We start from the raw sequence: 127,393 nt of genomic DNA, 5'->3' as shown, positions 1-127,393 counted from the left end.
TAGTTTGTAAAACATCACTTGAATTCTTTGTTTCTCTTGATTTACTAATACTTGTTTTAATACTTAAAATATAAATATTGTTTAGAACTTTAAAATAACAAAAAGGTGGAATGTTTTAAGGCTTGTTTATGTACATTTTCAGACAACACAATGTCAATGTTTTAAGAAGAGTTAAAAAATCAATATTTGGGGACTGACTTTCAGCCTGTCTTTCAGTTTTCAAATTTGATGATGATTATTATTATTATTATTATTATTATTATTATTCTAAACACTTTAATAATTTTTAATTTTTTTTTTGGAAATAAAAAAACTAGAACTTACTTTTGTTTTTAATTAAAGAAATGTTATCAGAGCTTTGGCATATAAAACAAATGTTTTGAACAATCTGTTTGTTAAGATGTAATAAAAATATGACAATATAACATCACAATCATATTTACATCTTTGCTTTCAATTTAGAGGACAAACAACAATAATAAACCAATTAAGTTGAAAATAGTAAGATTTTTTTTTTTTTTTTATAACCCTTGCGCACTGTTCAAATTTACTACATTTATGTTCAGGATGAAAACATCCACTGTATTAAACCTGATGTAAAAAATCAGTCAGATAAATATTTCTTTCACATTTGTTGCATAAATCTATTAGTCAGCTTCAGTCCTGATCAAAACTACTAAACTGGTTAGAAAATTAGAGGATTTTATCTCTTTGATTGCCAAATTCACAAATTATGTCACTGATTAAGTAAAGAAAAAACACACAAAATTACATATTTTCAGTATAAAATGTTATTATGGACTGGATTTTTTCTACCTTTTATCAAAGTATTGGACAGGTAAACAATTAGTAACAAACTGGCTTTGATGTGATTGTTAAGAGTTGGATTTTTTTCTACACTAATTTACTGTTGGTGGCTGTTTTTGCTCCATTGATTTCCATTATAACTACATGTGATGTTGCATAAATACACAATCTTTGTTTTTATTTGCTTCATGTAGTTCTGAGAGCTGGGATGTATATTTTGATTTTCTCAAACACATAAAGGTACGTGTGAAAGATCACATTCACAGACACACACACATACACTTTAATTTGCTGTTATACTACATATAAAATCCAGAAACTAAGCTTTTTTTGCACATTATCCAAAGGGTTAATGGTGTTAACTAATGATCAACTGTAAAAATGACAAATTTGATCTCTTCCCAACAGGGAAAGCCACCAACAATCAAAAATGTATGATAATATGGTGCCATGGTTTTGTAATTCAAAAAATGTGGTTATAATGGAATTCAATGGGGCAAAAACAGCCACCAACAGGAAAATAGGGAGAGAAAAATAAAAAGTATCAAAAATCAAAGGCAATGATGTTTCACATGTCAAAAAAGACTTTGATAAAAGGTAAAAAAAAATCCAGTCCACAATTACTATTTATATTAAAAATACGTCATTTTGTGTGTGTGTGTGTGTGTGCGCGTGCGTGCGTGCGTGTGTGTGTGTGTGTGTTTTACCAAATCAGTGACATCATTTAAGAATTTGGCAATTAAAGAAAATTAAATCCTGATCAGGACTGAGGTTTATTAACAGATTTATGCAAAATAAAATGAAAGAATATTTATCTGATTAATGTTTAAAGCAGTAAAATTTGGTGGATGTTTTCATCCCAAACATAACAAAAGTGTAGTACATTTGCCCAGAGTGTATTGTTGAGTGTTAAAAAAAAAAAAAACATTTGAAGAATTTTTCCTAAAATGTGTCAAAATAAGATTTGTCACCAAGATTTGGTACTGAAACACAGAGAAAGTTATGAACAAATTAAGACACAAAGTCACCCCAGAGTGGATGACAACATCCCCAACAGCACATGAGGGTTAAACGAGTAGTTTCAACAAGCAGCAAAAATAATTATAAGTTCATAAAAATAAGTTCAATGTCTTGTAAACATAACTGCAGTCGAATTTTTTATATCAAGTAAGCATCACTTTCTTGAGCCTGCAAAGAAAAAAAATAGATTTAAAAAAGTAATCATTAGGAAGAACTGTTGTCCACACCAATCTCTGTCAAACGCTGTAACCTAGGTGTTGTCATAAATTTCTAAGCTCCTCGAAAATTGCGTTTTTAGAAAGCAGACTGATTGTCACTTGGGTAAATATTTACGCAATCAAGATGAATGATTGGAATTTAACGATGGGCAACCTTTATTCCGTTCACACTTCACAACAGTTGCCAGTCCGTTTTTGTTTGCGAATGCCAGCAAACGTTTGTTGAAACAGTTGCTCTCTCCGCAGACACAAGGCCCCTCTGAAGGATTAGTTGGTTTTATTTACCTGCTCCGAGGAATGCTTTTGCCCGGTCGCTTTTGTGTCTGTGTAAATGCTCAAGGTCAGGGCTGAGAGTGAGCCTCACCAACAGCTCTAAAAAGCAGCAAAACCTGCAGCACAATGAAGTCTCCTCAAGAAATGGTAGTGGAATTTCTATTCGTGTTGCGACAGAGTTCAAAAGCTCAAACTTCCATTCAGTCACTAGTTAACACCCTTCAAAGTGTCCATGCACACACACACACACATGCACACATTCATCATAAAAAACGAAAAAATGGATATGGCTGTATATTCGCTTCTGTTATTAGTGCAACACAGACATATTGAAGTCACTCACTCGTACTATTAAAACTAAAGTTTTTTTACACTGACTCTCAGAATTAACAGCATATTTTTGATCCTTTACAGTGGTCAAATGTTCTTCACGCTGTGAGAAAACGATTCTTTTAACTGAACGATTCTCTGGGGTTATTCCTATAAGCCATCACTGTTAAAATCACGTTTTTGGTTCTTTCTGTCACCTTTTATTTTTTTAAATGTAGTTTGAAGAATAGGCATGGCATAGGTATAAGATTCTGATGTTATGATAACCTTGGATAAAAATTTCACGGTATTGTGATTACTGCTCTAAAATATATTCTTTTAAAATGTCTGGGTAAAAAAACGAAAACTTTTTTCCCCTTTAAACAAATATATATATTTTTTGAGAAACATTTCAAGTATTTTGTAACTGTAAACATGTCAGGCAAAATAATTCTAATCAATCATTGACTTCTGCTGTCTTCATTAGTTTCAAAGCACTGATTTCTTTACAACTCAAAACAGCATCTTTGGAGATCTTTTCTGCTGGAGATACTGTTATCCTAAAAAAAATGTAAAAACATTTTTAAAAATCATACGTATACCTGTATAGCAGAAAAATTGTTTAGCGGAAAATTTGGGCGGTTTTAAAACCTTGACTTTTCCAAACCGCGGTATACCTTGGAAACTGTTATCATCCCATGCCTAGTGAAGAACATGCTACAAGCTAAAAACAAAAACTATTCCAAAGGATAGACTATGAAAGACATTTTGCTTCTCGGTTCAATGGTTGATAAACTTTCTATATGGAACCAACATTGGCCACAAAGATCTCTTTTATGAGTACGCATATCGTCTTCTTTAAAATTGACTTTGGCTCTTTAGGGGAGAGCGGGGACGAAAGTAACGTGGGACGAAAGTGACAAATTGATATTTTCTCAAAGCCTTGACAACATTAGCTTTCCAAGCTATAACAGCACATTCAGCAGACAACCCTTGATAGAGTTGCCAAATATCAGCTGATTTCAGGACTGTGTCCCATGGTTAAGTCCAATCTTCAGTTTTATGGTGTAGAAAGTAAATCAATGTAGTTATGCTTTTTTCTTATTGAGCAATTCCATGCCAACCTCAACTTCGCCATGACAAAAATTAAGTTTTCACCAAAATAGCAAAACATAGTGCCAATTTCACATCCGTCACATCCATGACGGAGAGACGTCATATCCATAACAAAGATGGATCATCTTTTGATTATCATTGTTTCTTTTGGGTTGTGCACTTTAATTCACAAAATTTCTACTAAGTGTGTTGTATACTGTAAACCCGCAGACTCTTTTCGTCACATCCATAACGCATGATTATTTTCCTTATTTAAAATCTAAAAAAAATTGTTTACAGTCTGATGTTTTTTCTGATGCTATAACTCTGTTTAGCTGTTTTGTAAAATATAAACAGATGTTTCATAATGTTAACATTTTGAACATTCTCTTCTCACGTGTCCCACTAATGATCAATCTACAGGTTATTTAGTGCAATAGCACATCCTTAAGTCTGTAATCTCTGGGTTTTTCAGTTTAAAAGTAAATCCGGTTTAAATGGCAAGAGTTCCTGTGGGGATGAAGGTAACTGTTATTTATGTCCCACTGATAATAGCCATACCTTATTTTTCACTTATTATATAATTATATATAATTTATTACCCATTAGAGTTTGCAGTGTTTGAAATAAAATGTTTTTATTAAATTAATGCAAGTTGACAATAATAAAATTAATAATTATTTTTTAAAAACATTTTACATTGTTGGATTGCTTTTAATGGAACTGAAACGTACAATGAAAATGGCCTTTATTAGTTTTTGTGCAAAAGTAAAGGACAAATTATCTTTGCAGTTAACATTAACAAGATTAACATCAGATATAGTTAAAACAAAAAAGATTAAACCAGTAAATCTAGCAAATGTTGTGTTACTTTCGTCTCTGCTGATGGGGGTAAAGTGACAATGTGCAACTTTAGTTTAAAGTGAACTTAGATTAAAGTTGTTCTACATTGATATAAAATAACACCAGATATTTATAGACCATTGTTGTGAGTTAATAACCACAGCAAAATATATTTCTACAAAAAAACATTTTCTTTAAAAATAAGGTTTTTATGAAACAGTACTTTCGGCCCTGCTCTCCCCTACTATTTCCACAAAGAACATCTAACAAAACAACATGAAAATGTTTTTTTGTACTCAGTAAAGTAGTTGTAAGAATTGGTCTCAAAGAGTGTCAAATGTTTTGTTTTTTCTGTGTTCTCAATACTCATTTTCTCAGCTGAGTTCACATCGACTGTGGCTGTTACTCTCATTGATGATATTGTTCAGCGGAGACTCTCTTATGAATGATATCATGATCTGGGAGGTGTTTGTAAAAGTTTGCTCTTTTTTGTTTTGGTAAAGAGTGGCATTTGGCCATTCAGCTTTACAAAACATCGCTTTTTGAGTCGGATCTGCGGGAGAATCCTGTGATTGCTGTTCGTTTCAGACGCGTATAGCCTACTGCCATGTCTACTGTCTGAACTTGTAAACGGGTTTGGGGCTCATTATCAGATGGCTGTTGTTTCCTTGTTTGAATCTAGAAGCCACATATTACATCTCAGGCTTAACCAAAGGAAACAGGGATCCTAAGAGTTTGGGCTTACCTTAACCGCAAGTTGGGAAAGAGACTCGTGGATGTTGTGTTGGATGTGAACCGAAGCGTTTCATCTGGTCGCACCTGTTTCAAAACTTCGTGTAAATAACTACATGTATGTTAAACCACACTGGAAACTTTTTTATGTGTCATGTGTCGATTTTATATCGGTACTTGCGCCACATATTTTTGACATGATTCTTGTGGCGATGATTAAAAGACGTCGGCGTACAGGTCAGAATCTGTTAAATCTGAAGGCATCCGACATCTGCGGCTACTGGGCATGCGCACATCAATATAGCCTGATTGTGTGACACTGAAACAATAATTTCTATTTTATTTTAATGGCTGTGATGGCAGGTTTAGGGTTGAGTAGGTGTAGGCGTTATTAAACCCAATTTAATTGATATTTTATTAAGATACAAAACTAATAGAAGCAGCGGTATTCCTTCTAACTACAACCCCGCGTCAAGAGCTCTCCAACAGTGGGGCTTTTTAATCTGGCCGAGAGATTTTCAGATGTTATTTGTGAAGGAAGGATTGTCCTCTTCATATTTAACATGGGAGCACAACTTTTCGCAAGCATACAAAATCCAGATCAAAGACTTTTTCGCGTCTTACCGATAGCTCTCTTCAAGAGGAAGATTTGACTTTATTTCTCATTTACACACGTTTGTTTGAATAGAGCTCTTGTTTCTCCCACTCTAGCTCACCCGATGTCCGTGAAAAAAAGACTGAAAAACTGTTGCAAAAATATAATTAATTACCTGAACAGAACTTGTGTTATTAATTGTCTTGTGACGCTTCTGTAATATAGCACATCAATGAACAAGAAGCTTGGTTAATAAAAACTGAACTTCAACTCTGAAAACTGAACTGACACAGTTTCACTTGACTAGAACTGCTATTAAGCTGCTTTGACACACGTACTCTACATTTAAATTGCTATAATAGAAATAAAGATGAATTGATTTGTTAATATTTAAATAAACAGCCACTGAAAGTCGACTTTTAAACAGCAGTAATGACAATGAAGTGTGTATGAGCGTAATGTGACAGTGAATCGATAGGCCAAGATGTTTAATGTCTGCGTTGTCAAAGAGAGAAACAAAACATACCAAGGAGCAGTTTGAATATTTTCTTTATCTCATTCATTCATAATAAACATATAAATAATAAATTCTATACATTTCCTGACACCTCGCCTTAATGAAAGGCAGGTTAACTGGTATGGCCACTCATCATATGCTATCCAAACTGTGCATCAGCGGCATATTTTATTTCTATAAAACTATTTACCTATTACAAAATATGAAAAGAAAAATACATTTTAGTAAACGTACAGTAGTTACTCATTAATCTGCTTAACGAAACCCTTTGCTCTTTTACTGTGGGACTATTATCTGTACTCAATGGCCAGAATGTGCATTTCGTATTTTCTTAAGGAAACAATGAAACCAGAGGAGAGTGAGCAGGGGGCGCATGTGCCTGTCCCACTCCGACATCCAAAGCAATAACAAAATAATAGATATTTCTAAAAGAGAAACAGCACAAGACTGCAAAGACTCTGCACCTATTTAAATTAAAATATATTCTCGTATCTTACACTATTTCAAAAAACGAAAAGTGATTAGGTAACGGTCGGTCAAAATCTAATGTACAATTCTGTGTATAAAAATATAATTTCTGGAGCCCCACGGCGTTTGCTTACCCCTAAAATATAACAGTCATTTGCACATATGCACAGAATGTCACAACCTGTCATGAAGGTTTCTGTCTGACATTATCTCTCTCTCTCTTTCTCTCTCTCTCTCTCTCTCTCTCTCTCTCTCTCTCGCGCTCTCTTTGTCCCGTTTTCATGAGATACAAAAATAGATTCTGCACCGCTGGATGGTCACACTGCATTCGACTCCGTGTGTGTGTGTGGCACCAGCCTGAGTTCACGCGAGAATAAATTATGCAAAGAAAACTTTTAAGGCTCCATTTATTCTTTGAAAATGACATTTTTTTAAAGTCATTGTAATAAATATCCCAACTCCGCTCGGAGCCTTAGTCTCCCTCTCACTCTCGCTCTCTCTCTTGTACTAATATTGTCTTATATCCTACATTAGTGTGATTTCTCTTGCTTTATTTCCACACGAGGGTTTTCAGCTTGAGTTTACTGACATCCCCAAAGGATGAAGCATGTTGCTGTCCAAAAGCCACGTTCCCATTTGATACAGGAGCCTGGAGTACCAGTGGACCCCCTCCTGTTGTAAAGTCGCATTGGACCGACTGCTGGAGTTTTGGGGGAACAGGAATGATGACACGTAATAATAGAGCCTGGCGGGCGCGAAGGCCAAATGCGCAAGCCCCTGGTCCTCTATTACGGCGTAACAGGACGCCAGTATTCTGTCGACCACAATGGTCCCATGTGCAGTCACTGGTGCGAACGAGCCCCGCTGCTCCTCCGTGTATATCCGCTGCACGATGACAGATTTAAGCTGACCGCTATCATCAACAACCATCACCTTTTGTCCGGCTCTGACACTGCTGGCATACGCGGCGGTCATGGTGTGGAGATCTTCCGTTGAGTTGTCGAGGACAAAAAGGAGGTGAGCGGCGGTGAGGGTGATCTTTTCAACGGGTTCTTGCGTTTCTATGACGTAAAACACACGTCGCGTCGTGGAGTCTCGGTCTGTGAACATGATGAAGTCGCTGAACACCAGGTTTCCCGCGCTGTCTGCCGCCAGCACCTTGTCTCCGGGGTTCAGGTCCTTCACGGCCTTCTGTCCTCCGTCCTGGAGCGAGACCAGAGCCGAACCTGGGAAACAGCCCCCAGATTTCGCAGCAACCGAATTTTCTGAAGACATAAATGAATAGCAATGAGTGATTGAAATTGGGGGATTTTTTATTAGATTGATTAATCATTTAAGCCGAAATTTAAACTAGAGAAACGCGCACATAAGGAATTAAAGACTGAATAAACTAAAGAAAACGTGGCAACGGGAATTAGGCTGTAAAGCTTCTCTAAAAAACTTCAATGTCTTTGTGTGAGATGAAGGAGGAAAGAGCCTGGACTGCTCTAATTAAAAACCAATAAAGGCCGGACATTGTCATTCTAATGCAGCTTGTGTACAGAGCACTCTTGGAAAAGGACACTTCTGCCTTTCCCTTGCGCCTCTTTCATATTTGCTCAGGTGCAGCAACTTCTATGTGACAATTCACACTTATAGAATGAGAAAAACCCCAAGCAGGCTCAAATAGTATTTGCTCAGCCCCAGACACTTTTTTTTCTAAGGCTCTAATGGTGTAGATTTGAATGTAAATTAGAAATGCTAGGGGTAGTCAATCAATGCCCTCTTCTTCTTTCCTTTCATTTTCCTCAAACCATCATGCTCTCCGTTGTCAAGCTTAATGACAATAATTCGGGCCTTGTGGGATCTCTTCACATTCCGATCTCTTGGGTCGGTAAACAGAGCTATAGAATGGACTTCTCGTCTAATCCTCTCATAAGATTCTAGGGCATGAAATAAAGATGGTGACAATTGAGAAACAGATTTGGCGAACGGGTTGGAGCTGGTTCTCGTCGAAGCCGGTAATGTATTTGTAAATGTGTTTAGAATTTAAATGATAAGATCTGGCGAAAGCTTATGAGGGATTGTCAATGCGTTCCAGCTAATTTAGCTTCCGTCAATAATAATACGTTTATTAGACAAAAAATCCAGACGAGAATTACACCGTAATAGCGCACTAAATGTCACATGCTCCAATAATAATAAACACAAATTGTTTTACTTTCGAATTTTCGTGTGTAAAACCCTAGATTTTGGCGCATCTCTAGTGTCTGTGCAATGCGCATTGAGCTGCAGAGCAGAGAGTGATCTTGTGATAAGCGCTTCCTTCAAAGAGACAGAGAGGGGCGATGTAAGATCAGTTATTATATGGCCTGGCAAGTATTTCTAAGTGACTCGTTTTAACAGAATGATCTTTCAAAAGACTTTCTTAAGGTGTAGAAATTTAAAAGCAGGTCCTAAGATAGAAATATAACCTTTATATTTTTGTAAGATCTGTGTATCGCCTATTTACAATAATAAATATATGCATTAGAGATTTCTTACAATAACATATATTTCATGATTTAGTAGACTTCAGTAAAAAAAAAAAATAAATAAATACAAATATATAAAAGCATTTTCTAATTTAAAATCTCCTGTTTTAACATGAGAGGGAGTGTGAAGCATTGTGCCTTCTTTTTTTTTTGTCATTCCAGAGGTCTTACCTGCTTTGACAGAGCAATGAATGTGGGCTTTGGACTCGTAATAGACCCAGTCAAATCCAGCCTCCACAGCTAGGCGAGACAGTGTCCCGTATTTGCTCTTGTCTCGGTCAGAGGTGGTAATATCAACAGCTCTTCCCTCGTAGTGGAGTGATTCTTCAAAATGGTGACCGTCCTCATCCCAGCCCTCTGTCACACGCAGCTTAACCCCTGGCCAGTGGTTCATTACAGAGATGGCCAGCGAGTTCAGCTTGTCTTTGCATCTCTAATAGAAAGAAAAAAAAGAATGGGGCAAAAGAAAATTAGCCGTTGTTTAACGTGTCTATTAATTCATTCTAAATCTCAACAATTCCCAAATTATATTGCTTACTGATTATCTGTTTACATCCAGACAAGTTTAGTTAGTTTAGTTTAAAGGGTGTCATAAACTAGCTGATCTTATTATCATTTTCAGCCATGTCTGTCAGTTCTGAGCAACCATCTCAGGAATCAGAGATTTAGATATCATTAATCCAGTATGTTTTCTAATAGATACATCCAGACAAATGTGACTATGAGAAACCCATATTTACACTTGAAATAATCCAGCCTTGCATGCAAGGATAATCTGCTCAAGGAGCTCAATGAAAAATTTATAAGTTACTGCATTCGCTTCACTGATCTAAAACGTATAGATCCAACCAGGGAAAGGTGTGACTGAATCAGGGGCCATGTCTTTGCTTTAAAAGGCCAGAATGCATACAATGAAATTGGGTAAAAAAAGTAATTCGGTTAGTGGTGTTCATTATTATAACCTTGAGATTTAGAGCAGTAGGTCTCACTGAGGTGCAGGTATGAACTGTGGAATATCAGGCCATGTTTGGGTGCTAACCTTTCCCGGGACCTTGCTTTGAGATGCTTGGCCTTCACCAGGACAACTCTTCCCAACACTTAACCAATATGTCAAATAAAACACCACAAAAGACTCTTTCACTGCGTCCAAGAGGAGAAGCAACTACTCATTATTCTTGCAGCACAGGTTTGCTCAAGGGACGTGATGTGATTGCTTAACTGACGGTCTTTCAGAGGTTATATAAAATCTATTCAAAATATGCTGGCAAATTGTGACACTAAGCCAAATTAATACCTGTAATAATTCACACACATACCCTCCTAGCTTTGACTCACTTGCTCGCTTTCTCTGACTCTCCCCCCTTATACACACACACACACACACACATCCTTAGCCTCTAACATCCACATAAATTTCTCCAGCAGACTATCGCCCCACTTCCTACTGATCTGCTTGACCCTCTAATTTTCATGTCAGCAGTGAAGACCATATGCACTTTACTAAGCTGAATTGCACTTTATTGTATATCAGAAAAATAATGTTTAGTCAATTATAAACTACACTGAATTATATCTGAATGTATGAAACTGTTCAGTTCACTTCATTGTGTTTCTAGAGTCTATTATACAAACGATATAGTCTAATGAAATAAATTGCAAAAACTTCACAGATGCATCCTCTGGATGATGCCTTTTTGGAATATCTGTACACTGAATGGAATGTAGCAAAATGGTACTTTAATCAAAAGTAAATAAAACAGACCCCCTAACTACTATATTTTAAATTGCTGCCTTTTAGCTCTACAACACTTGTGGCTGTTGATTGATAGAGTAAACCACAAGCAAGCGACATAAAGATGCAACCTAGCACATCCTAAGCAAAACTACCGGGGATTGATGAGCCGTGAAGCCTGAACTCTTTATTAATTCATTGAGTCGTGTGCCGCAAATCAAGCCAAATTCTGTTCAGCCACCATGAAGCGCAGCGGGAACCCCCTGTGCCGCCGCTTTGTGCTCCACACGAGGTTTGTTCAACAAGCCGCCTAGTCACAGTCAGCAACTAATCTCCCCCCAAAATGAACTGTTTTAGAGGAAACACTTATCAGCTACCTGTCAGAGCAAACAGCCTCCTGGATACCCTCGCAGTTGCGCCTAATTTCGCGAGCTTCACCGTTAAGTCCAATTCACCGCACAGCGTGTTCAACCAACAAACCCTGTCTTACACTCGGATGCGCTTCTCCAAAACATTTGTCAACAGGACACCTCGTTAACTCCCTTTGAAAGACTGAGACGTTCATTTGATGTTACTAGATTGCAAGGGTAGCTTATAGCAGCGTGTGTGCCCGCGGGTCACTGCACACTTATAATCACATTCACCTTAAGTAGAGCTTGATATACATCTGAGAAAACCACACCAGACACGGGTTTCATCTTTTTTAAGGACCGGTAAAAGGGAAACTTTATAATGCACCTGCGCGGCGCGTGTAAATTGACTTTGGCGGACATTATTCGCAATGCTTCAGCAAACCTTGCTATAACCGGTCATGACTTAGACTTTGAACCTAAAAGCTATTTAACAGAGGCACGTTCAAAACAGCCTAATAAAAATTATGCTCGGGATAATCACTTTGTAAATTACACGGAAACACTTCAATAGAGGCTAATTTGCACTGCAAACATATTTTCGATGCACTTAGTAAGCTGCATGTTATTCTTCCTTAGCATTGGCAAAGGGTCAGAAGTTCAAAAGATTCCTGCTAATGCAACGAGAGTGGAAAGCCATGTTGGGGACAGACAGCCTATTCCCGAAGCTGTCTGACTTTAGCAGAGGCCTAGCTTTCTTTAAAATAAATAAATGTAAAAAGTTGGATGTAAATGCTAATATACAAATCTGAGCAACAAAATAAACGAATCCAATAAACCATATTTAAGCAACACAAATCTTTAGCATTACATCCAAAAGTGAATATAACGCAGGCTACCTAAGAGCAGAGAAAACAGCGCACCGCGGCTAAGTATTCGCGTTTACATTGTAACAAAAATAATAGCGCATTTTGCAGTTAAAATAATGTTGCATTAGCATTGACTACTCATGAAGTATACAAACTTATACTTGCTGTTGCTTAAATATATTAGTCAGATTAAATACAGTTAATGCAGCCTCGCGTGTGCTGAAAAAAACTGTCGGCAGATGAACAAACACCTGCATAACATCCAAAGAACAGAGGCGATGATAGTCCATTGTGTCTGATTCTAATCTGTCATTAAGTGTAACCATCCTAGCCCATTAATAAGTAGAAACAAATCGGAGAGCATCCTTGGAGAAATGTCAATATGTTCATGCCCTGATAAGCAGCCGCTGCGAGCGAGCGAGCGGGTAGGCTGCGGTCTGTCTGACTAAGCGATATGAACATGTATGTTATATTTCAATCTATATTTAGCTGTCACGAGACTGACATATTCTGACCACCACAGTCCCTTCAGATCAGGTGCGGCACTCATCCGTCGGGACATCCACGTTTTATAAAACAGATAACGCGCGCCTGACGCGTCTCAACGCGCGGACAAATGCATACATATGATCAGAAGAAGCGCATAAATATTTCACGCTGCCTTCCACAATGAGGGTGAGCAAGGAGGCAAGCAGCCGGTCCTCTGTTGATGGCACAGGACTAATTCACAATCCTTGCACGAATTCAACTGTACTTTCCGACTTTCAGATTTCGAAAGGCGAAAGAATTACCTGTGTCATGAGCCTGTCCGCTCCCGTGTTCTCCTCATCCTTAAAGATAATGTCGGGATTGTAATTTGGAGTAAGTTCTTTAAATCTCTCCGAATTGCGCGTTATCTTGCCCTCGTATCTGCCGCTGGCCCCTAAGGTCTTCTCCGCGACATTAGGTATGAACTGCTTGTAGGCGAGAGGTGTCAGCTTCTTCGGATGTCTTCTTCTGCCGTAGCCTCTGCCAGGACCGCAGGCCAGTCCGGACACCACCAAGGACAGAGTGAGAAGAGACACCAGCAGCACTCTCGTCAAAAGCCGCATTTTGCCGCACGCTGAATCTCGCTGCGGTGTTCTCGAGCGGTCTGTCTAGCAGGGTTTCTCGTTGTCGAGGCGCGGATCTCCGGCGATGTCCTTGCCGTCTCCTCGGTTCACGCGTGTCCCTCAGCAGCGCCAAGCCCCGACCGTGACAGGTGCGGAAACGTGCGACTGATAACGCATCGGAGGTTTGCGGCGGGGATGCGAAAGGTAAGACTGACCTCGAAATCACAACGTTACTTCAAGCCACAGCCACTTAATGCGAGAAGCCTCTTTACTCCTATGTATTATAGCTGCGATCTGAGGTAGGGAGGGACCTGATTGGCTCGACGGGACGAACACTTCTGATGTTATCCCACAAAACAGACGCGCAAAAAACCTTTAAAGAAGGTGGGTTTCAGGGGAGGGACGCGGTGAGATGTGAACGCATCAGTTTCTCCCACTGCTGTCTGTGTGAGGCTGCGACGTGCATGTGTGCTCACTTTCTTACATCCGTGTGTGACCCGCTAATGAACCATTATTTCTCAAGTCATTTGCGTTGCTGCACGTAAGGTTGAATCAATTATACAACTTTCGAAACTTCATTTATCACAGCAAGTGCGGAATGTGCGCGTTCACCATCACCCGAATTAATCACAGAATAACAGCGTTTCCAAATATGACAACTTTTTAATCGCTTCAGTCACATTCCTGTCAGATTGATCACTTGTTGTCCCATCAGCCTCTAACCTGAACAACTCGGTTACAGAAGCCAGACGAATTAGTGTTTTAAAAACACTCAGATCTTACATTATTTATTGTGCTTCCTGCAGTAAATCAGCACCAACTTTTGTTGTCATTTTGGACATTTTAAAGTCAAGGGTACAATTTACAGGATTTAGTTTCTTGTAAATGTTGTACAGATTTCAAAACGTAAAAACCAGGATTGTTTTGATGTATCTGGTGTTCTTTATTATAAAGCTGCCAGTCCCAAAAAAGGGGTTTTGCCATTTTGGTTCCTTTCAGAATCTTTTAGTGAAAAGTTTTTTAAAAGTACAATTTTTTCATAGTGTGAGGAATATTTTCACACTCTAAAGAAAGTTTTTCCCTCTTTAAAGAATCAAAAGCTTTAGTAGATGTCAAAGGTTCTTCGTGGAACCATTGAGAGGACCTTTATAATTAAGAGTGCGGTGTACAATTGATTATTTCTCTATCTTTATCAGGTGCTTTTCCATGGTGTACCAGAGCGAGAGAGCAGGAGACAGAGATTAAGCTGGCTCTTCTGCCCAACAGCTTATTTGAGATATTGGAAAAGGCTCTTCCTGTGCACACAAATGCTAAGCTGTCTGTTTGGGAGAAAGATCAGCCTGCAAAAACCCTGTCACCCCTTAAAGTCCACTTCAGTGACAGATTAAGCCATGGTAACCACTGTGTTCCCTGGCCCATAGCAGCGGGTAAGGTATGTGTTTCATTGTCTTATTTTCTCTTGTTTTCACACATTTTCTAGACTGCTCTATCAAAGATGGTGGCTGCTTGTCTTGTGAAATACATTAAGAAGATCAGGGCCCCTGCTGAAGGTTTTGTTCAATTGAGCATGACAGATGATTTGTTGTCTTATTTGTTCTAGTCTTGAGGTGTCCAATTTTTTTTGGACCACGGAAATTTTATAAATGCCATTAAATGATGACATGTTTTTGACCCATTTAGCTTAATTGTAAATTGAGTCTTAGTCAATTAAGAAAATTACAGCAGGATAGCATTAAATCAAGCAGTTTCTCTCCTCTAAAATATCTCCAGATCTAGCAAACGGTCAAACAGATCTTACTTTGTGTCCAAATATTATGCCCACCTGGCCACTGATGTCCAAGAGGAGTGAATTGTGCAGACTGGCTTAGTACTTTAGTTCAGGTCACAATTTCTGCTATTAACTGGCTCATTACTAAGCCCACACGGAATCTGTGCCCACAGATTTCTGCAGATTTCCACACATTTTTAACCCATCATCGAGTCTATTCATTTACTTGTGTAAATGTGTGTAATTTATATTTATTCAGTTTTTAAATTAATTTCATTAATATTATTAAATATTATGAAAGTGTTCATATGATTTATTTACAATACAGTTTGTAAAGTAACATTTTAGTAGATATATTATATGAGAGACTTGCTTTGTTTATCAAATAAGTGCATCTTATTGGATTTGTATTGTAAACATTAAATAAAAGTTAAAAAGGTATATATATATATATATATATATATATATATATATATATATATATATATATATATATATATATATATATATATATATATATATTCAGGTTTTAGCTATCATACTCCTGAAATCATTTCACATAAATCTGCAGATCTTTTTATAAAATTCTGCTCAGAAATAGCAAAAAATGTCAGCAGGTTCTGTCTGGTTCTACTGATTACCTGCCTATTATTAAGATGCTAACTGCTTATTAGTGGTTGTAAAAAATGATCTTATTCTGCATCACTTATCCTACCCTAAACCCAACTTTTACTAGCTATTAATAAACAGCTAATTTGTAGTTTATAAAGCTTGTAATGATAGTTAATGGTTTGTTAACACTATGAATTGGGACCTAATCTAAAGTGTCACCGACTGGCTTTTCATAGGTTTCCACAGTACGGCAAACACTATATGAACTGACTAACTTATTAGTTAATTAGTTTATTAGTTTAAACTAGCTTCCCATATGTCATTATTAACCCCTCTCCCCCTTAATTTATTCTGTTCATTGTTGAACGTTTAACTTGACAGTTTAAGTGATTTTACTGACTTTTAGTAGTTTGAAATAATATAATAATGAAATGCTAATATATTAATATATGTTCAAATATAGTATGATGAGCAATATATACAGACGTAGTTCTGCTACACTAAAAAAATAGTAAATAGTCGACAACTTAAAATTTTAAGGCAACCACCTTCAGGTCATTTTTGAGTTGACTCAACTTCAAATGAGTCAAGTGCAGTACTTGGGTTGAAAGTTGAGGCAACTCAAAAAAGCTCTGGAGCAAGTTGCCTTACAATTTTTAATTAAGATAACATAAAACTAAACAGAAGCACATATAAATAGAAACAATGTACCCATAAATCACAAATGAACACAAATGAACATTTTGTACAGTGAGAATACTACTTTTAAATCAATTTCTGCAACAGTTATTTTACCTTCAGAGTATTAGAAAGTTAATAAATCAGTGTGGCTGACTTTTTAAAAAATCAGCACAGACGCAGATGCTGTAGTGAAGTGTGATTTTCCTGTTTCTCTCATATAGCTGCATTTATAAGCAGTTATGAGATTACTAATCATGCTAAAACAATTCTATGGGAGCAGACATAACGATTATGTAGACGTCATGTTTTAGGTCATTCGATTACGCAACTGTATGTTTAGCATGAAAAAGCCCCACAAACAAACACAATGTGGTGTAATTCTGGACCTCATACAAGATCATGTGCCGCCCCAATTGACTAATCCTTTGAGAATGACCCTAAGCAGTCGGTGTACAGCAAAACGGTCTTAAGGACAAGCATTCTGTGGAGGAACACTTAGCCTCGATTTCGGGCAGCTCTTTGTGTTGTTGTGGACTGCAGGGAGTGGAACGTGGGGAATTTCACAATCACGTACCTGAGGTTCCAGCTCAGCTCCGTCTCGGAGTGTGTAAAGAGTTTTTTATTTGCCTCACTCAGCCGCTCCCTCTACTTAAACATAGTCTCAGTGCTCTCAAGGCCAAGGCAAGACAGCCAAGCCCCAGGTCAACCCAACACAGCGGGAGGGAGAGGAGAGTCTTAGAGATGCGCAAATACGTGCTGTTTCAATGTGAACTGAGATTTAAGGGGCAAAGGGGGCTAGTGAGCACTAAGGGTAATTCATAAACCAAGCATTTTCATAATGACTACCTGCATTCCGTGATAAAAAAAACAAACAAAGCAGTTTACTGATATTATTAGTATTAAAGGGCACCTATTTCACAACATTTTCAAGATTTAAGATGAGACTTTTTTTAAGACATGTAGCTGTTTATGTTGCCTGTGCCTTTAATGCTAGTTCTCCCCACCCACCGTTCCCATGTTTCAATCTCCACCTCGGCTGTGTCAGTTAAACAGCAGAGTGACAGACATGAAGGAAGCAGATCTCACGTAACGTTTGTGAGAATTACTACAGTAAGAATTTATTCAATCATCCCCATGATTATTTGATGTATTTGTTGTGGCGCTGCGATGAGTCACACACAATGTCGTTACAAAGTTCAGTCACTCACGCACACACAGCAGCCACGTATACACTGCATTCACGTTTAAATTTGCACTGTGTTTGCTCGCAAATGTGACAGGATGCACATTAATATTCACTGCTGTGTGGATATCCGTTATGTTGATGTACAAAATAATCCTAATTTAACGTCCACAAACCGGGATTGAAGCGTCTTCTTTTATAATTGTACTGACATGAGGCTGTGCTGATGAAGACTGTAAAATCACTGTAATTCATTACAAACACGCACTGTTTTAAAAACATTTTAAACTTGTAAAACTCATTCTTGATCACTTTTGATGATCACAGAGAGCTGAACAGATCTTTTAATCCTGGTTGTTCTGCGCATGTCCTGTTTTGTTGATATATATATATATATATTAAGGGTGGAGCCGAACCCGAATACGGTATTCGGAAAGGCACGAATAGCGTGTTTTTACGAATACTTGATTCGAACAAATACTTGAAAAATTATTTGTATTCGGGAGCAAGAAAAACACTATATCAAAAAGCAGCGTTTCCTCATGAGACCACAGTGCATGCCCGCGTGAGTGAGTGAGTGAGAGAGAGAGAGAGAGACAAAACGCGCCAAAGCCCGAAACTGAAAGCGAGACGTGACTTTTAAGGGTTGTTTCATATGGATTTATTAATCATTCTTACTGTTCAGTGATCGCAAACTGCCGTAGTTTATTAAAGACGCAAACCTCTCACTGCACGTCAGCTGCGCGCCTTCAGCAGACCTCCTCATTCCTGCAGCACAAGGGCTTTATGATTGTTTATGCGCGCCAAAAGTGGCGGATCTGTCCGGTAAAATATCTGACTGCGTGTCACCGCATCACTGTTTGGCGAAATATTTGACTGCATGTCACTGCATAACAAACGACTGAAAGGATATAACTAGAGAAATCTCCACTGTGCTACTGAGAGCGTATGGCAAGCCGTTTTAGCATTTAAACCTTGTTCAGACTATCCATAAATATATTTAGAGATATCTCTAATTATATTTTGACTTGTCATAATTATAATTCGACTAGTCAGATTGGAAATATCTGCAAATATATTATGATAGACTAGTCATATTCCTCCATTGACTTCCATTGAAAAATATTTGCAGATATCTCTAAATAAGTTTTGAATAGTCACAATTGTAATTAGATATATCCCCAAATGAATTTTGACTAGTCAAAAATCCAATTCAAGATATCTACAACTGTAATTAGACTTTTAGTAAATTAATTAGAGATATCTTCAAATATATTTGTAAATATCTCTAAATATGATAAATTAAAGATATCTCTAAATGTATTATGACTAGTAAAAACTCAGAGATATCAATTACAATTGTTACTAGTCAAAATTCATCTGATTTCGTACTAATACAATTGTAATTGCAGATATGTCTAATTGTCATTCTGAGTAGTGCACTAAAAGCATCCTCTCCTGATACTGTCTGTGAACCCCCCACAATCATCAATCCCCTCAATCAGCACAGCTATGTTCTACTAAATCCTCCACAAGCACCAAACCATCAACACAGCCACATTCTGTCCCAGCAAGTCAGTTTCAAACATAAAAAAAACAAACAAACAAACTTTGTGTCTTTTTTTGTGGCTGGCAGATGATAATAGCAGGGCTGTATCTTTTAGTATTATATAGAATACTTTTGTTCTGCCAGATCTCCCGGGCAGGGGTTTATTAAGATTTATTTAGTTAATATTAGTTTTTGGAATTCTGTCCATTGGAAAGAAGTTCTTTCAGAAGAAGAACAGTTTTGAAGTAGTTTGAAGTATTATTTGTTTTTATTCTGTCTATTCAGTGTCCTTCAACAAGAACAGTGGTGGTGGGGTTCATAATATTCACAATGGTATTTTATTAGTTGTTGGTTTAACCATGGATGAGATAATGGCTTCTATGTTATTTTCTTTTCAATGACATTTCTTATCACATGTTCAAAAACAACAGCCAATATTGCATATCTATAATTTATATAATGGGTATAATTAAACAATACTTTCACTATAACGTAAATTAGAAGTGTAATAGAAAAAATATATATTTTTGCGCCATTTTGAATTTTACTCGAATACAAATACAAATACAAATACTTTTCCCCCCTCAACAAATACAAATACAAATACAAATACCGGCTGCTCCGCACATCCCTAATATATATATATATATATATATATATATATATATATATATATATATATATATATATATATGTTACTACGGAGACATGTTATTACACGGCTGTCAATCAATTTGGTGGGTGGGGAAGCCTCACTCCTACAACATGTTGTGGTGGGCCTCAAAATAGGAGAGATTTGGATCCTATATTAACATCGGGAAATTAAAAAAAGAGACTTATTGTGTTTATATCACCTCAATATGACTATGGACACACTAGACCTACCTGTAAAAAAATGCTTAATTTTATGGTTTATTTCTGGCAACTTCTTTAAAAAACCCTGTAAACTAACGGTTGTTCCATTACAGAAATATAAAGTAAAATAAAGGATATTAAATTACATAAATGTCCTTAAATGTAAATCTCTGGTAAATTTCTGTAATTCAAAATCCGTTATTTTATGGTAAATTACTGTAATTTAACGTCCATTATTTTACGTTTTATTTCTGGCACCCCAGCTTCTGGAAATAAACCGTAAAATTACGGATTTTTTTACAGTGTACACAGTTCTGTCCAAACAACTTACAAAAGATGATTTTCATCATAGGTGCCCTTTAATTATTAACGATTAATACATAATGGGCCATTGAATTATTCAAAAATAATGCACACCTGTGCTGATGAGACATGTCAGTGTGTTTTATTTTCCAATTGTTCAACTTATACTATGGTTACCACACCTATAGACAATCTACAAATGTAGTATGCCAAGTCATTTGTCAGTTTTTTGGTCCAAAAAACCACTGCTACAGTATGTGTAAGAATATTTTCTTACGCATATCATCCAAATCCTTTTGTTTTGATTTTTGGTTTTGATTTGAATTATTAAAATTAAGTGGAACTGTAATGGAGTCAAGACCTGCCTTGAACAAATTAAACAGTGTAAAAATAAACGCACACCTTAAAAATTAGCCAATCAGAATTTAACAGCCCTTTATAATATTATAATGGATATTATAGGATGGTTTTGCATTTAGTTGATTGTAGTAACTCCTGAAAAGGGGGATGTCAAAGGCCCTGTAAAATGGTGATGGACAGCAGAGGAAAATATAATTGCAGGCATATGTGAAAGTTGAGGATGCAAATAAGCGAGCACATGAGAGTAAACCATCTGCTTCAGCATGCTTTGTTCGATTGCCATTTGACCTGAGGACACAGATAGTATCTTTTTAATGAACTTAGGGTGCTTGTGGCCTGTGCCATATTACCTAGAGCAACAGTAATTCCTCTGGAAATTTAGTCAACGTTCTACACAGCTGACCACAGTAACCACCGAAAAGCGAAAGCGTCATTAAACACCCAATCACATGCTGCCATAAACACAAGCACCATCCCTCCATTGGAAGTGTTGCCTCCTACCTGAGTGTTCAGAAACATTCCACAAGAACAGTGCGCTGTGATTTCAAAACATTCCCACACTCAGTAGTCTACTGGACAGCTTCCAGGACGTTGCTCACTGAACAACATTACAGCCAATATTTTTCATATTGATTGTAAAATTAATTGTTAACTACATGTGTCTGCACGCTTCAGCTTCTGAGGTGATAGATAGGAATTAGTGTTGAAATAAGTGTTGTAACGTCACCGAAGAGCAAAATGATCCAAAAGACTGCAGTTGAGGACGAGGGAGAGAGAATGCAGCAGTTCCTCATCACAGCTTTGGATAATGACCTCATTCCGGTCGCCAGAGTTTTGTGATCGAGGGCAGCACAACTGTACGGGAAGGAAGCAAACCTGAAATGAAGAGAGGAGGAAAAGATGTGAAAATAAAGCATAGGTTTGTTTAGTGGGCAAAAGGTGTGGACTGTGGAAAGATGCAAATGTCTCAGCACACATCTTTAGGGGTTTGAATCTGGAGTTTTATCTAGCAATTTATCAGCATCACTTTTGATCAGAATAACAATAAGTTCATTTGACCTCCTGAATTACATTACATACTGTATTGCATTATAGTACTATATACTGCAATTTTTTCAACCACCTAAATATAATTTACAGATGTGTTTATTTTTAAAAATATACATATGTTTATATAATAAGCAGGATAATGTTCTGTGGTGGCTCAGTGGTTAGCACTGTCATCTCACAGCAATAAGGTCGCTGGTTTGAGTCCCAGTTGGACCAGTTGGCATTTCTGTGTAGAGTTTGCATGTTCTCCTCATGTTTTTGTGTGGGTATTGTAACGGTGGTCACACACACAAAAAAAAAATTTTTAATTAATAACTCTTAGGTTAGATTCGAACCCGGGTCTCCCGCATGGCAGGCGAGATTTCTACCACTGAACCACGGAAGGTGCTGTTGAGGCGGTGCGTCTGGTAATATCTCCCTCTAACGCAGTCACCCTCGGGCAAAAAAAAATAAAATATATTATAATATAACATACATATATTAACAAATTTTATGCATGATTTCGGGTGCCAGACAAGTTTTAAACCTTGCCACAAATAAATCTAACTATAATTAATTACCCAGGATAGCGAAAACAAAACTTATACAAGACCCTCCGTTACATACAGTAACATAGAACCATACGAAATAAGAACAAGAAAATCGAATTCCACTTAGAAAGATTTAATGAATTAATTTAAATGGCAAATACAACTACAAGTAACAACAATACCAAAAATAAATATTTATATAGTCAATATCCTACAATCATTTTAAGTAACCCAAAACAAGATTCCTCTCAAAAAACAACAACAAATACACCAAGAAATAAATAAACAAAACTTTTCAAATTTCTCAAATAACTAATTAAATGAAATAAAGGGAGGTTGGGTGGAGAATGTATGTATGTAAGTGTATGAGTGAAACTGACCCAAGAGGCTTGCAGTGGTGATGTCAGGAGGTTACACGTCAGCAGTTCACTGGCTGGCAGGTGACTTGGCAGAACGGATAGAAATGATGAACAGGCAGCCGTTTTCGGAGGTGTCCTAACACATCGCACCGGTAATTTTTCAACACGAAGGTAACGTAAGACTGGCACTCGTCAGCAATTACCAGGAAACTTGGTGTTACGGTGGCTATAAAGGACAAGTCAGTGAAAACTTGAGCATCGCCGCATCTCTTCCTCAGCTTCCTCAGACCCAGGCAGAGCCACACCCGCAACGCAACTTGGTGACGCAAACACCACTCCCACACTGGAGGTCAGAACTCTCTCTCTCAGAAAAAAAAAAAAAAAAACCCTTTTATATAATTTCACATCATCGTAATTGGTTGTAGCATCCAATGGGGATGAACTCATTATAAAAGGCAGTGACAAAGGAAGTAAACACAAAATAGGGGCAGTACAGAAAGTTTCTGTATTGTCACAGTATATTCCTGGTGCTTTGTTTTCCCACAGTCCAAAAACATGAGGTATATGTGAATTGAATTAACTAAATTGGTAGTAATGTATGTGTGTCATGAGAGTGTTTGGGTGTTTTCCAGTACTGGGTTGGAAGGTGGAAGGGCATCTGTTGTGTAAGACATATGCTGGATAAGTTAGCAGTTCTTTCTGCTGTGGCGATCCCTTATTAATAAAGTGACTAAACCGAAGGAAAATAAATGAATAAAAAAGAAGGCACTTAATAACAATAATCAAGGCACTTAAAATACTATTTGTTTAAAACAGTTGAAATAATTTGACAACAGTAATGATTGCAGCGCAAAACTATTGCAAGGAAAATTTCTAGTTTACCGCAGTGAAAAAAATGTAGGAAGTAAATAAGGAAGTGAGCTGAATAACTTCAGTACACCTGCGGAACTAGTCACTTTAGTCTCTCACAGGACAACGCTGGTCTCTCCTAGGACATTACTGGTTTCACACAGTACATCACTAGTCTCTTGCAAACATCACTAGTCTCTCATGAGACATCATTTTCTCACAAGACATCACTAGTTTGCCACAAAATTTTACTACTCTCTCACAGGACATCACTTCTATTTCTACATCACTTCACTAGTCTCTCACAGGACTTTATTGGTCTTTCACAGTACATCATTAGTCTCTCACAGGAAATCACTACTAGTCTTTTACGGGACATTGCTACTAATCTCGCACAGGACATCACTAGTCTCTTATTGGACATCACTACTAGTCTCTCATAGGAAATCCCTAGTCTCTCAAAAACATCCCTGGTCTCTCACAGGACATCACTAGTCTCTAAAAAAACATCAATAGTCTCTCATGGGACATCACTCATCTCTGATAGACATCACTAACAGGATAACACTAGTCTTTCACGGGACATCACTAGTCTCTTACAGGACATCATTAGTCTCTCACAGACATCACTAGTCTCTCACAGGATTTCACTAGTTTCTCACAGGACATCACTAGTCTCACACAAGACATCACTAGTCTTACACAGGACAAAACTACTAGTCACTCAAAGGCATCACTAACCCGAAATCACTATTCTCTCACAGGACATCACTACCCAGACATCACCAGTCTCTCACAGGCCATAACTAGTCTCTCAAAAACATCACTATTCTCTCACAGACATTACTAACAGGACATCACCAGTCTCTTACAGGACATTACTGGTTTCTCATAGGATATCACTAGTCTCTCACGACACATAACTAGTCTTTCAAAAACATCACTAGTCCCTCACAGGACATCACTAATCTCTCACAGACATCACTCATCTCTCACAGGACATCACTAGTCTCTCAAGGGACATCACTAGTCTCTTATGGGACCTCACTAGTCTGTCACCGGACATCACTAATTTCTGACGGTACATCACCAATAGGACATCAGTACTAATCTCTTCCATGGGACATCACTAGTCTCTCACAAGACACCACTAGTCTTACACAGGACATCACTAGTCACTCACAGACATCACTAACAGGACACCACTAGTCTCTCATGGGACATCACTAGTGTCTCAAAAACATCACTAGTCTCTCACGGGATATCACTAGTCTTTCGTAGGATATCAGTATTCTCTCATAGGATTTTACTAGTCTCTTATAGGACATCACTAGTTTCCCATAGACAAGACTAAAAGGGAACCACTAGTCTCTCACGGGACATCACTAACAGGATATCACTAGTCTCTCATGGGACATCACTAACAGGACATCACTAGTCTCTCACTAGACATAACTAATCTCTCACATGACATCACTAGTCTCTCACAGACAACACTAACAGAACACCACTAGTCTCTCATGGGACATAACTAATGTCTCACAGACAACACTGACAGGACATTACTAGTCTCTCACGGGACATCACTAACAGGACATCACTAGTCTCTCACGGTACAACGCTAGTCTCTCACAGGACATCACTAATGTCTCACAGACAACACTGACAGGACATTACTAGTCTCTCACGGGACATCACTAACAGGACATCACTAGTCTCTCACGGTACAACGCTAGTCTCTCACAGGACATCACTAGTCTCTCACAGGACATCACTAATGTCTCACAGACAACACTGACAGGACATTACTAGTCTCTCACGGGACATCACTAACAGGACATCACTAGTCTCTCACGGTACAACGCTAGTCTCTCACAGGACATCACTAGTCTCTCACAGATAACACTAACAGGACATCACTAGACTCCCACAGGACCTCACTAGTCTCTCACAGGCAACACTAGTCTCACACAGGTCATCACTAGTATCTCACAATACATCACTAGTCTCTCATGGGACATCACTTTTAGTCTCTCACAGAACATCACTATTCTCTCACTGGAAATAACTATAGTCTCTCACGGGACATCACTAGTATTTCATGGTACAACACTAGTCTCTCACAGGACATCACTAACAGGACATCACTAGTCTCTCACGGTACAACACTAACAGGACATCACTAGTGTCTCAAAGACAACACTAGTCTCACATCCCTAGTTTCTCACAAACAACACTAGTCTCACACAGGACATCACTAGAATCTCACAATACATTACTAGTTTTTCTCAATACCTCACTAGTCTCTCACGGGACATCACTAGTCTCTCATAGGATTTTACTAGTTTCTTACAGGACATCACCAACAGGACATCACTAGTCTCTCACTGGACATCACTAGTCTCTAGTAGGATTTCACTAGTCCATTACAGGACATCATTGGTCTCTCATAGGACATCACTAGTTTGTCACGGTACATCACTACTAATTTCTCACAGGACATCACTAGTCTCTCAAAGGCTTTCACTAGTCTCTCACAGGACATCATTGGTCTCTCATAGTACATCACTAGTTTGTCATGGGACATCACTGCAAGTCTCTCACAGGACATCACTAGTCTCCCACAGGGCATCACTACTAGTATCTCACAGACATCACTAATCTCTCACAGGCTATCACTAGTCTCTCACATGACATCGCTAGTCTTTCTTAGGACATTACTAGTCTCTCACAGGACATCACTACTAGTCTCGCAAGAGACATCACTAGTCTCTTACAGACATCCCTTACAGGATTTCACTGGTCTCTCACAAGACATCACTAGTTTCTCACAGGACATCACTAGTCTCTCACAGACAGACATCACTAACAGGACATCACTTGCCTCTCACAGACATCACTAACAGGACATCACTAGTCTCTCACAGACATCGCTAATCTCTCACAACCAACAAACTCAATGTTTACCAAATCAAATGAATTATATTTGCTGTCATAACTAAAGTAAAAACTACACAGGTTCTCTGTCAAATCAACGTGCTCCTCATAGTAGTCTAGTATTATGATTCTTTCTGCTGATGAGAGATTTAATCAGTGGCAAGACTTTCAGTACAAATCTTAAACATTTACATTGACTGTGCACTTGGCATTCTGACGGTGTCAAATGTACTTGTTGTGTACATTTTTGTCATATACGATTATCACCATATTGACTTAAAAGATTATTTTAACAAATAGTAACCTAAAAATACTTGATGTACAGCTCTATTGCATTCACATGTTTAGAGTACATCAATGCTTAAAACTAATTATATTGCAAAATGAAGATAAAGTACAATGGGTAACACTAAAGTTTTGTAGCTGTCATTACATTGACTTTAGTTAAATTATCTGATGTTAACACGGAACCTTACTGTACAGAGTTGACTAACAAGAGGCCTACATTATAGTCACTGGATGTTTAACTTTGTAGGCCAGAATAATGTAATAATGTTAATAAACAATAATCTAAATATTCTTAAAACACTTAAAATATTTAAAAAATATTCCTATAATTTTAAATAATAAATAATTACTCACAGTGTTTTCAATTGCCCAGAATATTTATATTGTTCATTTTTATTATCATAATATATTGAATTACTGAATATCAGCATACAGTATGTTCAAAACACACAGATCCAGCTGCAGTGTTAGTCGTCTATTGAGATTCTCTACATTATCAAGTCCTCTCATGCATTTGCTTTTTGTGGATGTCCAGTCTTTTTGGGGTACTTGAGTTGGAGACATTGTAAAGATGCTATTTTCTAGAAATCACAGAATTAGAATGACCAGCTTCCCTTACTATGACTGAAAGAGGGCTCCATTTGGAAAACCCATTGTCAAAGAACTGAAATTGTAGCTGGTTTTCTATTTAAAATCTCCACCATAATTTTAATCTTCACACTTGAGCTTTTGGTCCTGTTACTACTGTTTGGGGTTTTATTTTGGTGTAACAACGGATCATTGCTGCACAATAACATACTTATGTGATAATCAGAATAGTTTAAACCAAAAAAGCAAATAAGAAAAAATTAAAACAAATGATTGAGAAAGTCCAAGAGTGTATTTGTGAGCTTATTTAACATCCTTACCTTGTTTTACAGGCTCTAAAGTCTTGTAGTAGCTTCAAAAGCAAAATCAGCTTTCCAAAATCTATTAATAGAGCTCAATAAACTCCAGACAAACTTGCTTTAAGAGATGGTTTAGACATGTTTCTGTGTGTTTTATATTAGGGATTTGTTCAAGGCTTAGATTCTGCTAATAATCATACAGAGCAAAGACATTTGTTAGTTTAATGGAACATCTAAGGCCAGTTTTAATGTTCTCAATTATCCTGAATCTCTAGAAAACACTTCTGTATACTAAAACACATAGTTTTATTCATAAGTTACACATGACTTTTTTTTTTTTTTTTTTTTTTTTTTTTTTTTTTTTTTACACTTGTTTCAAATTTCTTTTATTAGGTTTTTACTTGGAATATCAACCATAACAGTCATTTTATAATTATCCATCCATGTTAGTGTTTACCCTACCCCAACCCCAGTTGAACATTTCCCTCCCTCAACAGCCTCTGTTGAAAAAAAAAACAAAACAAAAAAAAAAAAAAAAACAAAGCAAAACATAAAAATAAAATAATAATAATAATAAATAAAATTAATAATTAACCATGATAAAAAAAAAATTTAAAAAAATAAATAACTAAATAAGATGAAAATAAATAATAAATATGTTTTTATTCCTATGTTATTGCTCAGTTTCAGAATCAAGAGAGTTTGCTAGTAGATAATCTAAAAAGGGGCGCCACAACTTGTCAAAGGTCTTTAAAGAACCAGTAAGTGATAGTCTAATCTTTTCCAATTTAATACAAGTAAACACTTCTTTTATCCATGCATCAAAAGATGGTGGAGTGACATGTTTCCACTTTAAAAGAATGAGACGTCTCGCTATTAAAGTAGTAAAAGCTAAAGCCTTTTGGACCATTACTGAAAGGTTGGCATTTACTGCAAACCCAAAAATGGCCAAAAGTGGATTTGTATCCAGATCTATGCCGAATGCATCTTTTAAAGTTTTAAATATTTTAGTCCAATAAACAAATAATTTGGGGCATTCCCACAACATATGGATGAGATCCGCTGGTGATTGTTTGCACCTATTACATGCATCGCTGACAGAAGGGTATATTTTAGCAAGTCTAGCATTAGTGTAGTAAACCCTGTGTAGGATCTTACATTGTATTAGCCCATGTCTTGCACATATAGAAGAGGTATGTGTGAGCTCAAGAATATGCTCCCAGTGTTCATCAGAGAACTGAAAACCTAAGTTCTCTTCCCAAGCACCTCTGGCTTGATTTGCAGAGCTTGGGTTAATATTGTGATTCAGGTTATAAATGGTAGAAATGCAATGTTTTGAGTGTGGTTCAAGCTTTAATAAGTTATCTAATGGAGATTCAGGAGGTCGATTTGGAAAATGAGGAAAGAGTTTTTGCACAAAGTGCCTGATTTGAAAAAAACGAAATAAGTGTGAATTAGGTAGATCAAATCTTTTAGAAAGGTTATTAAAGGATGAGAAAATGCCACTCTCATAGAGGTCATCGATTGTTTTTATGCCCTTATTAAACCATACTCTGAAAGCTGCGTCTGTATTAGATGGTGCAAAACAGTGGTTTTTAAATATTGGAGAAAGGATGGAGGACCTATGTAAACCTGTGTGTTTCCTAAATTGAGTCCATATCTTAATTGATTGGGATACTACTAAATTTGAGCTGACCTTTGCAGGTAACGGTAATTGAGAGGATAAAACAGAGCTCAGAGAAAGGCGAGTTGAAGACAGTTCCAGATAAACCCAACACGGAAGTTCAGAACTTATATTGTTCCTCCAATATAAAATCTTTTGAATATTGCAAGCCCAATAATAATGTAAGAAATCTGGAAGTGCAAAACCCCCTCTGTTTTTAGGGAGCTGCAAAATAGATTTCTTAATTCGAACTGGTTTATTTCCCCATAAAAAGGAGGTGATACATTTATCCAAATCTATAAAAAACTTTTTCTTAAGGTAAATTGGAATGTGTTGGAATAAGTACAAAAACTTGGGAAGAACAATCATCTTGATTAGGCTTATGCGTCCAGCAAGAGAAAAGGGAAGTTTGGACCAGCGTTCCATGTCAGATTCACAATTTTTAAGTAACGGGATAAAATTAGAGACATACATTCCACTTAAAGATTTGGTCACAATGATACCTAAATACTTAAATCCATCAACTGCCCATCTAAAAGGAAAAAGTGAGTGTGTAAGGTTTTTTGCCAGAGGATTTAAAGGGAACAGCTCACTCTTATGAAAGTTAATTTTGTACCCTGAAATTTTACTAAACTGGTTTAGAATGTTCAAAATAATAGGGACAGCAACCACTGGGTCAGAAATAAAAAGTAAAAGATCGTCCGCATATAAGGATAATTTATACTCTCTATCTAGTCGTTTGATACCTTTAAATTTAACATCCTCACGAAGCCAGATTGCTAAGGGCTCAATGGCAATGGCAAAAAGTAAAGGCGACAAAGGGCAGCCCTGTCTAGTGCCCCTCTGGAGCAAAAAAGGAGTTGAAAACACACCATTTGTTAACACAGATGCTTGCGGAGAGACGTACAACAATTTGACCCAGGAAATGTACCCATCATCAAAACCAAATTTCTCCATTACACGAAATAAATATCCCCATTCCACTCTATCGAACGCCTTCTCTGCATCAAGGGCCAAAACCACCTCTGGTACATCTGAATCGGGCATATTGAGAATATTTATGAGTTTCCTTGTGTTAAAGAAAGAGTGTCTTCCATTCATAAAACCTGTCTGGTCACCTAGAATTATTTGGGGTAGCACTTGTTGTAACCGCAAGGATAAAATCTTAGTTAGAATTTTGTAATCCACGTTTAATAGTGAAATGGGCCTATAACTGCTACACAAGAGGGGATCTTTATCTTTCTTGGCAATCAAAGTAATTGTTGCTAATGATAAGGTGGGAGGTAAGTAGCCCTTAGAAAAGGCTTCGTTAAACATGTTCTGTAATGCAGGGGCTACTGATGTAGTAAATGCCTTATAGAACTCTATGGTGAACCCATCAGGGCCTGGTGACTTGCCGCTTTGTAAAAGTTTGATAGCTTCTACCACCTCAGAGATTGATATTGGATCACCAAGGGTCTTACTGTCAATCTTAGGGAATGTGATCTTATCCAAGGGCCACTCCCCACAGTTACTATCTGATGGAAGCTCCGAAGTATAAAGATCTGAATAAAACTCAGAGAAAATGCTATTAATTTTATTTGTGTCATGGAAAATTTCTCCTTGTGGTGACTTTATTCCTGTAATCAGCCTTGATGTTGCTGATGCTCTAGCTTGATGCGCTAGTAATTTACCTGCCTTATCACCCATTTCAAAAATTTTTTGTTTAGATTTAAGCAGTTGAACTTCTGCATTATTTGTGGTTGAAAGATCAAATTCCATTTGAAGACGAAGCCGTTCCTTATACAGATCTTTGTTCGGTTTAGCAGCATACTGATCATCTAAGTTTTTTAAATCCTTCAAAACTGCATCTAATTTCAGCTTATTGGCTATATTTGTACCAGATATATAGGAAATTATCATGCCTCTTAAGTATGCCTTAAGCGTTTCCCAAAGGGTCCCTCTGCTAATGCCTGGTGTGTCATTAATTTCAAAAAATAGGGTAATTTGTTCTGACAAAAATTGTTTAAATTCCTCTCTAGTCAAAAACAGAGAGGGAAAGCGCCACGGTTTGTAAAAAAATTTAAACTGAGAAAAATTTATATCAACAGAAGTAGGAGCGTGATCTGATATTACGATGCTATGATATTCACAGCTCGATATATTGGAAAGAAGTCTGTTGTCTACTAAGAAAAAATCTATTCGTGAGTATGAATGATGAACGTTGGAGAAGAAAGAATAGGCCTTACTAGTGGTCTGTTTTGATTTCCAAGGATCAGATAGCCCTAATCGTTGTGCAAATGTGTTTAAAATTTTGGCTGAGTTGGTTAATGGACTCGGTTTGTTTGAGGATCTATCTAAAACTGTGTCCTGAACAAAGTTAAAATCACCCCCTAAAATAATATATCTATTTTCAATATCAGGAATAGCTGAAAAAAAATTTGATATGAACATGTCGTTATCCCAATTAGGAGCATAAATACTTGCCATAATGACAGACACATCTCGAAGTTTGCCGGTAATTATGACATAACGCCCATTAGGATCGGATACAACATCTGTTAACTCAAAAGGGACACTTCTATGAATAAGAATAGCGGCACCTCTTGCACGCGCACTAAACTTTGAGTGATACAGATGGCCCACCCATGCTCTTTTAAGCCGTTGTATATCAGTTGTTTTAAGGTGGGTCTCTTGAAGAAAAAAAATGTCACCTTTAAGGTGTTGAAGATGAGATAGAATGCGGCTCATTTTGACATTGTTGTTCACCCCTTTAACGTTCCATGAAATGAATCGTGTGCTGAAACTCTCTTTAGTCTTAGCCATTGTCAATCTGCCATGAGACAGTTTCATGTCTGAGCAAAGTAGAGAAATATAAAAGAAAAATGAAGTACTTCAAAAAGGAAAGAATAAAACACAAAAACAAAAAACAAAACAAAAAAAATAAATACAGAACCAAAGCCTGATTCCTAAACCCCATTCCTAACTTATCAATATAAACCCTAGCAGGGAACCTGCTACACATCAATCTCTTAATGAGATTGCATACTGGGCCCCAGCTCCACAGAACTATACAAATTAGCCCATAAATGAAAAGAAACAACTGGTCAGAACAAACGGTCATTAACAAAAGCAGCAAGTATAAAAATTGACGGTCGACATAGCGCTTCTCTTAAGCAGTGATAGGTATACAAACCTACATTGTTGGAAGTCCTAAAATCACACAAATGCAAAATGATCCATGCCAAGTGAGCTTTAGTGAGTCTCAGTAGTCATAAAACGTCCAGTGAACATCACTTGGCTCATAGAATTACAGGAGCATACAAACGAGGTATATAGGTAGAAATAAGCACCTTGAAACATTCGTATAGAACTTTACACACATGACGCATCAACAATAGTTCACCAACCTTAAATAGTATAATTGACTATTATCTGAAATGCCCAGATTGCCGCATGTCAGATTAGTACGTCAGATCCAGAAAAAAAAAAACCGCATCGGGTTAGTAAATTTCCAGAGGTTGAGATAAGTACTGCTCACACAGCATCTGTCGTCTCGCGCCGATAAGCTTTAAGAAACTCGGTGGCCTCCTGAACTGACGGCAGCCGCTTCTTCTTACCGTCCGATGTAGTAATGAAAAGTTTGGATGGATAATGAAGAGACGGTCTCATACCCAGCGTGTATAGTTCCTTCATTACAGCTCGGTATTCGGTGCGCATTTCCAGTACTTCGGGACTATAGTCCTCGTTGATGAATATTGGAGTACCACGATATTGAAGCTTTCCTCTCAGCTTACGGGCTTCGCGAATAACCAATTCCTTGGTCTGGAATTTATGAAAGCGGATTATCACGGATCTGGGTCTCTCCCCTGGTTTTGGTTTCGCTGTAAGAGCCCGATGAGCACGATCTAACTCGGGAGGAGAGGTAAAGAGGCTCGCGCTAAAAACTTCCATAAGCAACTCTGTGAAGAAAGTGGAAGGTTGAGGACCTTCAATCATCTCAGGTAGGCCGAAGATTCGTATATTGTTCCTCCTACTTCTCCCTTCTAGATCCAGAACTTTAGCTTTGAGTTTAGCATGCTGGTCAGCCAAGGTTGTGTACTCCGACTCCAGTGTTCTGACAGTCAAGCTGCTGGCGTCAGCATTTGCTTCAAGTGAAAGAAGCCGCTGTTCGTGGTCATTCACAGTGGTGTGTAATGTATCCATCTTTGCCTCCAAACTGGAAAACGCCGATTTAAATTCGGAAGACAGTTCCGCTCTGTGCTCTTCCAGTAGCATTTTTAAAGAAGTAATGTCGGCTAAGTTCCCGCTAGCCTGTGCTTCATCCTTTCTAACGTCGTCTTTCTTAGTGTTGTGTCTTGCTTTTGAAGCCATTATCTCACAGAACGTTTCACAATAGTAGACCGACTAATATACTGATAAGTTGATATCTTTTGGGCTCGAAAAAGGAAGTTTTATAAAGAAACTGTGGGAGCGTGAGCGAGACGCAGCTACTCCACACGCATGCCAACCGGAAGCCCCCACATGACTTTTTTTAGTTTAGAGGGCCAACTTTATCTAGTTACAGTGTAGTCTAATAAATAATAGTTTCCTGTAGATGAGTATCATATTAGAACATTTGAAAGGTGTGGTTCGAATCTGTGGAATTTTCCCAGAACAAGAAGGGGGGATTACTGTATAGACAGATAGACAAACCTGCACTAGCCCTTCCAGGTGTGTCCTTAAAGTGGAAATGAAAAAATACTTTGAGCCTACTGTTAACCAACAGCAATATACAATTCAGTGTTAAACACTGAATACTGATGTGTCTCGTCGTTCAGCTTATTGCTTCTTCAGAAAGCCTAATAAGGGCAGTTGGTTTAGTATGTGGCAGAAGTTCAGTAGACAGGCACATGACACATGCTTGTAAAGCTTGCACCAGGTTGAGAGGTGGTACATTTTTCCTCTGTATTCTATTTATTTGATTTTGTTAGTCCCTGTTTGGCCAGTCCCATATTGCCTATGGCATGAGTCACTATAGTCTACAGCTGATAGCTAGCTATAGCAGATACACCAACACATCATCTAAACTCTTTTAGACATTGCATTATTAACATTTATCACACATGTGGACAGTTTTGAGGATTCGGATTTATGAAAGGACACTAAGACCCCTGTTATTTTAATATATACTTGTCTTAGTTTTAATATTTTTGTTGGCTGAATTCATGCACAAATAAATCTCGGCAACCATGAAATTATGTTAACAAAACTTAATACAAACAAACCATTATCTTCAACAATTTCTTTTTTTTTTTTTTTTTTTTTTTGCTGTTTTTAAGCATTTCATGTAAACTCCAATTACTTGAAAAAAAGAGCTTGTAAGCACAAACTGTTTAAAATGTCCTTTTTGGTTACACACTTGAAGGTGGTGTTCATAAGTAAGTATTGTGTATTCATATAACGCATTTATAGTGTATGGCCATACACCCAAAGCGCTTCACAATCATGAGGGTGTCTCTCCACACCACCACCAGTGTGCAGCATCCACTTGGATGATGCAATGGTAGCCACAGGACAACGGCGCCGGTGCGCTTACCACACACCAGCTATTGATGGAGTGGAGAGACAGTTATAGAGCCAATACGGTGGTTGGGAATGATTAGGAGGCCATGATGGGTAAGGGCCGATTGAGGAAATTTGGCCAGGACACCGATGTTAGACTCCTACTCTTTACGAGAAGTACCATGGGATTTTTAATGATCACAGAGTGTCAAAACCTCGGTTTAACATCTCATCCGAAAGATGGCACTCACTTACGCCCCATTCACACGGGGCTTCAGCGTCAACGCTTGACTGAAGGCGTGTCTGAAGTTGGGGCTAACACCATCGTCATAGCAGCGTCAGCCAATGATTGAATTCAGTCAGCAATAGGCTTTGAATTCAGTCAGCAATAGGCCACTGTCTAGCTGGTGTATTTGCATACAGCGATCTGATTGGCTGACGCTTCCATCGGCGCTTGAAAAGTTGAGCTAGTCCCAACTTCTGCAGCGGGCAATGCCTCTGTTGTGGCGCAGACGGATCCACAATGCAGTTTGGCAAAGCCTGACGTCACCCATTCAAAGTGAATAGGAAGCGTTGATGCTGACGCCCCAGTTGATGTTACAGTATAGTGTCCCCTTCACTCTACTGGGGCATTAGGACCCACAGAGACCACAGGTTGAGGGCCCCCTGCTGGCCTCACTAACAACACTTCCAACAGAAACCTAGTTTTCCCATGTGGTCTTCCATCCAGGCACTGACCAGGCTCAGCCCTGCTTAGCTTCAGTGAGTAAATAGTCTTGGGCTGCAGGGTGATATTGCTGTGTAGACTGGCATGTTATGAATATGAGATTTTATGCACTTATGACAACTGTCACTAAGTGTCATTTTCTCGTTAGGTCATTTTAAATGGTAAGGTGACATTAGCTGTGTCTCATTTTAGTGGTTGCATCCTCCCAAGGATGCATTGGAAGACTGTCTCATTATTGAAAAATTTGAAGGGATCTTCAAATGCAGCCTCAAAATGCATCCTTCGCTTACCAGATAATGAAGGACACAACTGGTGGATTCTTCACGACCTTGAACATCCCTAGATTAATTGCGCACTGATAATAGCAGTACGTTTTTAAAAAAAAACTCTGGATTATAGTTTTAAATGTGTGAATTAGGTTTATTTCATGTCGATATCTAAACACATGTTAAAGAAACAAACCAGAGTATGTAGTGTCTTACTAAAAAGTGAATTTATAGACAGTTTACAGTTTTATGTGTACATGTATGGATCAAAGGGAATATTCATTCAATAATTTTCTGTTCAGTTTAGTCCCGTTTTGAATCTGGGGTCGCCACAGCGGTATAAACCGCCAACTAAACAGCACGTTTTTTACCAGCAGATGCCCTTCCAGCCACAACCCATCTCTGGGAAACATCCGTACACTCATTCACACACATACACTACCGACAATTTAGCCTACAAAATTCACCTGTACCACATGTCTTTGGACTGTGGGGGAAACCGGAGCACCCAGAGAAAACCCACTCGAATGCAAGGAGAAATGCAAACTCCACACAGAAACGCCAATTGACCCAGCCGAGGCTTGAACCAGCGACCTTCTTGCTGTGAGGTGACAGCACTACCTACTGCGCCACTGCTCACCCCAAAGGGGAAATATAAGCTTAATAGAAGTTCAACGGCAGCTGTTACTGTTGCTAGCTGACAAAATCTGTCCACTGTAGGCTAGATTGGCCTGTGTGCACACACCTCCTTCAGAGGATACAGCCTCTGAAATGAGACACAGCCATAGTTTGAGATGTCTTTGATGACAACTTGGCATCAACAAGTTAAACAATACTAATAACATAACAACATAGCATAATGTTTATGACAGATTTATGACAAGTTATGTTGTCTTGGTAATGTTAAGCTGTCATGATAAAGACACTGTTTTCTTGTTTTTGTATTATTAAGTTGTCATGACAAACACAGCTTGTGATGTATTAAGTTAAGTCAAATTGTCATGATAAACACATCTTAAACAGCATTACACTTACATATAAAATTACAACTGAGCAAATAACACCTAATGATAGTGGCCATGTCATGAATATTATTAAATTCAATTTATGTTTATTTATATAATGCTTTTACATTAGATTGTGTCAAAGCAGCTTAATATTGAAGTTGTCAGTCTAGTTTTTACAGTTGAAGTTCAGTTTAGTTCAGTTCATGGTGATTTTTCACTGCTGAAAGTCCATACACTGTCCAATCCATTGATGCACAGCTCCACAAGTCCCAAAGCAAGAAAGGCAGTGGTGACAGTGGCAAGGAACAAAACTTCACCATTGATGAAGTGAAGGAAGAAACCTTGAGAGAACCAGGCTCAGTTAGGCATGACCATTATTAAAGGTGTCATGACAATCTTATAAATACTCCCTTGAAGTAAATCGTTACCCCTTTTCACTTTTCTGCAACTTCAGGAAATGAAGTGTAAAACATCAAGTCCCCTATAAATAATCAAAAATACGAAATAGAAAAATGAAAAAATCATATATAAATTGTTATATTTACAATTACACAAAGTAACTTACAAAGATATATTGCATAAAACATAATTTTGAAGTAGAAATACTGAAATGGTACTGTCCTGTAAAACCTACTCCAATAAACTTAACTTGAAAAATGTATTTATTAACGGTGCACTATAGACCCACTAAAAATGAGCAGTGAAGCTAAATCACAAGGGACCGATTGGTGTTCAATCACTCAAACCAAATGACTTCCTAATACGTAAAGCAGTATGCATGATGTTGGCAGGCAGTTTGATCTGTATGTCTACACAGGTCGGGAAAGCACCTCAACCTTTATCTTTATGACTGTAACTCAGTGTCTGACTGGAAGGGGGTGGGGCGATTTAAAGCACTTCTACTGTAGACTAATGTAAGCCATAAACGTGAAGACCAACCTCACAAAACCAGAGATCACAAAGAAAACAGACAGGTGTGAGGGGATATGAAAGACATCGAAGGGGGTCAAAGAACGCAAACATACAAGTATGAATTATGAAAAATAAAAGTCCAAAAGTGATGCAATACAATAGGAAAGCATTTTGGTTCCCCAAAAAGCCTCTGAGTGAATATATTGAAAATAATATTCTGAAAAATCGGAATAAATCTTTTCCACTATAAAGACGCTTTTGTGCACCAATATGAAAATAAAATTACTTGGATCCACAGAGTGCAGAAATTCAAAAGGGCATCATATAGCATCAAATTTAATTTATTTAAATTGATATAGAATTTCTTTGCTATCATCCGTCCTGAAAAAAATTGCCAAAACTTTCATTCATTTAAAATTCTCTTTAAAAACTCTTTAAATGATAGTTTGTTTACATAATGCACTATTTAACGAAAAAAAAAGCTATTATTTGACCTACATGTTAAGCCAGGGTTGCCCAAACTCGGTCCTTCATAGTTTAGTTCCAACTTCCTTCAACACACCTGCCTAAACGTTTCTAGTATACCTAGTAAGAGCTTGATTAGCTGGTTCAGCTGTGTCTAATTGGAGTTGGAACTAAACTTTGCAAGACACTCCAGGACAGAGTTTGGCCACACCTGTGTTAAGCAGATTGTTATTATTATTATTATTATTATTATTATTATTATTAATATTTCTTTGCTACTAGTCTTGGATTAAACATTTCCATACCAACACCCACATAATTATAACTATATAATTTCATAACAATTTATTTTATAGTAATTAAAGTCAAGTCTTTATAATTTTTTTTTTTAACAAAATATTTACAATTCTGTCATTCTGCTTGCCAGCAAAGACATGCTCTGTAACTAAGAATGTATGATATTTTGCTTAAATAGCAATGGCATTAAATATCGCAGAGGTATGAGGGTGAAATGTTATCATTTAAATATTACCATTTAATAAAAAATTCAAACCTTAGCCAAAAATGTATGCTGTTTGGAATAACAGCCAAAATAAGTTTAACAATGACAAAATGGCCATAAGTATGCACAATCATTAAAGGTTTCATGGATGGAGCAGGGTTTCATGTGGCTATCTAATAAAGAACCTTTATAATTAGAAGTGTTCATGTATAAACATTGGCTTCTATAGATTCCTTCATTTCCATGATGTCACATTTTAAACAATCAATAACACTTAAAGAATGATTTGCTTGGTGCTTACTTTTCCACCGTGACTAACATGAAGTCAAAATGCTTCAGTAAGTCAGCCATGTGAGAGCCGCCACATCCAGCATAAATGACAGGAGGGTGCATAAAACCTCACCAACATGCCACATTAGAACTGAAGACCCGGCGCAGACAAACACTCACCACTCACAAATGTGTTGAATTTTTCTCCACTCCAGTGCTGTTGTAATATATAGGTCTTTAGTGAAGAGCAAGTCACACATTTCACAGCTTTTGTATAGGATTTTGCTCACAGTAATTACATCACACAAAAATATGACATGCTCTGTTGAGTCAAAAGTGCGATTTGTTCAATATTTGTGCTGTTTCCGTCATTGTGTTTTCTGTTTGGCAGGCTGAAGTTGAGGACGCTTTCATAGACGTAGGCGACCTTGCAGATCCAGGAATGAAATAATATCGAGCATTCTGGAATTAAACGTACATGTTTCAAGCTTTCACACCAATGGCAGGTATGCAGAGATTAACAATGGCGAAAGAAAAACTTTTAGTTTTATAGCTACATTTTATACCTGCTGTGGACCAAATAATATATATATATATATATTCAGTATTCAAGAACTGATTTGTTGATTTGTTGTTTGTTGTTAATATAGAAAAGGAAGATGAGACAAATCTAGCCAATGTAAATATGACATTTTATATTGGAACCTCAAAAAATTGTTGACAGTTTCAAGGCTAAATCTTCACATTACCAATGGTTTGTTGGATTTTATTTGATTAAGTATTGTCATATTGTCAAGCCAGCAATGCTATTTATTTACAATGCTGTTAAAATTGATGTACTGATTATGTTTACCTAACTTTTCACTTGTGACAAAGTACCTCATTAAAGGTGTGTTTGATTTACATATATCATATTCCACTGCTTTGATTCTGGGGTAATTCTTCCAAGATTTACACAACAGATGTCTGTACTGTACTGTATAAATATCTGTCAGCCAATTGCATTTGATTTTACTGCCTTTCTAACAAAATCTGGACTTTTATAGTCCTATTAAAGCTCCATAAAGACCCAGGATGGTTGCATTTTTAAAAGGATTTCTAAATAAATACATTATACTTTTGTACGGATGAGATAAAGGTAAAAAATTCATGTAGAGCTTTACAGTTATAAATACCATAATAAATCAATATAAATTAATACATAATTTTATTGTTAAACTTGACTGCAAAACTGTTTTGTTGTCAACTGTAAACACAATGATTCTTTTTTGCAAATAATTTATGATTTTTTGTATGAAATGTTAACTAGTGTAAACAAACCCTGTATGTCTAGACAGAATTATACAAAATATCCATCTGCTAAAAAAACTGATTCCTGTTGACCAATAACTATAGATTTTTCAACTCTTTTTTTATTGTTGTTGTTATATACTGTACTGTACAGAACAGATTTAGTAGATTGTAGCTCATCACATTTTATTTCCACTTAAAAATAAATAAATGTGACATTTCATAATGATTTGACCAAAAAGACATCATTATGTAATTTTATATTAGTACAGAAACTAGATTGAATGGCACTGCCTGTCTTCACTGGTGCCACCAAAGCTCTGAATGTGTTTCTCACTGACTTTTAGCTTAGTGTTTTACAAATTAAAATATTAGTGATGAGAAATACATCTCAAGCATTGCCTTTGATACTCTTAGTCTTCATTTGAGTAATTAATTCCCAAACTCTACACAGCCTCCAACCAACAACTCTGCTACCTCTATTCATGCTTGTCTTTACCATACCAGACACTTCTAGCAATAATTCCCTCTGTCAGTCTACTCTCCGGACCAAAGGGTCATGCAGATCTTTTGGTGTGGGGCTGAAATAACGTGTGCTGTGATGCAGGACAGGACACCGGCAAGCAGCATCAGACAGACAAGCCAATTAGAATCAAGCATTTCCTGTCTCTAGGCAACCCTGGCATTGAGCATGACCCGAACTGGCCAATTACAATTTATCTCCCTGTCCCACTGACACTTTGATGTTCAACAAATATATAATGACTTCCTCTGAAAGACATTTAGCCTCCACATCTTCTCAACACCATTACGGAGCGAGTTTTGAAAGGAAATAACTATATTGGGTAACATTGTTTGGATTATGATGAGAAGGTTCCTAAGCAGGTTTCTGATCCCAAAGCTATTTTAAGAGTCTTATTTAACAGCAAAACCCTTGCCAAGCAATAGGCAATGATATTTGGTGCTTAATCTTTGAGGTAAGCCAAAAACATTCAATCCATTCAGGAGACTGAACTGAAAAGTTTCATGCTTTATCATGTATATTAGATTATATCTTACACAGAAAGAAGGTGAAGACAGTAAAGGATGGTGCTTTGTCCACCAAAAACTGTAGAAGCTTTAAATTCCACAAATGTTCTTTAAAGTTCACAATGATTCTTTAAATTAATCCTAAATTCTTGGCTCTGTGGAAAAAAAATCTGGTTCTTTGAGAAATGCTTCACTACAACGTTCTCCGGGGAACCAAAATGGTTCTTATATGGCAAGCTTTGTTTTAAAGAATGAATATATATATATCTCATGATGAAAGCAGTGGTGGGGGTGGGGTGAGGATTTAGATGAGGAGGTTTGGCTGAGCAGTTTAAAGTCCCCTTAAGCAAAAAACATGATTGAGTCTGACCTTGCATAAAATGAGCATGAGCACCATGCTCTGAGTGATAGAGTTAGTGTGAACAACAGGTAAAGGGATTAGTACAATGTAAGCTTTAACATTCTTTTTGTGTTCAACTACTACATATAGCCAATAGGGGGCGATGTGGAGGTGTTCCCTTACTGTAGCAAGAGACCCCTCCTGCACTGGTGTTTCAACACATTAATATCATCAGTGATTAGACGTAATGTCTGTTTTAACACTGATGATACATTTTTAGACTAAAAGAATAGAAAGAACTTCTGAACAGAAAGTGGACCCTAAAAATCTGCATGAAGGTAAAGATGCTGTAACGCCATCAAACTAAACTAGTAAGTTCCGTAATAGAAGGAAGAATTAAGTTTAAACCACTTAAGAAGGACCTCAAACTTCACTGGCAAAGTACACAAAAAATAAAAATACTCACTTCATGTCATTCTGGACACAAATTTCCTTCTTCTGTGAAACACAAAACAATACATTTCTAAAAAGTGTTTTTTTGATAAGTTAGTTGTTCAAATTATTCAGAACAAATAAATAATACAGGTTTAGAACAACATGAGAGTGAAAGAACATTGACAGAATGTTCATTTTTTTAAAAGAACTAAATTACTGATTAAAGCTGTGCTCAGACTACATCTCAAATTTCAATTCTTTCATTTAGGGCATCATGGTGGCGCAGTGGGTAGCACAATTGCCTCATGGCAAGAAGGTCACTGCTTTGAGCCCCAGCTGGGTCAGTTGGCATTTCTGTGTGGAGTTTGCATGTTCTACCCATGTTGGTGTTAGTTTCCTCCGGGTGCTCTGGTTTTCTCTCACAGTTCAAAGACATGCACTATAGGTGAATTTAATAAGCTAAATTGTAAGTAGTGCATGTGTGTGAATGCAAGAGTGTATGGGTGTTTCGCAGTGTTGGGTTGTGGCTGGAAAGGCATCTTCTGCGTAAAACATATGCTGGATAGGTTGGCAGTTCATTCCACTGTGGCGACTCCTGATTAATAAAGGGACTAAGCTGAAAGGAAATTATTGAATGAATTCTTTCATTTGGAAGATGCTTTTATCAATACTGATTTGATGAGGACAAGTTACATAGTGCAAGTGCATCACACACTGCAAGATTTTATCATTAGTTAATCCCACTTAAAGTAAGGTTTTCTATCTATTTTGAAATGTTAAATAATTTAGGAAATTAGCCATGGCACCTTTAATAAAATATACTGTAGTTTGATATATTTACCTTCCACTCTTAATGATATTTTGTTTCTGGCCTTTTATACAAAAAAGTTTGGGCACCCCTGTGCTACTGTTTCCGTTCATTCTTACAGTACATTTTCCCAGACATGTCATATAAGCAGTCATGGACTGAATTTAGTCACAAGTCACAAAAACAGTACGGTATCAAAAGTTCTGATTGTATGATGCAAGTAAGAGATTCCTTTCACAGCTTCAGTGATTATAACAAGTTTCTGCATAATTTGACCTTTATGTCACTGGCTTGGCATAATGTTTGTGATTTTCTATAACTGTTAATATACAACTATATACTACAACTATTGATGTAATATTGCATTTTTTTATAATATTGCAGCCTTGTCGATTCCTCTTTTTAAATAAAATTTATTTGCCGTTTTAGACTATTTTTTGTCATTAATAACAATTTATAATAATCTGATTAAAGTAAACATTATTAGTCATATTAACATATTTGACATGAAAGATAGTTCAAAAATAATTGGTTAGATAGTTATAAAATAATAAAAAAAAAATCCCTGTGTAAGTGTGTGTGGTTGTATATGAGATATACATGTAAATATATATATTTAATTTAAATATATATGTTTGTGTGACAAAGATAAATGGGGTTTAGAAAGAGATGCAACGCCTCAACTGCACCCAACCCTCCGACACCGATCACTAGAATGATTTGAGTGACATGAAGAACGAATGTACGTCAATCAACACCTAAAGCTGCCTAATGCAGAACACAGGAAAAGGCTTCGCACACAAACAGATTCGGGAGCCGCTGATGAATGCCTTGAGTTGTTTAAACTTAGTAATGACCATATTATGCAAATAGAGACAGCTGTGAGGACAGAAGCATACCGATTTCTAGATCAGCAGCCTATTGTTTATCTACTTCCTCGACAAGCATCCACTTTAACAAGCATAATGGAGCTTAGATTCACATCAATAACTCTTGTTAGGAGCATAATGATGCTGATGAGCAGAGATTGGTTCGTCTGTTTAGTTTTGATTAAAAACAGAATCGAGATACCTACGAGTAAACACCCACACACACTGCATTGGACTCTGATGGTGTGAAGCGCTCTTCTAGGGATGATGGTAGGTACTTGCCTTCTTTTAGCAAGGACATGCTATAGCAAGGTCAGCAGGTAAATAAACCAGTCTGCTCTAATTATAGAAACTACACTCTGCCCTTCGTGATGTAGAAAGATTGTGGATGGAGGAGAAATAGACTTACGGAGAATAAGACACATAGTGAAGAAAACAGAAGTCAAGAAGCACCGAAGAGCCAATGACAGTGACCTCAGGAAGTCAGAAAGAAAATGTATGGTAGAGTTACAAGAAACTTAGATATTGGAAGAGCATTCTAGCTGTTTGTGTTATGAAAGCCAATGGGATCCAAAATATTCAAGCTCCAATGGACACTTTTCACATTTCTGGGTTTCTCAGCAGTGGAAGTCATCATAGCTGGGTAAACTTAGAGTGCACTGAATGGGATTACCACCAATCTTTTTTTTTTTTTTTTACATATTTGTGAAAATAATAAAAGAAAAACTCCACAATGGTTTTATCAAGACTTTCAGAAAAAAGTAAAAAATATATATATTTTTTTTTAATTTAATGAGACTGAAAACAGCAGCCAGAGTCAAATTTACTGTCCTGCCTCCATAGACACTGCATTAGAAACACCTCACATAAGTGGTAGTTTTTTTGTAATTTGATGTAATGTAAATGCATTCATACATTAAAAAAAAATCTAAATAATTAAATTCAATTCAAATCAATTCAAATAGAAAAAAAAAAATCGCAAGGATTTATGATGCTGATGACCGGTAAATGTGTCATAACAGTCTTTTGAAAAGGGTCTATTGAGACTTAAAACTGGTGTCAAATGTATTCACATAAATATAGAAAAAATTGTCAATTCAACAATATATAAACTGGTCTTTACACATAGGCTAGGACAAGTGTGCCAAGTCATACTTCTGGAAAGCTACTGTCTTGAACAGTTCAGCTCCCACAATAATGAAACATGCTTTACCAGCTAATCAACTTCATGACAAGTGTACTGTAGCAAGCTGGAATCACTTTACAACTCTACAGAATAGTGGCCTCTAGGACTGAGTTTGGACACCACTGTGCTTAGGGTATATGCAATGTTGGGCAATAATGTGTTACTTGTAATGCATTACTGTGAGCATTACTTTTTATTGTAACTAATACTGTAACACGTTACTTTTTAAATATACAGTGACTCCACTATTGTTACAATATGATGTGTTTGTCCGTTACTTGGAAAGTTAATTAATGTTGGCTGCAGTCTAGCCCACATCTTCCTGTTTACAGCGGCGGCACATTGTGGGACTGGTCGATGCCAACCAACCACCGTTAAGAAGACACATTGTGTATGAGGTGCCAGTCTGGACAAAAGTCATGCGAAAGCAGAAAGACCGAATGTGCGCAATGTACACTAAGTGTGCATGTGAGAGAAACCAAGTGTGCACGAGAGAGACTGGGTGCATGCAAGAGAGGCCAAGTGTGCTTGCGAGAGAGACAGAATGAGCGTGAGGTAGACTGAGTGTGTGCACAAGAGAGACAGAGAGACTATTAACAGTGCTATTATTAATTACTATTGTTAATACTGCTATGTTTGTTGTTTCAAATAATTAAGCACACATTTGTTGTCTGTATAACAAAATTGATTAGTTTAGTAGACACAAAGAGACATTTCAGCTGTATGTCAAAATGTTTTTAAATGTATAGTGTTCATGCTCAGAAAAAATGTTATATTTTATATATGCTATAAAACAGCAGATTAAACACTTTGAATATTCACAGCTGACTTTTCATATGTTTGCTGACATTCCACGTTTAGTTTATGGTCAGTTTGAAAATTGAATATTAAGGGTTAAATACAACAACTTTTATGATGCTGAAGCAGCTGTAGTTTTTGCTTTTTTGTTTCTGAATATATTATTTTGCTGGTTTACATAATTGTGATATTTTCATTTTTGTGCTGCTGGTCTGACTTAAACAAGAAGAGATTTTTAAAGTATTCTAATTTTTTTAAGTCTGTCTTGTGCCTGTCTTTACTTTTTTGTGTAAGTAATCGATAAAGTAATTGACTTTTTGAATAAAGTAACTGGTAACTGTAACTAGTTACTATTTTTCAGTAACTAGCACAGTGCTGGTCCATGCAACTGTCCACTTTTTCTAAACACATACACACTGAACTGGAAAGTCAAATGGAAAGAGTAGCTGAGAAAATTGAAAAAGAGTGATAAAATGTCTTATGACACCTTAAAGATGAATGTGTGTGGTGATTTTCATTTAGTACAAAAACATTTTTAAATTTTTAACCATAACTTTTTGAGAAAAAAGGCACAGACACTGGACAAAGACACATGATATCAAGTGGTAGTACATTGTGACAGGCTGTGCTAATGCTTTGGATACAAGCAGCTGTTAAATGCTTAAGAAGTGGAGACAACTGTAAGCACTTTTTCTCAGTGATTTAAAATGTTTGTTTAAGGATCCGATAAGCCCATCAGCACTTATGGAGTTTACAGTAACAATTTTCACAATTTTACTGCATACATATGTGCTCTAGATCTCATCCTTTGGAAGTGCATGGACATATATACTTCTACAGCACATAAAATGGCATCTTCTACACATGCTGACAACCAAAACCAAGCTTTTCCAGGCTTCACTTCAGTGTTTATGGATTCAGGTAGCCAATAACAACCTTGAAGATATCTAACCAAGCTGTGTAGGGTTAATAAAACTGCACATACTGATTTCAGGCAGTTAGGCATCATTCTTTCATAGGAAGACAACTCCATTTATTATGCACCTGAAAATTTAACCAAACTTCATTTAAGGCAAATCATTTCACTTGGTGGCCATCTTTAAATGCCTTCTGAGGTCATTTAACAAAAAGTTTCTGGGAGTTAGCATGTTCACATGGTTGTTGTCATGTGATTTGCATTTGAATATGCAGGACTCATTAAAGATAATATGATGTCAGATGGGAAAGACTGCCCCACCTGTTTATTTCATAAAGATCATAGAACTTTTGTTTTCAAGAGCAGTTGGCTTCTTTAAAGTTAATGATTTCTGTTAATGACTTTTTGCAGAGATTTTTAACAAGCCTGTGATGCAAGTGTTCATTAAGCTTCAGCTTAATCTATTTTCCTCTTACATTATAGAGCATTTGCGGATTCAAAGTGGCATGTTTGTTTGTTTCTGGACTTAGCTGCTCCTTTGGAGAATCATCAGTCTTTATCAAATAATGGTTCCTAGGTGGGGTTTCCTTCACTAGAGCATTATTGATTGTTGCATTTTTGCCCATTCATAACTATTCAAATGTTATTGGGAATTCTATAGTTCTGCCTAAAACTTGACATACACAGATAGTAGGTAGGTAAAAGGAAATGAAAATATCTCAGGCACAAAGCTTCCTCTGTGCCACACTATTTGTCCCTCTCTTCCTCTGGATTTATGTGAAATATATAGCCTTTTTCAAGCCTTAAAAGAATGAGACAATAATGTCACCTCGGTATTTAAACTCACAATGAACAAGAACAGAGGAAAGGTTTAAAAAAGAAACCAATTGGTTAGATGAAACATGTCTTCTGTATGTGTGATCTACAATGTCTACTGTGCACCAGTTCTCTTCTGGGACAAAAGGTTCTGTCAATCTAGCCAGTCAGACTTTCTAATTATAGACTGCAGACACAAGAAGGTGGAAATCTTATTAAAAGTAAAGATTAAAAACCCCTCTGCATATTAAAATCTCTAACATGAGCAGTACTTATTTGTAAACTCACAAAACATTACATTAAAGAAAACCTCATTACAGTGACATTTGTGATTGACAAATGGGAATACGAGTGAAATGCTTGTAGATCCGAAAACAAGGGCTTTTGTTCACTATTCAGTATAATAATAGCTTGTTATACCCCATATAACTTTATAATATTGTTAAAATTGTCACAGCATCCTGAAAACTATTACATACATTTGTTTTGATATATTTAGCTTCTGTTTGGTCTCATATATTGCAGTTGATTTGCACTAGAATTTAAGTGTTCAGTGTAAGTTAAAATTCACTGCTGAAAACCCAAACACTGATGAACAAATTCAATGATGGGCAGCTCCACAAGTCCAAAACCAAGCAAGCCAGTGGCAACAGTGGCGATCCCTTAGCTCCATTTCAGGCCTCTGAGAACTGTATTCCACTTTAACCCCTCTACTCCTCCCTACCTCCACCAGGAGTGTTAGTCCTCTGACTTTGTTGGGTTCCCTCATCTTTCACTTGTCAACCTGCACTCACAATGGTGTTTCAGTCATGCTTGTTCCATTGGGCTACTTCTTTTCTCCGGCAACTCTAGCCTACCAAGCCCCTATATCCAATCCAGTTCCATAAGCTTGCAACTCTTCCTAATCCTATAGGCCCTCAGATGTCGCTACTGATCAACATCTCAACAACTTTACCTGGGTCTCCACCGAAATTGTGTCCATCCTTAATTTACCAAGTGTCACTATGTGAGTATCATTCTAAAATGTTATACACTACCTAACAAAAGTCTTGTCAAATATCCAAGTTTTAGGAACAACAATTAATAGCATGACTTCTAGTTGATTATTTGGTATCAGAAGTGGCTTATATGAAAGGCAAAAGCCTCTAGATTATGCTTATTTATTTACCAAAATAAAATACGATCATGTCTTCATTTTTATTATTTAATTAGGACAGTAAGTTCTGATTTTTCTTAGACAAAAGTCTTGTCACTTGACAGAAATAATGTTCAGTATAGAATATAAAGTCATGCTGCAGTGGAGAAAGAATGAATATTGAGTATGACTCCCATGAGCTTGGAGGACTGCATCCATAATTCTCTGCATCTAAAATAACTCATTAATAAAGTCATCAGGAATGGCAAAGAAAGTGTTCTTGCAGGACTCAGAGTTCATCAAGATTCTTTGGATTCATCTTCAATGCCTCCTTTATCTTACCCCAGACATGCTCAATAATGTTCATGTCTGGTGACAGGGCTGGCTAGTCCTGGAGCACCTTGACCTTCTTTGCTTGCAGGAACTTTAATGTGGAGGCTGAAGTTTAAGAAGGAGTGCTATCCTGTTGAAGAATTTGCCCTCTCCTGTGGTTTCCAGTGTAATGGGCAGCACAAATGTCTTGATTCCTCAGGCTGTTGATGTTGCCATCCACTCTGCAGATCTCTCACAAGCCTCCATACTGAATGTAACCCCAAACAGTTGCTCTGTTGTTCCCTCCTCCCCTCTCTGTTTCTATTTGCTGTCTCCTATACTTCTAAAATCTAGGTGTTCCGATTGGTTGGCAGAGTTCTCCCGAGTGGACCAATCAGAAGAGGATGGGTGTTATTTAAACGCTCCAGTGATGACTCAGCCCAGATGAGAGGGGGATCCATGTTGCTTGTTGCTGCTGTGTTTTTGTAACTTTTGGTACCTATCTTGTGCTCGGGTTCGCTTTAAAGAGTTTTTGTGATTTAAAAATACCAAGAGGGAAGTGAAGGGAAGTATGTCACGTGACTTACATTTTACACACACGTAGTAGATTTTTTTGTTATTCCACTAGGTAAGAGGCGGGTGCTACCATATGTATGTTTGTTACAGTCAGTGCAGTTGAGTAAGGGGCGTGTGACGCTGAAGATGTTTTTTTTCTTATTTACATATTTCTCTTTAGTTATTTAGAGTTGGGGGAGGGATTAGTTAGCGGGTGTTTAATTTGTTATTTTCTTTGATTTGGCACCGCTTATTCTCCTTCCCTCCATCAGGTATTTTTGGTTTACTTTTTGCATTTGCATTTTGTTTTATTGTACATATTTGTAAATATACTTTGGGTGATTTAAATATTCACTTCTTTATCTTTATTGTAATAAAGCGAACCAGTTTTTTTGCAACGTCGTTGTCTGTGTTGATTCATAGCAGTTAACATCTCAGAGGAATTCTTAAAATATTGGGTTGTCATAATTATGTTAAGCCCTTTTTCATCCTCCGAGCCACACGGGGCGTAACATAATTTGGGGGCTCGTCCGGGATCCTTCCTTTTGTGTAGAGGAAGCCCGGATACTTTTGATATCCTGTATTTTTCCCTGGGAGTAGCTGCTGTGACCCAACACAAACTTTGTGGAAATATTGATGATAGGTGAGTGTTACAAGTTTGATATTCCTGTGTAGTTGGTTGTTAACGTTAAGCTCACGATGTCTTCATTGGTGCTTCAGTTTATTGAGAATCCATCATTGGATCTCATCGATAAATTTCGTAAAGACGATTTGTTACTATTAGCTGATCACTTCCAAGTCTCTGTTAATCGGCAATTGTTAAAACGTGAGATTAAAGCTGCTGTTTTGAATGGATTGGCAGAACAAAATATTTTCAGTGTGCCTGAAGCGGTTAGAGAAGCAGATCAAATTAGTGAACATAATTTAGACGAAGGCGCTGATTCAAACAGTGTGGTGGATGGGCATGTTGACGTGGATGTGGAGGCAAAAGCTAAAACAGGTCTTCCCCCCTTTGAAGCATTTTCTCCGGTGTCACCGGGTGCTAAAGTGGATGCGCAGTTGAAGCTTCGTCTTGCTCGGCTTCGCATTGAAGCGGAGGAAAGAGCTCAAGTCCGACGTGCTGAATTTGATCTGCGGCTCGAAATCCGACGGCTCGAAATTCAGTCTGAGAAAGAGGTACAGATGAAACGATTAGAGTTAGAGGAGAGGAAGCTTTCATCTGTCTCTACTGGCCTGCCTGCTTCTGACTCGACTGGTAAACCAACAGCACCATGTGTTTCGACTAACTCTACGTTCGATGTGAGTAAAAACATTTCATTAGTGCCATTATTTAGAGAAATGGAAGTGGACAGTTATTTTTGTGTGTTTGAGAGAATTGCTGCTTCGTTGAGCTGGCCAAAAGAAGTGTGGACATTGCTGTTGCAATGCAGATTAGTTGGGAAAGCTATGGAAGTATTTTCCACACTGTCTTTGGAAGACAGTTTGAAATATGAGACCGTGAAGGCATCTATTTTGCGTGCATATGAGTTAGTGCCTGAAGCTTACCGGCAGAAATTTAGAAACCACAGGAAGAGCAGTAATCAGACTTATGTGGAATTTGCACGGGAAAAGGGAGTGTTATTTGATAAGTGGTGTGCTTCAAGTCAGGCAGAGGATTTTTCTACGTTGCGTGAGTTAATGCTCCTTGAAGATTTTAAGAAATGTGTGCCAGAGCGAACTGTGTTGTATTTGAATGAGCAGAAAGTTACAACTTTGGCCTCTGCTGCTGTGTTAGCAGATGAGTTTGCTCTGACACACAAAGGGGTGTTCAGTTCTGCTCATGGGGATAAAAGTAGTTCTGCTGTTTCTTTACGGCCTGCACCTCAGTTAAAACCAAAAGTAGAGCAGCCCAGAGAAAAGCGCGAATGCTTTTATTGCCGAAAAATTGGTCATTTAATTGCCGATTGTGGCCTGTTGAAAAAGAAACAACTAAATTCTAACAGTCCACAGCCTATTGGGTTGATTAAAACAATGCCAATTGCTGTTGACTCTGCTTATGAGCCATTCTTATCTGATGGGTTTGTATCTTTCAGTGACCAACCAGGTGATCGAGTTGGAGTCCACGTGTTGAGGGACACGGGAGCAGCCCGCTCATTTATACGTGGGGATGTATTATCATTCTCTGATGACTCCTACACTGGTTCCAGTATTTTAGTGCAAGGTATCAGTATGGAAGTTGTGAAGGTGCCCTTACATCGAGTGTATTTACAAACTGATTTGATCACTGGATTTGTTGATGTAGGTGTGCGACCTGCTTTGCCTGTGCCTGGTGTTGATGTGATTTTAGGTAACGATCTGGCTGGTGGTAACGTGATACCGGTGTTGGAAGTATTGGACAGACCTGTTATAACTTCTGTTTCAGAACAGTTCACTCAGGAGTATCCTGAAGCATTTCCGGCATGTGTTTTAACTCGTGCTCAAACGAGGAAGATGGGGACAGACTTTACACTTGATGATACATTTATGTGCACAGATGACAACATTATCAATGCAGCAAACCACCGTAGTGAGGAAACAGGAACTGGAAAGGTTAGTAGTTTACCTCTACCTTCATTACCCATTACCCGTGATAAGCTAATTGAAGCCCAGCAGCGTGATGCCACTTTAGAAAAGTGTTTTGAGGCAGTGAATAATAGGAAAGGAAGTACACTGTATTTTCTGGAGGATAGTTTATTGATGCGTAAGTGGAAGCCAAGGGGTTCAGATAGTGAAGAATGTGCTGCTGTTTGTCAAATAGTAGTTCCTGTTGAGTATCGTGCATCTATTCTTTCCCTGGCCCATGATCATGCCATGTCTGGACACTTAGGTGTTACAAAAACCTATAACCGTGTTCTACATCATTTCTTCTGGCCTGGTCTAAAACGAGAGGTAGCTGCTTATTGCCGTACATGTTCTGTCTGTCAAGTCATGGGGAAACCTAATCAGGTAATCCCTCCTGCGCCATTAGTTCCCATTCCTGCTATTGGTGAACCTTTTGAACACGTCATTGTGGACTGTGTTGGGCCACTTCCAAAAACAAAATCTGGCAATGAGTTTTTGCTCACGGTAATGTGTGTAGCTACTCGCTACCCTGAAGCAATACCGCTGAGGAAAATAACATCTAAGGCAGTGGTTAAGGCTTTGGTCAAGTTTTTTTCCACCTTTGGTTTGCCCAAAATCATACAAACTGACCAAGGAACTAACTTTATGTCTAAGTTGTTTACGCAAACGTTTAGTTCCTTAGGTATTCAACATCGTGTTTCTAGCCCGTACCATCCTGAGAGTCAAGGTGTGCTAGAAAGATTTCATCAGACACTTAAATGTATGCTGAAGAAATACTGTTGGGATACAGGAAATGAGTGGGACGAGGGAGTACCCTTTGTTTTGTTTGCTATTCGGGAGATTCCACAAGAGTCTCTACGATTTAGTCCCGCTGAATTGGTCTTTGGTCATAGTGTTCGAGGCCCATTGAAGGTTCTAAAAGAACAAATGCTTGGACTGAACAATCACCTGAGTTTAAAGGAGAATGTTCTTGATTATGTGGCCCGTTTTCGTGAGCGTGTGCAGGAAGCTTGTGCTCAAGCTAAAGATGCTCTTTCAAAAGCTCAAATACAAATGAAGCATCACTTTGATAAGGCATCTGTCTCACGATCCTTTTCTGTAGGGGATAATGTTCTTGTCTTGTTGCCAATTCCAGGGTCTGCATTGTCTGCACGTTTTGCTGGTCCGTATGAAGTGCTGGGTAAGAGAGGTGAGACTGATTACATCATTAAGACACCAGATCGGAAAAGACAAAAACGCATTTGCCACATTAACATGCTTAAAGCCTATCATTCTAGGAAGGAAGCGCCATCTCCCTGTTCAAAAGTGAACACAGAGCCTGCAGTGTCTGCCGTTGCGGTGAACTGCGAGACTGTGTTGCCTTTTTCTCAGAATGATGAGCTTGAGATCGATGAAGTTAAAGTGCAAGTTGATCCAATGCCTTTTGCTCGTTTAAGTAATTCTGAGATTCTAACTGACCTTCCTAAGTTTCTAAGTCATCTGGAAAAAGATCAGATAACAGAATTAGTCACACTCATTCAGAATTTTCCTCAGATCTTTGGTGACATACCAAAACAAACTAGTGTAGTTTATCACGATATCGATGTTGGTAATGCCACCCCTATAAAACAACATCCTTATCGTTTGAATAATGTTAAGAGAACTGCCATGAGACAGGAAGTGGACTATTTGTTGAGTGAGGGTTTTGCAAAACCCAGTGCTAGTCCTTGGAGTTCTCCTTGTGTTCTTGTACCAAAAGCTGATGGAACTTTTAGATTTTGTACAGATTATCGTAAAGTTAATTCTGTAACTGTACCTGATTGTTTTCCACTTCCAAGGATGGATGACTGCATTGATAATGTGGGGTCTGCTGTTTTTGTTACCAAGCTAGATATGCTTAAAGGCTATTATCAAGTGCCGTTGACATCAAGAGCTTCAGACATTTCAGCTTTTGTGACACCTGATGCCTTTCTGCAGTATAATGTTATGGCTTTTGGCCTGCGAAATGCCCCAGCAACATTTCAAAGGTTAGTTAACATGGTGCTAGCTGATGTATCTAACTGTGAGGCATATCTGGATGATTTAGTTATTTATACATCAACTTGGCCAGAGCATTTGTCTGTGTTGACTAAAGTTTTTCAGCGACTCTCTAATGCATCCTTGACTTTAAACTTGTCAAAGTGTGAATTTGGTAAAGCTACAGTAAACTACTTGGGTAAAAAGGTAGGAAAAGGTGAGGTTCGCCCTGTAGAGGCAAAAGTGGCTGCCATTCAAGAATTTCCAGCACCTAGTACTCGACGCGAGTTAAGGAGGTTCTTGGGTATGTCAGGGTATTACAGAAGTTTCTGTAGGAACTTTTCATCTGTGGCTAAACCACTGACTGATCTCCTTAGCCCGTCAAAAAGTTTTGTTTGGACAGCAGAAAGTCAGGCTGCTTTTGAAACGATCAAACAGCTACTGTGTAGTTCACCAGTGTTGGCCGCTCCTAACTTTACTCTTCCTTTCAAGTTGGAGGTGGATGCCAGCGCAGTCGGGGCAGGAGCTGTGTTGTTGCAGGAAGATGGAGAAGGGATTGACCATCCAATTTGTTTTTTCTCTAGGAAATTTAATAAGCACCAGTGTAACTATTCAACCATTGAGAAGGAGGCTTTGGCGTTGTTGTTGGCGTTGCAACATTTTGAGGTGTATGTTGGGTGTGCCACCTATCCAGTCATCGTATACACAGACCACAATCCTCTCACCTTCTTGTGTCGAATGTATAACCAGAATCAAAGGCTGATGCGGTGGGCTTTAGTAGTCCAAAACTACAATATTGAGATTCGGCACAAGAAGGGAGTGGATAATGTGGTCGCTGATGCACTTTCAAGAGTGTAACTAACTCATTCTTTTGCTTGTACAAACATTATTATTGAGAGTATAATGTTTGATTTTAAGTGGTGGGGTGTTACATGCCTGGGGGTGTTGCTCTGTTGTTCCCTCCTCCCCTCTCTGTTTCTATTTGCTGTCTCCTATACTTCTAAAATCTAGGTGTTCCGATTGGTTGGCAGAGTTCTCCCGAGTGGACCAATCAGAAGAGGATGGGTGTTATTTAAACGCTCCAGTGATGACTCAGCCCAGATGAGAGGGGGATCCATGTTGCTTGTTGCTGCTGTGTTTTTGTAACTTTTGGTACCTATCTTGTGCTCGGGTTCGCTTTAAAGAGTTTTTGTGATTTAAAAATACCAAGAGGGAAGTGAAGGGAAGTATGTCACGTGACTTACATTTTACACACACGTAGTAGATTTTTTTGTTATTCCACTAGGTAAGAGGCGGGTGCTACCATATGTATGTTTGTTACAGTCAGTGCAGTTGAGTAAGGGGCGTGTGACGCTGAAGATGTTTTTTTTCTTATTTACATATTTCTCTTTAGTTATTTAGAGTTGGGGGAGGGATTAGTTAGCGGGTGTTTAATTTGTTATTTTCTTTGATTTGGCACCGCTTATTCTCCTTCCCTCCATCAGGTATTTTTGGTTTACTTTTTGCATTTGCATTTTGTTTTATTGTACATATTTGTAAATATACTTTGGGTGATTTAAATATTCACTTCTTTATCTTTATTGTAATAAAGCGAACCAGTTTTTTTGCAACGTCGTTGTCTGTGTTGATTCATAGCAGTTAACATCTCAGAGGAATTCTTAAAATATTGGGTTGTCATAATTATGTTAAGCCCTTTTTCATCCTCCGAGCCACACGGGGCGTAACATAATTGTTACGCCCCGTGTGGCTCGGAGGATGAAAAAGGGCTTAACATAATTATGACAACCCAATATTTTAAGAATTCCTCTGAGATGTTAACTGCTATGAATCAACACAGACAACGACGTTGCAAAAAAACTGGTTCGCTTTATTACAATAAAGATAAAGAAGTGAATATTTAAATCACCCAAAGTATATTTACAAATATGTACAATAAAACAAAATGCAAATGCAAAAAGTAAACCAAAAATACCTGATGGAGGGAAGGAGAATAAGCGGTGCCAAATCAAAGAAAATAACAAATTAAACACCCGCTAACTAATCCCTCCCCCAACTCTAAATAACTAAAGAGAAATATGTAAATAAGAAAAAAAACATCTTCAGCGTCACACGCCCCTTACTCAACTGCACTGACTGTAACAAACATACATATGGTAGCACCCGCCTCTTACCTAGTGGAATAACAAAAAAATCTACTACGTGTGTGTAAAATGTAAGTCACGTGACATACTTCCCTTCACTTCCCTCTTGGTATTTTTAAATCACAAAAACTCTTTAAAGCGAACCCGAGCACAAGATAGGTACCAAAAGTTACAAAAACACAGCAGCAACAAGCAACATGGATCCCCCTCTCATCTGGGCTGAGTCATCACTGGAGCGTTTAAATAACACCCATCCTCTTCTGATTGGTCCACTCGGGAGAACTCTGCCAACCAATCGGAACACCTAGATTTTAGAAGTATAGGAGACAGCAAATAGAAACAGAGAGGGGAGGAGGGAACAACAGAGCAACACCCCCAGGCATGTAACACCATGATTTTTCTTTCACCAAACTTGACTCATTACTGTAAGAATCTTGGGTCCATGCGGGTTCCGATAGGTCTTCTGCAGTATTTGTGATGATTGGGATCGATGACCAGACTTTTGTCAGGTAGTATATTAATAACTTCTGCACATTTCTAGATTCGCTATACAGAATAGCTGACAATGGCAGTTCATTCCACTGTGGCGACCCCAGATAATGTAGGTACTAAGCCAAAGAAAAGTGAGTGACAGCTGACAATTACACATCGTAAAGAATAACAATTCAATTTCTACACCCATATAAACAAACACACAGGGTGAGCAGTAAGCAAAAAAAATCCCTTGATGAATGGCCATACCAGTTTAGGATACATCGGCTCCAATTTGCTCCTAGTAAAATGTTAGGCTATTTCAGTCATATATTGAATTCTCTCTTTTGCTTTCTGTCTGCTGCATTAGTCTTTTTTACTTGAATAAGACCTTAAGAACAGTAGCAATGATGGGTGCGAGTCTGAAGTGCTTTTTGTGTGACTAGCTGAGTGTTTGAATGAATGGGCTCAGAGGTGCCAGGGTAGCACAGGGGCAGCGCTAACAGCTCAGAGACAAGACTGACGCAGGTGTTGGCATTCTCAGAAATACCACACTTCATCTTGCATTCCCTGACTCCAACCTGTCTTCTCGTACATCACACAGTCTCTCTAGGACTCCAGCAGTGACACACACAGTCTGTCTGAGCCATATAAAGTCAATCTGTCTTTAGAATGTGCTGTAGACATGCTCATAGCAATTTGCATTTAGTTTTAATGTTTTGACAATTTGGTTTGAATCTGTATGATCTCATTTGTTCATTTTTGTATCATCTGTTATGTCTAGGGATGGTCCTTTTTGCTTTTTTGTTTTCATTTGATATATACTCAGGAAAATTGTCAACAATATCAATATTAAAACTTAAACCTTCATTCATTTTCTTTTCGGTTTAGTCCCTTTATTAATTTGAGGTCGCCACAGCAGAATGAACCGCCAACTTATCCAGCATATGTTTTACACAGCAGATGCCATTCCAACAGCAACGCAACACTGGGAAACATCCATACACTTACATTCACACATATACACTATGCCCAATTTGGCTAACCCAATTCACCTATACCGCATGTCTTTGAATTGTGGTAGAAACCAGAGCACTCAGAGGAAACCCACGCGAACACGGGATGAACATGCACTTAAACAAAATATATAAAAAAATTAATAAAACTGATAATAATCAATAATGATAATAAAATTATTATTATAATAATTAAAATGGGCAACACGGTGATGCAGTAGGTAGTGTTGCCGTCTCACAGCAAGAAGATCGCTGGTTCGAGGCTCGGCTGGGGCAGCTGGAATTTCTGTGTGGAGTTTGCATGTTCTCTCTGTGTTCTTGTGGGTTTCCTCCGGGTGCTCCGGTTTTCCCCACAAGTCTAAAGACATGGGGTATAGGTGAATTGGGTTAGCTAAATTGTCTGTAGTGTATGTGTGTGAATGTAAGTGTATGGATGTTTCCCAGTGTTGGGTTGCAGCTGGAAGGGCATCTGCTGTGTAAAAACATTTGCTGGATAAGTTGGAGGTTCATTCTGCTGTGGCGATCCGCGATTAATAAATGGACTAAGCCGAAATGAAAATGAATGAATGAATGATAATTAAAATATATTTTTTATTGTTTAAACCTTCCTTTAGAGCAGGGGTCTCAAACTCAATTTACCTGGGGGCTGCAGGAGGCAAAGTTTGGGTGAGGCTGGGCCGCATAAGGGATTTCACAAAAAAAAGTCCTCAAATGTCATTATTAGCAGTTTTATTTATTTCTTCTAAACATGAAGTGTCCTGAACATTAATAGAACATTGAGTGAAGATTATGAACAGTTCTTCTGAACATGGCATCTTTTGCCTACTTCTTGCTGCCAGAGACTTGACAGCGCTTCTTCTCACAAATCTGAACCACATTTGGCTTTAGAGCGGAAGCAGTTGAGACCCTCAGTATGGCTTGAAGATGATCATCATTAAGTCTAGACCTGTACTTTGACTTATTGAAGTCCTGGGAAAAAAGTGGGGGAACTCACTCAAAACTTCCATTCCCTCACCTAAAAAAAAGGCGTATATATGTATAAATAAAACACCCCCACCCCACTCCAGTCACATCAGTCTGTACCAGTCTGTATCTACCTATAATATCAAGATGCAGGGCAGGCACGTGCACACATAGGGCTCAACCTGTGCAGAGCACATGCCCTTTTTAGTCTTGCATAGAAAGTGCCCCCGCGACGCGACACACCCTCGGTCCCGCCCTTCAGTAGGCGCGCAAAAACACCGCTCTTGAGTACGCGCGCGACAACACAGCTGATCAGAACGCGCGCGACAACGTGCAATGAGTGACAAGCGCGCTGTGTACGGATAGAATCAGCGCTCTCTCTCCCCGCTCCGCTGATTCTGTCAGAGTACAGCGGTCGGCGCGGGCCACAAAATATTGCACTGAGGGCCGCAAATGGCCCGCGGGCTGCGAGTTTGAGACCCCTGCTTTAGATAAATGATCAATCCATGATGTTACTGGAAAACCAGATGGGACAGACCTGCAATTACTCCCTTAGTTTTGTTTCTCTTTTAAAATAATTTCCAAATTATGCTTTACCTACAGCACCTTATTTAATAGTGTGTTTCACAGGCTGTGAGATCTTCTGGCCAGTCAGCAGCTCCTCATCTGCCGTTCTCTCCAGCTTTAATCTCCATTTGATGTGATTTCAGCAGCCTTCTCTAATACGAAGGTACCTGACAGAATTACAGGATGCTGTAGAGAGTAGATAGATTCACTTTCTTGTGGCTTTCTAAACACTGTTTGTTGGGCCAGTGTGGAGCTGTAAAGTTTAGTGAAGATTATCCAGTCTAGAGTTTCCACACAGGGCTTTGAACGTAGGAAGTGCATGCTAACCTGCTCTACAATTAATTGAACTTGATTTAAGATGATGCAGCAGGACACATTTTCATCCAAAGACCCATTACAGGTTCTTTCATGTATTATGACTGAAATCTTTTTCTCCTTTCATCGCAAACCTCAAACACATTGCAACAAATGAACAAAAAAAAACAAATATAAGTGTGTTAAGTGAAGTTTATTTCTAAAGTAACTTCAAGAAGATCACATGCTTATGATTGTCTATGGCTGGTCCCGCATTAGCTAACGCATGTTTTACCAATCAGACCATTCATTCCTAACTCAAAGTATCCTCGTCTTGAAGAATCACCCCTCCCACCCCTACTCCCCCCTCCTTTTCTAGATTGGGTGACACAGTGGCCCAGTGTTTAGCACTGTTGTGTCACAGTAAGAAAGTCACTGGTTAAAGTCCCCATTGAGCCAGTCGACATTTCTGTGCAGAGTAAGCTTGTTCTCCCTGTGCTCGCGTAGGTTTACCCCAGGTTTCCTCCCACAGTCCAAGATCATCAGCTAAGTGTGAACTCATTCAAACTTCTTTTGAAACATAAAATGTAAAAATAGATTATGCTATAAAGTTGGTATGCCAAAAACTACAAAGTAGTACAAATGAACAACCAATTTACTAAAGTTGAGGTCACTACGTGAAGTTTAATTTTAAACTAATTTCGAGAGGAGCATGTGCTCATGATTGACCCAGCTGATCCACATTAGCTAATTATGATCCTCCAATCAAAGGATCCCAAATCACTATATTTATCCTCATTTCCTTTTCTACAACTATCTTCGTCTGGAAGAAACCCCCCTCCTCCCCTTCTTCCTCCTTTATCCAGAATGGGCGGCACGGTGGCCCAGTGACTAGCACTGTTGCCTCACAGCAAGAATACCAATGGTGTTGGGTCCTCGCTGAGCCATCTGGTATTTCTGTGTGGAGTTTGCATGTTCTCCCCGGTTTCCTCCCACCATCCAAATGTGCTCTATATTATAGATAAAACAAGCCTAAACCTTTTTTATAACGTCTTACTCTCAGGAAGTTCGCCTTAGCCTCAGCAGCGGGGGAGTTTGAGACCTGAGCTTAGGCCGTACTCACACTAGGTACAGTTGCCTCGAACCGGGCCAAAGCACGCTTGTCCCCCCTCCTGTCTCCCCCGACGGCCCGCGCTCACACCATACCGGGCCACGGCACGCTTACGTCATCGCTGCTGCGCTGTTCAGAAGCGCTCTCTATGGCAAGCCTTTTTAGCATTTAAATCTTTGTTCTGACTCCATAAATATATTTAGAGATATCTCTAATTATATTTTGACTAGTCATAATTATAATTCGACTAGTCAGAATAACAATTAGAGATATCTACAATTGCAAATGAACTAGTACGAAATCAGATTGGAGATATCTGCAAATATATTATGACTAGTCATATTCCTCCATTGACTTCCATTGAAAAATATTTGCAGATATCTCTAAATGAGTTTTGACTCGTCACAATTGTAATTAGAGATATCTCTAACTGAGTTTTTACTAGTCATACAGATGTCTTTAATTCGTAATATTTAGAGATATTTACAAATATATTTGAAGATATCTCTAATTAATTTACTAATAGTCGAATTACAGTTGTAGATATCTTGAATTGGATTTTTGACGAGTCAAAACTCAGAGATATCTGCAAATATTTTTCAATGGAAGTCAATGGAGGAATATGACTAGTCATAATATATTTGCAGATATCTCAAATCTGATTTCGTACTAGTACAATTGTAATTGCAGATATCTCTAATTGTCATTCTGACAAGTCGAATTATAATAATGACTTGTCAAAATATATAATTATATCTCTAAATATATTTATGGATAGTCAGAACAAGGTTTAAATGTTAAAACGGCTTGCCATACGCTCTCATTTAGCAGCACAGTGGAGATTTCTCTAGTTATATCGTTTTAGTCGTTTGTTATGCAGTGACATGCAGTCAAATATTTCGCCAAACAGTCCTTAGGGATGCGGGGACACGCAGTCAGATATTTTACCGAACAGATCCGCCACTTTTGGCGCTCATAAACAATCAAAGCTCTCGTGCTGCAGGAATGAGGAGATCTGCTGAAGGCGCGCAGCTGACGTGCTGTGAGGAGTTTGCGTCTTTAATAAACTACGGCAGTTTGCGATCACTGAACAGTAAGAATGATTAATAATTCCATATCAAACAGTCCCTTAAAAGTCACGTCTCGCTTTCGGGCTTTGGCGCGTTTCGCGCTCACACACAAGCGTACCGCGCCAAAGCCCAAGTGTACCGCGCTCAGGCACACCTCTTCCAACCGGGCCAGGGCCGGCCAAGTGAACCGTGCTTGAGCCCGATTCAGCGCACTCACACTTCTCAAACGATCCGGGAAACGGGCCTGGGCACGGTACGGATGGCATAGTGTGAGTAGGCCCTTAATCTCCACTCGCCCTGCAAAAGGATCCCTTGAGCTCAGGGCTCTCTCCTGGGACAGCATGCCAAACAAGCTATATATAAATGATGAGCTAAGTGTGAACTGTTGAATTAGTATGATGTGAAGTTATCCTAACAGGAGTAAAGAGCAGTTTTTGAGCATATTTCAAGAGTTACATACTGTTTACTCTGAAGCACAGTATATTAAAACTAGAGATATTTGCATATGAACGCTGATCAAAATTAGAGAATTCTTTCAGTTCCTAACAGACTCCTGGTGGTAGTTTAATTAATTATCTGGCAAATGCCTGAAATTGAGGCAAAGCAGCAGTGTGAATGATCAAAGAAGCAACCTGAGAGACTCCCTGATGTGTCACAGACCTGACCACTGGACCTGTAGGAAATTCAAAATGATGCTGTCTGAAATGAGTTGCTGACTAAAAAAACACATCGACAATTACCTACAGCCAATAAGCAATATACAGGGCAGCAGAAAGTTCAGAGAGGAGTTTGTGAACCAGACTGAGTCTGGTGATTCTCCCTGTTTTAAAGTCATGAGCTAGTAACCTCCTGTCATTGATTCATTGTACAAGCAACTGAATGCTACCTCAGGTTATTGTGCAGTGTGAAAATAACAGTTATCTGAAAACTTTGAAAAGTGTTAACTTGGCAGCAAACAAGTAAAAGGCTGACCCCAAATGTGCCAAAAAATGAATGAATTGTGGAGGTGAAGTGTCATGATTTGCAAGATATGTTTTGCAGCATGAGTTAGGCCTGTTAAACAGATACATGACAAATGCAAATTTGTTGAATTAGGCCCTTTACACCTACCAAATCCCGACTGAAATTTAATTTGTAATCTTTCTTTATGCTGCAGTCATGATTATTTTGTAAAATACTGTTCTAGTAGAATGGTATAATCAGTAACCACTAGTTAAATTCCACCAGACTTGGAATGATGATTATTACTTTTTTTTGGAAAGAATTTTATTCATAATATTTTCTCTAATTTTGATCTTCACTTTACACCTTTTAGAATTTTTAAAACATCCTTCAGTTAAGAAAGCTCATGTCAAATCATTCAATAAGAGTATATCAACAATTGACCTTATGCACAAATTACTTTTAAGCAATCTGAAAAAAACATTTGGAGAAATGTTGGTGTGGCTTTATATTAAGTTACATAAAGTTCCCTTTACAACATCCATTCATTTCCCTTCAGCTTAACCCCTTATTTATCTGGGGTCACCACAGTGGAATGAACCGCCAACTATTCCAGCATATGTTTTATGCAGGAGATGCCCTTCCAGCTACAACCTAATACTGAAAAACACCCAAATACTCTCGCATTCACACACACTCACACACTATGGCCAATTTAGTTAATCAAATTTACCTATACCGCATGTCTTTGAACTGTGGAGGATAACGGAGAATCATGAGAAAACACATGCGAACACAAAGAGAATATTCAAATTCCACACAGAAATGCCAACTGGGCCAGCCGGGACTCAAACTAGCTCGAACTCATACAGTGCTAACCACTGAGCCATTAAAATTTTGTCTCAATCAGAAGGTGTGTAAATCATTGATTCTGAAAAATGCTGATCTTAAATGTTGCGAGATAACAATGGCATTGAGGGCAGCAAAGTGGCTTAGTGGTTAGCACTGTTGTCTGACAGGAAGAAGGTCACTGGTTCGAGTTTCAGCTGGACCAGTTGGAACTTCTGTGTGGAGTTTGCATTTTCTCCCAGTGTTTCCTCCGGTTTCCCCCACAGTCCAAAGACATGCAGTATAGGTGAATTGGATAAACTAAATTGCCGATGTGTGTCGATGTGAGATTGTATGGGTTCTTCCCAGTACTGGGTTGCTGCTGGAAGGGCATCTGCTGCGTAAAACATATGCTGGAATAGTTGGCGGTTCAGTCCGCTATGGCGACCTCTGATAAATCAGGGACTATGCTGAAGGAAAATTAATAAATAAAGCTGATGTTTGTTTATCATATCACAGTCCAGATTAGGTTTTATAGCCTTCTAAATATGATACTAATTTAATTTTAGGGATCTGATGGCTTAATTATTATCAGAGCAGAAGGTGAGAGAAAAGATTTCTGTCTGTATTGAGAAGACTCTGGTAGTTCTGGGTGACAGACTTGTAAGAAAAAACATTTTTTAAAAATACAGTCTATCCTCTGTTCAGCTACTGTAGGAAGAGCAGCTAAAAAGGGAATAAAAGGCGAAGACAAAGTGAGACTTCAATGACATCACCCTTTGCTCTTTCAGAGAATCCACTCCAGAGAAGGGCTAATTGTTACACATCTGAAAACAAGATTGATTCAATCTTTATGTCCTCAGAGCACTAAATCTTCCGAATGAAGGTGGGCAGAAATGCAGAGTCATTGTATCTCACTTTCCTTCTCATTATGTGATCATGCCAAATTATTATAATAATTTAGCCAACTCATTCATTTTGGGAACACGTTCTGCAAGGAACACACTGATATTTCTCAATGAAAAATCTTGTGTAGCAGTATATGCTGCTCAGCAACACAAATTTACCTGTTATAAAAGCACCTGTAACCTTTTGTTCCTGCTAACCCTCATGAAGATAGGATACAATTTCCTTTTCTATTACTATTTAACCCAATTACATTATAGAAATTGATTTTTGGGGTCAAACCTTAATTAGTTTTGCTGAAAGAAAACACATCTCTTTCTGTTTACATTTAATGCAGCTTTCCAGCAGTAAAGAAGGAGTGTCATATTAAATCAAGAAATAAATGCTACCAGATCTAAATCGACAGCTTCCCTAAAAGGTTATCATGCGTGTTTACTTGACATGTCTTTGGACAGGTTGATCATAGCCACAGGCCTCAGCTCATCTCAGTTTGGAGAGGCCAAAAGAATTTGCATCCTCCAGACATATACTCGCCATCTTGGCAGGATGCATTCAGAAATACATGAAGAAAAAAAAATGATCAGATGATTTACAACTTTCTCTTCAGAATGGTTGCTTGAGCTTTATCTGAACTCTGATCAGTTGGCATTTTTTCAAACTTATTATAAGTATTAGATTCCTCTGTCTGTGACACAATTTTGATAGTAAATATCTCCACTATTCATGATGACACAAGTATAGGCCTTCAGATAATCCAGATGTTATTTCAAGGGTTTTGAACTTTCTGACTACTTCACAATGTTTATTTTGCAAAATCATTTAAATATCATTGTGCAGTCAACACTATACAAATAAAAAATTGACTCCTCTAATGATAAAGCACAAAGTGACAAGATGAATAAAACAAATGAAATACAACATATATAGAAAGAAACAGCAAAAAAGCCTGATTTGAAAACACTGGAAGTGTCTTAGATGTCCTTTGTAATATGGCCAAATCAAAGAGCAAAGATTTTCAGAAACTTTGTATCCGATTGCAAATTTCTAATTTTCTCCCAAATAGTATTATTTCAGTCAACAGTTCAACAGGACCCTATTTACACTAATACATCTTAGTTTTAAAACGGCATTTTTGAAAATGATCCACGTCCACACTGTTTTACCAAGCATTTCTGAGCAGCTCTTCATCCACACTATACCTCTGAAAACGCACATGACAACACTCACACACGCGCACACACACACACACACACGCACACACACACACACACACACATACACGCACACACACACTCTGGCATGCGCTTCAGCAGTATATGCGCACGTTTGAGCTCCTGGCATTCAGCGGGTACTATGAGCACAAAATCCCAGAGTGCAGTGCACGTAGACAGTTTATCAAAGATATACCACTCTCAGTATAGTTGTTAAACGTGATATATAATTAATGCTAGCTCTAACTAATGACTCTTCAGTCTTTTGAATCTCTCAGGTAACATGTCACCATGTCAGTACACTGCTTCAATCTTTCTATTTCATGCTTGTACTATGTAATTTTATCGAAAACCTCAGATACTGCTGGTTGGTTGCTGTTGGTTGTACACCTTTTTTTCCAACCAAGTTTCTCGACGGCATTATAACAACATCGATCACACGCCTATTCATGCCCGCAGAATAAATGTGGTAATTTGTGTATAACTCATCTTTATTTATTTATGATTTGGTTATGGGTAAAACAAAGACCATGTGGGTCAGGTAGTTGATACGGTAGGCTACTAGGCATAGGACGATAAGCGTTTTCAAGGTACAGTATCCCGCGGTTTGGATAAGTCAAGGTTTTAAAACCGCCAAAATTTTCTGTAATACCGTAAAGTATGCGTAAGATTTTTTATTATATTTTTTTTGTTTTTGTTTTTAGGACAACAGTATCTCCAGCAGAATAAAATATCCATTAAAAATGTTAAGAAATCAGTGTTTTTGAAACTAATGATGACAGCAAAAATCTATGATTTATTTGAATTATTTAGCCTGACATGTTTACTGCTCCAAAATATTATGAATCTTTCTAAAAAATAAAATATATTGTTTTCAAAGGGGAAAAAGTTGTTTTTCTACCCATACATTTAAAAAGAATACATTTAAGAGCAGTAATCACAAAACTGTGAAACTGTGATATTTTTATCCAAGGTTATCATACCGTCAGAATCTTATACAGGTCCATGCCTATAGGCTACAAACAAGTAATTTGTTATTACAAATTTGTAATTTGTTTATAAATAATTAATTTACTGCCGCATACAAAGACAATGCCATCATCCATCGCGATGTTTCACATTAGACATCATACGATGCGAAATTAGTCGACATCGCCAAGCCCTACAGTTCATGCCATAAGTAACATTTCTCATGTGAGTTAATGCAAAAGCACTGTAAAATATTTTTCTCATATCTTACAAACCAATTAATTAAACAAACCAATGTGTGTGCAGATTAAAGATAGTCTTTACCTAATCATTCAGAAGTTGTAAATAAAACTATTGGTCAACCAATAGGATACATTTTTAGGTTTCACATGATGTTGTTAAGCATTCAATCTATCCAGTGCTTTGTTCTGTACCTAGCACCCATAATGCTTTTTGTAAATTATGAGAGTAACTGAATGCCAACATGCAATTTATTAGAATGAACAATTTACTTTCAGCAGACCATGAAAGAGAAAGTAGGAGGAAAAAAACTAGGTGAACTTAATCAAGCTTTGGATACAGTTACACTTCAGTGATGTTTACCAAACAGAAAACTACTTTAAATTATTTAGCTTGTTAGTGAACTATTAGCATAGCACCAAATGACTTACAAACCACTTCAAACTGCACTGCTAATTATTGTGACTTATCCATTGCAAAGAACTGAAGGAGTGATTGAGTGTAGGATAAGCACTGCAGGTTTTGTGTCTTTTTAGTGACTTTAGGCTTGTCCCAATGCCCACTTATTCAGCCTTTGCACTTGACCATTGGCATGATTGATGTCCTGTATATGGCCCAAGCTTTCAAATGGGTGTGAAGGCTGCAAGGGTGTTTTTCATTAACCAACTGGACACACAGCACAAGTGTTGTAAAGTGCAAAATAAAATGAAGATTGGAACGAAGATTTATTTACACATTTATTATTTTGCCATTTCAAATAAACTATTCAGTGTCCCTTTGAGTGGCACAATTTAACTTGTGTTTCTAATAATATAATAAATGCAATTGTGAAAGTTTGATAAATTACACATTCTCAAAAATTCTTACAAAATTCAGGGTGAAATTATATCTAATTCACTTTTGAAGCAAAGCACTTTTTTCAACCCTGAGATATTTTCTTTCTGTTAGGGACATTTCTGACCTAAGATATAGAGTGGAGGAACTATAACGTCACTTTGTAGGCTAATCGGCTGCTAGCATAAAACTGGTTCCCTCGTGAAAATCCCTATAGGATTTTCCCATAGGCTTTTCGAAGATAGCAAATAATAAGCTCTGTGTTCAAACACTGTTCATTACACTTACACGTTTTGTCCAGCCGGATAATCCTCACACAAAAATACAACTTTGAGCACTTTTGGATCTTAAATGCAAACGCAAAAGTTGAAAAGCTAACATTAGGCTATTAACGGACTACAGAGCCCTCGGGGCGCTCGTCTGTGACGTCAGCCCCACCCTGCAACAGACGACTTTTCAAGCTTATTTTTAGAAATATTGTCCATGATAAAGAGTTATTCTCTCGTTTTATTATATTATAATCCACGCTATATATTATAAACATAAATACGCAAAAACACATAGACCTATGTGCCTTTTAAATCGCTTTTACGTGGGAAATACATCTGTTTTGCTTTACGGTTGTTCCAAAAGTTATAAAACTGCGTGTATAAATCTGCCTATATAGTATTATCATAAGACATATTTAAATAAGTGTATCACTCGCGTGCAAACAGCTCGCTTACCTTAACAGACGACAGAAATGAGGCGTAAGGAGGAACAATCAAATGCCTGCAAGTTCCATCATCATGGACACAGAGCAAGTTCAAAATTCTTTTTATCTCACGACGTACAGCGAAAAGCAGTTCATACAGTCTCATCTGCTATACATTTCATGGATGAGTGTAAATGCAGTAATGACGGAGTTAAATGTGTTCAGATGCAGAAAAAAAGACGACTAAAATCTCTTGATCACATTAAAAAAACAGTTAACATGCATATATTTTTACACATTTATTCACACGTTTGCATTACTGAGAGCAGGACAGAGACAGGCAGCACTGTTAAGCAGTATCTTCATAATATCGTTTAATTAAAATAAATGATCAACAAATGAATGTGTCTCGACAGCCTTTACAAGTGAAGGAATTATCTACACACAATCTGAATTCCCATTTAGAAAAACACAACAAAATATAAAATACTCTTCATGAAAATAACTAAATAACAGCCAAATCCAAACGCCCAACACAAGCGAGCTGCGCTCCAGACCAGATCAGCCAGATGACGTATAATGTCTCCGACACCGCCTGTAGTCCCATTTAGCAACTTGATAGCAACCGTCTTTTTAAAGAAGCATAATTTATTTAAAAATCCAAAAGTGTGCTGTAACTGATGTGTTTCATGTCGTAGAACAAAACCTCAAAGTACCTTGAATTTGTGTTGGCCACAGACCTTATTTAAGCTATTCTACTGAAACCCCATACAAAAAACCCATTGACTTTGGGAAGAGGGAACCGGAAGTGCTAAAATGCTAACTCGCTTCCGGGTTTTTGCATACAAATTGACATCATAGTTCCTCCACTCTATTGTATGTGAAATTTAAGCCCCCTCATCCTCCATACACAGCAACAGTCCAGAAAATTGCAAACAAACATGTCACTCATATCTTTTTGAATGGGAAAAGTGTAACTGTCAATATGGTGAATGAAGGCCCCGCCTAATAGTACAGGAGCCAACCATCGATTGCTATAGACTGATGATACTCTGGGGCAGGGGTTTGGACCAGATGTGAGTTTCTGCAGATTTTTTGTGGTTTGGATGTTTAGAAATGAAACTAAAGAGACAGCTGTTGTTTAGTTTTATTGGTGATTCCTAATGTGAAATTTAATTGTAAGCTTGGCAAGCAGTTTAGGAGAATTTGATGTTTTCCCATTCAGACAGAATGCCAGAGCATACTGCCCGGGAGGCGTTTCCAAAATGGCCGACCAGTGAAATGACTTGCCTTAAAGGGAATTTGCTAATAGCCACAAGTGTTTTGTGTGCTGCTTATGCGCGCTTTGCATTTTAACCACCGGCTGCACCTCATGTATTTGCTGTTGTGGGCTGTGCGCATTATGTCAGTCAGTACGACAGTTACATCAGTCGCATCTTTTTCATTTCCAATCAAATAAAAGCAGAGGCGGGGTTTTCGTTGATGTGCCTGCAGTGTTTGTGTTGTCAAGACGACTACATAGACTATTGAAGATGGAGGAGAGACTAGTGGTCGTTGTTTCAAGTTATCCAGAACTGTAGGATTTCACAAGTATTGAATATCACAATATTATTCAATATTACAATTACAACATTATCAACAGCAACACTCGCGCACAATTCTGATTCAGCTGTTGCCTAGTGACATAAAAAAGGCACTGTGCTTCTTTTTGTCTTGAAAAAAAAAGGCAGTCTGGTGCGCCTTGTGTTTTGGAACTCAAACGCGTGATTGGTGTGATCGGGCCCTTGTTGTGTAAAAAAAGCAAATCTATATGAATGAGTCACTAAATTTACCCAACCAATTTGAAAGAATAACACAAGAAAACAAAACCTCATAAAAAATTACTTTTGCTGCTTGTTTAAAATACTTTAAAATGTTTTTTGGAGGGCGACGCAGTGGCATAGTAGGTAGTGCTGTCTGCTGTGCTGCTTCCAAAGACATGCGCTGTAGATGAATTGGGTGGGCTAAATTGTCCATAGTGTATGAGTGTGTGTGTGAATGAGTGTATGTGGATATTTCCCAGAGATGGGTTGCGGCTGGAAGGGGATCCGCTGTGTGAAAGCGTGCTGGATAAGTTGGCGGTTCATTCTGCTGTGGCGACCCTGGATTAATAAAGGGACTAAGCCGAAAAGAAAATGAATTTTTTTCACCAAAAAATTTTTTTTCACAACTTAATTATGTTCAACCTACTTAAATTTGTAAAAATGATTAGGTTAACTTAAATGATTTGTTTTGGAACATGAAGGAATCGTGAAGCATTTTTACAGTGTATGTTGTGTCTCAAAAGTTATGCAGTTGTTCATGGAGTAAACATCCTTAAATGCCCTTTTTGTATATGGTTATTGTCATTCTTGTTTATTATTGAAAGCAATATCACTCTGTTGCACTGCATCCTTGTTGCAAGTCTTCAGTATTGCTTATAGAGCTGCAGTATAACATTGTTTGCAGCCTACACCATTATGCAGTTCAGTTCATAATAACTGATGTAGGTGGTGATAGTTCATATTCAGTAGGACAGATATTAGTAATCACCGGCTATTATACGGCAAGTACTGTGAATTGTGGAATATGCCCTGCGATTATGATCTTATTGGTGTTGGAGGGCAGAAAGAGGACAGGGATTGGCTCGCAAACTTGTCTGGCATAGTAATGGACTATGATAATGCTATTGATGACAGCATAATGTGTCCATGAATTAAATAAGATCTGTGATGATATTTGTTCAGCTCTCTCATGAACTGCCTTGTGGACAAAAGAGCACACTGAGGCAATGGGGAAAGAAAGAGATCAGAGAGAGGCCGAGAAAGAGAGACGGAACAGAAGAGGATGACGTAAAGGAACAAGACGGAGAAGGGAGAAAAGAGTGATATGGACAAATCTGTCAGGACTTGTTGGCGTTGTAAAGGTCAAACGAATGGTCAGGACTATAGTCTGTGGGTTCTACATGTCTAAGCAGAGCATGGCACAGTCACCTGCACTACTTTGCATGAGCTTTTTGGCAGGCTGAGAAAACTCTTTAAAATGGTCTCAGAGGTGAAGGCCTATATGTTGAGGAGAAGAGCAGAGGCCTGTTTCTATCTCTCAATCTGAGCCTCTCAATCCCAATCACAGGCACATTGTTCTCATCATGTTGTGGAAAAGGCTTTTGACAGGGCACAGTGATGAATCACCCACGCCAGTCTTTCAGCAAGGGAAATAGAGTGAGCGAGGGAGAAAGAGACAGAGAGAGACAGAGTGAGAGAGAGAGAAAGAGAGAGAGAGAGACAGGGCCTCACAATGTAAGGCCGGCAGAGAGGAAGGAGAAAAGAGGAAAAAAAAAAACATCAACCACACAACATTCAATTCATTTCTGTACCTCTTTCATGTCTGGCTCTTTTCATTGGTGCGACGGTGTTTTAAAGTTATTCTCTGCTTCTTCTTTTTTTCCCCTTCAGGATCAGCTTGAGCAAATAGCGAGAGGCAGAGGCTGAAAGAGGAAGTGCTTTTACCTGGGCAGAGGTGCTGATGGCCATGAGCTCCCTGTTATGTTGGAGACTCTTAGAAAAACAAACGTTAAAAAGGCGCAGATCCATTACTGATGAGCTACTAATGTCTTTCAGAGTGTCAGATCCTTACAAAGAGAAAGCATATTTCCTAGCATAGTCAGATGGTGACATAAAACTGTTAGAAATCCAGTGTTTTCTTTGCTTGTTTTAAGCTATCTTTAGAAAGCACAGATGAAGCAAAAGCTTCAACTAAGTGAACATCCTATAAGCAACAATTAGTAAATTAATAAATAAGTAAATACACAATTGTCTTTCCATTTTTGACAAATTGAAAATCTTGCAAATCTATGTTGATGGTTGTAAATCACATATATTTTTAAACAAATGCTAGTAATAAATAGTGAATGAAAATTATACAGCATTTAATTTTAATATTTGCATATTAGTGTGTCTGTGGACAAAATTTCCTTTTTTTTATCTTATGGGACATTTTTGGGTCAAGATAGAAAACATAAATCATACCAAATGTTTTTTGTTAATTCTTTAAAATTGCAAAGATAGAGGAATTGATTAAGATTCAAAACATTCAAAAATGTAGGATCAGTAACATTGTACAACAGTAACATTGATATAAGCATCTTTATTTCAATGAAATTATGTTTCAAGAGTTCACACTTAGCTCATGACTTACGAAAGCTCATTTGGCATGCTGTCCCGGGAGAAAGCCCTGAGCTCAAGGCATTCCTCGAGTCCAGGGCTCCCTCCCTTTGTGGGGCAAAGGAAGATTGAGCTCAGGGCGATCTCAAAACTCCCCCGCAGCTAGCCAAGGTGAACTTCCTGAGAGCGAGACGACTAGTAAAAGAGACTTAGGTTTAAGAGGTCTATGATGCGGAGAATAATTATTATTATTTATTTATTAAAAAGATACCAGAAGCTCAGTAGGGAGCCGGAGCTATTGGTATTGCTGCTGGGCCACCGAGCTACCTATTTTGGATAAAGGTGGAAGAGGGGGGAGGAGGGGGGATTCTTCAAGACGAAGATAGTTGTAAGTGGAGAAGGAGGAGATATATAAAGGAACTAGGGATCCTTGATTAAAGGATCGTGATTAGCTAATATGAGCCAGCTGGTTTAATCATGAGTACGTACTCCTCTCGAAATTAGTTTAATAGATTAAACTTCACTTGTTGTAACTTTCTATAAACACATTTACTGTTAGATTTTAAAAATAAATATTTTATTTATTATTTTATTTTATTTATTATTTTAAACTGAAATGCCTGGGAAAAAAAGTTTCATTGTGTGCTTTTCCAAAATTTAAATGGCTGTAACGTGATATTTACATTTTGTCAATATTTACAATTGCAATTATTGATCTAATTTATGCAGTATGCATGATCATAAGTGTCACAATCATTAGCGATTTATTCCATACAGATGGAAGGACTAAAATCCCATCACCACATGGACTACAAATCCTGTGATGCACCACACACACACACCTGTTCTAGTTCTCCTAGAGCTGCTCAAGAACTGATTACACAGACTACATATAGAGTACACACACACACACACACACACACACAGAGAGACTTTGCTGAGTCTCGTTAATGTTTATCTCCGGTAACATTTCTAGGCATTTATCCAGTCTGGTCTTTCCATGCATCGATCTTTGTCCTGTGTTTCTTGTCTTGATTTCTTGCTGCCTAGCCTGACTATTCGCTTGTTTAGACTACGACTTTGGATTGCTTGTATGCTTCTGTTTTGCTCCGGTGTTGACCTTTGCTACCTGACAATTCTTTGTTGAATAAAGTACTGCATGTGGATACTCAACTATGTTGCCAGCATCCTCAGTTACAATAACGGACTTCCAAAAAAAATTTGAATGTTAGTTAAAATTGATAATGAAAACCATTGACAAAAATCATTATAATATTAAGTCTCTATTAAAACCTAACAAATTATTGAAACCCCATTAATCTTTCAACTTCACATCATTGAGATGATCACGATGTCCTGTGCTGATGTGTAAGATGTAGGAGGAACCATTGCTTACAGTACAATTATAGAGCAACGTGACTGCAGGAGGAGCCAGACTCAAACCACATGCTTCCACCACACCTCCTCAAACCCCAGACTAAACAACATGTGTCGATTGACAAGCCCCAAATTTCACTAGGCCTTCCTATTCTCGGCCTGCTGCCAACAAAGTATCCTGCTTATTAGTCGGCTAATTTCAACATACGCTGGACCTTTAAACAAGCCTAAAACCTTAAAACCAATCAAAGATAAATGCTCTATAATAAGACACAGTGTGATGCATAGTGAATTTCTCCTTGCCAAGTGCCCCGGGTCATACCTTTTTTGTTAACCAACTGAGTAATTATGCACTTTATTCTTGGGCTATAAAAGTGAAAAGTTTTTGCACAGGGTTGAGTTGGGCTGTGTTGATGAATGGGGCTTTAGACGAAGCCGGGCTAGTTAAAGCATGCGCACTGCACATAAACAGGAAACGGGTCCAGGTCCCGAATGCCACAGCTGTGGGTTCGCCTAGCCTTTGTGATCAGATACATATACATATTTCATATCCATTCAGCTCTAATCTCCCAGCCCCGAGATGGATTCTGTTTGGAAAGCCAGTGCAAACATTGCAAAACAAAAACGAGCGTTGATAATGGTCATGACTTCCGAAACTTTTGCGAAACCCAGCAAGACTGCTGGGTTGTTTTGATGGCTCGTCTGAATCGACCTGTTGGGTGCTTTTTTGTGTGAGAAAGATATTGCGCGTATAAAGGCCAACGAGGACGATGAGAGCAGTAGGTTAAAAAGTGAGACGCACCCTAGGCTGAGTGGGTTAGAGGGACTGACACCTGGGCAAACACTGCAGAAAGACTCATCTGTCATCAGCTCTGAGAACGAGCTCGAAACTCAGCCGCTTTTGTCGAGCCACAACAAAGAAGAACATATGAATTAATTTAACACTTTGCATTCGGCGGTCTCTGAGGTTGAGTTCTTTTAAAAACCAATACTATGGGTCAATAAACATCATAAATTACTAGAGTCGACGTCTTTGGACTTGAAGTTGATCTCCTCTCTTCTTCATTCGACATGTCCAAGACATACACAGTCATTATCCTTTACGCCTTACCTCCATTTCAGACTCTGAATTTGAGATTAAGTCAGACACAGTAGGAGATTACTAAAACGTCTGAAATTGATGACATGTTTGTGTTCTTTGTGCTTAGTGTTTTGTGATGCATACTTGGGGGCTGAGGAAAACTCTTGTGTGGCTGGGAATGCTAAGCCATTAAGGCCTGGATTCCATGGTGAGCTCAGAGCCGCACGGACTGTGAGTGTCACAATTACAAAAAACGGAGTATTAACGGACACACTAACACCCTTTAGCCATATTCAATCGAAATGCTTACGCAGAGTTCGCTGACAAAGAGTCATTATATGGAACCATATTCCAGTGGATATTACATTAAACCAGGATGTCATTCAGTTGTAGGGATACACAGACACCAAAACACTTAACACGTAAAATAGCTGTAGTCGAATGTTTTTTTATAAATATATTTTTATGAATATACCTAACAGGCAGTAAGATGAAATATTACTTCACCCATATTTTGACATTTTAGTTTTACAAATGTTGTTTGACACATTAAACACCAACTTAAATTTGCGTTAAATTTGACAATAACAATTAAGTGCGTGCAACGAACAACTGTAGATGTCAAAAAAAAAAAAGAAAGAAGAGTTGATGATGTGACATCAATTGCATGTGTGAACTTCGTATACAGAAACAGTTTGGGGATATTTTCACTCAGCCAAGAGTCTGCATTTTTAAACATTAAAATAGCTTCACACGGAAAAACTGTTTGTAAAAGTAAGAGAGCAGAAATGAACAAATGGACAGGCAGAATGTGGAAGGCTTTAAGGGATGCTGGGAAACCATATTTTAATTAAAAAGGTGGACAAAAAACAGGGGAAAATCCACCGAAAGAGGTGAGTGGAAGAACCATATACGTGATGTGACCTCTCTCTCTAAACACGATGAGGAGCGCTAAACAGCTCAAAAACAGTTAACCTATCAAAATAAACCACACACCATATATAATAAAGCTATATAAATGCATATGTCCTGTCAGTCCTGTGTAAACAACGACAAGCAGAGTTCATTTGTTTATATATTTATATCGTGAGATGGTGGATCGCGAGAACAGTTTGAAGTACACCAGCACACCAGTGTACAGTATATTTCTAAATGAAACAATATTAAAACAATATTTAGCTATGATGCATGTCTGCATTTTATTTGTTTATTTATTTATTGTTTGTTTATTGTTAATAATTGATTGTTTTTGCCTGTACTGTAGGAAGATCTATGTATTGCACATTGTTTATGCTGTATTTTCTGTTTTTAAATAATAATAACAATAAACTTGAAATAAATGCTTAATACTATGCTGAAGTTTTTGTTGCTGTATTAGAACTAAGATAAAGGAATCATATCTTTAATGGCTTAAAGTGATATGATGAATTAGAGTTATTCTGTTATACACAATAACTGGACATGTAGCACTCTTCTACAATTGAGAAATATAAATCACAATAGCTTTAGATTTTTAAAACTGACATTGAAAAATGTTATCTTCTTAGAATTGAGAAGCTTCTGTTGTCTATCTTCAAGTAAAATCTAAATATATAATAAAACGTTCCCAATCTAAAGGAAAAAAAATTGTATTACTCAAAATTTGAAAATATGGACTTATATGGCTCTTTGTCTCAAGGCCTCAATTGTAAAAGTGAAGTAAATGTGTATACTACTACAACTACTACAGCTACTACTACTACAAAAACTAAATAAATAAAAAATAATAATACTTATGATTGTTGTTGGGGCAACACAGTGGCGCAGTAGGTAGTGCTGTCGCCTCACAGTAAATAGGTCGCTGGGTTGCTGGATCGAACCTCGGCTCAGTTGGCGTTTCTGTGTGGAGTTTGCATGTTCTCCCTCCGTTCGCGTGGGATTCCTCCGGGTGCTCCGGTTTTCTAAAGACATACAGGTGCAGGTACAGGTGAATTGGGTAGGCTAAATTGTCTGTAGTGTGTGTGTGTGTGGATGTTTCCCAGAGATGGGTTGCGGCTGAAAGGGTATCTGCTGCGTAAAAACGTGCTAGATAAGTTGGCGGTTCATTCCGCTGTGGCGACCACGGATTAATAAAGGGACTAAGCCCACAAGAAAATGAATAATTGTTGTTGGGCATCACAGTGGGTAGCACAATCTCTTCACAGCAAGAAGGTCGCTGATTAAAGCCCTGGCTGGGTCAGTTGGCATTTCTGTGTGGAGTTTGCATGCTCTCCCTGTGTTCGCTGTTTCTCCACAGTCCAAAGACTATACTGCGATATAGGTCGGAAGGGCATCCGCTGCGTAAAACATACATGTATGCTGGATAAGTTGGCGGGTCATTCCGCTGTGGTGACCCCTGATTCATAAAGGGACTAAGCTCTTGCAGATGAATGAATGTATTTTTATTGTTGTTGTTATCATTAATTTTATAATCATTTTTACAAATGGCCTAACTTTATCTCATTTGAATACACAATTCTAACCTGCCTCAGAAGAAGAGTGGAAATGTGTCCTTGTGTATAAAACAAGATCTCTTCACCTCATGAGTTGTTGAAGAAAACCCTAAAATGACTAAGAAATAAGTATTGGATGCATTCAACAAATATGATGCAGGACAGTGCTATTATTACTGTTCTTGTTACTATTATTACTATATTTTATGGCCATATCAGACATTCATCTGAAACAAAAATGTGTCCTTTTCCTGTAATCATCAGTGTCAAGTTTAATCACACCCTTCTTAAATTCCCAAAAGAGCTTCTGCATATGATATGAGCACCAATATGTTAGCGGCTGACTGTGACACCGAGTTGAACATAAATCAGCTAAGCACATCAGAGAATGAGCTTCAGAGACATTTCCATGGCAACACATGCATTGAAATGGCAGAGACTGATTGTTTTCTGTCAAAGGCCAGCAACATGGACAGAAAACCTTGAGACCACGTCGACTAGCGCCGTGTGGAGGCTTTCACTTCTCACCAGCTAAGAAGACGCACAGCACTAGCACCGCTGTGCATGTAGAAAAGAAACTCTAAGCTGTTTAAGTCAGCCAGTAATCCAGCAATGAGTGCAATGTGACATGACCACTGGGGACAATGAGGCCATGCTCATTCATTCATTGTCCCGTCAGCCTGATATCATCCCCATGCTTGCTAAATCTGCTGCCAGCAGAGCGATGGGCTTCTTAACATCATTATTAATATGTTTAGAATAATCGGTGTCTTCATTACACCCTAAAGCTGCGGTAACAGGATTTTTCTTCTCACTGATATGCTTACAAAATCCTCAGAATGGCTGTCAGATTAAGGCTTTTCTGTGAATGAATGCCTTCTCCATTCTTAAGATCTGTATTCAGCAATTACTTAGATTCTTGAACCTGAGTCACAATTCAACTCCAGAGGAAAGAGGGGAAACTACACCCTCTATAGCCGCTAGTGATGCTTTAACAGCAACTGAGATATATAGGTGCAAATATTAATTCACTTAGGTCCAACAAGTGCTATGTGAGAAGCGTTTTATGAATATTTATTATATATACTTGGGCAGAATATATAACCTATAAAGTGAGGACAAATACTTTGTATTTTATTGTAGCTATTAAGAATGAGGCAAATCTTTACAGTTGCTTTAGTGATCTTTCATTCACACAATCAGAAACTTTCCAATGGAGTTTAGATAAAGACAACAACATTCTAAAACTATATTAGCTAAAAGGAAGAAATATACATTAAATGTTGCTCTGATATATTACATATATATATATATATATATATATATATATATATATATATATATATATATATATATATATATATATACACATAACATATATATACACATACATACATACACACACACACACACACACACACACACACATATATATATATATATATATATATATATATATATATATATATATATATATATGCAATTGTCAAAAGCATTAAACAGGAACAGTGGAAATGTTGAGTGACAAAAAGTTAAAGGTTTTCATTACAAGAATGTGGACAGAGTGGAGTTTAAAAGAAAAATCATAATAAAAAAATGTCTAATTAAGAGGACACAATATTTCCGCTATAAGCATTAGCATTTAGAATGAGAGCAAATTAAGAATTAAAATGCCTTTAAATGACTAAAATGATTATTGGTGAATAAAAGGAGTTCAGTGCTGAGTCATTTGGTGCAGCTTTGATATGCAGTACAAGCACAAACAGGAGCAAGCTTTTAAAAGTTAGCATGAGGATTAACACCCCTCCTATGGTAAATCTCTGTACTGCATGGCAATAAATCACTCCACTTAATTTCATTACATTTTCCATTAATCCACAGTTTTTTTGGCAGTCAAAATATTTTGTCTTAATGGTTTCCATACAGATTAAAAGCTTTGCTTTTGCCCTTGTGAAAGTTTGAAATGAATGAGATTTAAGGAATTTCAGGAATCCTCAAATAATGAAATGAATTTTATTCTACACATACCATTAGAAGCTGTTATGACATTCATCCCTCTGGGACTGTTCCTTATTTCAGAAAGACAAATGTCATTTAAAATCTTGAAATGTGGGTTAGCCAAATCATGATCAGATTAACTGAGCAGTCAAAATTTGACAGGTCTTCCTAAGCAGAAGTCATGTGATTACAAATGCTGAGAAACAGTTACTGAATGGGATTGGGATTTATATCACAAACCTCCTGCAGTTCCACACAGAGCCCCTAGGACATTACACACAAGTATAATTAGTATAATTACATTTCATTTCACAAGCCATTTTGGCATGTTTTCAAAAAAAGGTCAATGTCTGTTAAATGGTCACTAATGGTGGAAATGTCAGATGGCTTTTTGTAGCCAAAAATAACATGCCTATACAGAAACTGACTTTCGAGCTACATTTATTTCTTCTACACTGAAAGTGGATCCTATTGCAAAAAGCCTGTCAGCTTAGTTTCTGAACTTACTATTTTGATGGGCTCCCAACAAATATTCTGCTGAATAGAAACAGCTTAACAGTCCACAAATACTCTACTAATAATGCTACCTATATGTGCCTTAAGTGACGACATGGTAGCTCAGTGTGTAGCACTGTCACCTTACAGCAAGAAGGTTGCTGGTTTGAGCCTCGGCTGGGTCATTTGGCATTTCTGTGTGGAGTTTGCATGTTCTCGCCGTGTTCAGGTGGGTTTCCTCAGGGTGCTCTTTTTCCCTCAAAGTCCAAAGAAATGTGGTATAGGTGAATTGAATAAGCTTAATTAGCCATAGAGTTTGTGTGTGTGCATTTGAGAGTGTATAAATTTTTTCCAGTGTTGGGTTGCAGCTGGAAGGGTATCCGCTGTGTAAAAATTATGCTGAATAAGTTGGCGGTTCATTGTGCTTTGGTGACCCCTGATTAATAGGGATTAAGCCAAAAAGAAAATGAACGAATGAATGAATGAATGTTACTTACTGTGGGTCGCATTTAAATTACGTGGTTCAAGAAATCCAAATTCCAATTTTATTGCTGACACAAACATTTACAGGAAAATACATGGATTCTGATATTGTCGGATCATTCTTCATATAAATTTATACGTACATCTACCTTGAGTTTCTTTGTTGCATGTATAATGCAAGTGTCAACATAGGCTCATTGGAAATATGTATTTTGGCCTACATTTTTGTGAAACCACAAAAACGTACTTCAACATACGTTTAACTGCAGTTTCTAGGTAACTGGAATAGCTACAGCAGTCGCGATCGTCTGGTCTCATATGAAGCATGAGATCGCGATGACATATGATGACGTGTGCAGGTGCTGTAGTGCTGTCCCAGTTCTTAGGGGTAAATTTTGAAGCCCTTCCCCTTCACACTCATTTTTAAGGGCCAAGGGGAAGTGGAAGGGGTACAAAAATAGAATTGGGACTGAGCCTTAGAGGAGACGTTTACCTAATTTTGTACATTGTATTCCACTTTAATGAAACTATAGTAAACAAACTCGATTAATATAACCATTTAGAAAAAAACAGCATGTTCTACTATAAATTTTAGACTTAGAGCGCTTAGATCTTGGAATGTCACTGTGTCTGACGTCACAGGGTTGGTTCCGTTCTCTCAGCTAAACAGACTGTAAAGCTTAATTTAACCCAGTGCGTGAAGTTGTGGCTGAGTTTAGGAAAGAGTTTAGGTGAGTGATCCGCTGACCTACGTAATCTGTACGACAAGCTCTGCTTTCACATGGATAAGTGCATGAAAGACTAAGTAACATATTTAGATTTGTAGACAGCACCATCTAGTGGATGTGTCCACTGAAATGTGCAACAAAACATACCCAGAGCAATCTATTTTACGTTTCACAAAAATGTAGGCTGAGAAACTTATTTCCAGTAAGGTTTTTAAATGCACATATAGCAAATACTCCAGTCGTCCATATAATTAGTAACTTAACTCTAATTTGTAAATACTATTTTCATTGTAATATATTTATTCATTCATTCATTTTCTTTTCGGCTTAGTTCCTTTATTAATCAGGAGTGCCACAGTGGAATGAACCGCCAACTTATCCATGTTTTATGCAGCGGATGTCCTTCCAGCCGCAACCCAACACTGGGAAACACCCATACTTTTGCATCCACACTCATACAGTACGGACAATTTAGCGTATTCAACTCACCTGTACCACATGTCTTTGGACTGTGGGGAAAACCGGAGAACTGGAGTAGACCCACACAAACACCAACTGACCCAGGCAGGGCTCAAACCAGTGACCTTCTTGCTGTGAGGGGATCTTGCTACTCACTGTGATGCCTGTTATATATTTATCTATTATATAAAAACAATTGTTTTGTTACATTTATTTTTTCCTCCTTATACATTGAATAGTCCCAGTAACCTTTAAGCATCATTCCAGTTAAACACAAAGCTGGAAGAGAGCTACCTCACCACAGTCTGATGTGAAGTTAAAATACTAGCATCTTACAGTATGTCTCTGTTTGCTGTGAAAATTAACCATAACTATCTGTCTTCATCTCAACCACAGTGTGAGGTAGCATGTGAACTGCAATTTAAAGATGACAGCAGGAATGGGAATCTCTCCTAATGGCTAGATGGGCATTGCTGATTGGAAGCACTCCCTTGTCTCCAGCTCAAGAAACCAGTCATAAAAGGATTGGATCCTCAGACTGCATTGGCAAATAATAATTAACTCCCCTTTGGTCTCACAGACACAAGCAATAATTGACAAGGCAGATCTAAAGACCTCAAAAGACACTATACCGTGTTCTTATGATGGATTAACATCTGAAAGCATCCCAATAGAACGTTATTCCGAATACTTGTAATATTTCAGCAGGTGAAGTGTCTGAGCAGAAAACAAAAGGACATTTAGCCTTCCAGTGTGTATAGTCTACGGCCATAGATCCTAATGTCAAAATTTGTGTCACTGGGAAAATTAACTCTAAGAGAAAAATGTGAAAAGCATAATGAAGAGGAAGCGTGTGTGTTTGTGTGTGTGCGGCAAGACAATATAATGGAAGTCAAGATTCTCTATAGCAGAGATGCCCAAAGAAAAGCCAAAATCTGAAAGTTGGCCCATGGTAATCTTTGATTTGGCCCACCATCCCATTTTAAAAGAGAGGGAGAATGTTGGAAAGATGGTTGGGGCATATGCCTTTGACCGAGATTGTTATTTCAATTTTAATGTAGGGATGATGGGACGATAACCATTTTCAATGTATACCGCGGTTGGATATAGTCATGGTTTTAAAACCGCCAAAATTTTCAGCTATACAGTTGCTGAGGTTTGTGTAAGATTTTTTTATTTACATTTTTTTGGACAACATCATCTCAAGCAGCAAAAATAAATTCCAAAAATGCCAAAATTTTAAAGAAATCAGTGTTTTTGAAACTAATGAAGACAGCAGAAGCCAGTAATTGATTTGAATTATTTAGCCTGACATGTTTAACGTTACAAAATATGTTAAATGTTTCTCAAAATAAAATATATTGTGTTGAGTTTTTTTACCCAAAAACTTAAAAAGACCAATACCTTGAAACCGTGATATTTTTATCCAAGGTTATCATATTGTCAGAATCTTATACTGGCCCATGCCTATTTAATTGTAACCATTTCTTTCTTTGTTTTATTGCTGAGCTACAAAAAAAAAAGCCAACTGAAATTAAATGTTTCAATAAAATGTTGTAAATGAATCAGACTTTTAAAATGTAAAAGCTGTCACTTGACAAAAAAGCAATGCACAAGACATCGGCAAGCAAATCAATTAAGGCAAAGGCAGAAACAGGGTTTTCAGCAATGAGCTCCATTGTGTTATAAATGGGATTGTTTATGTTTTTACTGTAATAAGTTCATTATGAAATGTAAAGAATTATACTGCATTAGTTCATATGATTTAAAGCAAAACTTTCTAGATATTAGGGCTGTAACGATACACCAAACCCACGATTCGGTTCGTATCACGATTTTTGACCCACGATTCGATTCGTATCACGATTTTTTTTTTTTTTTTTGTGTGGGGTGGGAAAAAAAGATTTTTAAAATAATTTTTTATCAAATAACATTTGAAAAATCTTTATAAACTAAACATCAAAGAACAATATTACCTATGCAAATTATTAACAATATAAATAGCCATATATAAAATAAATAAATAGCCAAAGCTATATCACTTCTGTTTTCTTTATAACAAAATACTGTTGAAAATCTAAACAGAACTAAACTCCATTGTGTAGATGGTTCAAGCATGTTGAAAATTATTTTTCAATCAAGTTCTCTTACATAGAAAAAGTAAATTAAATAGCTACTAGGGATGCTCATTTCCTTAATTTTGCTAACCGACAACCGCCGCTCATTAATCGGTTATTAACGGTTAACTGGTCAGATAACTATTAATTTTATATTAAACAAATTGACGTGTCTATTTTGTGTCTGACACATTAAATATTGCATTTTAAAATACTGATTTATTTTATATATTAATAGCGGAACAGAACAGAACAACAGAGCATCTTCACGCACCTGCAGTGTTTAGCACAGAAGAGCAGAATAATCTAAATAAAATGAATAAAATAAATATGACTGCCCTAAATTATTTTCACTTAAATAATTAATTTATATTACAAAACGAAAATACTGACTGATTCTTTTTAATAACCGGGATAGGCTTTTTTCCAATCATATGTTTTTTTCTTCAAATAAAAATAGCAGACTTCCTCAAATTGCCCGCTCCACGGAAAATATGCATTTATTTAATGCCCCGCTGTTATTATTATAATCACAAAACCTTTAACACTTTTAATAGAAATCATTATCTTAAAAAATATGTCCTGATATAGCCTATGGTTTCCTCTCTCTCCCTCGCGGTTCAAGTGCGCTGCGTGATAAGAAGGACAACAACACGCGCGCATATGTAGACTTTTTGTAAACAGTTTTGTTGTTTAAATATGATATTGCATTAATCTGCGTACATGCTTTAAGCTGTAAAATAAAAAGTAAAGCCTATTTGTTGCGTTTATTACGCAGATCCAGGTCAACATAAGCGCTGGTTTAGCATCAACAGGTCTGTATCATACAGCAATATTCTTCTCCCGTTTTGCTTCTTTGGCAAATGTATCTGTAGGCACGGGTTATGTTATTGTCCCGCAAATTAAGTATGCCTTGCAGTTAAACAAGGGGCGAAAACGAGGCGCACCTCGCTGCCTTTATGTTGACAAGGAAAAAAGAAGAGGCGCGCTCCTCTTATGAAACGACTGAATTAGCGGGGTATCGATTGTGCATAAGTGTTGCTGTCTGTGTTGTTACAATTATAATATTTAATACTATTGTGATATTCAAGATTTGTATATCCATACAGCTCTGGATAACTTAAAACAACGATTAGACCTTCAGAGCGGTGTTAATGCGTCCTGAAGTAAAGCGAAACGGCTATAAACTCCAGCAAGATAGAGTGATTGTATGCAGAGCCATATACCTTTATCTCTAAATAAAGTATAACTATAGAAACTGTGTTCATCTTAACTTAAAGCTTCGTCGTGTTTTTTGACCTCACGCATCGCGGACTTATCAGTCAGCACTCTCAAAGGTTCAAACAGAAAGCGCACAGCACGGTTACAGAAAAGTTTGCGCTGTTACCTGACATCTAGTGAAAGGCCATCCCTCTCTGCGCAGCCACATTAACAGTGTGAGCAAATCATCGTATATGCGCTGAAAATCCGGCCGCTTTGACAGCATTGGCAATGTTTCTGGCGTTGTCGGTTGTCAAGCGGGGTTAAGTTGGTTTTGTTTTTTATATTCTTGACACATTCAGCAGCACACACAGCTTCGTGCGAGCTCTCCCGGCTAAATATTGCGAGGGCTTAAACGGAGCAGTGCTTGTAATGTCGAACGAAAAAAAGTGTTAATTAGCTCAACTTTTGCAGGCACGCGTGACGTTATTGAAAAGGTATCATGGGGTGTGTCGCGATTCTCCCTTATCACACCGCGACACAGGATCGTAGATCTGAGTGTCGCGATTTCGATTTTATATCGTGTATCGTTACAGCCCTACTAGATATCTTTAAATATTTACAAATAAAACTACCCATGGTAAATTTAATGTAATATGGTGTGATATATTCGGTTTGGCTTATATTCGGCCCACATCCCTCATTCAAGTTTGGTATTTGGCCCTTTAAAAGAAAAGGTTTGGGCACCCCTGCTCTATAGAGAGATGGACACAGATGCTCTTGCTCTCCTTATACGGTTTGTACATTTTATCATCTCCTCGGCAGAGGTGTGTCACTGCACTGTTCTCAATCTGATCTGACAGAGTGCTGGTGTTTTCAGTGATACAACATCTTAGCAAAGTGCTCCAAAGACGAAGCCATGTTTTATTCATTTCATCTTTATAAGCCATGAAAATAGACAGAGATGCAACTCCGTCCTATAGTCAAACATGCTTGCTAATTCTGACTGAAGTGATCTTCACACCAAGCTTGGCTGATCTGTATTAGTCTTAATTCAGGCACTCATTTACTTGGTGCGTTGTGGAAATAATTTTAATTAAAATTGTCTTGAATATTTACGGGTTGAGATATGATTAAGTGTTTTCAAGCACAAATACAGTAATGGTTCATCCAAATGCTGCTTTAAAGTAATAGTTTATCAACAAAATCCTGGATTTAAACCTACAAAGCATCCTCGTTGGTGTTCTAACAGATGTTAAATTAACATAATAATACATTTTCATCAGGGATTTTTCTTTTCCACCTAACATAAACCGCTGTAGAATAATGCTGTGAGACACAAGCGCTGTGATTGGCTGCTATGCTGAACATCTGATTGATGTTACACAAATAAAGTAAATGCTCTCATAAATGTGCACCGACTCTCACAATCACCACCTCCCTTCATCCGGAGCAGAAATTTACACTATACAGTAGCTCTGGGCCACTGACCACCATCAATATTTTATCAGGCCCCAACCCTGACACATAATTTTTTCATGTGACACTTAAGCTGCTGTGGAGATGGAGGTTTCTAGGCATGTCGGAAAAACTGCATTATTTCGTTCACTAGAATAAAAGATTGTTATTTTTCTCTGTAATGCGTGCATATATATTTCCAACACCACATAAATAGAAAAGCAAATGTAAGAGAATTACGGAGAAAGTCATGATTTGTGTCATTAAAATTTTGATGGAAAGGAATCATTAAGGGACCATTTTGATTGTCCCCTTTAGACATTATACTGACTAAGTAACCTTTCATCTTCATGTCAACTAGCAGTCATTAGAGTACTGGTTAAAATTACATTTTCATGTGTGTGAATGCATCATGGGGTTTCATTTACTACACACATACACGACTTGTGGTGTTTTACAACATCTGCTGTCATTGGATATGCACAAATTCACATGTGATCTTTACAGTTTTCTATAGTCACGCACATACAAGCATCTTTACAATAACCTGTTAAAATAAACATTTGGCTTAACTTGACAAATGCAGATTTTTTTAGCTCTATTTCTATTTGGAAAGAATGCTGTAATACACAATATATCATTTCAGCACTGATATCACAATGTGCACATCCGCAATTGTCCCATCACACTCTGTGCAATGTTGAGATGGGATTATGGTTGATCAGGAGCAGTTCAGGACGCATGTGATTTGAGGAGTCACTGATATAGAGTGAAGGTTTAAGGCCTGTGTGAGACTGTGTGAGCATTTCAGGAGTTTCAAAGCATCCAGACACAAGAAATTGTACTGTTTGTAACTTTAATAAAGATTTTAATGAATGAAGGCTATACAGTGTTATTCAATTTCTGTACCTGAATAAAGCTTGAATCTCCCAAAATCCATTAAACATTGTTTATTCCCTCTGTATATTTGCACTATTTATCTAATTTGTTTATTATATTGTATGCATTATTCACTCTCCTATAAAATCCAATAAAATGAATGAATTATTTCCAAATAGTGCTATTCACAAGTCATCCGGTGAGATTTTATTTTCAACACCAAATAAAAATGTATTGCCATGTCAGATGTTTTTTCAATAACATCCAGCCTTAATACAACATTCCATAAAACTAAGTAGAATTAACTTACAATAAAATTCTATCAAAATAGCTATAGAGTTTTTTATGATTACTTTAAGGGTAAAATAAATGTATATGCTATATTTAGTAAGAACTTAAGCCGTAGACTTGAATAAACTGCCTGGTTCCAAATGCATAGTGTAAAAGTGACACTATAATAAAATAAGATTCTAAATCTGAAAGCACAGCTTTATCTTAGACACTATTGTCCCACACTAGAAATAAATAGGCCAAATGTACTTGTTAAACATTATATTCAATGTAACATACAGCAGTATGATATTTGTCACAGAAACTTCCATTTTTGTTACTCATTATACGACCACGTTGTGATTGCAGTCATTCACCAGATCTTTTACAAAAAAAAACAACAAACACAGATCACCTAAGATATTTCACCTTTTGCTATTAAAACGCTTACATAGTAAGATTGAACTAAATCTAAAACACTTTATATTCATAAAACTAAACATAAAATTGTATTGTGATTTACATGATCTTTGTTCTTTTACTCTGAGGAAAGTTATTTGTATACAGTAAAAAATATAGTTGAAACTTTAAATCCTTGTTCATTAAAAAATAATGAAATAAAAATTAAGAATTCCGTCTCCATTTTAATTTTTATATATCATAATTTGGAAAATATACTGAAATATTTTAGGTCTGAAACAAAATGAAGGTGAGCATGGCTGTTAAATGTAAAAAATAATTTCAATTCATTGGGCAAACGATTTGATTTCTTTAATTTAAATTTTATTTAATTTTAAGCTTAGTCCCTTTAATAATCTCAACTGCATGTCTTTGGACTGTGGGGGAAACCAAAGCACCTGAAGAAAACCCACGCGAACACAGGAAGAACATGCAAACTCCAGACAGAAATGTCAACTGACCCAGGCGAGGCTTAAACCAGTGACCTTCTTGATGTGAGACGATCGTGTTACCCACTGAGTCACCGTGATGCCTTCTTTAATTTTAATTAACAACTAAATTTTTAAAAAAATCAAATGGGGAAAGAAATGGAATCCAGAAATATCAATAGACTCCATAATAAACCTGAAGCGATATAGTTGACATGCAGCAAATTTCCTAAACTTTGCATTGATTTACTTATAGTCACAGAATCTCTAGTAGGAGTTTGCACATTACACCTGTGCTCAAGGCTCTTCATTTGCTTCCTATTAGTTTTAGAGTAAATTTAAAGATTCTGGTGATTACATATAGAGTTTTGCATGGTCAGCATATACCACCCCCCCCACCCCCTCTGGGATCAGTTGAACTTTTTAAAAAGCATTTAAAGACCCGTCTTTTGGGCAAGCTTTTAATTAACAGTGTGGTGAGCTGGTTTTACATTGGTGTTTCTGTTCTTGGATTTTTAACTTGTTTTAATACGTTTTCTTTTATTTATATGTTTTCTTTTACCTGTTTTGCGGTTTTCTTTTATTGTAAAGCACTTTGGGACCATAGGTTATGGCAGTGAACAATGAACAAGATTTCAGAAGTGTTGAAATTATTTCCACCAAATATTAAAAACAATAGCAATCCAAACATATTCAATAAAGAAGGCGGCTACAATATTTCTCGAAGACATTTCGACAGAAACATCGTTCACTGGCAAAAGAACTAAAAGGAAGTGACAAATGTTTTACCAACACAGAACTCAGGACAATTGCAGTCGGATATTACGGCGAGTGAGATCAAGAGAGAGAGAAAAAAAGGGTGTTCTGTTTGCCCAACAGTGGTATTTGAACGACAAGGATGAGAAAGGATTTGTGGTAAAAAGGAGGTGTGGTGGGGAGGGGGGATAGGTGGACAAAAAAAAAAAGGCACAAAAACTTTTCAATATCTGTGCCGAGTGTTGAGGCCTCAGCCCTGCCTGTCTGTTGCCCCGGGTGCGTGTGAAATGCTTCCAGTGAACAAAGTAAGCCATGGGCGCATCCCAAAGGCCTTTGTGGCCAAAGCCTGGTGAAGAGGCTCTTTACAGCGCCAGCAAACACAGTCTACAGCCTCTCACCACAATTCGGCAGATCCTCCCATTGTGTCCCAACACACATTACACACTCAAGAGGGAAAGAGGAGAAACAAGGCAAAACTAATGAAAAGCTTTGAGTGGCTGCTCTTCTCGGAGCACACCCACACTCTAAAGCCCCAAAACTGGCCCAGGCGCACACACGCACGCATACCTCACTTCCACAGAATAATTGCTATTGAAACACTTATTTGCTGTTGTTACCTGCACATCCTGCCGTGTCGAGTGGGACGGTTCTGCTGTGGTGTTACTCCTGAAGAGATAGAGTGGGGGGCGTCCTATTCTTTATCATCATGCTTCATGTAAGGCCAAAACCCCTGTTTCCTCCTCTCTGAAATAGTTAAAAAGAGGTACAACATCAAGTTAAGTAATGTGTGTGGGAAATGTCAAAACAGCGCATGACAAATCGCACTGAGCAAACCAATGCTGGTTAGTACAAACACTGCTTTCACAGAAAAGTCAGCAGAAGAATTGTTCATGTGTGTATGTAATAACAACTGAATAATTGAGACACTACAGTTTTAGAATAAGCTAAAGACCATTAGTAGTACCGGACCAAGAAAAATTAGAAAAGAAAACAATTGGCTTTTTCTATGAATTCTGAGTTGCGTTTAGTTATTTTATTCTGAAATCTGCTCTTAAAGGTGCCATATACTGCATTAGTTTAATAAGATTAATTGTTCTCTTATATCTACATAGTACGGTTATGGATTAAACAAAATCTCCAGAAACAGTTTAATAAACTCCATAAAATACTCATGTTGTGAATATTAATGAGCTCCACTCTGACATGCTGCTATTATAGACACACACACACACACACAGCATGATGTACGCTGAACACAGACAAATATAAACCCAATCAGAGTAGCGTTAACCTATTTTGCTCACCAGATCTGTTGTGGATAAAGGCTAAATTATTATTAAACTTGACAAAAGAGAGTGAAAGAGAGGTATCGCGTTGTATTTTAAAGCTACAGTCAAAGAAAAGATATCAACATCTGCATGAACAGATGACATTTGAGCAGAGTGATTTGACACGATTCAGCAGTCTACATGTGTTTGTTGAAACATGCTCATTAAATTGACACGATGAATTAACAAAAAGTGTAACTAAACATACTTTATGTCTCTTCAGAGTGGAGATGAATATATGTATAATCTGTGAATCTTGCATTCCTGAGCGCCCTGAGGCCACTTTGAAACATGTTTCAAAATAAAAGTCCCACATAAGTGAAATATAAGCTTAAATATAACTAAGGAGGACATGTATCATTGTTGTCTCACTGGAAAACATTGTTGCTTATCAAACACAGCCTGAGGCACATATTATTGATCTTAGAGTTTTTTTTATGATCTCAAAGCTTGATGACATGGCTGCTTGTCAGATTTGGATAAACGACCCAAATTAGGCATATATGCAAATGCGGAGGGCATGGCCAGTGAGTCTGGGCAGTTTTTTTTTTTTTTTTTCTGATTGGCCTGTTGTCCACCAAGGTTTACACTTGTGGAATTTACATGACACTGAAAAACAGTCTAAAAACAGTGACTGAAGCTCATGGTATGTCCATTTTCACATATTAATCTTTTACTCTATGCCTTGGTATAACCAGATTTTCATCATAGGGCACCTTTACACTGAGAAATGCAAAATCTGTCTCATCATGAGGCAATAATTCAAACAAATGAATTGTCATTAAAAAATCAAGTGGTTCCAATTTTTTATGAGTTTCTTTTCTCTGTTGAACTCAAAAGAAGACATTTTGAAGAATGTTAGAAATTGATAGAAATCAACATTTACAGAAGAAAAAATATTATGGAAGTCAATGGCTACTGGTTTCCAATGTTCTTCAAAATCTTCTTTTGTGTTTAACAGAGAAAAGAAACTCATAAAAGTAATAAGTAATTAATAGGTAATCTTAATAATCTTAGTAATCCTAATCTTAATAAGTAGACTCGGTCCCACTTTTATTAAAGTATTAAGTGTCCTTAACTACTATGTACTTACATCAAAAAATAAATACAATGTACAGTACTTACTTTGTTCATAAATTATTTGAGAACACTTGTGGTGCTCTTGAGTTGGGATAGGGGTTGGGTTAGGGACAGGTTTGGTGGTGTGGGTAGGTATATGGGTGGGTTAAGGTGTGGGGATGGTCAACAGTGTATTTACAAATGTAATCACAGAATTTATTACAGATGTAATTACATACAGGTATTTAATCAAGCATAAGTACACAGTAAAACACATGTATTTACACAATAAGTACATTGTAACAAACTATTAATTCCTGTGTAAGTACATATTAGTTAAGGCCACTTAATATAAAGTGGGACGGTAGACTCTCTCTCTCTCTCTCTCTCTCTCTCGCTCTCAATCATTTTCTCTCAGATCAAGTCTTCATCAATTACAGCGATGGTGCATCCTCAGCATTAGAATTTATTTTGAACATCTAAAACAAGCTCATTTGCTCAGACCTTGGTAGAACTTGGTAGAAAAGCCTATATTTATTTTTGCAATTAATATTTCATGCATTATATAAAATGAAGTAAGGTCAGCGAGCCAGTCAGCAGTTAAGAACTTTAAAAATATGCACTGTGTATGAGCGCAGCAGAGGGAGGCAGACATGTGGCCCTGAGTGCATTTTACTGTATTTCATCAGGAAAAAATACATTCTCTAAAAATAGGAAGGATGAGGAACTGGATGGAGAGGGAGGGTTAAGGGGACTCTGAGGTAACACAGGCCTGCTGATCTGTGCAGCTTAGCTCTGTAAATATACACGTGAAGAGAGAGAGGAAAGATGCTGAGTAACATTTTTTATTATGTTCAGGTAACGTAAAACTGAGACAAACATGTTGAACAATTTAAATGTAAAACAAGAAAAAGGTATTTTCGATTGCTAAAACACTTTTCTTAAGCCTCTTTTTTTTGCAAAACTCCAATTAAAATCTAATTACTAATTACAAAACAATTAAAACTTAATGAAAAACCAAACTTATCTCAGAAATGACACAAAAACCACACACACACACACACACACACACACACACACACACACACACACACACACACACTACAACACAGTCTAATATACTGATGAGATCAGCAACATCACTGTAGTAGTATTGTTTCAAACTGATGCTGATTACTGTAAAGGTAACATGTATTAGCCATTTTGATGCATTTCTTTTCATGACAGCTTTATAATTCAATATTTACATTAAATACACAATAGAATATTATTCAGATACATTTAACATTTCTCATATTTTCACTAATCACTACACTGTGAAAAAATATTAGTTGACCTTACGTAAAATAATTAAGTAAATGTGTTTCTGTTATTTAAAATAAGTCAGTATACCAGTTGCCTTAAAATTAGCAAAGCTATGTGCATAATTATAAAAAATAAGTTAAATCAACTAGGGCTTCACGGTGGCGCAGTTGGTAGAACTGTCGACTCACAGCAAGAAGGTTGCTGGTTTGAGCCTCGGCTGGGTCAGTTGGCATTTCTGTGTGGAGTTTGCATGTTCTCCCCATGTTGGCGTGGGTTTCCTCCGGGTGCTCCGGTTTCCCCCACAGTCCAAAGACATGCGGTACAGGTGAATTGAATAAACTAAATTGGCCAAAGTGTGTGTGTGTCAAGGTTCTCAACAGGTGGTCCGTGGGCCGCGTCCAGCCCATGGCTCTTTAAAATGTGGCCCGCAGCTGCAGACTGATCAGCTCTCATAGTACTGCATATACTGCAGCTTATAGTGAAGCACTAGGGCTGTAACAGTACATGCATTAGCACTGTTTTCTGTCAAAAAACGTGATACAGGAGCACTCACCTTTTATTTTGCTATTTTGCCTGTGTCATGACAATTTGCTACACGTAAACAGAATTGCACAACACTAGTCCCGCCTTCGAGTTTTTCTGATTGGTCCACTTCTCTGAAACTGACAATATGTGTGACAAATCAATTATATAGTGCTGCTGTGGGTAAAAATTGAAATCGTTTTATCTTTACATGCCTTTCAAACATGCAGGGCTGCAAAAGACTCGAGTGCATAATAGTCACGCATGTCTATAAACAATGGAAATATGGGATATTGTCTCATCATGTGAGCTCGTAAGTCAGTCTGTGAGTGTTTTCTACAAACACACACATAATTTTGCACAGCTGGATCTGCGACATGGATAGACACCATACTGCATTTTCAAAAAGGGATTTCAGTTTTGAAGACAAATGTTAGTATGACAATATTTATATACAACAACTCAGTCAATGCTTTGTTGTCCGACCCTTGGACTCAATGACAGACTGTAGTATTGTCACGATCACCAGCGTTCTAACCACCAGAGATCGCTGGACAATATTCACACACATAGGACTACAAATCTGCTGGTAAATGGACTACGAGAACCAGTCATGCACCACACACACACAAAACCGGTTCCTGATCCTGACTGATTGCATACACACAGGTGATGCTGCTCAAGTACTGATTACATGCACATACTGTACTGTATATACAGTTCAATTTAAGACACTCATTGCTGAGTCTTGTTATCTGTTTAGTGACATTACAACGTGTTTTCCTTGCCTTGCCTTGCCTTCCTTGTTTTGAACCTTTGCTTAGTTTGATCATTCCTGTATGCTGCCTGCCTTCTGACCATTCTTCTATTTCTACTACGACTCTGGATTGCCCTCATACATCGGTTTGCTCCTGTGTTGATCTTTACTTGCCTGACCATCCTGTCAATAAAACCCTACATTTGAATCCTCAGCTCTGTTGTCAGTGTCACATCCCTGGTTACAAGTATGCTGTCAATAATCAAAGCTGTAATTAAAAGTTTTTCTGTTATTCTCAACATCGAATTATAAAACAAGTTGCTTTATTGCAACGAAATCTAACATTAATTATATTATGTAATATTCATATTTTAGTCTATATAACGAAAAAAGAACTTTTAGGATCTGTTTTACATGTTCCCAAACTTAGAGAGGACAACTGTCAAACACATCAGACTATTGGGAGATTATAATATTGGACCGTCACTGTACATGTTTTTAAATATTGTCACATGCAATTACTTGATGTTCTTATTGTGTTCGTGCCCAGTCCCTGTGCAAAACACATGCCTGAGTATCCTGACATGATTTCCACACATACTTCTGTAACCACATGACATTTTTACTCAGTTATCTGAAACATGTCTCACCACCTCTCTATGTCGGATCTTGTTTCTAGGCCTGAGAAGCTTGTAAAATATTCTATATTGCAAAAGAAAAACAACTTGAAGGTGATTGTCCTCAGTAAATAGTGAATAAATAATATTTTTCCTTTGTTTTGAAAGACAGAAAACTCAATGAAGACATAACGGCTCTGCTCATCACTGTCAAAAATGTCATATTGTCAACAACACTCATTTACATTTTATGCGTACATATTTTTCATTTCAATAAACAATATTGTATCCAGCCACCAGTTTCATAACAAACTGAATAAAACATAACGTGAATCATGATTTATTAGCAGGAAAACAAGTAACATAATCCAAAACTTCCAGCAAAAATTGTACAAGCTTCACGATCACTCCTTTATGTTTTTCAGGTTGTGGTGGCAGGGAATTCCTGTCTGGTGATGTTCAGCAAACTTTCTGACAATCTTTGCAGCAATGCTAGACAAAGAACTAGTCTATAACAAAATGCAAAGTCATGGGAGATTCATGCATAAACTCATCTTCAGTATATTATGGGAAATGTCCTCCTAATAAGCCTAGAAGATGATAATCTTTCAAATAGAATAGGTGCAAGGCTTGTTTATAATACTTAATATGCGGTATCAGACCAGCTGTGTCCTCATACTGAAAGACACACATTGTTTGCCTCCTGTGAACTGACGGAAAAAAGAACCAGCTTTGAAAAGTGATTTATGTATCATCTGTGTCATCTCAAATCACATCGCCATATATTCACATCACGGTGCAGCTCTGAAGCAGCTTTATGGCCCAACGGTGTTAAGCACAGTTTAAACAGCACACATTATTTGATTAAATGGTACCTGTGATACCTGTGAGTCTTGAATTATGACTGAGAGTGTCACAGATAAGATGTGTTAAGTGTTAAGGGTGTTTATTTAAAAAAAGAAAGAAAAAACACCTCATAGAGCATACTTGTTGTATATAACTTGAATTTTTAGTTAATGAATTTCACATATGGAGATTTGATAATCTTGATATTTTGCAACACTGAGAATGTACAGAATATTTAATTACTTTTAGTTTAATTATATATATATATATATATATATATATATATATATATATATATATATATGCCTATTTTCTGATAACCAGAAAGTGAATAATTTTTAATAAATTGTTAAAATTTTGGTATTTGTGATGCGGCAAGCCTACAGAAAAGTGTGTAAACCATGATTTTACATAAAATTCAGCTTAATGGGTGATATAACTAAAAAGTAGTCAAAAACAAATATTTTCTCAATTCAAATAGCATGATGAGAGTAGCGGCTTAGAGTAGCGGCTTGGACCCGGAAACAGTATGTCACTGATAAGTCACGACTTAACAAGCGGATAGCTGTCTTTTAGGGCTGCACGATAAATCATAGACAACTGTTGTTCACATTTCTTAGTTAGGCTAGTTGTGTAATCAGCAGTAAATCCCCAGCATGTGCATTCAGATTACAGCACAGAGCCACAGTTAACTGACAAGCTACACACAACATCAAAGGCAATATAATTGTGTGATTACAGTATATTGTTTCTGACAGATGTTTCTTAGATTCTAAGTGAAATACAGCCCTTTAAATAGTAAATGCAATGACTAAAGACATATCAGCATTACATTATTATCAGATAAATATTAGAATAGAATAGAATAGAATAGAATAGAATAGAATAGAATATTAAAATGATACTAATAAAAACTCTTAGTATTAAAACTTGGCTGTGTTTATTAATCACATTGAATCAATGAAAGCAGCTAACTCTTCAATGTATTCACTTACTGCTACAGGGCTTTCCTGGGTTTATTTGAGGCATATTTGGTTGTTCCATGCGACTCACAAGAGCTCCGTCTGGTCTTCAGAGGTGATTTACTACTGATCACACAACCGTGCTTCATTGACAAGTAGGCATGGAATGATAACCGGTTTTAAGGTTTAAAGTCAAGGTTTTAAAACCTCCAAAATTTTGTTATACGGTTTCTATGGTGTATGTACAGTTTTATTTCTAACTATTTTATTTCATTTTTTAGGGCAACAGTATCTCCAGCAAAAAAGGGCCCTCCACATTAAAAGCTACTGTTCCAACATATTTTAAAAGTTTGTTAAAATAAAATATTTTGTGTTCAATGGAGGAAAGTTTTTTTTTTTACCCAGATATTTAAAAAGAACAAATTTTAGAATAATTACCATGATAGCATAAAACTGTGATATTTTTATAAGTTTTATAAATAATTTTTATGTTTATTTTTATTTTAAGGTTATCATGCCTACTGCCTACCCACGCCTACTGACAACCAGTGCATGATGAAGATGGCAGCTTTTGCTCAATCACGCCCTATCACTTTTTGATTTTGATAGAGTAAAAGCTGCTTCAGTATGACAATAATTGTGAAAAGCAATATGCAAATAAAATTGAATCAAAAACACGTTTATGCAAAGTTTTATATTGATTTATCATGCAGGCCTGTTTTCTTTACAGTGTGTTTGTATAAAGCACAGACTTTAGTGCTGTATTGCACTGTGAGAAATCTGGTCACCCTATCCTCTCAAGCTGAAGAGATTCTTCAATTGAAAACATACATTTGATCAGTTCTGAGGAATCTCAAATACTTTCGGAAAGTCAGATTTAAAGCAACCTCGACAGGTATAGCACATGCCTTTCAAAAGCTTTATGATTATGACTTTAATTATAGGATGCAACTCTTGTTTAGGTGCATTTTAGCTTTTCATTCATTTTTCCCCTCTCCAAAATATTAAGCGCTTGGCTCTTTAAATGAAATGGCCCTCTATGGGTTTTGAAACCCTGATACTGCATTTACAGCAAATTGCACCTTCACTTGTAAAAAAATTACAGTGCTCAGTGTGTATTTAAGTAAGACTGTGTGCCATTTGGAAAGCAATACGAGCAGACTCCATGACCACATGAAACACAACTTAAAACTGACTTCAAAGGAGCAATGGAAGAGCAGTAGGAGCAAGCTCTGACAGCAAAAACAATAATTTAATCACATCATTATAAATATTAAGCAAAATTCGGATTTCTCTCATCATCTTTAAAGTGGCTTTTTATGATGTTTACTCCGTGTAATAAAGGGTTAGGATGATTGAGGTGTCATGTGGGTGAAACCCTCAGCTTCCCCTCCATTAACATCTAAACACGATGCGTCCGTTTATCTCTAAACTATCTGATCGCTCACAACGCCTGCAGCAGATGGATCTTACAGGTTCATCTCCAAGCTGTTAATTAAATCTTTAATTTAATTAACTTATCTTTGAGTTTGGGCCAGTCGCTTTGTATACAGATACCCAGGTGTTGAAAACAAACATAGGCCACATCAGTAATGGCATATAAATGGAAATTTATTTCTGCATAATATGTAACAGAGATTTTTGAAAGTCATGGCAGTGTAATGTGAGGTTACAATAACACATGAGTTCACTGATGAGTCATGGATACGTCTCAGAAAGAAGATGCTGTTGTTTAGAAGCATATTACATGTCTGTGACACACACAAATAAAAAACTCTATGAAGAGTCATTGTATATTTAACATTTCATTCCGCTGTCGTAACCCATGATAAAAACCGGGAATATATATATATATATATATATATATATATATATATATATATAAAATTCCTACTGGTAAACACGATACTAACAAATTCTATTGAATGCAGAGTTTAGACTTTATGATTTTAGCCCAGATTTTGACTCGTCGACGAGTATTAAGTAATTGCCAACAAATGTCTGAAATCACAGGAAAATCAGTGCTCGTTTACATGAGTATATCAGTCAAACAGTATGAACAATCAAAGATGCAATCTGAGAGAATCACTGATGAGTCACCGACAAGCGTGAAATATTTGGCATGCTAATGGCCAGTTTCCACTGAGTACTGAGTGGTACAATACAGTAAGATTCGGTATGCTTTTATGGTCATTGGAACCGAACTGTACCAAGCTCAAACAATTCTTGTTGTTGTCTTGATGTATAGACACAAAGCAAAGAAAAACAAAATCTGCCATGTCTTGTTTTTTTACCAGGCCGCCTAAAAGTGTGAGCGGTTATGGCCTTTCTTCCAGAAGCTTGTGATCGTGTCTATATTTGATATAACGAACTTCTTGAGCTGATGATAATAACGTGTGAATGAATATTGAAGTATCTCTGTAATCTAAACCTTTCAGAAAAAAAGGACAAACGCGAGAGTGAAGCGCAAACAATCAGATTGACAAAACAAAGGAGCAAATTGTTTCAGCAACCTGAATCATGAACAAATTGCCATGTTTGTCATGGCCTTTGGACTATTATAAACTCAGAATGACAGAATTACTCTCTACGTACTCATACAGCTTACATGTGCTGGTGAAGATTACAGACACAGACGAGAGGTTTGCAATGACTGCGGGCTACATGTTGCATGTTGTTTTTAAACATAAACGAGGCCTAAATGTATGCTGTGTGTATTTTTTCTGTAATTGGTAACATATCGGCGACTTCATGGTGTCTGCTTCATTCATTCTTCCATGGCGGGGTGCCACACCAAAATTCATCCCGCCACCTACATTACAGCTTATTATTCAAAACATTTTACTTTTTCAATACCGGGTCATAATAGCACCAAAACGTATGAAAGGGTAAGTGAATTATAACAGCGTGAACAACCGTAGTAGTGCTGTGAGTAATTTGTTTAACCCTTTAAGCTTACGTGCTGATGTGATGCGTGAGGCCACCAAACACGACGTATAGCCGTTTCACTTTACTTCAGACATTCATAAATATTCCCTAGTAAATCCAATAAATGCTGGAGACATACTCGTTACATAAACACACTAAATCACTCTTCAGCAGCATTTATTTGAGAGCGCACAAGAAGATCTACGTGCTTTTGAAGCGGCTTATATTTATGAGGGCGTGCAAAAAGTTTTGTGCACGAGCAGAGGAAATCGGCGCGCAAACAAAGAGATAAGCATGTTGTAGGCTATTACATAAACGCCATCCCGACTTCTAATACTGCGCTCTTGACATTTGTCATTGAAATAACGCCACAAGTAGTTGGTAGATCTGTGTAAAAAAAAGCCTGCCGCCACAGCTGGAAAAAATCCTAGAGGAAACACTGAGACTGTAAGGGGCTGTGTGTATTCATATATATGTTGCATTTATATATTTATTTTATATAATTGCAGACGTTACAGTAGGCTAGGTCATTAATTTGCAATTTTAATTAAATTATGTTAATAGAAAAGTTAGTAATAAACATTTATAAAAAAGTAATTATGTGTTTAAAGCATCTGTTTTGTAAGAAGTGCTTCTCATATGATATTTGAACGACCTGTACAACTTTACTGTAGACATTTATTTGAGTGTGAATGACGTCGACTGAAACTTTGTTGTACACCACGCCCACCGAAAGGGTACCCTTGGTAGTAGAAACGCAAGCCTGATAAAGGTGACCCATACCGACTCGTTCCGCACTGTACTGTATCAGTCAGTGAAAACGGGCCATAAATATTTGGACTTGTCGGAGATTCAAAACATGTTGCGTGAAATGTTTTTGATACCCCAACCATGTCAAAAAGGAAAAAAGTTGAGGAGAAATTACTAATTCCCTTCAAAATCCAGATGAGCAAAATAAGTAAATTTTCTAGCCCACTAAAGGATCCTTTCTCATTATGTACTTAATAATATAATATATAATATGTGACCTTGCGTTGTTTCCACCTCAGTTCTCGCATGGGTTTGGTTTTGAGACGTAGTTTGCAGACTGTGACAAAGTTGTCGGTGATTCTTCCTATTGTAAAGTCATGCACTGTGAAAACCTGTGTCGCTCATCTATATTACAGAGTAAACACAGCAGCGTCGAAATGCTGCCCTGGATAGTCATGCAGTTTGAAAACATCTGTGACATGACTACTTTGAAAATCATCTGAACTAGACATTACTGCCAGCCATACTTTTCAGTTTTTAATGAATTCTTATTTATTTCATTCAAGTTACCTAAAAAGACTGGTCGTCCACAAAAGATAAATGTATGAGAGGCCAAGATAATGAAGAGAATCTCAACAGGAAATCGGTTCAACACTGCAGAATTAGTTTAGTGCTGAAAGTATCTCAGCATACAGTGTCTAAACTAAACTCAAAGCCTTGCAGTGACCGAACCTCTTGATCTAAAACTGATTTTAAAAAACCCTTGGTGATGAAGTTATTGCTAAAAATCCCACTACAGCAATATCTTGTGATATAGTCATTCGCAGCAAGAACCTTTTTCATTTACTACCAATTTTTGAGTGCTGTAACCTTCAGAATGTTTTGTATAACCTTTTAATTAAAGGTGTATAATTTGTCCATGCGGCGAAGCAGTGGTGCAGTAGGTAGTGCTGTCGCCTCATAGCAAGAAGGTCGCTGGGTCGCTGGTTCGAGCCTTGGCTCAGTTGCCGTTTCTGTGTGGAGTTTGCATGTTCTCCTTGCGTTCGCATGGGTTTCCTCCGGGTGCTCCGGTTTCCCCCACAGTCCAAAGACATGCGGTACAGGTGAATTGGGTAAGCTAAATTGTCCATAGTGTATGAATGTGTGTGTGGATGTTTCCCAGAGATAGGTTGCGGCTGGAAGGGCATCCGCTGCGTAAAAACTTGCTGGATAAGTTGGCGGTTCATTCCGCTGTGGCGACCCCGGATTAATAAAGGGACTAAGCCCACAAGAAAATGAATGAATTAGTCCAAGCAACAATCATTGCTGTTGTCTAATTTTGATTACTGTTTTCAACAAAATAAAGTATTTCTGTTTTACTGCCTATTTCACAAAACACAGTTCTACCAAGATACTGTTAAATTTTGAAACAATAAAGACAAAAACTAATGTTTATCAACTATACTGTCATTTTGAACTTCACTGCACCTTGTCTGAGGTGGTCATGTAAATCACCAAATATACCCAATGAGTAATGAGCTGCCCATAAATTACCTCTTATTTTACAGATTTATTTCTAAGAACGTAGACCTGATCCCATGTTTAGTGGGCCTTTTATATTTACAATGAATGAAACACTTAAAATGGAAAGGTCACAGCATTTTAAACCAAAAAATAAATAAAGAAAGAAAAAAAATCAAATGATCTAATTATCAATTTTGAGTTCATGTTTTAGTGTTCAGACAGCAGAGGCTGCACTTTATCCTCGAACTTAACAAGAACCTGAATATCTCTGACTACCATGAACTCTGGTATTTGTACCTGTGAAGCTACAATTACATGCACAAAACGGTTTAAGTAGAAGCATAATGTGCTCTCGGGAAAGGAAAAAATGGGATGAGCTTAATCTATCCTGTGTAAACCAGGGAAATTCCTATTGTTGGCAGACAGGCCTCAGTCCTCAGGCATTTGAAGTGCATGTCTTGGCTGCACACGACTGCCTGAAGAACACAGACGAAATACACAAGGCTCGAAAAGATGAAGAAAAAAAGAAAAACAATCAAAAGGGTTGAAATTGTAAACCGCATATAGTGAGGCTGAACTAAAGGATATCCTCATGTGAAGGATTTGATCCTAGAGGGCTTCTGTGACATGTAAAAATAAAGACAAAATAATCAATGGGTGTTCACCGTTTAGCAGTGTTAGTAGGACGTCAACATCTCAAAGGCTAGCTGTGTTGTATGCTAGCAGTCAGACCAGGCAAGTCCAGGCTCATGACTGTAAGCATTTAATAAATCTTGCTCTCAGGGAGGAAAGGCCTCCAGAGATTGATGAACTGCTGACAGTTTTATGGCAAAATTACTATTGTTGCACTGGGGGCACTCATCATTAGTAAAATCAATGATAAGGTATATGATCATTTCTTTTCCGACCACACTTTTCCAGCTACCAACAAGCTGCGCTCCTCCTTTTCTGCCTTTAATTTTGTAACCAGTCTATCAGCATCTCTTTTATAATGACACGCTGCAAGCTGCAAGGCCTGTCAAACTGAAGCATTGCTTGGTCTCAGACGTTTATATGCCACTCATGCAATATTGCTTTGCTCTTCAGTGACAAATGCTACGGCAAAACAATTTGGACTAATGCCTCATTATGTATACTCCCTAATGCATGAGGAGAGGCAAATTAATTTAAAACGATCTCATTCAATTTCGGTGCATGCGCCGAGCAGTTTGTCCAGAATCAAATGTCAGCGGAGCCGCTGTTTGGCTGACAGTCAAAACAGCTGAATAGGTTAAGACAACAGCTTGTACTTGCATTGACCTGTACAGTCTACCTATAAGGATCATTTGACTATAAAGTCAGCAGCAGATTTGTTAAGCAGAGCTATTAGCATTAATGCAACCATCTGCAGGTGTTTGTGTATGTGATCTGAGAATATACTGCCGGTTGGGCAGAAATTATAATATTTGCCGGAGATATAATATAAAAGTGAAACTTGAAACTTGTGTTCACACCCTGAGGCTGGAAACAAACTATTATAAAGCTCAAGAAGTAATCAACATTTTTAAGAATTTATATATTTAGACTATGTCCAAAATTTTATGTTCTGAAAAAAAATACACTTTGAACCAACTTAAAAAAATTTTAAATCACTGTTGTTTGTTACAGATAATGTTTTGAGTATCACTTAACTTTGCTTTAAACTATACAATTTTATATACTTTAAATAAAAAATATTTATTGTGATTTCATTCATGCAAAGTGAACATATTGTTTAATATGGAGAGATTTTTTTACTTAGTGCAAAGTAGAAAACTATACTCACGGGCCACTTTATTAGGTACACCTTACTAGTATTGGGTTGGACTTCCCTTTTAACTTCAGAACTGCCTTAATCTATTGTGGCATAGATTCAACTGGATATATTAGGTACTGGAAATACTCCTCAGAGATTTTGGTCCATGTTGACATGTTAGCATCACAAAGTTGCTCCAGATTTGTTGGCTGCACATCCATGATGTGAATCTCCAATTCCACCATAGGTGCTCTAAAGGATTGAGATCTGGTGACTGTGGAGGCCATTTGAGTACAGTGAACTCACTGCCATGTTCAAGAAACCAGTCTGAGATGATTCATGCTTTATGACATGGCGTGTTATCCTGCTGGAAGTAGCCATCAGAAGATGGGTACACTGTGGTCATTAAGGGATGGACATGGTCAGCAACAATACTAAGTTTGGCTGTGGCATTGAAACAATGCTTAGTTGGTACTAATGGACCCAAAGTTTGCCAAGAAAATATCCCCCACATCATTACACCACCACCACCAGCCTGAACCATTGATGCAAGGCAGGATGGATTTATGCTTTCATATTGTTGATGCCAAATTCTGACACTTTCCATCTGAATGTTGCACCAGAGATCGAGACTTATCAGAACAGGCAATATTTTTCCAATATTGTGCCATTTTGGTAAACAATATAGGGAGTGTGCCACAAGTTGTCAATGAACGAATGTGTGAATATAAAACCAACTTTACCTCTATGGTATTTGCAACCACAGAACTGCCGCTCACTAAATATATTTTCTCTTTTTCAGACCATTCTCTGTTGACTTTAGAGATGGTTGTGCGTGAAAATCCCAGTAGATCAGCAGTTTCTGAAATACTCAGAACAGCACGTCTTGCACCAACAACCATGCCACATTCAAAGTCACTTAAATAACCTTTCACCCCATTCTGATGCTCGGTTTGAACTGCAGCAGATTGTGTTGACCATGTCTACTATGTGATTGGCTGATTAGAATTTTGCGGTAACATGCAGTTGGACAGGTGTACCTAATAAAGTGAGTGTTTGTTTTTAACCTTAAATCAAAGTCTAAACTTGCTTTAAACCAACCTAAAAAAAATACTGTAATTTGCTACAGCTAAATTTTAAATTATTGATTTGACTTGGATGAAAATTAAACATGCATTTTAATATTAATCCAAATATTTATTTTGCCATTTTTTTTATTATTTTTTAAAGACCTTTAGTTAAAGTTACAATTTTGACTAATAAATACATATAATGTTAAACTATGCTATTGCTAGTTATTTTAGTTTCAATAATGAGGTAAAGTATCTGCTAGTGCTTTCATTTTGGATATACATATCACGCAAGAAGGTAATCACACTCACATTAGAAACACATAAAAAAGACAACTGCTTGTTTAAAGTAAAAATGGTACTTTGAGAAAAACAAATGCTTTTAGGTTTACCTAGGCGGTTCACTTTTTGCTTTAAGGCAAACTGAATAAAACAGGTAATAATCAGAAACATCAATTTTTCCATAATATTTAAAATCCACTTTGAATAAAAGGTTTAGGGCAATCCAAACCCTCATTTCTGTCATTTTTAAATACTGTAATATTTTTAAACTAAACCACATGTCTGGTCAACAACTTCTCATTAATAAGTGAATGAGAAAAATGCAGTAAAACTGAAAAATTACCATCTTTTTACTATAGTCCTGATGCATTTACACAATTTTTTAATTAATTGAAAAATGATTATATTTAGAATGTGACATGATTATATTTAGAATGTGACATTTTAAAAACTTTAAATTTTAAACTAGACACAAATCACAAAAAAACTATGATGCAGTATTCATAGTCCAGAAGCAGCACAAAACTGTGAAACCAGCATATTTATTAATGTGACTGCCTGCTGATTTATTTGCAGCATTGCCTGTATAAAATACAAAGTAGTTATTATATTTACTATACTTCTCATAATATGATAAATAAATAATAAATAAGTTCTAGGATAGATCAAGAAAACATTTGAATAACATATTTTCATCAGGAATATTTATAAAATAAATCTATAAACAATAAATATATTATTTTGATAAATAAACAGAAAGCTTTAGCCACAAATGAACTAAACTTTTCTCAGTGTGGCATACTGTATAATAGCATGAATAAGAGCTCTTTACTTGAGTCCAGTTTCTATTTTCTACATTAAATCTTTCCTCTCTCCACAGCCAGTAAGGTTACATTGTAATTTGTCTAGTGTTTGCTGGGTTTCCCTCCTCCCTGAGTAGGGCAGGACACAATAGTTGTGTTGCATTAACAGCTCCTCCGGCGCTCGTTGAATAGAGCAAGAGTCCTGTAGACAGCAAGCTGACATAATCTGCACAGAACATGCATCTGCAGAGATGGGCTTAGAGTGGCCACAGATGCTCAACGCTGGAATCCTTTGCAATTACAATGATGTGCTTTATATCCTGAGCAAGAGCACAGTGGAAAAGACTTTGCCGTTTCCCCAATACACACACTCACACTCACACACACTAGGCTCTATTCTCATTCAGCTGACAACAGTCCGCCCTTAATGGGGTTTCTGCTTCTGATGAGAAGCTGGTCAAAGAAAGGTCTAGACCTACCGCTAGACAGAGAGACAACTAAAGAAACCATTCTGGACAGAAGGACACCACAAAGCATCCCCTCATTAGCAGTGTCCAAACACTCCAAGACAGGAACAGCTGTCTTTCGGAGAGTTGAGAGAGAGAGGGGTGTCAAGAAAGGTCAAACAGACAAAAGTTTAGTGAGCTTTCTTTCACGCAAACAGCAGAGCAGTAGTGCTTAATAGAACTGAGGAATGCAACATAACATAATAATGATGTCAATATATTAATTATGCACCGTTTTAAGAAAAAGAGGTCGTGCTATATATTGTGAATATAGTCATGGTTAGATGGCAACAATTGTTTTATTTAAAAGCTGGCAACAATTTTTTGTTTATTTTTCAATTTATTTTAATTCTATTTCAAGATACCACACTGTTGCTGTGATCTACATCTACTGTGTTCAGAAATGTGGCACTTCAGTATTTCAAATAACAAATTTTAAAAATGTAGTTATACCACAAATAATTCTTAATTTTCAGTTAGATTGAATGAGTTAAACCTTTTCCGCTGTTTTATCAGTCAAGAGTCATTTTAAAGTGATTTCAAAAGATCAAATTAACTCATTTACTCACCTCCAGGTTTTTACAGACCTTCTGCTCAACACAAAATGCTGTTAAAAACTATTATTATTTTTTTTACATAAATCTGTTAATCAGCCTCAGTCCTGATTAAAACTACTAAATTGTTTAGAAAATTATAGGATTTTAACTCTTTAATTGCCAAGTTTACAAATGATGCCTGATTGTGTGAAAAACACACAAAATGACGTATTTTTAATATAAAATGTAATTATGGACAGGATTTGTTTTACCTTTAATCGAAATCTTGGACAGGTGAACGATTAGTACAACATTGGCTTTGATGCATTGTTAGATTTTCATGTTTCTCCCTAATTTACAGTTGGTGGCTGTTTTTGCCCGTTGACTTCCCTTATAACCACATTTGATGTTGCATCAATACACAGTCTTTGTTTTTATTTTTTCTATGTTATTCTGACAGCGGGCGAAGCAGTGGTGCAGTAGGGAGTGCTGTTGCCTCACAGCAAGAAGGTCACTAGGTCGCTGGTTCGAGCCTTGGCTCAGTTGGTGTTTCTGTGTGGAGTTTGCATATTCTCCCTGTGTTCGCATGGGCTTCTTCCGGATGTTCCGGTTTCCCCACAGTCCAAAGACATGCGGTACAGGTGAATTAGGTAGGCTAAATTATCCGTAGTGTATGTGTGTGTGTGTGAATGTGTGTGTGTGTCTGTTTCCCAGAGATGGGTTGTGGCTGGAAGGGCACCCGCTGCGTAAAAACTTGCTGGATAAGTTGGAGGTTCATTCCGCTGTGGCGACCCCGGATTAATAAAGGGACTAAGCCGACAAGAAAATGAAAGAATGAATGAATGACAGCTGAGAAGCATATTTTGATTTTCTCAGGCACATCAAGGTACTGTAAGTGATTAAAGGTCACTCAAATTCTCACATACTCACAGACACACATACACAGACTTTAATTTGCTGTCATACTCATATAAAATCCAGAAACTAAGCTTTTTTTTTGCACAAGTCTATCCAAAGGGTTAATGGTGTTAACTAATGATCAACAGTAAAAATGACAAATTTAACCTCTTCCCAACAGGGAAAGCCACAAACAATCAAAAATGCATGATTATATGGTGTCATGGTTTTGTAATTCAAAAAATGTGGTTATAATGGAAGTCAATGGGTCAAAAACAGCCACCAACAGGAAAATAGGGAGAAAAACATTTAAATCAATCAACACAATGCATCAAAGGCAATGTTGTTTCACATGTCAAAAAGACTTTGATAAAAGGTAAAAAAAAAATCCAGTCCATAATTACTTTTTACATTGAAAATACGTCATTTTGTGTGTGTGTGTTTTTACCAAATCAGTGACATAATTTGTGAATTTTGTCAATTAAAGAGTTAAATCCTGTAAATTTCTAAACAGTTTTGATCAGGATAGAGGTTGATTAACAGATTTATGCAACAAATTTGAAAAAAAAAAATTTATGCATTTTTACAGCAGTTTAACTCAATGGATGTTTTTATCCAGAACATAACAAAAGTGTAGTACATTTGCCCAGAATGTATCGTTGAGTTATTTAAAAAAAAAAGTTTGAAGCATTTTCTTAAAATATGTGTCAAAATGAGATTTGTCACCCAAATCATTCTGCTTACTGAAACACAGAGAAAGTTATGGCAAAATTAAGACTCAAAATCCCCCCAGAGTGGATGAAAACATCCCCAACAGCACATGAGGGTTAATTTGTTATTTTTTAACATTTTTTAAATAAATGTTTATGATTTAAACAATCTTTAAACAAGTTAATTTGCAGACTCTTTAAAGATTAATGCTTAATGATTAAAGCATGGGCGGCACGGTGGTGAAGTGGGTGTCACCTCACAGCAAGTAGGTCAATGGTTCGAGCCTCAGCTGGGTCAAGTGGCATTTCTGTGTGGAGTTTGCATGTTTTCCCTGTGTTCGCGTAGATTTCCTCCAGGTGCTGCGGTTTCCCCCACAAGTCCAAAGACATGCGCTGTAGGTGAATTGAAGAAGCAAAATTGGCCGTAGTGTATGTGTGTTAATGAGTGTGTATGGGTGTTTCCCAGTGATAGGTTGCAGCTGGAAGGGAATCCGAAAACATATGCGTTGGTGAATAAGTTGGCGGTTCATTTCACTGTGGCGACCCCAGGTAAATAAAGGGACTAAGCTAAAAAGAAAATGAATGAATGAAAGAATGACTAAAGCATCATATAGAGTAGGAAAAAGATGCTGTGCCATGCTGTAGTGAACAGGTGTTTCACATAATTCATATATCATGAACAAAAGTACACTAGACAGCCAGAAAGTTGTACTGACTATTCAAAGCCGAAATTTATTTTTTTATTTTATTGTTAAGATGAGATCTTATTTGTTAAATATGAAACTTGTGACTGAAGTATTCTTTCAGTTTCACCTTGAACTAAAATGTTGTTTCCTTATTCTGTCAACAAGTTATTAGTGTACTAAACCAGTTCATGGCAAAAGTAAAAGACTTCCTCTGTTCAATTAACAACAAGTGTGAGATCCATAAGAGCTCTTTTCACTTTCCTATAGAGTGCAAGAGACATAATAGACTGGTTTTGTGCCAAGCAGAGAGACATTTGCCCTTCCTTGTTGCAGGCTATAGTTTGAGATGAAACACGAAGGCTGGAGGCAGGTCAATTTCTGCAGCACACAAGCTGATGGACAGAACCAATTTCAGCTTCCAAGACCTCCAGACTGATTATATAGCTGCAGAAGTGGTGTGAGGTTGTCTAGACAGAGGCGGCCAATGAAATACCAGTGTTAGCAAGTCAGCCTATGTAGGAAGTTCTGTCCAATTATTTCTCAAAGTAGTAAAAAGTAAATGAGAAAAGTTTTCTTCATCCCTCAGGGGTAAGACATTTCTATACTTTCCCAAAATAGCTATTTCACACTTCATAGCTCTGCAGAGTAAATTGGTATTGGATGCTACAAAAACATTTCCTCATTAACACATTAAGCTTACACACACACAAACACACACACACAAAATGTATGTTATCACAGTATAATTGAATCGTAATAATCACAGACCCTCACAGCTAAAAATATGCAGCCCAATTCTATACTTGAACACAGCACTGGACTATTTCTCTTTTTATTATAAATGATGATGATGATGATTATCATCACTGGCACATCATTAGCAGATTATTGATCATAAGCAGACTGACATTTAACTTTAAAGTATCCGTATTATGTTTTTTTTTTTTAAAGATGACGTTTTATGCAGTGTGTAGAGTATAGCTGTGTTTGACTGTAACAGGTCTGCAATAAGTTAATTTAAACAGTAAATGTAAAATAAAAAGATACTCTCCTAAAAGAAAGAATCAATTCGAAACTGCAGAACTAGTCATAAGCACTTCCAGTTTCACTTCCATAACTGATGCAGAAAACCTAATGATGCAGGTCTTATTTGACAGAAGCACAAACACTTGAGCTGGTTTGTGTTGTCAATAGCTACGTTTTCACTCAAAGATGCAAATTAAATTTATGCGCAAACGGGAATATCACATGTGTGTGAACAAAGCAGAGTCTTAATTCATTGAGTCATAGAGAACAAAATTCTGATTAACTGGTGCCAAATATCAAAAGTAAAAACTGAATTTGCTGCGGTAGGAGAAGCTGCATGAATCTTTTCTTTATTAAATAAATGACTTGCACCTCAGAAGACAATGCCGACATGCAATGAATGGGTGGTGGCGTTTGAAGGCGTGAGGTGTGAAGATTTGGGTAAATCAACCAGTTTAAAAACTGGTTTTCAGCATTGAACTTGAGCTTGAAATGATATGGTAAAAATGTATGTCATGAAAAATGCCATTGATTAATCGTGAGGCCTAATTGGCCTTATTTTTCTCTTGTTAATGCTAAGGTAGAGGAATAGCACACCATTAACATCTCATAATATACAGCTGAAAAACATTGTGCTCGAACTAGAGGTTTTTGTCAACCAGTTTTTCAAAAATGTCATCATTGAACTTGATCTTAAAATTATATGGTAAAAATCAACGCCAGTGTTACTGTCTTTAAAAGTGAAGGAAATAGGGCCAATCAGAGCAGAGCAAGCTCACTGAAGGAAGGGTTTAGAAAGAACAAATGTTTAAACAAATAATTTGAAAACTCAACAAATTTGATATGTGTTGACATAAAATGCATATTATGAAACAAAGAAAGTGGTTATATACATTGGATGCATGTAAACTTATTGGTAATTAGGACACATAATGTCATATTTCATATGGATGTTTACAGCAGCGGGGCTTCACGGTGGCGCAGTGGGTAGCACGATCGCCTCACAGCAAGAAGATTGCTGGTTCGAGCCTCGGCTGGGTCAGTTGGCATTTCTGTTCATGTTCTCCCTGTCTTGGCGTGGGTTTCCTCCGGGTGCTCCAGTTTACCCCACAGTAAGCTAAATTGTCCATAGTGTATGTGTGTGAATAAGTGTGTATGGATGCTTCCCATGATGGGTTGAAGCTGGAAGGGCATCTGCTGCGTAAAACATATGCTGGAAAAGTTGGCGGTTCATTCCGCTGTGGCGACCCCAGATTAATGAAGGTACTAAGCTGAAAAGAAATATACTGCATGTCTGGACTGTGGGGGAAACTGGAGCACCTGGAGGAAACCCATGCAAACATGGGGAGAACAAGCAAACTCCACACAGAAATGCCAACTGACCCAGCTGAGGCTTGAACCAGCGAGGCCATCGTGCTATCCACTATGCCACAGTGACACATGTCACTGGGGTGGTACCTTTTTAAATAGTACATATTCATACCTAAAAGGTCCATATTATTACCTCAAAGGTACATATTAGTACCTGAAAAGTACAAAAGTGTTCCTCTTAAAATTTTTAGGTACTAATGTATACGTTTAAGGTACCAATGTGGACCCTTTAGGTACAAATGATTACCTTTTGAAAAGGTACCACCCCAGTGACAGCTTGCATACCTTTATTTTTGAGAGTGTATTATTTAAAAAAATGAATGAATGAATGTTTACAGCAGCCAGATTGCTTCTCTAACCTTCTGTTTATGAGAAAATTATTTACCAGCAGGAAAGATAAAGATTGACTGCTTGAACTATCAACGTTCCATCTGCATTTAGACACCAAAATCACTTTAAACCAGAACAACACTGCTGTCCAAACAAAAAAACTAAGCCCACATCTCGTAAAGATCTATTTAAATATCTTCCTTAACACCTAAGAGCAGCTTCATATTTAGTTACAGAATCTCATTTAAACTTGTATAAACTTGCTGCTTATCACAGATTAGTGTGGCAGATGAGAATAGCGTTTGATCTTTGTATACAGGACGTGTATGTATACGTAAAGTCCTATATTGGATTCCTTCACACATGTAAGACTATCAAAGGAGGAATCTCTACATGACCTCGGCGTGAGGTCACTCCTGTGTGTGTTTTCAGCTCCAGCAGTTAGTAACCTCATCTCAGGCTATCTTTTTTTTCCCAGAGAGGTGTGTCTATTTACTAAACGGGCCAAACGCAACTCTTACCCTGGCTGGTCTGCTACAAAGCTGCAGTGAAATGCTGAAAGATGAAAGCATGACTGAGGCTGTCACTCACCCCATCCCAGCTACAAGCGTCGCCACGTTCTCATCGTCCGTCACTCCAACAGGTGTGCAAAAGAGAGACAAAAGGATACAGAGTGAGGAAGGAATAAACAGGTCAGAGAGTAGACAAAGCTGGTCTGGTGGTGTGGGCCAATTGAACAGTTTTAAGAAGGTGTGTGTGTGTTTGCGTCTATGCTGGATGTACAGCATGGGCTTTGATATGTAACCTCTTACTGATTGTATGTGTCAAGGTGATGAGCAAGAACTTGTTCGGTCCTTGATGGCTTGTTTATTAATCACGAGGCTTGTGGGATAAGTCTCTCATCACCCTAACAGGTATAATTAAGCATTAAAGGGCACGCAAAGCTTGATGTGTCTGAGTCTAGCTTTTTAGGTTTCATCCTTACCTCATCCACTGCTTTTGATGTGAAAAAAAAATGAGGAGAGAAGTTTTGCAATAGAGGACATTTTGTCCAGATGGAAATTTCTGTTAATTCCCTTTTGAAAAATATATAAATCAATGAACTCCACGGGTTTGAGCTCTGTTACCATTTCTCATATGTGCATAACAGCGTATATACAGTATGTATAAGCTGAAGCCACATTCAACTGCATGAGGCAATCTGTCGTCTAGGGGCAGTGACACCCACTTTTCCAGGATGGCACATCATTGTATAGTCTTTAGTTCTGAAAACTAATAGGTTTTAATTCCTAAAGCTTTCACAAGTCAGAATGTGTTGGTTTAGTTTCACAAAATCATCTGCTGAAGGCTATTGCACATATGGATGGATGGATGGATGGATGGATGGATGGATTGACGGATGGACAGACAGACAGATAGAGCTGGACAGTCAACTTGTTTTGATGTCTGTCAACGCAAGTGTTCATGGATCGGCTTTGACTGCATCTGGGAAACTCATATATGTAAGCTGGATATTCATCATAGAGTGGTGCAGAAATGGCCTTAAAACCCAACAGAAAAATTTGGTGTTGGTGTCCTTTAAATTTGACCTTTTTACAGTCAAGCTTTTTTAGTTTATGAGTAACATTATTTATGAACAGTTTTCTTTACAATGTAAATTAAGCTGACATCCATATTAAATTCAAAAACATGAATTCCGAAGCTGCTGTACAGTCATTGTAGAAAAAACATTGATGCATCATTTAGATTGCCTTAATTCATGTTTCTTTGAATTTAATATTTAAAATATTACTAACCTTACATTTTCACACAATTGTAATTGCATTAGGGGCCCTTCTACAGTGCATGTTTTGTTTTTTGTTGATACATAATCCATCTCATTAGTAACAGAACTAGAATGATTAAATATAGAGTTCTAATAAATACTAGAAACAGAACAGAGTATTATTAAAACTCAGTGTCTTCATTATAATTTATAATTTTACAATAGATGACACAATTTTTAATAAGGTATTAAAATCGTATTGAAATGTATGAATGAAAAATGTACATTTTGTGGAGCTGTTAAACCCTGTATAATTCCAGTCGCCCTCAACGTGCCACGTTTTAAGTAGAAAAGCCCTTTGCATTGTGACAACTTACAACTTGTGTGTATGCTGCGTGACAATTCTGATTAATCTGTAAACTGACTCGAAATTCAAAATTGCACTTTCCTAATTAATTGACGAATTTTAAGGGCGCATAACTTTACATAAATCTCAAACAATTTAGCCTTGGCGCAAAACTGCTAGTATTTTCAGCGTGACCAGAGCAGTTCGACTCTTAATCGACTGACATTGGTTGATGTAAAATTAAATACATACAGTACAGTTCACAACCGTGACGAACAGGCTCAATGTGAATGTGTGCGTAAACATAAAAAATATTTGTAAAAAGTCTCGTCTTCCCGCAATTAAAATTACGTCACGTCACGTAACTGATGAATCCAACAGATTCAATTTATGAAGGCGATATTTGACAAAAACAGTCCCGTAGTTTTTGTCAAGGGACATCACTGTTGGTTGTTTAGTATTTTATTTTAATACCAATGTCATATATTAAGTATTTACTTACTTCTTACCTCTCCGTCGCCGTTAAAAACTGAACAGTTGCACTTGACTTGACTTCACGCGTCATGTCTGTAAACCATAAAGCCCCGCCTATTTCGATTTGATTGGCTGAGACTGGATTCCCTAACATTGATGAGTGATATTGACTAAAGTAAAAATAAATCTGATGGATCAACTGGCATTTTTGTGTGGAGTTTGCATGTTTTCCCCATGTGCGCGTGGGTTTCCTCCGGGTGCTCCGGTTTCCCCCACTAGTCCAAAGACATGTGCTATAGGTGAATTGGGTAAGCTAAATTGTACATAGTGTATGTGTGTGATTGACTGTGTATGGGAGTTTCCCAGTGATGGGTTGCGGCTGGAAGGGCATCCGCTGCGTAAAACATGTGCTGGATAAGTTGACGGTTCATTCCGCTGTGGCGACCACAGATTAATAAAGGGACTAAGCCAAAAATAAAATAAATAATTAATAATAATACTTAATAATAATTCTTCTTCTTATTATTATTATTATTATTATTATTGTTATTATTATTATTATTATTATTATTATTATTATTATGTAATACTGGTGATTTACTGTAACTTCATTCCTAAATGTCTGTAAAGTGTAAGCTAATGTAAAAAGCATGTGATATTGCACAAAATAATTTAAGAAAGACACTTTTTTTCCATATGTCCAACCTGAGATGATTGATTCGTCATGATTCCCCAACAGAAGAGAAATACACAAGCAGCATACTGACGTGATAAAGCGCTTGTTCACCCCGCTGAAGGGTGACGTGAACTGGATCTCCTCCTCCACTTCATCCATCCTTTATTGATTCACAGAGCTGGATGAGAGATGTGGAGAGTGGAACATCAGAGAAAAATGTAAACACGCCACTCTCCTCTGCCCTTGATCTTCCATTTCCCTTCCCTGACACGTGGATGAGCTGCACAGTTCAACGCTGTAATGTGAGACAAAACTATCAGCCAATCAAAGCTTTCAAGGCCCAAGGCATTTTCTTCCCCCTGCCAATAATGTTCGTGATGCACCTTTTGACATTTGGAGAACAGAAAGACAGGTACAGTACAAGTAGGCCTACAAAAAAAGACAGAATATAGATAACATGAATGGAAACCATCTTATGAAGTCAATTTTCCTGAGTGGTCTTATTAAACTGATGTTAGTTATATCTATCAGTCTACATAACTGCTGTTGTTTTAAAACAATAAAACAGCCGTCCATCATTAATCAGGCCATCATTCTAAGAGCTGCCAGGGCAAATTGAAGCATTTGAGCAAAATGTGAGCTATGATGAGTTGTGATTTAAGACATATGGAATATTTTTAAATCTCTTTTTCTTCCCTGCTGTGGAAGAGATACAGCTGAGAGGGGGTGTAAAGTGATGAGAGACGCACCTGTTTACCTCATCACGGATGGCAGGGTCAGGCTGCCAGCCAACAGACTGTCACCTCCTAAGGCTATCAACCAGTTATTAGAAAAAATGTGTCATTTTAACATGCCGCAAACAGAATCTTATTGAAATATTTAGGTTCATAACCCCTTGACCGTTTTGTAACATTGTGGTGTGGCTTTTTAAAGGGACAGCTATTGATTAATTTTAAATTATTAGTCCTATTTTTGACCCTGGACCACAAAACCAGTCACAAGTTTTGGAAACTGGGGTTTATGCATCATCTGAAGGCAGAATATATAAGTTTTCCACTAATGTACACAGTAAAAAAAAATCCATTATTAAATTACAGAAATTTACAGGAAATGAAAATTTAAGGAAATGTCTGTAATTTAAAGTCTATTATTTTACAGGGCTTTTCGGCACCCTAGCTGCTAAAAAAAAAAAAAAAAAAAACAGATTTTTACAGTATGTACTTTGTTAATAATTGGCAGAGAAACTATTTGAAATTGTGCAATCTAATGTAAAAATATCTAAATATTGATAAATATTCATTAAGGTTGTCAAAACTAGATTTTTATACTGTTCAAGCATTGTTAATACTAAAGAATTAGATTCTTAGCAATGCACATTATTACTTAGAAATTACGTTTTAATATAATTACAGTGAGAAATTTATTATTATTATTTTTTTTGTAAAAGGATCTTTATGCAATATTCCAATGACTTTTGGCATGAAAAAACAACAATTAAGTACACACAAATACAGTGCAGCATAAGACATGTTTTGTGGTCCAGGGTGACATTTCTTAAGGCTACTCAAATTTAGCAACATTAAAAAATGTTTTGAGTTGGAGAATCATCAATTCACATTAATGTTTAAACAAAATAAATTTACAGTGGAATGAACCGCCAACTTATCCTGCACATGTTTTTACGCAGCGGATGCCCTTCCAGCTGCAACCCATCTTCTGGAAACATCCACACACACTCATTCACACTAATACACTACAGACTTAGCCTACCCAATTTACCTGTACCGCATGTCTTTGGACTGTGGGGGAAACCGGAGCACTCGAAGGAAACCCATGCAAATGCAGGGGAGAACAAACTCCACACAGAAACGCCAACTGACCCAGCTGAGGCTCAAACCAACAACCTTCTTGCTGTGAGGCGACAGCACAACTGTTCTTCTACGCCACTGTGTCGCCATAATGTATTTCAAGTAGCGTTAAAGTATCTGTTGTAAATATTACCTTTTAAAATAGACCTCTTAAAAGTAGAAGTGAATAGTGAGTATAATGCTGTGAAAAGCGAGTGCGTTTATGTGCAATTTGTGCTGGTGTGTGTACACGTAATATTCTGTAGCACATTTAGTTATTGTTTAAGACTATTTGGCTAAACAGACTCTGGGTCATTGTGTGTAAAGAATATGTTCATCTTTGTGAACACTTTTAATGCTTTTAAACAGTTTGCTGCATTTATATAGCGCCCATGTCTTTTGAGTCATTTGAATATTTATAATCTGTTACTTCACTGCTGCACTGCTGCTAAGAACTGTCCATTTAAAATATAATAAAGCTAAACCACATTCTGACATGTTTAAAATGTTCACCTTGCACAGATTTGCCTAATCAAGAAGTCAAAACATAACCATCTTTTTTCACAGTGCTGAATAAATGTCACAGCATGCCACTTTAATAATAAAGAATGTTTCGTCAATCTACCTGCTGTCATGCAAGCGGTCATTTTTCACATTTCCACACTCTACATCACAGCAGCATCACTGCAGTATTCTGTACAGCATGGATTCCAACATTTGTACTCCTTAACATTACATTAGGCTACACAGCTGACACATTACTTTTATCACCATTGTAAAGCTTCCCATCTCTTTAGTGTGAATGTACATCACTGCAATTCAAGGCAAGACGTTTTGTTTTCTCAACATTAACAATCTGCAACAGAGCATATCAAACTTTCAACCTATTCCCGTCACAGTCAATGTCAAATAGATGCTTCAGATGTTGTGGTATGGATGAAGGATGTTTCAACACTCCATATCGAAATGCTATTATCAAGTGTCACTCACATGTCACTACATTTTGAAGAAAACAAATTTCTCAAAAGGAATGTGATTTCCACTGGACTGGTTCAGGAAAATATGTTAAGCTGCCAGAGCCAAAAAAAATAAATAAAAATCAGGACAATCTTCTAAATATATACTGTTGGCCACTAAAAATGTGAAGAAAGCACATAAGTAACATATTTTCGGCAATATTGTAATCACATGAAGAGTATAAAGTAAAGGTAAATGCCAATATGAGCTATTTAATGAAAAATTGTTTTTATGCACTGTATCTTTGGTGGGATGAAAAACAAGTAAATATCTGCTGATAGTTTATCTGTCATCACAGTCTGAAATTACAACACAAGACTAAAGCAGTGCTCTTCTTTAGCACAACCTCAGCATGCTTTGAAGTATCAAAGGCGTGCTGAATGACTCGCCTCCTGAACAGTGAGGCAACATGAGTCATTTAGTTTTTTCCCCCCGAAGTCTGCTTATCTATTCAATCATTTAGATTGGGAGTGCGGGAGAACATTGAACAAAACAAACAAATGGAAAGAACTGTCTGCGAGTCGATGATTCTGTATTGTGATGCTGTAATGCTTTTGCAATAATACTTATTATTATATTATATTATATTATATTATATTATATTATATTATATTATATTATATTATATTATATTATATTATATTATATTATATTATATTATATTATATTATATCATTCATTCATTCATTTTCCTTCGGCTTAATCCTTTTATTTATCAGAAGTCGCCACAGCGAATGAATTACCAACTTATCCATATTCCAGCTGCAACCCAGTACTGAGAATCACCCATATACTCATTAACACGCATACACTACGGCCAATTTAGTTTATTCATTTCACCTATAATGCATGTCTTTGGAGTATGGGGGAAACCTTAGCACCCGGAAGAAACCCACGTGAACACAGGGAGAACATGAGAATTTCAAACAGAAATGCCAATTGGCCCAGCCGGGACTCGAACCAGCGACATTCTTGCTGTGCTAACCACTGAGCCAACATGTCGCCCCCATTTTATTTTATTTTATTTTATTTTATTTTATTGACATTTTGTATGTTGTTTGTATTATAGTGTTTTTGTAAATTATCAATTTTGATTGGAAACTCTGCAAGAATTTATTGTCACTTTATTCACTCTGTAAATTTTTTCTTTTAGTAGAACAGTGTCAAGTGATGTTATGATACCATTACTGTTTTGTACTGTTGCTTTAACTAAAGGAGTATTGGGAAAAGCAAAAGTGCATAGAGAGGTCATGATGCAGGCAAGTTAAGAAAATAAACTCGTGTAGGTTCCAAGCAACTGATTGCTCTCGGTCATTTTACAAACAGTAAAAAACATTTAAACTGAAACTGGTGTTTAGTGATGCATTAAATGCATTTATACTTGTTTTATGTCACTTAAGGAAGATAGTATATATTATATCAGCACATGTATCTTGAATGGCCTGAGGGTAAGTAAATTACCAGCTAATTTTCATTTTTGGCTGGCTTTAAGACAGTAGGCTATTCATTGTTATTTTTATTGTTTTAATAGAGTATAATTTTTTTTAGTGTAATCAGTTTTGATTGTTTTTTTGTTTCAAAGGGGGGAGTGGGGGAGGGTTCCCTATGGGTACTGTACCTTTTGGGTGAAAAGCATGACTATTGATCAATCAGCACAAAGAACCTTCTTTTTGGCTTAGTCTCTTTATTAATCAGGGGTTACCACAACAGAATGACCCGCTTATCAACTTATCCAGCAAATGTTTTACGCAGCGGATGCCATTACAGCTGCAATCCAACACTGGGAAACACCCACACACTCCTGCATTAACGCACATACACTACTGACTATATAGTTTATCCAACTCACCTATAGCATGTCTTTGGACTGTGGAGGAAACCAGAGCACCTGGAGCAAACCCACGCGAACATGGGGAGAACATGCACACTCCACAAAGCAATGCTAATTGACCCAGCTAGGGCTCGAACCAACAACCTTCTTGCTGAGCACTACTCACTGTGCCACCGTGTTGCCCCTATATTATATTATATTATATTATATTATATTATATTATATTATATTATATTATATTATATTATATTATATTATATTATATTATATTATATTATATTATATTATACTATATTATATTATATTATATTATATTATATTATATTATATTATATTATATTATATTATACTATATTATATTATTTTATACTATATTATATTATATTATATTATACTATATTATATTATATTATATTATACTATATTATATTATATTATATTATATTATATTATATTATATTATATTATTTTATATTATATTATATTATATTATACTATATTATATTATATTATATTATATTATATTATATTATATTATATTATATTATATTATATTATATTATACTATATTATATTATATTATTATATTCTGTGTGGAGTTTGCATGTCCTCCCTGCATTCGCGTGGGTTTCCTCTGGGTGCTCCGGTTTCTCCCACAGTCCAAAGACATGCAGTACAGTTGAATTATATAAGTTAAAATGTCTGTGTAAGAGTGTGTATAAGTGTGTATGGATGTTTCCCAGAGATGGCTTGCAGCTGGAAGGGCATCCGCTGCGTGAAACATGTGCTGGATAAGTTAGCGTTCATTCCGCTGGATTAATAAAGAGACTTAGCCGAAAAGAAAATTAATGAATATTATATTATATTATATTATATTATATTATATTATATTATATTATATTATATTATATTATATTATATTATATTATATTATATTATATTATATTATATTATATTATATTAAATTATATTATATTATATTATATTATATTATACTATATTATATTATATTATACTATATTATATTATACTATACTATATTATATTATATTATATTATATTATATTATATTATATTATACTATATTATATTATATTATATTATATTATATTATATTATATTATATTATATTATATTATATTATATTATATTATATTATATTATATTATATTATATTATATTATATTATATTATACTATATTATATTATATTATACTATATTATATTATATTATATTATATTATATTATATTATATTATATTATATTATATTATATTATACTATATTATATTATATTATACTATATTATATTATATTATATTATATTATATTATATTATATTATATTATATTATATTATATTATATTATATTATATTATATTATATTATATTATATTATATTATATTATATTATATTATAAATATGTGTTAGACCTAATCCTCAAAGCACTGTTATGCAAAATGAACAGAAGTTTGCCTGCAGTCAGGTTTACTCCATCAGGAAGACTCTTTTGCACAGACTGATACATTTGGAAGCCACAAATAAAAACTAACCAAGCTCCAACTCGGGGCACAGTACAGGTTTGCTCAAAAACACTGGAAGTTGGAAGGGTGTTGCCCTACAGTAGACATGGAAAGTCCCCAATTATGTGATAATTCTAGTGAGCGGTTTGGGACATATTTATATTCCTTGCTCAGAGAACGTTTGCATTTACGACATTTTACCACAAACGCATTCCATCAAACCGAGGCACACGTCAGTCAGTCAGTCACTCAATCACATGAAATAAGCCATGATTAATGGGGGACTTGTGAGGAAGTCTTTGGGCTTTAAACTCATACTTTAAATGAGTTAATTACTCTCTCTCTTGCTCTCTCTGACTGTTTGTGTATATAAGTGAAGGGTTCAACATTAATGATAATGATAATAAATCCACACTCAGTGAAAACACTAATTTTCTATGCAGATTTGCTCTTCATGATTTTACAGCTCGGGGGTCAAATTGAGCAATCAAAAAGCCTGAGGCTATCCAGTTGACTGTCAGCTCTTTATAAGCTTCCTTTTTCAATTCCAATATATTCTCAACAGAATTAAATACACTCCACACAACCAGGTGAGATATCAGAGAAAACTTCAATATAATGCATGGTGGGCATTCGCATAGTTCTTCCCACACTTCCACCCACCAAGAGCACTAGGCCTACTGCTTTGGGAGCTATAATTTTAATCGCTGGCCCTATGCATGAAATCAGCAGGTGACAAAGAAGAGAACGAGACAGACTCGTCTCTGGAGGTACAGGAGACTCTCAGGCACAGCAGGGTCGGCACAGCTCCATGTGTTAATCTCTCCTGGGCTACAATTTATGGCCATTATGGCAGTCTATTTTCAGCCCCTGTGATGGATTCTGCTCAATTATTGGCCATTATGGGGACGAGATGGCTTCGCAAGTGTGTTGCAGATTGCTGGGCACCACTGCGACATTCAAGTGAAATCCACTTGGCACACAGAACAAGACTACAAGAGCGAGCGCAAAGCATCCAGGCTTATTATTATATGTCGTATAAGTGGATGAGGTACGTTTCTGGCCAGGGAGCAGCACGTGACCAAAGAGACAAATAGTAAAAGCATCACTTGCTGCACTATTGATTTGTAAGTCACGGTGAGCAAATTTATGTCACTGTAGTTTGTGCGCAACGGGAACGCAGTGATGATTCTCGAGCACAGGCCGGTCCCAGAATTTATCCGCTGCAGTCTGAGCTCGGCCAGGCTAACTGACAATGAACATTTCCAACAAGCCATCCACAGAGCCAGCCAAGACCTGTAGTACTGTGGGAGGACCCTTCAGACAGGTTAATCAAACCGCCTGATCGATTACTCGCAGCCGCCAGGAGATTTATTGGAAATCCTTTGTGAGGTCCAAAGCATGAGGTAATGTAGCACTTAGCAAATGAAATAAAAAGACGCAAAAGCACACAGTGATTTGTATTTCATTTTCAGTGGGCATGTTTAAACTATTTTGCCCTGCGTTTTTTATAGATAAAGACTTTTTTTTGCAGGTTTACTTAATCAGCAGTGGAATAAAAATGTACACGTATACATGGAGAACAGTCATATCATGAATACGTGGCATTATATTGCAGTTTTGATGCATCGCAGTAGCTCCATCTTTAGCTTAGCATTACTAGTTACATCAAATAGTATTTTAGTAACACTTTGTTAGAATTAGATAAAGCATGTCATCTTACATTTAATATTTATTGTAAGTTGTAACCCAGCAAGCATTTTTTTGTTAATGTTTAATAGACGTCTAAACATAGTCATCTTGGCTAAAACAAGGCTAAATTTGGGCTGTCAGTAAAAAATCTAATAGACGTCTAAGAATAGGCCAAAACTAAACTAGTCATCAAATAAACAGAAATCAATGACTACACATATAAAGTCTGTCTAATCTGTCTATTTGACCACTAGTCTAGTTTTGGGATATTAGATGTCTATTAGATTTTCACTGACAGCCCAAGTTTAGCCTTGAGTTAGCCAAGCTGTCTACGCTTAGATGTCTATTAGACGTCTATTAAACACAAAATTGTTTTCTTAAAAGCTTTGTAAATTTGTACTTTTGGGAAATCAAATGTTAAACAACATGATTCTGACTTACAAAATATATAACAGAATAAGTGATCATCAAAGTGATTCTATTATATCTAAAATAATTAAAAACATGCATATACATATATATATGTACAGTTGAAGTCAGAGTTATTAGCCCCCTTTGTATTTTTTTCTTCCTTTTTAAATATTTTTCAAATTATGTTTAACAGAGCAAGGAAATTTTCAAAGTATGTCTGATAATATTTTTTCTTCTGGAGAAAGTCTTATTTGGTTTTTTTCGGCTAGAATAAAAGCATTTTTTATTTTTTAAACTCTATTTTAGGGACAATATTATTAGCCCCTTTAAGCTATATTTTTTATCGATAATCTACAGAAAAAACCATCGTTATACAATAACTTGCCTAATTACCCTAACCTGCCTAGTTAACCTAATTAAATTAAGTCTTTAAATGTCCCTTTAAGCTGTATAGAAATGTCTTGAAAAATATCTAGTAAAATATTATTTACTGTCATCATGGCAAAGATAAAATAAATCAATTATTAGAAATGAGTTATTAAAACTATTATGTTTAGAAGTGTGTTGAAAAAAATCTGCTCTCCGTTAAACAGAAATTGGGGAAAAAATAAACAGGGGGGCTAATAATTCAGGGGGGCTAATAATTCTGACTTCAACTATATATATATATATATATATATATATATATATATATATATATATATATATATATATATATATATATATATATATATGTTTTTTTTTGTCTCTGAGCCATGTACATGTTTGGTTTGCTTTAAGTCATTGATTCATCTTTTATCTAGTGAGTCAACAAAGAACAAAGAGGCTATCAAGTGTTCAATCTAAAGGCCATCAGTTTCTCTTAAAATCACATTAAAGCTTTTGTTTAAACTAAACTCCTGCTTTTAAATATGGGAATTTCTCTATTGTTTCCAGTTATTAAGTACATATTCGACTATCCAACTCCAGCAATCTCTCTCCTTAATAACATCTGTACCTTATTTTGCTATTCAGATTATACTTGTTGCTTCTCTTTGAGCAGAGACAAATCAATATAGTAATTCTCACGTTTTAAGCTGTCTGTACTTTGCAAAGTTTGTACAAAATGCAGGAAAGCTTTCCTTTTCGAAACCTAATGGCAACAGACCCCTCAGCTCTTGTTCACACAAGGTGAGTCACTTCTTTGAAAAAAATGTCTGAATGACAGAATAGGTAAAAAGGTTCACAGAAGAAAGTTAAATAGAAAGCTCTTTAAACCGGTATTTATAAAGAGGAAAAAAACAAACAGAGCCCCTGTTGAAAATGAAAGCACCTACAAAAATCCATTTCGATGACAGTTGGAAGAAAGCAGCTTTTATGGCAAGACTTGACTGCCCTTCTGTTTGAAAACAGTGATTATTTACTTAAAAACACAAATGATAGAGATTGGGGAAGACAGGTTTTGATTGAATGCTCAGAGGATGAATTCCTGAAAAATAAATTGCTCCGCACCTTTGTCTGTAGCATTAAAGGCCATATAGGCTGTGCTTTTCTAGCACTAATCTCAAGAATGTATGAGTCTATAGAGAGAAAAGGATGATGGTTTTCCACTGTCACACTAAAAGGTTAGGCCAATGTTTTTTAAAGTCACTTTTTATTGATGGCTGTTCCAGTGATGGGTGTTAAACCAGCTGTTATGCACCACAATACTTACATGCAATTTATTTGACTTAAAAATATGGCAACTTTCACCGTTACGTAATAATCACTGATGAAACTTTTATCTTTGAAGTTGTTTTTTTAACATCTGAGGATGACCTTTTTGACACACCTGATCTCATGGTTCAGGTATGAACAAAGAAGCTCTGAGGAATTTGGCATCTGATAACAGCTCAATGAGATCTACAGCACATGCGTTGCAGACCTTGATTGGCCTTATTTATTTACAATTAATAAAGGCTTTTTGGGGTGGAACGGTGGCTCAAGGGTTAGCACTGTTGCCCCACAGCAAAAAGGTAAAAAGGTTGCTGGTTCGAGCCCCTGCTGGGTCAGTTGGCGTTTCTGTGAGAGTTTGAATGTTCTTCCCATGATGGCGTGGGTTTCCTCCGGGTGCTCCGGTTTCCCCCACAGACAAGCACTATAGGTGAATTGAATAAGTAGTGTAGTGTATGTGTGTGAATGTGAAAGTGAATAAGTGTTTCCCAGTACTGGGTTGCAGCTTGAAGGGCATCCGCTGTGTAAAACATGGGACTAAATGTAAATATAAAATGAACGCATTTTAGTTACAAATGACATATCTTCTTGATATATGAATAAAGAAATAAAGTATACGTATACTCAAAATTGTGTAAAAATATTTAAAAACTACATTTAACCCATCCAAGTGCACACACATGGAGTGAGCACATGGAGTGAGCACACACATACAGCTCACCTGAGTATTGAAGCTGGTTCATTCAGTCCTCCCATCTTCAGTTATTGCTGGGACCAGGAATCCAACAAGCAGTCTTTGTATTGCAAGTGCAATACTCATCTACTCATCAAGTCATCTCATCTACTCATCAAGTGCAACTCATCAACCATTAGGTCACATCTGGCCCTATAAATAAATGACAGACTGAAAAAATTATCAATGAATAAATGAATGAATGAATGAATGAATGAATGAATCAATGAATGAATCAATCAATCAATCAAACAATCAGTCAATGAATCAGTCAATCAATTAATTGAACAGCAGCTACGCTAATTATTCTCTTTATTCTTCATTTCCACCTGGGGATACTCTTCCCGAGGCGCTCAGACTATGCAGATTCACTGATTCAATCCAAGACCAGTGACGAGATGATCCCAAGGTTTCCTATCCTGGACCAGGCCGTATCCTGAGCAGCTGGTGTGGTGGTCATGGAGGAGTGGAAAGCATGAGACTGATTCCTGCGACGCACTAGGGACAGGCGAGTCTTCACTGAGGCCAGCTTTCAGCCTCCGCCGCTGAGACTGCAGCTCTGCACAAGACGTTTGGCCAGCGGAGAAATTAAAATGGTCGTTCCAAACTGAGTATGGTTTCTCTCAAGGTTTTTTTTCTTCACTTTCGCCAACTGGTGAAGTTTTTTCCCGCTGTCCCCTCTAGATTGCATGGTTTGGGATCGGTAAACCACATTGAACTGAGCTAAACTTAACTGAACTTAAACACTAAAAAAACTGAACTACACTGTTACAATTTACTATGACCATTTATGTGAAGCTGCTTTGACTCAATCTACATTGTAAAAGCGCTATACAAATAAAGCTGAATTGAATTGAATTGTATTGGATTAAATTGAATTGAATTGAATTAGGACCAAAACACAAATTTCCGGAAGCAACATTGAGGTCAGGATTTTATATACAGTGTAAAGCTATACTTGCCCTGCAAATATTTCTTTAATGTTCGGATTTCAGTAAGGAAATAACATAAAACAATTAACTGGAAAATATATTAATTTCCTACATAAAACTAAAGGTTTTCCTATATATCTTTAGTAAAACTAAATACTGAAATGTTGACTGTTGTTATTAAACATGATATTTTTGTTGTTGGATGGATTTCTTTTTTCAAAAAAATTATTATGAGTGCTTATAAAAATGAGCATAATTCAGAAATTACAATTTAGGTTTGTGCAAACATTATAAATATTATAATTAGGATTTAAAACATGTCATTTTTTTTTTTGTATTCCAACAGCTGAATTCATCATTCAAGTAGGACTGGCAATCAGGAAAGTGAGATGAGCTCGTGGGAACGTCACACTGCACTGAATGGTGGTTCGTTGCATAGCGACCAAGTAAACAGTGTTTCTGTGGACAGCAATGCCACTGGTGAGCCGCTTTTCTTTTCTTCACGCTTATGAAGATCATCTCAGCGTTTTTGAGTTAACAAGTTTGAGAGGGTGACTTAAAAGGTTATCAAAATGCGCTGTTGCTTATTTTGCGCCGTGTGTTTTATTTTCCAGCTAAGTTCGACGAGTTCTTGCTAACGCTAGCTGTTATGGTTACTAATCCTGCTACAGTTGTGGGTTGCCATGCAAAAAAAAGACTGTAAAAATATGTATATTTTTACTTCCCTTGTTGATGGTCTACGGTTT

The 127,393-nt window shown here is 37.1% G+C and overlaps 2 protein-coding genes and 1 long non-coding RNA gene across 16 annotated transcripts in view; 2 read left to right on the top strand and 1 right to left on the bottom strand.

Moving 5' to 3' along the window:
* Positions 1 to 6,425: 6,425 nt before the first annotated feature.
* shha (sonic hedgehog signaling molecule a) lies at positions 6,426 to 114,546 on the bottom strand. 13 transcript variants are annotated; one of them, XM_087258780.1, is made up of 7 exons: positions 114,321 to 114,431; positions 112,299 to 112,341; positions 89,757 to 89,883; positions 76,711 to 76,878; positions 21,471 to 21,619; positions 9,562 to 9,823; positions 6,426 to 8,142 (listed from the first exon to the last, which is right to left on the bottom strand). In XM_087258780.1, exons 6-7 carry the CDS (start codon positions 9,782 to 9,784, stop codon positions 7,448 to 7,450), a joined length of 918 nt encoding a protein of 305 aa, XP_087114906.1. In that variant the 5' UTR covers positions 9,785 to 9,823; positions 21,471 to 21,619; positions 76,711 to 76,878; positions 89,757 to 89,883; positions 112,299 to 112,341; positions 114,321 to 114,431; the 3' UTR covers positions 6,426 to 7,447.
* LOC147843135 (uncharacterized) lies at positions 12,854 to 40,500 on the top strand. The gene is made up of 3 exons (XR_015496030.1): positions 12,854 to 13,636; positions 14,629 to 14,864; positions 39,370 to 40,500. It is a non-coding gene; the product is annotated as an uncharacterized LOC147843135 (long non-coding RNA).
* Positions 114,547 to 127,035: 12,489 nt separating the features above from the next.
* rnf32 (ring finger protein 32) overlaps positions 127,036 to 127,393 on the top strand; it is a 20,224-nt gene continuing 19,866 nt past the window's right edge. The window contains exon 1 of one of the 2 annotated variants that reach the window (XM_087260010.1): positions 127,036 to 127,127. In XM_087260010.1, coding sequence (XP_087116136.1) covers positions 127,119 to 127,127 — 9 coding nt within the window. In that variant the 5' untranslated portion in view covers positions 127,036 to 127,118. 2 annotated transcript variants of the gene reach the window in all.

This window comes from Danio rerio, chromosome 7 (genome assembly GCF_052040795.2).
Source record: "Danio rerio strain M-AB ecotype USA chromosome 7, GRCz13ab, whole genome shotgun sequence".
In the NCBI taxonomy this organism is placed as follows: Eukaryota; Metazoa; Chordata; class Actinopteri; order Cypriniformes; family Danionidae; genus Danio; species Danio rerio.
Note: the sequence above shows the minus strand (reverse complement) of the source record. Positions and strands in the feature narration are given on the sequence as shown.

Excerpts from the sequence above, each read along its gene's own strand:
- shha (XM_087258776.1), bottom strand. The coding sequence starts at position 9,784 with ATGAACCACTGGCCAGGGGTTAAGCTGCGTGTGACAGAGGGCTGGGAT. Across the intron at positions 8,143-9,561 it reads TCATTGCTCTGTCAAAGCAG|AAAATTCGGTTGCTGCGAAA; the intron begins GTAAGACCTCTG and ends TTATGTCTTCAG.